Source organism: Ammospiza caudacuta, chromosome 6, assembly GCF_027887145.1.
Source record: "Ammospiza caudacuta isolate bAmmCau1 chromosome 6, bAmmCau1.pri, whole genome shotgun sequence".
NCBI lineage: Eukaryota > Metazoa > Chordata > Aves > Passeriformes > Passerellidae > Ammospiza > Ammospiza caudacuta.
The window spans coordinates 26,757,193-26,880,045 of NC_080598.1; the positions used below are offsets into that span (position 1 = coordinate 26,757,193).

Below are 122,853 nucleotides of genomic sequence, written 5' to 3' on the forward strand. Positions count from 1 at the left end.
GGACCATGGCTTCTTTTTTTCACCACTATCAAAAGTGTTCTTTCGGGTATCTTTCACTTCTGTCTGCTGGTTGTTTTGTACTGCACCTTTCATGAAAATAATGTAGTTGTTATCCACTAGATTTCAGTATTTCACATGTCAAAGTAAAACTGTTTTCCTTCAAACATCACTTAAAATTCAGGCTTTCACTGAACCCATGCATATTCTCTGCTATTTTTGTCCCAAACTATGCAGTTCAAAAGATATTCCAATGTAGGCATGCAATCCACAAATTTTTTAGATTCTGTTGGAAAGGGAATATTCACGTTTGCTTTTTCCAAAGCAGAGGAGTTTGTAATTCAAATCAAGCACTTAGCAGACAATGTCCAAGTCTACATACAAAAACGGTAGCATCTTTCTTAATATATGTGGGGATTTGCAAGATGGACACCAGGCATCTTATTATCTCTGCAAAATCTTACAAGATAGAATTTTGATAAATGTTTCTTCAGAAGGTAATGAAATATTGACCTTTCAGGAAGAGAGAATGTATTTTGAACATCACATCTAGCTTTTGCATTTTGTGTAGGCACAATACACTGTAAAAGTAATTCTCTAATTTATGGGTTTGTATTCCAAAGCAGAGCACCATCTGAAAACATTTTTTGCCTAGTTACCTGTATTACCTTATTTGTCTTCAAAAATTTTCTGTCCTCCATTTAAAATTCTGAATTAAAAAATACTTGGATGACAGTATGATGAGTCATTAGTGATGAGTTGTATTTCTTTTTGGGTTTTTGTTGGTTGTTTTTTCTTGCATGTGATTGTTCGATGAATGTGGAGAACAATTGAGGACACGTTGAAACAGTAAAAATTACTTGCACAGTCCTAAGTGACATTAGAAGTGATACCCTTAAAAATATCAAAATCTTTTTGGGGAAGAAAAAGGATTATATATTTACTTCTCTAAAGCAGTTTTGATTGCTCGAAATCCATGATTATATGCATTGGAGACTTAGGAGAAGTTAAGTGAGTATTTTGTGATACTTATGGACTAAAGCCACCATGTTACACTCTGGATTGTGCATTCAGTGCCAGAATTTGATCACTATCAGAGACTGGCTGTAGGTGGTACTGTCTATATTTCACAGTGTGGAAGCTGCTATGACACTAATTGTCTGATGCAGAATTTGCTTTGTAATTCCTTTGGATTTAAAATTATTTTGTCATTTAATTCAAGACTAAGTTTAACAGGTATTTCTTGGGGAGCAAGACTAGGACACATAGTCTTGATCCCTATCTGTAAGGAAAATTATTTAGGCTGTGCCTAGGTGTAGAGCTAATTCTGCATATTCTGTTATCTTCCTGAATTTTCAGGGAGCCTAAACCATTATCTCAGTAATGAGAAATTTGAAAAAAAATCAGGATTGTTGGTTTTAATGCCAGCACTTTTGTGTCTACTAGCACGTGACATTAACAAAACTCCCTGACTAGTGTGCTTCTCTGAGTTCTGAATTGGCTGCTGCATTCCTGATATAGCTGGAAGTTGCAGCTTCCACTTACTTGTATGACAGAACTTTTCTGGTAGCTCCTCTAAGGTAGTTTGGTATCACCACATAAGTGTGGAATACAACAAGGAGAAGCAATAGGCAGCAGCATGTGGTAATAAATTGCTTATGAATAATGATGCTTTTTTATATAAATGAGGCTGGTTTTGAATAAATGAAACTATCTTACTTGTGCAGTAAAATAAAAATAGACTGTGCTACTTGTGTAGTTTTCATAGTTTTTTTTCTGTGAAGACCTGTGGATTTGAGTCTTCAATTACACTTACTCTGCTCTTTCTGTGCCAGAATGTGAAAGGGGTGGGGTGGGTGGAGAAAGAAAAGGATGCTGCACAGAAGTGCATTTCTTCTGTTTTTAAGAAGAATGCATAGGAAAAGTTTTAGTTAGTGTTTAAACACTGGCAAAAAGGACTACAGGGATAGCAGACAAGATGTGGCAGGTCACCATAGTATTTAGTATCAACCAATGAGAAAGGTCATGCTTCCTGGTTTAGGACAATACTTGAAAAAGGAGAAGGGTTTAAAAAGATTTCTGTAATTCAATTTGGGCTGGAGGGGGGAGAAGGTCAAACCGAGAACTTAATATGTGGTTGTGTGTGTCCAAAAGCAACAAGGAAGGCTTCACTAGTTCAATAGTTACTGAAATGCTGGTGGGTGTGGGGATTCCCTGGGAGGAAGATTTTTGTATTTTTCTGAGTTGCTGCCTAGATTTTGTTGGTGAATATTGTAAGATATTTGTGCATTATTAAGGTGGGCGCAAGAAAAGTGGAGTTGGAACTCATTTCAAAACAGGAACTCTCAGGTTCGTATGCTTTAATTATTTTCTCTGCTTGCACTGTGTGACAGGGAGTGAGGGTGTGTGTGTGTAAAGGAACTTGTCTTAGCAATAGTCTCTTTCAGAGACCATGTATGGCTAAAGCAGTTCGGCTGGTTCAGCTCCTGCTCCTCCCTCTCGGGGAGCTGAGCAGAATCTCTTCTGCTGAAAGGCTTGTTCCACTTTCTGCTTTCTATATTTGTCCAGCAGAGCACACTGGCTCACCAGGCAGTGGCTGGCCTGGTGGGCATTTGCTGAGCAGAATTGAGAGCCAGGGCTTACAGTCTCTGTTATGTCCATCTGTCTGTCTGTCTCTGCGTCTCTGGGATGGCTAGTGTTCCAAGTGAAAGGCGATCTGTTTGTGGTTGTTATCTTTTTTATAAACTGCAGTTTATATATTCCCAATTTGGGAATCTAGGGACTGGAAATGGAGGAGCTGTCTTGCAGGGGCAATTTGTAGTGGGTGCCAGTGGCATCAGAAAGACCCAGACTTAACCTCCAAAAGAGCTGCTGTCTTCTGGGATGAGGATTTTAATCTCCCTTCCTGCTTTGGGGAGTGATTAGCCAAGGCCTGTATCCTTCCATAAAAGGTCTGTTGTCACTGTCTGCCTTGAAGATTAATGAAAGCTAGATCCTGTCCTGGAAGATCTGAGTGCTGTGTTTGCTAGTTATGGACAATGGGGATTAATGAGGAGCTAGACCCTGGCCTGCCTAGTTTGGAATCAGGAGTTGGTGTTCCAGGATGGGGCTTGTAGGAAATACCTTGTTAGGATGGGCTGGAAACTTGCAGCTAAGACTTCCCTGACTGTGTGCTTGCATAAACTTTGTATTAAGGCACTGCACACATTGGGATTACTATTCACAATTGCTTTTTTAAATAGTAAATCAGGTGAACAAATAGTGCAGAATGTCTGTTAGCTGCTACACTGTAGTAAACTGTTGATACAATCTTCCAGTAGCAGAAAGGTGCTCAAAATAGTGGCAGCAATTGAGTACACCATTAACTGTGGCAATGATTTTTTGAGAGGGAGAAAGAGGGCAATTGTTTATGGGACACTTTTTCTAAATTTTAAGAAATACTGTCCCCTTAAAAATTATGGTCTTTTGAATATCTTTGCAAATAGGCATCAGTCTTTTGTTTCTTGAATTTGAGAGAGAAAAACATTGTTTCAGTTGTGAAATTGATTTTAGCAAGAGTCTGCCTTTTTTGTTGAGGGCCATGTTCCATAAACTCGGTTTGAATTGTCTTTCTTGCTACTGCAGTGTCTTCAGTGTATTTCCTCCTGAGAGAGCTGTGTGTCTCTTGGATTTGGAAGAAGGACGTTTTGGAGGCAAATTGGTGGATCTCAGCTGCCTGGCAGTGTCAGGATTGTACTGATGTCTGCAGGCAGGGACTGCCATTGATGTGTGACAGAGGGTCATCTTCTTGAACTGATTAAACTCAAGCAACTGTGTTGTGTGGCTATTTTCTGATCATTCTTTGTTTAATGGAGACACACTGCAGTAGTTTTTTCCCTCTTCATGTGGAAATCCTGCAGAATTTGTTGTAAATATGCAGCCTGTGGGATGTTAAGCTTGTGACCTGAAGTATCTTGGTATTTTGCCTAATTCTGGCATCCTCTGCTAGAGTTAGGTCCTCTGCCCACCTGTCTTCTCACTTTGCTGCTTGCTGTCTCCCTAGCTGACAACCTTTCATTTACATGAGTTACCAGTTAAAAGAAATTCTTGGTACTGTTAGAGGTCAGTGACTGGAGTTTTATGATTCCTCAGCTTTCAAGTGTTTTCTTATAGCATGCTCACCATTTCCTCCAAGTAGTCTTGGAGCAGGAATATAATGGGGCAGTTTTAAAGGCCTCTTGCATGTTTAAAACTACTGTGTGTCTGTTCTGTGAAAGATGCCATGATAAATGGATAGAACTCTGAATAAATAATAAATATATGTGCACCAAAGGCATTTGAGTAGTATAATGGCATTGGGGAATTTCAATCATGCCATTTTGTTGTAATCTTCCTAAAGGCAATATGTGAGAAAGTGGCATTGTTCAGAGCTAAGCCAAGCTGTCAAGACAGGAAATCTTGTGTGCTGTATATACTTTTGTTTTTAAGGGAGAATACCCAATAATCTGTTGTATCTTGACTGTTACCCTGTCTGCAGAAAAGGTTTAATCAGGGTATGAGACAAATGAAAAATTAACTTTTGTCTGATGTCCTTTGAAGATACTGAAATTCCACCGGAAAGCATAATTTTTTATTTTCTTCTTGCCCTACTGCCTGCGTTTTCGGGTTTTTTTACTAAAATAAGCCCTTTTAAAAAAATACTATAATTATGCAGTTGAGTAATAAAGTTTGGTTAAGGGTGGATATATGGAAAGATTACAGGAATTGTAAATTAAGCCCAGTGTGCATTTCAGATTGATGAAACTTAAAACTGCTATTGTGAAGTATTTACAACTCCAGGAAGAGTGAATGAAAGTTGGAAAACATTTACTCATGATTTCAAGAAGTTAAATCATATTGTTTAACCAAGAATTTGAAGTGACATGTCTGTAATATCTGAGGCAGTCCACTGACAAAGAATTGGAACAGTGAAGATGATTATATGGAAGGACATGTGTGTAGTTCTTACAAACAGTGTTTTCTTAACAGAAGCAGTGGAAGCCTTGTTTATCACTTGAGGCCTTTAGAAAGGATCAATCAATAGTGATTTAATTGTGTGAAATTCAGTACCTAAATCTGATGATCTAGTTCCATGAGTAATTTAAAGGAGCATCTGCCAGTATTGCTCTGAAAGAGGCTTGTGCCATTTTTCATGTGTTTTTCCCTTCCTTTGTGCTACCAAGAACATCTGTGTGGTTGTGAGGTGAATTGAATCTAAGAGCACATCTGGGTTAAAACTATTATTTTCCTGTTACTGGTAGTGGACAAGATCACACCCTGACCATTTCCTCTCTCAGGCTTCTTACACAGAGGTAGGCATGGACAGCTGGTGAGGAAAGAGTTGTGCACTATTCTTTTGGCAATAGCACCAGCTTAAACTGGATCTATAGCAGGAGTATCTCAACCTATTCCTTTGTATTTCTTCCCCATTTATGTTGAATGTTAATGGAGAGCTCTTATCTAGTTTTCTCAATTGTACAACCTGAAAATATTAAGTGAGAATTGTTTGCCTGTGTTGCCTGCTGGGGTACATCTAATTTGGTTCTAAACAGGGAAGTCCTGAATGTTATCTTAACATACTTCTTAATGAATGCCATATTTGGTACACACTGATGCTGCTCTACAGAAAGCCTGCTATTCATTTGGGTAAAAATTGGTGAGCTTTTCTTATGTGACGACAGAGAGAAAATTATGTGCCAGGTATACTTCCAAAACCTTACATGTGACAGTCTAAGATGCCTCCCAAATCTAGGGACAAGGTATAGAGAATTCAGAAAGATATTTATTTTATGTCCATTCTGCATGCTTATGCAGCCAAAGCTGTATTATAGCACTTGTTTTTGCCATAAAGTTTATGGAGTCTCTTCCTGCTAGCACTGGAAATAAAGTTTATGGAGTCTCTTCCTGCTAGCACTGGAAAACTGCTAGCAGGTGTCATACTGTGCCTTTCAGTAAAAGTGATGGAAATGAATTGATGGATGAGTAAGTGAAGAACATCTGAAAATACATGAATAAGACTTCAAGCAAGGACTAAACCTCTAGCTCTTGGCAAAGTACATTGACACTCTTGATCCTTCTCCACCCATCCAACTAAAATCTAAGATCAGGTTATGGATCCGGCCTTGTACAGCAAGGAGGGTTTCTGAGGCCTTGGGAAGAGAGAGGAGCAAGCAGAGTTTGCTGTGCTGATGCAAGAATCAGTGAGCATCTACCACCAGAGGTGAGCAGTCTGGAGAGGGTGTGTCAGGGTCCCAAGTGGACCAGGAAGGGAGTTTGTGGAGTAAAAAGCTGCTGATACCAGCAGGAAAGGCATTCTATTAGTTGTATTCACATGTTTGTAACAAGGAATGAAAACTTCTTCAAACAGAGGAAAGTTCATGTGAGGTGTGGCATTACATTTGTGATTGGTAGACACACAAAAATGGTGCTTCATGGCATGTGTTCATGTATTCATGTGTGTTCAGCAGATTGTAAATGAATGCACTTTTTTTTTAACAAGTTTTTCTGTATTATTTACAGTTGTATGTTTCAGATACTATATAAAGATATTGAAGAGAGGAGTAAATGTTGCAAAAAAGAAATCAAAGTATATACAAATGATGTTACAAATGATGACAAATGAGAAGCATTCAGAGATCTGGACTAGAAGCTTAGTAAGAACTGCTTTGCAGTGAAATGGTTACATTTTATTAAATTTGTGTTTTGGAGCAAAATTGGAACATTCCTAAGTTGATGTTCCCACAGCAGTGCCAGCATTTGCCTCTGATGGAGAAAAAGAAGTAGTATGAAATATTTTTTAAAGCTTCAGCTCTATACACCCAATATTAAATCTCTTCAAGTGTTAACAAAAATTATTTGCTGTTAAAAGTGATTTGAATCAGTATTCATTGGTTATAATAGAGCAGTAACTCCAATTCTTTGCAGATGTAAATGAGTGTAATTTGTATCCATTTACTTCTGCAAAGGATTTACCATGTGCCTGTTACAAAATAAAGATAAAAATAATTGAGCATATTTTTACTCTTTGGTTTGCAGGCGTGGCAATGGCAGATTCTGCACGGTAGAGTTCATGACAAGTATTTGTCTAATATAAGCCAAGCAAGAATCATACAAGCTTCAGGTAAATCAGTCTTTCTTAGTTGTGCTTCTTTGAAATAAGATATAAATGTTTATTCTTCAACATTTTTCAAATACAGAATTTCAGACCTACTCAGAATTTTGTATACAGTTCAATTCCGATCTTTCAAAATTGAGACACCTCAAAATTATTTTCTCCTAAAGCAAGCAGTAGGTGCTGGAAACAGCCATGTACATTGCGTCCTCCTTTGGCATTGTAGGTGTGGCACTACAGAATAGTGATTGCATTTGGGGATCTTTGTGGGAAACCTGTAATACATCTTTAATATCTGTTTGCTTTTGAATCTATTCTCTTTTATACAATCAGAAAAAAAGGTGTGTTAATATCTTAAATTTTTAACACAGAGCTATGCTAGCTGTGTCTGTGTAAGCATTGAGCAGGGGTGCTTTCCCCATTGAGATTTTTTTATCTTGCCTTTAAAGATAGGTAAGTTGAAAGTGTTAGTGTTTGAATCTTGTGGCTGAGATGGATGAGGTTGTTAAAGTTCAGCTAAAGTTCAGTTGCTTCTAGGAGTAGGCTTAGTGGTTAAGCTGAGAATATTGTTTGTGCTCGCTAAAACTCAATCTTATACCCAAAAGAAGGCCAAACTCTGCTGTATGTGTTAGGTCTTCCTGTGGCATGTAGAGTCTCCATAAAGCAAAACATGAATGTGTGCTTTCTGACCTTCATTCAAATAGTAAATGAAATGTTGCTTTAGTTTGTACCTTCTCTGTTTGCAACTCCTAGTATATTTTGAGAGTCCCTTAATACCATAATCTGGAGAGAAATAGTAAACTAAAGTCTTTTGTTGGTGAGATTGTTTTGGATTTTATTAACAGACAGATTTTTTTGGAAATTTTTTTTTGTGAAGTTGTTTATGAGGTTTTTAGCTGAGATGCAACTGTAACAATGTGATGATACCCCTGACTCTGATTAAATACATTCTGTCACTAGTTTTCAAAATTCCTTTTCACAAAGAAATAAGATTACTATTTCTTTGTACATATTTGTCCATATTGGACAAATAGACCAAAAAGTTGCTATTCAGCCACATAGTTAATAATAAAAGTTTTGTCTTCTAAGCCCCAGTCCCACGTTTTCAGCAGTAGATCGTGGGATAGCTTTGTATTGTTAAAGAGTGTCTTTGAGGCTTTCATTGTGGATTGTAAGACTTAATGATCAATCTTAGACTGTAATTGCTGACTAGACGTGGAACAGACGTTGCAGATATGATCAACATCACAAATCTTAAGACATCTTATGATGTCCTGGTTAGAGTAACTTGAAGCATAACATTTTAAATGTTTTCCTGTCCTTTCATCTTTATCTGCAGTGGTCCCAAAATGTGCACCTCTTCTATTCTAAATTCTGTTCTTTGAGTTACATCTGAAGTTGAAAAAACTTACATTTTTATAGTAGAACATACTATCATGAGTAATTCAACTTGCTAACTGTATAGTTTGTCTGCCACTCTCTATACCCCTTAGTATTTGTGCTGGCAGTGCTGAGAAAAACAGTATTTGACAGCTCTGTCTGCCAAAATAAATTGAGCAGTCACAGTGACTGAGCTGTGGCCTCACATTGAACAAGTAGCTTGTGGTGCTGAGAGGTTTGGGTGGTGTAAAGATTGCAGTAGAAGGGCACTTGTCAGATTAAAAGGTTCCTTCGCTGGTAGGGTTTTTATAGGGTAGGAGTTTCCCCTTGCTGTCTCTGTTGTGTGTGGCCTCATTAGTAAGGGTTGCTACAAAGTGACATTTCTGTGGGTTGTGGCCTGGGCTGTGCCGTGATTGAAACTTCCTCTGGTTTCTGTAGGACTCTCGGTTCCTAATCCGTGTAGTGCGCTTGCTCCGTCGCTCTTTGATGCATCCTTATCTCCCTCCTGTACTTCTTCCAAAGAAATAGTTCTTTCTGTATTTTCAAATTTTCATTATTGGTCACATGGATTCCTAAAAGTATGTAAATCTGCAGTGAGTCCAGACTGAGCCCTGATTTATGTGAGAGACTGTTGACGCCAGGCTGTATCTGAGGCTGACCTATGTGGTCTGTTTGATCTGTTGGCCTCTTTAATTGCCAATGGTAACCTTGACAATCCCATAAACATTAGTTCCTGGAAAGCATAATGAGAAATCAGAACTAGCTGGTCTAGACAAAGTGCTGACTATGACAGTAATTTCATTGATCACAATCCATTAAATGATCTGGTATTCTCTTAGATGGGTCCCGGGTGCTGGTGAGACAGAGGTTCTTCCACTTAGTAGAAAAGCAGTATTACTGGATTTATTGGGCTCATAGCCATTGTCTAGTACTTAGTGGATAGAGCCACTTGTTTTCATTACCAGCTGTAGTTCTGTTTCTATTATATTGCATATCAAAAGTTGCAACTGTTCATCAACAAGAGTATATTTTGTCACCTTTAGATCTGGCAGGGCCATTAAAGTTAAGCGTTAAATCTTTGTTTTTCTACATGGAATACTCAGGTAGTTCCTCCCAGCTTTGTGCAGTAGTTGAAATTGACAGCTGTACTCAGCTGCAGCACCTTAGTCAGGGAACAACTTCAGGAAAATTTTTATAAAAGCTGTGGTGAGAGATCTGAATTTACCGCACTAATTGTTTTGCTGACTTCACTAAGCACACTCATGCTATGAAAACACCTGGCTATCAGCATCAAATGCTGGCTGGGGAGAACCTACTTTGCACAAGAGCTTGCTGACCCATCAGTTAATTACAGAAGTGACCGTGCTGCACACATGGCTAGCAGCACCCAGCTGTGTGTATGTATATACCTTAGTCTGAGGGATCCAAGACCCAGCTTTTCCTGAGAGCAAACGCAGTTGTCAGATTCTGTGGCCTTTGGGCCAGGTTTGTCTGATGTATAAACTTGGATAAATTATTCAGTGTATTTGTGTTCTGCATGCAATTAAATAAACCATACTAAAACAATTTGTGATTTACTAGCACTCTCCCAGGCTTTCTACAGGTGGTTACAGATTTGCTGCTTGGTTTTTGAAGTTTTTATTGTCTTGGATTTTGCCTTTGATTCAGTGAAGTGTATTTTTTCCCAAAGGTATCCAAGTGTTATGGGTTCCTCTGGGTATGTTAGTTAGCTGCACTTTTGGTTTCTTTGAAGTTTTTAAATTAATTCACTAGAGTGTTACAGTTACATGTGCAAAGTGAAGGTCTTTTTAACATCAAAAAGTTGCTTATATAGATATTCTTAAGCATTCAAAAGATCAAGTAACTGTAGGTTTCATTTTATCTGAAAGATGATTATCTAAGGAATATAACTTAGCATATAAGCAAAAAATTTATGGTACATGTTGTTTTGAAGACATTAGAAGTTAGGCATGAAGAAAGTCTGTTAGCAGGAATCTAAGACCCTTTTTTTGGCCATAAACAGATATTTTGTAATTAACTTTCGAAAAGCAGAGGAATCTGGCTCCGGTGGAAGAACCGTCTTAAGGTAACGTTGGCCTCAGTCATGAATTAGAGCTTTGTAATCCAGAATGTTGTTGTGAAACAGAACAAAAATAAGTATGCAAAGTGTTCTCTGAACAATAGTCAGTTTTGAGTAATATTTTAGGAAAGAAAAATTCATAGTTTTGAAAATACGCATTTCAGATAACTGCATTATGTTTGTCAGGATTCATAGTTTGGGTTTTGTTTTCAACAAATATCATAAGGAAATTAATTTTGTTCTTGTATTTAGGATCCTTTATTCCTTTAGATGCTTCAGTACTTTATTAAGTAAATTGAACAAATAGGAAAAATTTAGAAGAATTGAAATTTCTCAAGAGATCTCCCTTTGAAAAAGAGGGCATGAGTAGATGTGATATACAACCAAGTATATTACATGGCAAGTTAGAAGAGGATGTGGCTCGCTTATTCTTGCTTACTAAAAAAAATGTAGAACAAAGGTTAAGTAGGGGCCTGAAAGCAGTCAAAATGTGGGAGCTCAGATAGCCTTGTATAATTCTGCTTGCTGGTGGATGCAGTTTTTAGTTTGGTAACTATAGATAAATAAATAGATTTGGATTTTCTGTAAAATACTGCTAGACTGACATGAGTGTAGTTCTGCAAAATAACCCAGGAGGAGGCAGAGAAGAAATTATTTGAGGGGGGAAAAAAGTCAAGAAACCTCACAAATGAAGAACCCCAAGTTTGTTTTTAAATACAGACTGGCTTGTGTTGAGCATCTGTTACTGAGTTTGCAAAAAAAGAACTTTGAATCATGAAGTAGCATCCCCTAGATATGAGGTGCTAGTACAGAAAATCCGTATGGTTCCTGGCTGGTGATTTGCTTAAGATGTAGAAATAACATTTTTCCTTGTGTTGTTCAATTCTGTGTTCCCTAATTCAGTACTTTTTGAGACATCTCCATTTATGCAGTCATACATTAGAGTTCCCCTCTGCAGGTCCATGGTCATCTGTTAGTGCTGCAGCTGTCAAAATAACATCATATAGGAGTTTAGGATTGTGGCTACTGTTGTGGTAGCTGCTGCTGTTGTGACAGTCAAAAGGCCAGAGAGGTGTCATAAGTCCACTGAACATTGCTAGGAAGCTCTGAGCCTTGTGTTTTCAGCCAGGTTGTGTTTGCAGTCCATTTTTGTGCACCCTTTCATTTACCCTGTATATTTGAAATATGTAGCTTCAATTTTGATGCTATTGAGGGTTGTTACCACCTCATGATGACTTCTGTTATTAGAAATATGCTTACTTTCCCAGTCCTCAGTGCTTTACCAGGTAGAGTTCACATAATGCTTGTTATTGTCTGATGTTAACTCTGGAGTCTTCAATGTGTGTTTTTCCTTATCTTTTAGAGTGAAGACTGGAACAGCTGGACGGAGGTGCGTAGCTGCAGGTATGAACCAGCTACAGTTTGTATGCCTCAGTTGCATAGTAGAGCTTCCTTATAAAGGTTTAGAGAGATGTTTTTACATTCAGTGATGAAAGCAGTCATTTTCCACTGCAGTGAGCAGTGCTCCCTGAACCTTAAACTCTGCAGTTTCCTGCCTTTGTACTGCCAAAGGGGGTTGGGAGTGTTGACAGTTCAGGGCTGTGAGTACTGAGCCAATAGGCATCTTTAACTCCATCTGTAATTTAATAATTTTAGAAACATAACTGCAAAGTAGAAATGCATGTCTTCATAGTAATTTCTTGACCAGAACAAATCTGCAGTATTCTGTAGTACATGAAACCCTGAAGGTGAGTATTAATGGAACAACTCCTGGACTGAGACAAATTTGATTATGTGCAGTAGAACGGGAACGTAGTCCAGTATGAAAATGCATGGAGTCAAATGTGAGGATCTTTTGGTGCAATTTTCTTCGTGCTAGAAGTCCAGTAAGGGTGTAGTTTCATGTGTCAGCTGAGACAATTGCCCCTTCTCAGTTCCCAGCTGAGAGTTTAGTACTGTCTCCTTTGGTTATGTTTGGTTCTCATGGTAGCTTGCGTTATAGACAGAGTCAGCTTGACAACCCAGTAAAAAGCTCTTCTGTGATCTAGTTGTTTCTCTGGTTTAGAAAGTTGGAATAATTTACTGTGTGGTCAGAGGAGTACAAAAGAACGTATCAGACTGTACTGTGCACCTCAAGAGTTTCAGTTCACTTCTGAGACAATTGACCTGTAACTGCTGTGTTAAGTAACACTATCAGTATCACCACAACTGAAATTTGGTGATGTTTCTTCCCATGAATTACCTCTGCTATGGCAGAAATATTTAAGGTGTGTTTTGGTCTGTAGACAACCAGAGAGAATTAGGTTTTTATATTGTCTTGAGGAAAGAGTTGTTTTCTGCTATGGACAGACATTTGCTACTGTTTGCATAAATATATTGGGAAGGATTTGGTTATGTCTATATCAGAAAGAAAAACAAATTGTCTTTAAAGTGCAGGATATCCTGTCTCTCCATATGTTACTCATCAGGGTAGAAAGATCCAAAGTTGGTTTAAGAAATCCAGGATCACCTTCATTTTCAAGTGATTTTTTAGAGAATTGGTGACTGACCTCTGTGTTTGGAAGTACCACTTTGAGGACATTTGCCTCCAGGCATTGTGTGCATTGCAAAACACTCAAATTCTATTCTAATATCTGATGCTCTGTACTTTGTGCTTCCTGCTCCTTTGCTGTCCATTAGGACCATACAGAAGACTGGCAAGAGAGAATACTTATCATTATGTTTGTGTCTTTGTGTCTTTTTTCTGAAGAATTTGCATCTTTTGAGACAGACTAAACTGATTTGGCCTAGTTTTTCAAACTCATGGGATTTTCCACCCACATCCAGAATCAATATATTTGGATTACTTAAATAACAAAACAATCAGATATTTCAATAGCAAGATAATCACCACGTTTGTGGTTGATGAAAATAAGTCACTTTGATTTGGTGCAAGATCCGTGGTTTCTCATCTTAAGAGCAAAGTTGAATTCATCTGCCTAAATGTGAATAAGAAAGGTGACCAAATGGAAGAGGATGAAGTCTTTTTTTGAACATCTAATAAAGGTATATAAAATTCTTTGTATATGTTCCAGTATGAAACGTCTCATCTTGGTTAACACTACAGAGATATATATCAGAATATACAGAGATATACATCAGAATAAAACTGATGGCGTTCTGCTTCTGGTCTGGTACAGAGAATAAAAATAAGGAGGACTCAGCTTTGCTTTAAGACAAGGAGTCAGTTCTACCTCTGTATTGACTCTTGTCATATACACATTTACCATGCTGAAACATGTCTGTGTTCAAGTAAAATTTCTGCATATGAGATATGAGCCCCTTCCAAATGGAAATCTTTGGCATGGAGATAAAAATGGGCATTAAAAGATTGTAGATTGTCATCTTAAGAGTCTTCTCCAACCTTAATGATTCCACGGCTAGAGTTTAGACAGAGACTAGACTCTTGACATGATGCCATGACAGAGTTCAACCATTAACCTAACACTGCCAAGTCTGTCACTAAACCTATCCCTAACCCCCACATCTACACTTTTTTCAAGTACCTCCAGGGATGGAGATTGTAACACTTCTCTGGGCAGCCTGTTCCAATACTTGACAACACTTTCCGTGAAGAAATTGTTCCTAATATCCAGTCTAAACTTCTTCTGGTGTGACTTGAGGCCTTTTTGTGTGGTTTTGTTACTTGGGAGGAAAGACTGACCCCCACCTCAGTACAACGTCCGTCCTTTTAGGTAGTTGTAAAGAGAAGTCTCCCTTCATCCTCCTCTTCTTCAGGCTGAACAACCCCAGCTCATTCATGTTCCCCCTGTAAGACTTGTGCTCCAGACCTTTCATTAGCTCCGTTGCCCTTCTCTGGATGTGCTCCAGCCTCTTGGTGTCCTTGTAGTGAGGGGCCTAAAACTGGGCACGGCTCTTGAGGTGTGGCCTCACCAGAGCCAGGTACAGGGAGACAATCGCTGCCCTGGTCCTGCTGGCCACACTGTTGCTGATCCAGGCCAGGATGCCATTGGCCTTCCTGGGCACTGCTGGCTCACGTTCAGCTGCTCTCAGCCAACCTTCCTAGGCCCTGCTCTGCTGGGCAGCCTTCCAGCCCCACTTCCCCCAGCCTGTAGCGCTGCTTGGGGTTGTTGTGACCCAAGGGCAGGACCTGACACTGGGCCTTGTTGAGCTGCACACACTTGGCCTCAGTCTGTGGATCCAGCCTACCCCGATCTCTCTGCAGAGCTTTCCTCTCCTCTGGCAGATCAACACTCCCACACAGCTTGGTGTTGGCTGCACACTTGCTGAGGATGCACTTGATCCCTTCACTCAGATCATTGATAAAGAGATTAAACAGGACTGGCCCCAATGCTGAGCCCTGGGGATCACCCCTGGTGGCCACCCATCAGCTGGATGTAACTGCAATCACCACCACTCTCTGGGCCTAGCACTCCAGTCAGCTTTTACCCAGCAAAGAGTACACCCATTCACATCATGGAAAGTCACCCTGTCCAGGAGAATGCTGTGCGAAACAGAGTCAAAGGCTTTACTGAAGTTCAGGTAGACAACATCACAAGCCTTTCCCTCATCCACTCAGCAGCTCACCTTGACATAGGAGATCAGGTTGGTCAAGCAGGACCTGCCTTTCAGAAACCCCTGCTGGCTGGGCCTGATCCCCTGCTTGTTCTGTGCATGTTGTGTAATGGCACTCAGGATGATCAGCTCCATGACCTTCCCCATCCCAGAGGTCAGAATCACAGGCCTGTGGTTCTCCAGATCCTCCTTTTAACCCTTCATGTAAATGGAGTGTAACATTTGCTAACTTCCAGTCAACTGAGACCCCCTGTCTAGGCTACATTTCAACTTTCTTTGTGTAACGCACAACAAAAAGCTTTCCTTTGAATAAAATGAAATGAGAGAGATAGTACTACAAAAGTGACTTTGGCCAGTTCTTACTTTAAGGTTGTAGTTTACATATGCACAAAATGTGCTGCTTGCCATAAACTTAAAAGTGTTTTTTGATTCAGAGGTTCTCCTCCTGCAGGTTAATATAAATAATATAAAAATATAACGATCTTTGTACATGGTATTGTCTTGGAATTTTACAGCTGGTTCTGTTGCTCCCCCTGGGCTCAATATGCAACCACACAGCCTTCTCTGTGTAAATGTAGTTGCCTTGCCTGCTGTAATGCTTTATGGCATGTTTGGCTTGAAGACAAGCAGACTATTGAGAGCTTTCCAAGAATGACTGGATTTCCAGCTCCTTACTAGAGGAATAACTTCTGGCTCTGTTTCAGTGTCAGAAGACTGCCCTAAAATGTGTAGATTTAAGAGTCCTTAAAAATCTGGTGAATACTATAGAGATTGCAAAACGTTTTTTTCCAGTATCTTTTTGACTAAGTACAGAGCTTCAGATTCATGTCATACAGGAGAGGACAGGAAAATGCAGGAGTATCTGAAACCAGATTTGTAGGTACTGTGTTTGTATTGACAAGGTAAAAAAAGTTGAAACAAAGTTTTCTGTTCCATAGAATTGCTTGCAGGATTGTTTCTTGCACTAAAAGATGGCCAGGAGTTTACCTTCGGCTATATCCATCTTCAAAAGGAAAAAAGTAAAATCAAACCAAACTCAGAGGCAACATTTAGGAGAGAGAAAGAGAGCAAGGACACTCCTAAATGGAATCTGTACCTTGCCTTCAGCACAAGATTGCTTCCAAGCATTATTCTCTTGCAGTAGAGATTTGAGCATTGAAGTGCAAGTGTGATATGCCTTCTGTATTTCTGTCTTAGGGTCTGAATTCAGTCAATAAGCAAAAACAAAGGGTGCGAGGGGAAACCTCAAACCTTGCCGCTGCCTAAATTGTTTCATCCTGTCCCCTGTCCTTCCACAGGGTAGAAATGTGTATCCTCTCCTCTTATACTCATTTCCTGCTTTGTCTCCTGTGTCATACAGCTACCTTCATTTCCTCTTACTATTGTTATGACCAAGCCACTTTTCCTACTTTCTCAAGAAGTTTTTTCTGTCTGCAATGCCAAAGTGTCTATAGGTCTTTCCGATCTCTCTTAGATATTTAAGGTTTCCATAGTTTTTTCTCTTGCAAAGTGTAAGAATTTTTATGTTCTAGCAATATGATTAGAAAAATTAAAAATGCTGCTCAAAATCAAACTACTGGAATGTTTGGGTATCTTAAAAAAATACAAATTTAAAGTGATATTTTCTTTACATACCTTACTGTAGGGCTTAAGCAGTACCTGAAATAGACATTTCACATATACTTATTAAAAAAAAAAAAACAAAAAAACAAAACAAACCAGAATCTAAAGGTAAGGATAAAGAGCTTTAATGTCTTTAGTATACTAGAACATATACTAGAACTAGTACACCAGAATGAGGGGAAGAAACCTGTACATGTCTGCTTTGAAAGCAATTGCCCTGGGATACATCAATGCTTTTTCCTAATATCAATTATTAATTGTAAAATGTCTTGCAAAGAGGGTTAAGTATGTGATGTTTTCCCCTTGCCTGTGATTTGACAAAATTAATTTTTCTAAGGAACTTGCATTAAGGCTTGTTGTTGCCTCTTCTACAGGTATTGGTTCTTTAAGGGGTTTTCCTGCATTAATTGCTTCAGATTTATTATTTGGTCTTTTAGCAGTTTGTTTTCTTATATGCTTTGTGTCTGGTACCTTTAATACAGTGTCTTCTCAGCCAGGCTTTTATTGTCTTTTTTGCATCACAGTAAGTTTTCCTGTGTCCTGTGCCTTAGTTTTAAATTCACAACTACAATTTGCATTCAAAACTCTCTCTGCATTCCCTTAGTCTGAAAAAGACACAGAAATATGCAAAATAAACAAAATGTATCAGGGAAAGACAGAAATGTAACATAAATTTCCGATCACTGTTCTGAAGGTAACAATTGAGAACTTTAATTACAAAATGTAAGCTAGCAAAAGAAAATATATTACAATATAAGGTAAAGAAAACAATCCAGGTACCTCTTCTTGTATTTCTATGAAGATGAATGTACGTATGTAATTGTTGGGGAACGGGTATATGGAGATAGTTCCCTAGAAACTTCATATTCTCTTTGGTGTTTAATTGTCTTAATTTGAAGATTTTACTTACATATAGGCATATTTTTCCTTATTTCACTGAGCTAATGTGTTAGTCTACTATTCTTGTGCTGCACAATAATGTCCTTGAAAGCAGGGTGAGTGCATACTGTATGCCTTTGGAAAAATCCACATATACTAACTAAAGTTTTTTATCACTCTGTACATTGCACTATAGCAGACTGAGGTATTTGAAATTCTTTGGACTTTTTTTTATGTAAAAAAAAAAATAGGTACACGTTCTGGAAGGAATAGTTGGATATACCTCAAGGTAATGCTGTGAAGGCTGTCAGCTTTCATACTCCATATTGACAATAGGGTAATGAGAAATTTTATGGTCAGAGATGGATGTTTTAGGTCCCTGTCAGGAGGCAGTCTCATGGCCAGGCTAATTCCATTTTTCTCTCTTTGGTAATGCCTGTGCAAGCCTTCGTAGCATCATCACTGAAGCAGCAGACACAGCTGCAGCAGATCAAGCACTGGGTTAGCAACCTCATCCAGCTGTGTTAGCTCTCAGCTGTGCTCTAAGAAAGTAAAGCTCAGGGTAGCGTCATGCAGCTGTTCTATCCTAGAGAAGCAGATCATTGTCTGCAGAGCTGTGGCCTGCTCACATTGCAGAATTCCAATAGCCACAGCCCCATCAGGATATTCACAGGACAATCCTGCATCCCCTTACAGGCAAGCAGGTGAAGAGGCAGTGTATCAGAAGATGAGAGGAAAAGTTTGTAGGCCACTGCCTTAAACTTTGTGGACTTCATACATGTGTTATAAGAGGGTCCTAAGACTGGTAATTCAGCTTCTTGCAAGTTCTCATTAGACACATTTAAAATTGCTGTCAGTACCAGCCACTGGCAGAGCAGGACTCATTTGCAGTTTGGAGTGGGGTTTTTTTTTGGTTTCTCAGATTTGGACAGATTTGTAACCTGTTTCCTGGTTGATAAGCTCTCATATTGCAGAGCTGCTGTCTGCCATTTGATGTAAGTTGTCCTCGGGAGTGAGCCAGATATCGAGTATATCACAGATTGAATTTGTTCATCAGGTGTGTGGTGGCATTGTGAAAGCAATTGCAAGGCATTATAAAAAGAAAGGAAAGTGTATATACTGGTTGCTGTCACATTTCCTCAAGTCCAGAGGTGTGGGGTTTGGGTTTTTTGGTTGTGTAGTTTGTGGCGTTGGAGGACCTCTTGGGGAGGATTTAGTGTTACTTACTAAAGCAATTGAATATAGTGCAGATATTTTAATGAGCATTTACATCAAGTTCCGTTCTTGAGTAGCTTTTAACAGGACAACTCTTCCTTTTTTTTTTTTTTTTTCTTTAACATAGTTTGGTTTGTTTTGTCCTAACACAAATGCATAGGCAAATTCCCACTCTTTGGTATGATCTAGGCCTATCATTGCCATTCACAGAGATTCTGTGTGAAGTGTATGTTGTATAGCAGGAAGAACAGATAATCATATGTATTTGAGGAGGCCCATAAACAATTTGAGACAAAAATGTACCTGTATGTGTTTCTTGTCTGTCTTTTTATAAGCTTCACTGTTTAGAATTAATTAGAATAACAAATTTCCTCACTTTACTGCAAAGTTTCGTCTCCTTTTTCAAGAAAAAAAATCCCTAACTTTTCAAAATAAATTTTATATCATTTACTGCTACAATTTTTCTTTACTATCAAAAAAGGTATAGCTTAGCTGCTGTTTCATTTTTCTCTTTCTAAGAGTACTTAGGCAGAGAAAGCCTCATTCTGCAAGCCAGAAGACTGGGTCACTTGCTGTTTCATCTGCTGGCAGAGAGCTGGGAGTCCTGGGGATTCTTCAGTCAGACGAAAGTTCATAATTCATTCCTTTTGAGCTTTCACAGAGTTAATTGAAGTAGAAGCTACAGGACTTCATTCACAAGCCAGAGAAGTAGGTCAGGAATGTATTGATGTACCTCAAATACTTTTCCCCAGAAATATTTTGAGGAAGGCAAGGGGGGAAAAAGCTTATAGTAGGATCTATTTTTAGAATTAAATTTATTTACCTGATTTGTAAAAATTCATCTGCATCTACATCTCATTTATCTGCTCTCAGATAAATGCATAAGAGGGAGCACCACAAAACTTTGGTATTTCCAAGGTAAAGGCAGTTGTCTTCCCCTCCTATCCTTTTTCTCCATGTTCTGGGAACTTCTACCAAAGTTCACATCAATAAAATGTTTTTCAGTTAATTTAATCAGAATTGTAGGCAGCCCAAAAACTTCATGTATTTTGATGGTAAATTCAGTATTCGCAATGTGTCAGATTTGTGTACCCACAGTGCATAACAGTCAAAGAGATTGGCAGAGGAAGAAATTGCAGTTTTGGCAACTAGGTAAGGGGCTTTTTGTACCCAGTGAGGCATGGGGAGACAGTTTGGATTTCAACACAAGCAGAAAACATTCTGACCACATGCTTACACGATCAACAATGAAACAAAATATTGACAAGCAACTGCTGTATTTTGATGCATGTAACCTAGAGGCTATCAGTGTAAAAACAAAACTGCAATTCAGCAGCACTGTAAGAATCTAGATATGCACAGATAATACAAGGGGAAGTTTATTCTAGGACCTGTCTCCTTCAGAGCTTCACAGTGTCTGATTTCCCCATAGCCTGTATCCTTTCCCATAGATTGCTCTCACCATGCCAGTAGTCCCTCAGCTTCAGATTTGTGTATGCTGTCTGAGTACAGAATGTATAAAATAAAAGGTGGTATTATCTTCAGCTTTCAGAGTTAATTACTCATTAAAACTAGGCTGTCTTAGGAAAGAAAATATGATAATAGATTTTCGATTTTGTAGTGAATTTTCACGATTTTTTTGCCCTGGGATGTGATGTAAATTTAAAAAGCAAAAAACTTTCAACGTTTATACTCTGCAGTCTCTGAGGAGCACATAAGGACACATTCTGCAGCATCATCTAGGGCTTCAGAAGTGTAAAAATTGAGATCTAATGTGTAGTGCATAGAAGTTTTTTAATGTTCATATTGTCAGATGAGCACAGCATTTAAATGTGTAGCTACAGTCCACGGAGCTTGGAATTTCAGACATTGTTTCTGTTATCCTTTGAATAGAAACAGTCAAAGAATGGATCTGGAAGCCAGCAGGAATTTGACATCTGAGCAAAAAACAAGTGTGTTTAGCTCCCTTATTTTTCTTTCTTTGTGAGAAATGGTTAGGATAACTTTTGGGTTTTTCTAATTTCAAAGAAACACTTTTTCCTCATTTAATTCTTATTTCTGTGCAGTAGTGAAATACCATGTTTTTCCACTCCTTTTGATATTTTCACAAGTGAAGTCTGTAAGTCTTTTAACTTCACTAGCTTGAAGCCTTCAGCTAAATAACAGTAAACCAAACCCGCTTGTACACTGTTTTGTCACTGAAGTTGCCATCATTGCTTCAGAAGTATGGCACCCAGAGGCACTGAGTCTTGGCTAACATATCTTCAGGTATTTATTCACCATTCTAGTATTAATGCTTCCTTTCCAACAAATTGTGCCTATAGCATTGCAGTTTTGTCTTAATGGAACAAGAAGACAGGACCTTGATTTTGAGGAGCAGAGGGATGTGGGAAAGGGTGGGCATAGGATCAAATTGTAATGGTGTAGTGATTTTCTTCAGCAAATCAATCTCAGTCACATTTCTAATCAATCTCAGTAACATTTTTAAAACCCATCTTCTAGACAATGTGTTGCCAGCATTGTCTTTCATGGAACCTACAGTGAGCATAGCAGCTGGGACATTTTACTGGCTGATGTAAAAAGCTAAAGATGAGTGAAAGACCAGAAGGAATGAGTTCTGGTCTTCCTGGATAGGGCCAGAATTTGCAGTGTTGGTCTATAGATTCATCTCATATAGGAATCACACCCTGTAATCTGTTGTTCTAATCACATAAACCTGAAAAGTTTTTCTCTGCAGTCTCATTTTAGACAAATGCGTGAAATGGGCTCTAGGATCATTTTAACATTTGAATATTATTGATATGATGGACTTTACTCAACATGGCATTTTTCAAGTGGGAAGCCTGTAATATGTGTCTAAAGGTAGACAGAGCAATTTCATTTATTGAAAGCTGAAAAATTGACCTGTGCTCCCTAATGCCTATTTGCATGTTCTTAACAATGGTGCTTAGCAGATAGCTTACACCTTTTTCTTTAAAGAGAATGCTTTCTTGCATTTATCACATAGTAAGAGCATGCATGAAGTAGTTACTGTTGAATATCTGATGTGTGAGAAATGTATGTCCTCTCTTATTTTGCAGTGTATGCATATCTCTTTGTATTACAAGGCCTAGCTCCTTTAAATTAACCTCACTGCTGGCAAAAGATAAGAAAAGTTCTCTTTTAAAAATTTTTTTCAGGGGTTGGAAACATTACTTATGAAAAAAACCAATTGACATACTGTAACTGTGCAAGCTTAAATAAACCTATGTATACTGGCCAGTCAGAATAACTGCAAGTACCCATTGCAACCATTGACAGAGGAGAAAGATGTAATCACAGCTGCTCCAGCATGCAGTCCTTGATGCTCTGAGAGGTTATTTTGTGGTTATAACAACCATATATAAGGGTTGCTGGTCTCATGTTAGACTCCAATTAACCATTCCTCCTGGAGTGCTCCAACACACTCAGGTGCCTCTGCACTGAGGCACTCACTCCACTCAGTCAAATATTCCTGCATTTCACAGTGTATCCAGTTTTATCCATATTATCTCCCCATTAGTTTGGGTGTTGGAGATTTAACAAGAAACCTGCATTGCATATATAGATGCATCTCACAGTTCCTTGATCAACATGCTATATCTGTTTTAATGATGAAGCAGCTGAGGTGTTCTGATCAGTGTTCTCAAAGACTATAAAATGGTTTTCAGTAAATCACTGAGTTTTTTCCCTTTCTTGGTCATTTATAGACTCTGTATATCTGGATTTTTAGACAAAGTATTGTTTTCAGAACAATGTATGTTTTACTTCTATAAAAGGATTCGGTTTTGATGTTCTGTGGTTGTTAAGGAATTTTTGAATAATCTGACCTTTTTTCTGGCAGATTTGGAGAAAAATTGTAATTGGCATTTTGTGCCATAGAAGTTGAGAGTGTCAATAGTAAAGCACAAGGGGAAGAGAGTGAAATCACCTATTAAAAATGTTTATGGTGAAGAAACCTCTTGACTTCACACCTTAGTATTGCTGATTTGGAAAGTGCTTGTCTGAACTTCAAGGCCTTGGTCTGCCATTTTGGGAGACAAGGAGTTAGGTGGGGGTGGAAAGACTGGAGTTTGTATTCTTTTTGCTCTGTTACCCATTGCTATCTTCATGGATCTGACACTCTGTTTATCTGACAGTGCACTCAGTACTGCTTCGCCAGGGAAAATTGCACAAAACAAGCCTAGTGCATCAGCATTTTCATTGTGTACTAAGCTGAGCCTCCCTTCACATGGTCACATCCCCTTTTTAATCTGGGATTCCATGTCCCTTTCCCAGTCCAGCCTGTTTCTGTGGTGTCTATTGCTGGTCTCCCTGAGCTTCTGTTTCTGTGGTTTGAGTGTTTTTTGTGTGGCTGAGTGTTAAGACCTGCAGGACTTTTGGAAGTGGTGTTGTTGGGGGGTTAGGCAGTACATTGATTTAGTGTTAGGAGTTTGTCAGAGACTGAGGTGATGGCCGCGTTCAAGTTGGATTTCCTCCCAGAGATGATGGTGGACCATTGCTCCTTGAATGCAAGCCCTGTGTAAGTATTTTCTCTTCATGTCTAAGTTCTAACTAAAATGATAGCTGGAATTGCTGTCTCAAGGCCCTGCTGTCTGTTGGGACAGAGGGGGACAGGAAGGAGAGATAGGACAGCCTGCAGTTTGTTTTCTTGAAGAAATCCTAGTGGTCATGGAAGATTGATGTTGGTTTGAAGATGGGGGGAAAATGGTCTGATAATTGTGGTGATAAGGACTAAGAAGGAATAAAGCTGTTTGATGACACTGCTTATTGTATGCTACAGGTACTGATATTATAACATGGATTGTTGAAATCATTTGTGGGAAGAACTGTTTCTGTTCTTCCCTATTAATGACTCCAGACTAAACCTTTTAATTAGGAGTAAAATATTCCTTGAATACTGTTGAGGTCATATTAAGAGTTGCCCAGTTAAAAGGAGCCATCTTGTGCTCTTGAAGCTACCCATGGAAGGCAGGGCTGAAAATTATTATTGGATAGGGTAAACAATTTCCAATTGTTCTTAACTGAAATGAAAAGAGGCAGTTTACATGTTTGTAAAGGGTGTTGTTTCCCTTGGCTGTTTGGAGAGGTGCTGACCCTTTCTAAATGGAAAGGTGAAGAGGAGTGAAAGCATTTATGATTATTCTCTTCCCTTCTAGTAAGAAGCTTTGTTGCTTTTGAAGTCTGTTCATACAGCTATAAAATTATGAGCTTTCCCTAACATCATTTTTTTCCTTAGGTTCTCTTAGGTTCTGAATAGCAGTTTATTGATGGGGAAAAATACTAAACAGTACTGGGCTTGGATTTTTTTAAAATTCTTTTCAGGGAGAAATGCAATTTCAGATGGACAGTGAGGAATACTGTTTACTATCGTGCAGTTAAAAAGCCATTCAAACTGTCTTCAAAGGAGCAAAGCAGAGATGAAGAAAACTGACTGCTCTGGAAGAAGACCACCTTCAGCAAAGAGTTTGGGGCGGGGGGGAATCATTGTATAGTTGCTGTTCCACTCCCCATGTCCTTTCTAGATTATGAAGGGATTGGTCAGCAGTTTTAACCAACTAGTCACTATAGCTACAACAGGGTGTTGTTACAGTCAGACTTCTGCAGGGAGGGGTGCTCTGGTGTACCACGCTGGGGGTACTGATAACAGACATCACACTGCACCTAACAAATAATGAGGTGTCAATACAGGGAGCAGTGAAGGACTTGTCAGCTGGCTGGGTGGAGCATAACACAGCTTTTATTAATAGGGTGTAAATGCTCATATGGCTAGACAGAATGCCTTGGAACCTATTGAGGATTCCAATACTCAAAACTTCCATGTTGTTGTAGTCTAAGAAGTTACTTTTTTTTTTTCCTCTGTTAGAACCCTGACATTATTGAACCTGATTCAGTCTGTGACTAACTGGATTGTCCAATCCCAGCCTTTTCATGTACAATTTAAGCCTCATTTTTTGCCAATTATTGTTGAAAGCTCCCTAGTTTCACAAAGAAGTACTTCCTTGTAAACCTTTAAAGAAACTTACCATTGGATCAGTTTTTTCTGTTTCTGTGTTTTAAGATGGAACTTCACCTTGGGAAACAGTTACAATTAGTCTCATGTAAAAATGTAGTAATAACATTCTCTCATTTTCGGTGGTTACTGATAACTTTGGTAGATTGTAGGTAGACTGAGCTTAGGTTCCTTCAAGTTCTGGTTTCTTTTTACATGGCTGAGCTAGTGTTAGTTTTCAGTTATCTCAGCAGATTTATATCCTGAATCCCAGATGTTGACTGCATTATGGGAACAGAGTTTTAAACAGCTGTGTAGAGTGTGTTTCATTTCAAAGTACATAGCTTGCCCGTAAATGTGAGTGTACTCTGGTATGCATACTGGGAATGTGCAAGAGTTCCTTTTTATATGTATATTTTCATCATACACATTTATATATGTGTAGAAAATTATTTTTTCTTTAATTTTGCCATAGGCATGCTTTTGTTTAGAATTTGTAGGAAGATATAAACCAGAATTTTTTGGTTTTGTTTTTCTTAGTGCAAAGAAAATGAATGGCACACTGGATCACCCAGACCAACCTGATCTAGATGCTATCAAAATGTTTGTGGGTCAAGTCCCACGGAGCTGGTGTGAAAAGGATCTCAGAGAACTTTTTGAACAGTATGGTGCTGTCTATGAAATCAATGTCTTGCGGGACAGGAGCCAAAACCCTCCTCAAAGCAAAGGTGAGAACTTCTGTACTTCTCTTGTGAGACTTGGGATTTCAGCCACTTTCACATAATTGCAGTCTTAGTTGTATGCTTATTCAAACAGCCCTGTAGAGCTCTGTGTGACCAGATATGCATGCAAGCCCAGACTTTATAAAACCTTTGTGTTTATCTAATTATACTTGAACTGTGATCCAGTCATTAGCTGAGCTCAGAAAAATCATAATTTTTTTTAGAACTCAGCAGTGATGGAGATGCTTGAGGAGTATGAATTATAATTGCAAAGCAGAACATCCAGTAATACTGTGTTGCTCCAGAGCATCACTGTGATGATGTCATATGATCAAAATAAGGCTGAATGGGACTCAATTTCAGATAAATATGAAATTGGGGTTTTAGTCATTTGTGTTAATCAAATACTTGTAAACATTACTAATTTTAGTGCCTGCATTTGCAGTTTGGTTATATGCAATATTTCCTATGAAGGTAGGTAGGGTTTTGGTACAAGGAAATAATTGAGTTTGAAAATGAAGTAGCCAACAGATGTATCTGCTTGTTTTAATGGGATGTTGGGTTAGTTCTGAACATATTCTATTTTATTACACTTGAAAATCTTTCTTAAACTTTCGCAAACAGTAGCACCTACCTGTTCCAGCACCTAACCTGTTCTTATCATACATTTTCCATTGGAAGTATGAAGTTGGGCTTGCAATTTCTGTACAGCGCTCCAAGATTGGGTGTTCATTCCTCGTTAACATTTTGTTTCAATTGCAGGGTGCTGTTTTGTTACATTTTATACCCGTAAAGCTGCACTAGAAGCACAGAATGCTCTTCACAACATGAAGATCCTCCCAGGGGTAAGAGCACAGCCCTGCTTTCTTCACAACTGTGTCTTGTTTCTCTGAGCTCCAGCACCACTGAAGCACAAACACATTATGTTGCCCTGAAATAATGTTGTAAAAAACCTATTCAAAAGATCAGTGTTATGAGGTCTATATAATAGCAGAACTTACGGGAATTTTGGAGTATTTAAAATAATGATATGGCAGTGAAGTGGGTGGAAATGGCTTTTATAATACTCTGAGGAGGAATGATGGCATATAATTAGGAAAGCCTTTTCTTGCAATTTTGTAGTATTATATATGCACCTCTCTTGAGGCAATTTAAGCTATAATTTCTTTCTTTCACAATTGTTATGGGACGTATTCCATATAGTATGAAGTGGATGTAATCTGAGATTAAATAATCTTTTTACATTTCAGATGCACCATCCTATCCAGATGAAACCAGCTGACAGCGAAAAGAGTAATGGTAAGCTTTACTAAAGTCCCAGTTTGGTGTCATCATTTGGGCTAGTCCGGAAACTTGAGGATTTCCCTTTTGCTTAACAGCTTTTGATGAAGTCTTGAATTGGAGGCCTGGTTTTTTAAAAGAAAAAAAGTGAAATCAGAAAGGTGTGTTTTTAAATAATAGGTAGCGTGAGTGGTGTCTCTCAAATTCCATGACTCAGAGTATCTCTCTTGCTGCTGCTTGTGGTAGAACCATGTTGTCAGTTAGGGAAACATCCAGTGAGTTCTTCTTTGTACTAAGGTGGTTTAAATCTTTTTTGGGGACATGGGCAGTGAGATTGAGTGCATCCTCAGCAAGCTTATCGGTGATGTCAAGCTGAGTGCTGTGGTTATACCCTAGAGGGAAAGGAAGCAGTCCAGAGGAGCCTTGACTGACTGGAGAGGTGGGCCTGTGTTGACCTCATGAAGTTCAGCAAGGCCAAGGTGCTGCAAACATGGATACAGGCTGAGTGATGAGTCAATTGAGAGCAGCCCTGAGAAGGACTTGGTGGCTAAAAAATGGATATAAACATGCAGTGTACACTTGCAGCACAGAAAACCAGTCATATCCTGGGCTGTAGCTAAAGGAGGCATAACAGGTTGAGGGGTGATTCTCCTTCTGCTGTTGTAAGACCCCATCTATTTGCACTGCATCCAGCTCCGAGGCCCCCAGCATAAGACATGGACCTGGGAAGCATGTTCAGGGAAGGGCCATCAAGATATCCTAGGGACGGACACCTCCCCTGTGAGGACAGGCTGAGAGAGTTGGGGTTGTTCCACCTGGAGAAGAGAAGGCTCCAGGGAGCCTTCTAGCAGCCTGCCAGTACCTGAAGGGAGCCTACAAGGAGGATGTGGAGGGATTGTTTATCTAGGAGTATAGAGATAGCACAAGGGATCACAGTATTAAACTGAAAGAGATTTAGATTAGATTTTATGAAGAAATTCTATACCATGAGGATGGTGAAACATGGGAACACGTTACCCAGAGGAACTGTGGATGCCCCATCCTTGGAGGTGTTCAAGACTTGTCTGGATGGGGCTTTAAGCAGCCTGGTCTAGTCAGAGGAACTAGGTGATTTTTAAGGTCCTTTCTACACCAATCTATTCTATGATTTTATGAAATCTAGAAATGCTTTTTCATGTGTTTGTCCAATGTGAAGCAAAGTCCATTGCAGCTGGGGTGGGAATCAAAAATACTTCTTGTAGCATACAAGAGAGGTTGAGAATTAACAGCAGTTCAGTAGAGAAGAAAAACTGAATATTTCTGCACATTGGCCATTTCAGATGGATTAAGAATTTCTTCAGATGTATTAAGAGTTTCTCATCTACCACGGGGTAAATGATCATTTATCTATGCATTTCCTTGTGAGAAATGCCTTTCCTTTATGTACCTACATACATGGATGTTCAAATGTGTGTGTATCTGTATTGCTGCAACCTAAGCAAAGAAAGCATTTAGTATCCTATAGTTTCAGCCTTTCTAGGCTCAACCAAATTTTATTTTCTTCATTTGCAGTGGTTTGTGTTGCATCATGGAGAAGATAGTCCTGGTTTGAGAACGTTTACCCCTTATTAACATAATAGAAAAATAAAAGATGGAATGTATGGGTGACATATAGTAGGAGTAATTCCATCTGCAGATTTCTCCATGGGTATACAGGACACGTTCCTGTGTAAATATATCTAGAAAGGAGTCTTTTGAAGTATTCTTTTGAAGTATTTTTGGGAGGAGAACAGAATAGGTTCTCTAAACTTAAAATGACTTCACGTTACATAGAAACACACATACAAATATCCTGGGAAAATAATGGAAAGTTTAAAAAAGTATTCAGTGGAATTTTAGGATGTTATTTCTGAGGCTATTATTTAACTCTTGAGTGTTAATAAAAAATGAAGGTGACAACAATAAATAAGAAAGCATTAGTTAGGAGAGTATTTGAACTTGCCACCAAGACAAGGGATTCTGGATCTCTTGGAACTAAAATGGTCTGCTAAAAGGATTTGAAAGCAGCTTTCTGCTCTAAGACCAGAAAATTAATTGGGTGCAACATTAAGATTTAAAGGCCAATTATAGTCATGTCTGCTGGAATAGTTTGGTGTCTTCCTTTCCAGCATCATAGAAGACTCAACAAGTAAGTTGGTTTCCCTTCACTATAGCATTGAATAGGAGAATGTTGTATTCTCATTGTATTCATATTTTTCAAGTCCCATACTGCGCCAAGCTGTTCTTCTCTGCAGCACAGTCCTTCATGCATCTTCTCAGGGGCTCCTCCTGGGCTCTTGACCCACCCCTATTTATTCCAGTTACCTTCACAAGCTACAGCTGCTGCCCAACTAAGGGCTTGGCAGCTGTAGCTCGTTTGGAGTAACTAGGACCCACATACATAGATCTTAACAGGGACTCTCTCCATAACAATACATATATTCAGGCCCCCACATTTCCCCCCTTTTCTTTTAACAATTATACAATTACAATACACATACAGTCCCAGCTCTCAAGCTGCCACAGCTCTCAGCTGTCTTAGATACATACAAACCCCTAGATGTTCCAAGGCTCTTTTCCTTAAAGGCCATATTCTTACAGCTTTCTGCTGTTACAGCTCCTTAATTCAAAGGCCATATGATATGCTAAAGTCCCAGCTCTCAGCTGGCCTTTCTTCCATAATATCGGAGGGTCCCATACCTTCTCTCAATGTTTGGCTGCGTGTTCTTCATCACATCGGGGTCACCAGTTGTTGTATTCATATTTCTCAAGTCCAATACTGCACCAAGCTGTTCTTCTCTGCAGCACAGTCCTTCGTGTGTCTTCTCAGGGGCTCCTCCTGGGCTCTTGACCCACCCCTATTTATTCCAGTTACCTTCACAAGCTACAGCTGCTGCCCAACTAAGGGCTTGGCAGCTGTAGCTCATTTGGAGTAACTAGGACCCACACAGATCTTACAGGGACTCTCTCCATAACAATACATATATTCAGGCCCCCACAGGAGAAGACTTTTTTGAAGCTTCAAAATGTGCTAGAGTGTTCATCATTTTATATCGTGATGAATGTTGTTTTATATTTTCAAGTGATATTATGAATAATTCACTTCATCCTTTAAAAGGAGGTATTTCAGAGGTGATCAGCATCCTTAAATAAGTAAATCAAAAGTATAAAAATCTGCTCTGAATTTAGATTTACCCCCCTCACTCAAGTGACCTTTAGCTGACATTAGTAACAACTAACTGAAAAATGAAGGGAAATGCCTTTCTGAACCAGTTATTTTAAATGGTCTGCCCACTGAAAGGTATTCTTCAGCTCTAATATATCTAATAGCATCAGTATTTAGAGCCAAAAAACAGTACCATGCAGTCCGTGGTTTGATTTGAGGTGTTATTTTTGTGCTTTTGATGCAGATCAGAATGGGCCTATCACTAACAGAAGTAAAAGTGTTCAGTTTTAGCAACTGCTGTTGCTTCCACTGTTGAGAGAGGAGCATGAGGAAATTGGCATATCTAAATTTAGGTGATTGGCATGAGGCTAAAAAGAAGCTTTCTAGAGTTCACTTGCTTGTTTATGTACAGTTAGGTATATGTTGGTAGTCTAAAGATAGAATAAGCAGAGGAAAGACAATGAAAGTAGTACAATAAACCACATTCAAGCCTTGCCTCACCTAGAACTGAAGAGATACAGGGAAGTGCTGAATCTGACATACTTTTTTTCTTCCTTTTTTAACATGTCTGTTGTTCACAGACTTAGCAGGCTAAAAATAATCAGCAAATCATAAACATAAAATCATAAAACATCTGTCAGGTTCATTGAAGTACCTCATATGCATCCTGTTGAACTGAAGACATGGTCCGTTACCAGGAATCTGGTTTGATAAGCACATATCCTAAATACAAGGGAAATAACTGCTGTTAACAGAGAAGTCCTAAGATCTAGTAAGCACATATATGCTGGTAATACTCTTTATCTTTTGCTTCCTTAGCAGTAGAAGATAGGAAGTTGTTTATCGGAATGATATCCAAGAAGTGCAATGAAAATGACATTCGAGTGATGTTCTCCCCCTTTGGGCAGATTGAAGAATGCAGGATATTACGGGGCCCCGATGGCCTGAGCCGAGGTAAGCAAAGCAAGAAGCTTTTTTGGCAGTTTGAGGATGCTGGATGCTGCCTTTTGCATCTCAGCCTGGCATTTGAGCTTTTTCTGTGATTCCCACCTACACCTCCTCCCTACTCAGTAAGCATTTTCATTCCTGTATTCATCTCAATAATTGTGGAGGTAGTGAACAACTTGATTCCTTTTTGTTCTTTCCCCAGGTTGTGCATTTGTGACTTTTACAACAAGAGCCATGGCACAAACAGCAATCAAAGCAATGCACCAAGCACAAACCATGGAGGTAAAACAAGTTAGTGGGTGTCAGGAGCAGGTGTAATTGTCAGGCAGTCACTATGGAGTTTCAGGGACTAGAGAGCAGAGAGAAGGACAAGTGCAGTTCTGTGTTTCTTCATAAAAACTGCTCCTGGACCCCTTGTGTTTGTTTTGCTCTATTTTTAGAGTCGGAGATAGAAACTTCATCTGCAAAGAAAATACTAAAATACAAAACAGAATTAAAAGCAAACAAGATTTTAAACCTTTGATGAAATGTTCTGTTTGAATATATATATAATATAAATGTCTGTATCTATGCATAGAGGAGGAGGGGAATGATTCCAATGACTGGGTCTTAATTCAGTATTTTTGTGACTGCTGGGGATAGCAAGTATGTAATTGTTTGAATTGCTATTTGCAGGGTTGCTCTTCTCCCATTGTTGTAAAATTTGCAGACACGCAGAAGGACAAAGAGCAGAAACGAATTGCTCAGCAACTTCAGCAACAAATGCAACAGATCAGTGCTGCCTCAATATGGGGGAACCTGGCTGGTCTGAACACACTTGGACCCCAGTACTTAGCAGTGAGTTTCTGATTTGGGTTCTTTTCATCTCTTCAGGAATTGGAGTGTTTGACTGTCTTACAGTGTTTAATATATTCATTTTTAGAAGGCTCCTGGAAGATAGGAGCTGGGTTCTTAATCCCCATTTTGTGGATCAGAAGGCTGAAATCGTGTTATGTGCTCTCATCTAGTTGGGATACTTTTATAGGACGATTTCAGCCCCAGTCAGAGTAGCCCTAGTTACTGAAACTTTGGGTTTTTCTCCTGCATTCTGTAGAATGCGCTTTTTCTGTATATAGTATTGACTAAATGTTTACCATATAAATGCCCTTTTCAAGTCTCTCTGATGACATAGTTATTGTATTCCTTTATAATTTTCCTTTATTTCTGTTGTCCTCTTCCAGTGAAACCTGGAACAGTACTTGGTACTGTCCAGATAGAGAGGATGATCAGATTTGAAGCAGAGTAAACCCAAACAACAACCAACCAAATAAAAGCAAACCCTACAGAAAATAGAGAGGAGCTATTCTGTTCAGCAAAAATGATGTAACAGAGGGTAGACTACAGTTTCATTTCAGTTGATTTTGCTGGGTTCCTGAAGGATGAACTTTTCAAAAACTGATATGCTTTTGTTCAAGAGAGTTGCCAGAGTAGGTCTGACAACTGTATTCATGTAATATTAAGTCTGAGGAACAGAAAAGGAAAATTTCATTTCATTCTTGGTATGGTGTATAGTTGAAATGGGACAATTCTCTTACTACTTTTTTAGTTTTGGTAGATTGGAATTCTTTTAATAACAGCTAGTTAATAGAAAAAGGATTTGGAGATCTCTAAAAATCTTCTGAGCTAAAGCTTGAAATGTCTTTTATGTCTGCTGTGCATAAGGAGAGTAGAGGGGGTTCCCTCTCCTGGTGGCTCTTTCATTTTGGTTTGGCATTGCCATTTGGCCCATGCTGGCAGTGTCAGCTGTACAGTCTGTTTTGAGGTAGCATATCCTTAGGGTTGGTAATCCTGCCTTAGGTGCTTTGAATAAGAATTCTCTCACTACTGATTCTGCTGGTTTTGTCTTTGTGTGTTGGCTATAATTTTCCCTCAGCACTGCTCATGTTGAGTGAGGAAAGCATTGTGCTGTTGCTTTGGCTGCAAAGTGCTGCATGGGCTACGTGGAGCTTCCCTGTGGTGGTGCTCTGGCTGTGTTGTTCAGGGAATTCTCTTTATGCTTTGCTGTGATGTGGTGCATGGGCTGCAGGAATTCATTTGTGACGGCGCTCTGGCTGTGGTGTGATGCATTTTCTCCCAGAAGCAGAGCCAGCCCTCACTCTCACTCTTGTTTTGTTTTTTGGTGTAATGTCTAGCTTTATTTGCAGCTCCTTCAGCAGACAGCAGCTGCTTCATCTGGGAACCTGAACACACTGAGCAGCCTCCACCCAATGGGAGGTGAGTTTTCTTCAAGCAGAAGACAAATTAAGTGCCAAACAAAAGAGAACAAGGGTAGACAAAGTAGCCAAAAGGCTGTAGGCATTTTAATCTCATTTAAATAAGTAGTCCTGTGTTTGCCTACTCCTTTGAAATGACAGGAATTCTCTGCTACAAGTGTGGCTGTTCCTTCTTAATCTTACTTAACTATTGTCCCCAAGGTAAGTGGTGGTATCTCCCCAACCTCTGGCATTTAAAATTGTCTTCCCTTATGGGTAGCAAAAAGAATGCTCTCTGTATTTGTTTTCATCCAAACAGGTGCATATGTGAAGAGCTGTTTTTTTGAAATAGGCACTCACTAATGCACATGTTTTCAATGGTTCTGGATTCTTAGTTTTCCCATTTTCAATACCCAAGAACAAAGCATTTACATTGGAAATACATTGTTGTTAGGAATGTGAGCTAGTGCTTCATTCAGATTCTTTTATTCATTCATTTGAATTACAGTTCATTATGCCATTACTTTTAGGGAAAATCAGCTTCATAGATAAGAGCCAAATTCCTTGCTATGGACTACTAGTCAGAATATTCACTGAGTATAGCAGTCCTGGAGCTGTAAATTGGTTGTCCCTTTTGTCTTCACGCAGTTGGGAATAATAAAACACATGTTAGCAACTCCTTTCACCACATTCTCTAAATTCTCCTGCTGGCAGAGAAATCTATAGTTTTGATTTTAATACTGAAGACTTTCAACTTTTCAAATTGCCTCCTGGAGTTTAATGGTAGTTGCCAGTATCACGTGCCCTTTCTGTGCAGAAGTTCATCCAAAAGTGTCTTTGTAGATCTGACTTGCATTGGCTGGTGCACCCATCAGTAACAATTACAGGTGTTTGCAAAGTGTTACATTTTCATTTGTAAGAATTTTGATTTATACTGGAAGTTGATTCTGAATTCAGCTTGCTACATTGACTTCTTTCATGTTAGACCTCTTCAGAGCTTTTAGATCCAAGACCTGTGCAAAAAGCAACTTGTTAAAAAACCATTTCACTGATATGCTGTGTGGGGATGATCTATAAATTATTTTGTTGGGCACATGATCCTGCCTTTCCCGCCTCTTGTGTCTGCTATAAAACAGGATGTAATAAAGAAGAAATTACAGCAGTAAGCACTGGGGCAGAGGGAAGGCCATAACTATCTGAGACTGAGAAGTTTACAGGGTAATTCTTTCTTCACTATTAAAGAACAAAACAAAACAACCCCCTCAAAAAAAACAACAACAACAACAGCAAAAACCACCACACCTTCAAACCTGAAATCCAGACATATAAATAGTGTGTTACATGGTTATTCCAAATCTGATTCCTTACCAAAAAAGTTGTAGTTTTAAGGTCTTGATGATATCTCAGCTGATCTCCTTTCTTGAAATTCATAGAAAGAGAAATTAACTAGGTTATTAGATCCCACACTTACCAGACTTTGCAGACAAAATTTAATCTCAACGCTGTTTGAAAGCAGATGGGAAAACAGTGTGATGACAAGAGGACAGGTGCAGCGTGCACATGACAAACTGCTTCAGTAAGGAACAAGCTGCTCTGTTCTTCATTAGCTCCAACACTTGCACTTTTAACCCTCTGTAGCACAATAAAAGCAAAATAGAAAACTTCTTTAGCTTTATGCTTTTATGTTACAATTGAATCTTTAGAATCTAAATAAAGGCAGAATCCATTTGTTTTGGATACTAAATTTGCCAAAGGAAACAGATCCTGCCACAAACACGTAACAATTGAAAAAGAGTTTAAAAAACCAAACAAACTATACTGAAGGTATTAGAAGTACTTTAGAAAGTAATTTGTCTATCATGCATTGTCACATTCTTATGTTGTCAATTTAATGTTTAAATTACAAAACTGAGGTTTTAATTATTTGAGATGTGTGCTTTGCTCCCAAGGTCTTACTGACTATCCAAAAGATGAGATACTACGTCTGCTTAGGATGTTCTGATGTTTTTAAATGAAGGGTGATTAATTTAGTTTTGTTTCTAATTATGTTGGGAATAAGTATTAGGGATTGTCTGAAGTCAGATGAAGAGAGAAGGAATTGTTTAAATAATCAAAGGTAGAGACAAGAAATGGAAAATAAGGGAAAAGTGAAGGGAGGCAGAATTGGAAGAATAGAGCTAGTCTACCAAAGGATGGTTAAAATTCAGGAGGATATCCATTCTAATGGATCCTCTGGCAGAAAAAGAGCAAAATACAGTCAGTACTGACCAAATGGTTTCATTCAGAAGCAGTGGCTCAAAGTGAAGGTGAATCAGATTAATAAATTGACCAGTAAAATTCATAAACACAGGGGTCCCTTGCTTCCCACACACAGCATGCCTGAGGTTTTGTTTTACTTTCCGGTGGGTTTGACCAGCCTGCGCATACGTTGGTTGATCCTGTGGTCATGAGTTGCCACTTAACAATTGTCTCACAATTGACTGTTACTTCTTGGCTGCCAGGGGGACCAAACAAAACATGCTGATGCTCAGCTGATGGTGGGTTGAAGCCATGCCTTTGTGGCCTCTGTAGTGTGAGGCCTTCATGAAGGAATTTTGCAGTTAGTGCTGTCCACATACAAAGAGTGTGGAGGACGTGAGGGCGGGAGAAGTTGTTGGCCTGGTGTCTAGGCAACTTCTGTAGCTTGCACATAAGCTCTCAGACCCTGGCTTAACTCCTATGTTTTGTTGACTGGAGAGAACACTGCTTGAAAATGTCTGTCCTTTGGAGTCTCCATCTGGCGTAATGACTACCTGGCCTTTTCCAGAATCACATCTGTCTGGGGAAAGAGAAAGATGTTCAGTCATAGCAAGGAGCTGCAATGTAGGAAGGATTGGTAACTAGTGTTAAGGCTGTTGCTTTTAAGCTCGCTGCCGTTGGTCCCTGTGATGAGCTTGCTGTGTGTGCCACACGTGGGTGCCGTGGCAGTGCCAGCAGACCCTCGCATTGCTGCCTGTGTTGCAGGACTGAACGCCATGCAGTTACAGAACCTGGCTGCCCTGGCAGCCGCGGCCAGCGCGGCTCAGAACACACCGAGTGGCACCGCCGCGCTCACCTCCTCCAGCAGCCCCCTGAGCGTGCTCACCAGCTCAGGTAAGAGACTGCCCCTGCTCTAGCCTGACCTGCACTGCCCTGGAAGTCCTGTCACCTGTTTGTCTAGCCCTTTTTGTCACTTTCATGTTGATCTTTAGTAGAGAAGCAGTTTACTAGTAGATTCACTGGCCTCTGTTTAGGATAGATATCTTTGCCACTAGCAAAAGCTTTTTTGCCTGCTGTGTCTCTTTCTCCAAATGGTCGGATTAATTTAGAGTAAAAAGAATTTTTGAGGTCATCATGAAGCAGAAAGGTAGGTGACCTTCTTCCAGTCATATTATTACAATCTCATCACATACTTGGTTTATCTGTGATTTTAAGCAGGCACAGGTAAATACACCCTGTTCCTCTCAATATGGAAAGAGAAAATGCCTTTAGCATGAGATAAAGCATTCTGTGTGCTAGAACAGTACAGTTTATATTCCATTAATGAAGATAAGGATATTATAACTTCCTCATAAAAGTAGAATAAACAGACACCTAGCACTTCTACTGGAAAGTGGTTGTATAGAGTGTAGTTAATGAGTTGCACATAAAAATCAGTATCTTCCTTTTGCCTGCCTTTTTTGTGTTTTGTTTGTTTTGAGTTGTTTTTTTAAACTTCAGGTTATGTACATTAACCAGAGATACTAGAATGTCCAAGTAGTGTTCTTTAGCTGCCTTATTGTTAAATGTGATCATTAAATGCAAAAAGCAAAAAACTAAAAATAAATTCAGTTGTGTTTATGGCAGACATACTAAGTTTTTATCACAAATGAGGATCAGTATTCTGCTCAGTTATTTCTATCCTATTTTGAGTTATTACTAAATCCTGGCATGAGAAGGGAGACCCTGTATTTTCAGGGTGTCAGTTTTCCAGCATCTCTGGCTTCTGTCCTACAGAGTTGACATCCTCACCTGTGATTGTGAGAGACCAAAGAGGGTTGGAGGAGGGGGTTTTACATTTCCACAGGTAGATTTTGAGTTGCGTAGGAGGACCAAGGAGCCAGGCTAAGAGATTATAAAGAGATTACAAGGAAAAGCTGTTTAGAAAACCTTCTGTCACATGATTGGAAGTTAAACCATGGGTGCTTTGCGCAGTTTTCTACCTAAAGAAATCCCAAAGAAAGAATTAGTCCAAAGAGTGTTCTGTTGCAGGACATTTTTTTACATAGAAACTTCGTGGTCTGCAATTGTTAAAAGATTGAAATTGTTGAACTTATCTTGACTCACAGCTGTGTATCCTATTCTATAATTTAAAAACAAAAGAGAACAAACAAAAAACTATGAAGAGTTCAGACTACAGAAGCACTGCATTCATAACCCACTAATGCTTCTTCATCATAAAGGAAGCATGAAGGTTAATGTATCTGACAGTTTCTCCTATATTTCCTCATGCTTTGTCAGGTTACAATTTGTTGAGATTGGCACTTAGAACTAAGATTTCCCTATTGGTTGTCTCATCTAATGACTGCAGCAAGTTTGTTCTCTGTTTGTTGAGGTGGAGAAGGGCTGGCAGGTTGTGAAGTTCAAATGTCAGATGTGCTAGAAAAAGCAGGGACAGCCTCTTCTCAGAAGTGTGCAGTGAAAGGACAAGGGCAATGGACACAAGCTGCAGCCAAGAAAATTCTGATTAGATAGAAAAATAAAATTATTGGCAAGAGTGATCAAGCTCAGGAACAAGGTGCCAGAGGGGCTGTGAAGTCTCCATCATTTCAGAGACTGAGAATTCAATTGGAAAGGACATTTTCAAATTCAGAGGTTAGATGAGCTCTGAGCAGACTGTTAGACAGGAAAATCTACAGAGCTCACTTTCAAATTAAGTTATGCTACTATTCAGTGATTTTTTGGAATTGGCTTTCCCTCTCTGAATTTTGGCTGTTCCACAGAACTATGCAGGTTCCTTTTTCCTTGATGAGAGACATACTTCAGGACTCTTCCATTTTTTATCATTCTCATGAAGGGGCTCAGGGATGGGGAGCAGCCCATTTTCTAGTACTTTCTGTGCTGAATTCAAATACCCTTCTGATTATCAGTAATATCACTAAATGGTTTTGTGTCAACAATTCAGTTATCATGGTGGATCGTTTGTATTAATATCCTATACAGTTTATCAATTAACTCTTCACAGACCTGTAACATGAAGCAAGCCCTATTGGCTTCCTCTCTAAACCTAATTTCAAATATAATTTTAAAGAGTAAAAATTAGCTTTGTTCAAAATAAATAAAAAGTTTGAGAGCATGTTGTCTGTAAGTACTCACTGACATCAAATTCTGAAACAGTTCTAATGCCTTTTGTTAGAGGTATAAATATGCTTCACCTTTTAGGACTACACTCAGACTGGGATGAGAGGAAGCCTTAATGTGTACAGACACATTCAATCCCATGATACTTCCTGTAATTGTACAGCTTTTTGACTCTCTAGTCTTCAAGGAAACTTGAGATTCTATTTTGGTTAATATTCATATTGCATTCACTCTGTATATGTTCACATAGAAGGCTGTTGGGCTCCACACAGAAAACATCTGTCCCTCCTGAACCACACCCACACCCTGAAGAAATTCAGTATATAGCAGTTCAATACCATGTGTTAGTAAGTGCCTGCCTTGTCTGAGGGACATATGGCAACATCTACTGTGATAACCTCTTAAACCTAACTGCAGATGAGATGACTAACTCCTTGACTTCTCTCCATCTGTCATCCAAATGTTCACCTGATGCTTACTTGGACATCTCTGCTCAAATTGCATAATTGGTGAAAAAATCCAGACAGTCCTCCTGCATAGTTGCTTTCTTGACTTTCTTTCATCTGCACTGATACCATTTGTATCTGGGGAGCTTGGAAGTCTACACACATGGACTTATGGATGAGTTACCTGTTGGAATGGTGGAACTCAGGGGAGTTATGTATTGTTGTTGTGCTGCCTTCCTACTCATTTCAGACAATTTTTTTTAGATCGTTCCAAGCACTATCCAAGTTGTGTATTTTGATGTAGGATGAGGTGAAGTAAAACCTTCAGCTTGCTGAAGATCAGCTTGTGGAACTGAACAGTCTGCTGCTGTTATGTAGTTGTTGTTGCAGAGACCATGGCTGTAGATAAATTCAAACTGCTTGTGAAAGGAACATCCAAGGAAGTACTATAGAAATATCTCAGGTTAGGAGTGTCTTGTCTGCCATCTTTTTGACTTAAGCACCAATAAGAGTTATCTGCTTCAGAGGAAAATGAAATGGTTGCAAACACTGAGGTATGTTTCTATTTGTCTTCCTTCTTAAGGCAACCTCTAAGCTTAGGTGATTTTCCTGGACTTGATGTGTCTCTGGCAAAATTCTTTTCAGAGATAACAGAGTATTTCTGGTTTTAATGAAACTAATTCAGGTACAGTTCAGTCACATTCATCACCTGAATTTAACTTTTCTTCAGGTCATTGATTGGATGCTACGTGGCTGAATTAGGACAGACTTAGTGTTCTCTCAGTTTACCTACCTCCACAAGTTGTTACTTGATGTCCTTGTCTGAGTTTCATTTTCTTTCTAATAATATGTCTTTCAGTATCTTTCTACTGTCCTTTATTACATATTCAAATTTTCTTTAAACCTTCTTAAGCATTTTCAGCTACTTCTGTTAGAGTTCACCTTTTTGACTAAATATAACTCAGTATATGGATTTAAGAAAACATAACCTTAGCAGCAAGAAAAAACCCAACAACCCATCAAAAAACTGCACAGAAACAACATTAAGAATTAGGGATAGAGTAAAGAACATGTATAAAACAATATTGATTTCCCATCCCCATTACTTTGTTCTCTTTTCTGATCTAAAATATAACACAAGAAAAACAGAACAGAAATGTTGACTAGAACAGTAGAACTCCTTTACTATTAGGACTAGTCTGAAAAATAGACTACAAATACATTAGTGTTGTGATGAATAGGAAAGAACAGACATTAGATATTTCAAGAACAGAATTGCCGGATATCAGGTCAAGTTGTCACCTGATCATTTAAAAATATAAAACAGCTTTTTCTTAGCATAGTGTGTGATTAAATTGCAGAAGTTGTGCCTTAGAACATAGTGGAGTCCAACAATTTGGTTTTCACATTGTGCTGAAATTAATGAATGAAAATTGTAACTTTATTACAAAGACATTGCCTTTGGCTGAAAAAATCCTAGATTCACAGATGGCTCTGGTGGTATATAGGCTATATGCAGGAAGCATTCCTTTGTAATTGCCCTGTATTTCTGCTCTACTGTTATTTATCTGCCTTTTGTCATCATCAGAAATGCGATGCTATCTTCAATTCCTATGTACACAGGATAAAGAAAATACAGAGAAGTCTTTTGTTTTCTCAGCATTTTCAGTACTAAAGCATTTCTTGTTTTGCCTGAAGAAGTTTCTGATAAAGGCAGCTAAACTAAAATAACCGTGTGATCAGCTTTTTATAGTGGTTTAACTTAATTTATTTAAAATCACAACCTTTTAAAGTAGGGAAGGTATCCATTTTCCCTCTCACTTTGTTCTCTAGCCGGTGTTTACCTTAGCTACTGCTATTTTATTTGGGATAGATTTGGAAGGGATTTTTAAAATTGTGTTCTCATCTGTCAAATATAGTGTCTTTTTGAATTATAAAGATCAACAATGAAATGTTAGAGAAACAAGTGCTATTCTAAAATCAAGGTAACTGTATGATTTCTGAACTCTGGCATTGATTCAGTCAGCTGTGCTAATTTTTCTACCAGCTTGACGGTTATACTGTAACTTTTTCCCTGTGTTTTCCCAACATTTAATATGCTATTGATAGTAAGGCAGGAAGTGTGTCCTTTCATCAGAGTAAGCATCTTAAAATAGTTTGGGACATTATCTCTCAATTTTTGATTTAATAGGACAGTTTGTCTTAAGTACTAGAGGAGGTTTGTCATTCCATCTGTTATTACAAAAAGTGGTATGAAGTGCAGCCCTCTGGTTCTCATGCAGCTTTGGTTAGGTACAACTACTTTAGTTAGAGGGTTTTACATAGTCTTTACATAGTTCCAATATCCCACCCCAGCAGAGACTTTGTGCCATAAACATGAAATGGTAAATATGTAGTGTGGGTGAAACTGCTTGAAAGATGCTAACAATTCTTTGAAAAGTTTTAATTGAGCCTAATTGAGAATCACAAAAACATGAAGAAAATTGAAAATGCCTCAAATTCAGTTCTTCTCTTACGTCCTTGGCCAATCTGATAAATTCCTCCTGCAAACAGATTACAAGATACCTCTACAGCATCAGTCTTCAGTATCTTTTAATTTTTAGCAGTCATAAATATTTTCTAGTGCATCTTGTGCAGGAAATATAAACATCTTGGTTAATAGCAATACACATAGCTTTTCTTCTGCAGTAGTGTACAAACCTGTTAGAAAAACCACTGCTATATAATCATAAAAATACTATGCATTTCTTATTTTATCATGTCCATAAATCTTTGTAGCTGATCTCAGTGTGAACTTCTTTTTCTTTTGACATACCAGCTTTTTTTCTCATTATTTTGCTATTGATTTCTGTAGAACTAACTGTACCTGGTGTAGAATTTGGAGAGCCATGTAAGCTGTTACAGTCCTAGGTACTATATTGGTAGACTTCTTTAACTGAATCAATGTAGTTGAAGATGTTGCTGCAATAGAGGACAGACTATTTATTTTTGGATGTACATTTCAAGACTTCTCTCAGTCCTAGCCGCAGCTGTGGCAGCAGGATTTTTAATAGAAAATTATTTAATGTGTCAGAATAATCTGGGCATGTGGTGTTCCTGTTCTGGCAGAAAACCGTATGTTCAGCTTTTTGTAATGTCCCTAGTACCTATGTTTGCAGGTCTTTTTCACCTTGAGTGATGTTTCAAGGATATGTGTTAATACATAGCAAGTGACTCTTACTTTAGGCAGCAGGAAACAGGGCATCACTGCTGATTACTTATGTTGAGATACAGAGTTTAGCCAACATTTATATAATGTCTCAATCTTACATGTCTTACACTTACTGACATTATTATTGCTACAAAGAGTAGATGTTATGATGAAGTAGAAATTTTTAAACATGTAGGAAGGGCTTAGAACATAACATATATGTTCTTATATTAGAACATGTAACAGTATGATCAATCAAGTTGTGTGGGTTTGGGGTTTTTTTTTTTCTTTACATAAAGTATTCTGTGTTGCCTGGATCTGTTCCTTATTAGTTTTTTTTCTACTGGAATAACTTAATGAAGAAGTTGAATTATCAGAACTAAAAATATGAGTTGAAGCTTAATTGTTTTATTTTAATAGCAGGTTCCTCACCTAGTTCCAGTAGCAGCTCTTCTGTTAATCCAATGGCTTCTCTTGGAGCTTTGCAGACACTGGCAGGTGCTACAGCAGGCCTCAACGTTAGCTCTTTAGCAGGTAAGTTATGTCTAGTGCTGATTCTCATTCCTCAGCCTGTGCTAGGTCTCTGGGGTGATTTTTTTGCTCCCTGCTTTCTGTAATTGTGCAGAGCATTTGAAAGGTTGTTGATCTGGCTCAGTGGAAGCACTCAGTCATCTTTTATTTCCTCTTTCTTATACAGGAATGGCAGCCTTAAATGGAGGACTTGGCAGTGGTGGTCTCTCAAATGGGACAGGTAGTACAATGGAAGCCCTCACACAGGCTTATTCTGGAATCCAGCAATATGCTGCTGCTGCACTGCCCACACTCTATAACCAGAGTCTCTTAACACAGCAGAGTATTGGTGCAGCAGGAAGTCAAAAAGAAGGTAGGCAAAAAGTTGTAGAAACTACTTAAGATGGGTTTTCAAAGGGGCAGGCTTAGCCCTTGCACTTACTTTACCTGCAGATTTTTTTATTTGGTGTCATATTTTAGAATCCAGGAGTTACTGAAGACAAAAAAGGTCTGTGGGATCTTTCTACTAAGGGCTGCCCAAAGTAGTTTTTATACAGAATGTTTCTCATGGAGTTGTTCTAGTCTTAAGTGTTTCCTTAATTGTACTCCTGTATGTTCTCAGAGGGAAGGAGAATATGAGTGTACAGCCTGACAGATCCCACTGTCAGAGAATCAGATGTGGTTTTGTTAATGCTGTTTTCTGGGTCCTTCACCTCTTCCAACACCCAGCTACTTATGCCAGTCTTTTCACTCTAGATTCAGGTTAAATTTAATATGTAATGTAAAGTAATATAGAATGTAGGAGTAAGTTTCCAGCAAAATGTTTATAAGAGAATCTGTCAGATTACAAACAATGTGATTATTTGTATTTTGTTTGGAAATTTACTTAGTTGCTTTGGGACCACAATTTTTACATAGCCGTTTTTTGTTCAGTCACCGTCTAGCATTCAAACTTACTGTTCAGTTGTCATTACAGCAAGTATCTGTGAACCAGTTTTGGCACAATGTGTAAAGTACAAACAAAAGTGGTCAGAAAGAGCTAGAATTATTTGAGTGATCAATCCCAGCAAAGGGCCATGCTCATTTATTCTGGAACTAAGTGCTCTGCAGTACTGTAAACAGCAGTTTCATTGTTTTATCTAGAAAATCTGTCTTGACTGGCTCATCCACCGTTTTTTGTGCAGTGGGTATGTGGTATCCATGCTCTTTCTGAATTTATTTTCCTACTTGTTTGAAGGTCCAGAGGGAGCCAATCTGTTTATCTACCATCTTCCCCAGGAGTTTGGGGATCAGGATCTGCTGCAGATGTTCATGCCATTTGGAAATGTCGTCTCTGCCAAGGTTTTCATTGACAAGCAGACCAATCTAAGCAAGTGTTTTGGTATGTTTAATCTACAGCTTCCTTCAAGGGGAAGCAATGGGGCAGACATTGATCTCTTCTCTCTGATGACCAGTGACAGGACCCGAGATAAAGGCCTGAAGCTGAGTCAGGAGAGGTTTAGGCTGGATATTAGAAAAAGGTTTTACACCCAGAGGGTGCATGGGCATTGGAAGAGGCTCCCAGGGAAGTGGTCACAGCACAAGCCTGACCGAGTTCAAGAAGCGTTTGGAAAGTGCTCTCAGATGGACAGTGTGATTCTCAGGGTGTCCTGTACAGGGACTTCAGTGATCTTTCTAGATCCATTCCAAATCAGGATATTTTGTCATTCTAATAAATCATTATCTGTAAAAAGCTGGCTTTTATAGTAATCTCTTTTTCAATATATTTCCTAGTCTAACTGTTAAGTAAGTTGGGAATCTCTATATATTCCTAATAAATAAACCAAATGCTACTTCCAATAATAAACTGTATTTTCCTGATTTTCAGTGTGACTTTTTGCTTTTCACAATTTCTTTCTATTGTGCCCTATTATAGTTTTCTGGGCCTAGATATTTCTCACTGAGGTTAGCTCCATTGGTTAGAGTACTGTGCTAATAATGCCAAGGTTGTGGATTCAATCACCTTTTGAGCCATTCACTTAGGAGTTGGATTCCTTGATCCTTTTGGATCCCTCCTAATTCAGAATATGTGATTATTATTTGTGTTTGCAGACTGTAATCCTGAGATAGTTCTTCCTCTTGCCTCTTCCTATCTTTTCAATAATTTCAATAATAATTTGTATATATTACTCAGTACGTTTTTGTTATTAATTATTTATATTAATATCTTTATAAATAACTATTGTGGGTACCATATTGCTTTTTTGTAGTGCTGTAACCTCTCATGACTGTTTTGATAGATGGAGATTTCTTGTGATTGAATAGGAGATGTATGCCTTTCTCTATAGTTTTGATAGCTTTGTGTCTACATAAAATCATTAATTTTTTCCTATTTGAGCCAAAAGATGTGGACAATCTGATGATTTGTGAGAGCACAGAAATATGCTCATCATTCAGCTATAACACCTGTATATGGACACATAGCCATTGACTGGAGTGGGAGCTATTCTCACTTCAGACATTGAATGGAGTTATTTAAAATAGGCTCCTTCAAAACACTGGAGAAGTTTATTTTCAGGATAATTTTTTCCAGGAATGATATGCAACCTCCCATCTGAGAGCAACCTAAACACAATAGTGGTACCAGTGCTACCCTTCCTTGGCAACTATTTCATTCCAAACAAATCTTCTCCCATAATGTCATGAGGGTGATTTCCATCTTGTATCTTAAATGAGCTTTTGCATCTGGATGAACATTTTCCAGGTTTGGTATTCTCCCAGGTATGAGTTCTCATAAACAGCAGTACTCATTTTGTTGATTGACTAAAAGTTGTTAATTTCCTAAGCTGTGTATATCTTCTGGCCAAAATTCCATATGTCAGAAAGCAATGCTTTTTTTGAGAGCCTTTAGAAGCTGTTATATGGAGTCTGAAACAGTTGTGAGCTTCTGAAAGTGATACTTCATGCAAGCCTCTCTGACCTTGTGAGAGCCTGCATTTCCAGTTGTGAATAGCTGTTACAGGCAGCTCTGGCATGGAGTAATTGTGTGTTTTCCTCTCCTCAGGTTTTGTAAGTTACGACAATCCTGTCTCTGCGCAGGCTGCCATTCAGTCAATGAACGGCTTCCAGATCGGCATGAAGCGGCTGAAAGTCCAGCTCAAGCGCTCCAAGAACGACAGCAAGCCATACTGAGCACCCCTCCCCTCCGGGACTGGAGTGAGAAGGATCTTCTGGTAAGTTGGAGAGGAGCGCACTTAGTGATTCGAAGCCCTAAGGCTGTGTTTTTACAGTCCTGGAAGCTGATCCATGCCTTCTATCTGGCACATCTTCCCTTGAAGACTCTGCTGCAGCCTCTGCTGAGAATCCTGCTTCGGATGGAGGACAAGTTTGTGCTTTTGTTTCCAGTGTTTTACTTTGGAGTTTAGGTGCCATATCGCTGAGGTTTTTTTGTTTAGTTTTGTTTTTTTGGGTTTTTTTCCTCCCTTATTTGAAGTTTGCCGTGTTTGTAACCAGTGTGTGTTGAGAAGGACCAATGCCAGCTCCTTGGGGGTGGGGAGAGAAGGTTAAAGGGAGCAGCAGAAACTGACACCACACTGCCTTGGGGTAGAGAGAAGGGAAAGCAGAAATAACACAGAACAGCTGATGAAAACAAAGATGGGCAAGGAGAACAGAGTCCTGGGTGAGAAAAAATTGACTCCATGTAGCCTTTGTCATGCCCCATCTGCTCTTTGAAATTTCCCTCACTGTATGCCACGGTGGGGATTTACTAAATCATCTCTAAAGCAAGAGACGGGCTAAAAGGGTGAACACATTAATAAGCCAAAGGAAAACTGCAGTGATTTTTTTTTTCTTTGCTGTATATAAAATGGGGTTTATATAGCAGTGTGAATGTACACAGCACTTTATAAAACTATTAGACAATGTCTCTGCCCAGAAAATTTCACTCTCTGTCTACAGTGGAATATTAATGAGATGCAGTGAATTTCTCCATGTATAAGAAAACTTAACCTATGCACTTCATCTAGGTTTTGTGGAAAGGTAGAGGCAGCTTAGTCTGGATGAATACATCTGGGTCTGAAAACAATAAACTTTAGATCCCTGGTAACCTGCAGAAATTTTTGATGATTTTTCTTCTTAACAGTTGCTCACATTACCCATTTCTGTGGAATAATGTCCTTTTTTTGCAGAGATTGCTATGAATTCCTTTTCATAAGCATAATGTAAGTGCTGATTGTTTATTGAAATGATAACTTCCTGTTTTGTTGGGTTTTTTTGTTGGTTTTTTTAATGAACAAAATTCATGCAGTGACTTGTTCTAGTAATCTCTCTGCTGCAGTTTTCCTTTAAGGTGGTGTGTACCAGTGCTAAACAGGCTAAACCAGGAGCTGTGGAACCAGAGTATTGAGCCATTCAGTCTTTTTCTGCCCTTTGGTACAAGCTGTTATCTTTTATATTGAAGGAAAATGGAATGCACCCCTTAACTGAAGACACACGTCTGCACACCAGTGAAATTGCTAGTGCATTGCTAAGGGCCTTTGATATTCACTGGGTTTAGGGGGCTCAAAGGACTTTTGACACTCTGGCCTGAGCTGTTTCAAGAAATCTGTGTAGAGTTCCATTTTATAACCACCAAAATTCACCTCTGTCACAAGAGGAAGTTTACAATTTCTGTGTCTTTACAGAAGTTCAATTTACCTCATAATATCTCTTTTTCCTTGTTTTCTTTGTATTCCTGAGTTGTAAAGCTGTTTCCCAGGGCTCCAGCTAACACTGCAGTCTGGGAGCCAGCTGCTAAATTATGTGTGTGGGTCAGACGTGGGGTCAGGGCTTTGTGTTCTGCTCCAGCAGGAGGAGCACTAAACCCATCAAACCTGAGATCTCGGTCCGAATCCCCACTTGTGTACTGTGATCTGCTGGGAATCTTGGGCATTTCCAGGGACTGGGGCCCCCGGGACCTCAAACCTCAGAATTACAAGGCCTGATATGTAACATCTGAGGGGAGCCCTTTCCAGTTCTTAAATTGAAAATCAAACTGTTAATGTCAGTCTGTCCATATTGATGGCAGACAAATAAATCTGTCAGTATTATTTAAATAATTTTGTGGTGGCAAAGTTTCAAAGGCCAGATTGCCAAATTTCCCAGTTATGCTGGCATGTGGTACCCTTCTATGTTAATTATTTGAATCTCTCTAGAAACGTAAGCATACACTGAAGTGAACCATGTACACTTGAATTCTGCACCATAGGAAAGATGTGTCCTGGTTTTCTGAGAAAAGAGTGTTGGAGTGTGAAGGCCTCCAGGGTGATAATGGGATTTTTTTATATATATATATATAAATTATATACTTTTCAAAAAAAAGGAAAAAAAAACCATAAAAAACATAGTTGGGAGCAACTGCTCCAAGTGCAACCTGCTGTAACCAAGAATGTTGTTTCTATTTTTATAGAAGTTTTATACCGCTCCGGGGTGGAGAATATTTATTACCTAAATTATTTCACTGGAAAAAAAGGCCAGGGTTTTGTAGAATCCTGAATGTGATTGTTTTACACACATAATGATGTGCATGATTGAAACTACTGATTTTCAGTGGCCTGTTTGCAGCCCAACAACTGCTAAACGAGGAAGATGAATGCTGTGAACCAGTGGAGGAGAGCACTGTGCTCTGGGGTCTCTACAGTCACTCTTACCTTCTTTGCATCCTACCCCACTGTAATATCCAAGACCTTTGTCCTGTTTTTCTTTTAACCTGATGCTCTGGCCTCTTTACTAGTCATTTCAGTTGCCCAAAATTAGATATTTTAGCTTCTTCATCCCATACTGTGTCCTTAATACTGTAACTTACAGATCAAGCTTGGCATTGTTGCAAATAGGTGCAACTCCTATTAATTTTAGGAGATGCACCAGTTTACTCTGTGGCTTAGTTTGATCAGTGGCTCCTCCCAGACATAATCACCTTAAGACACCTAACTTGGGCTAGCTCTTGTGCCTTACTGGCATAACTATAAGTATTGCCAAAAAGAAAAAGAAAATAAATCTATGCAGGTTAAATTTTAAAAGATGTGATCCTCAGATGGTTTGAATCAATGCAGTTCAGCTCTCTGAACGCAGTAGAGCTGCATGAGTTTTCACCAGCTGAAGATGTTGCCCTTTTTGTGTATTTGTTTCACATTTCCCTTTCTTGGTGTATCAATGTGTATGTTGCCAAAGTTAATAAATGTATCAAGTTTATGACTTGGGCAGATTTTTTTTTATGATAACAAAACTGATCAGATAAAGTCAACATTTCTGTGTCTGTTTGGTGGCTGCTGCTGATTGTGGGGATTTAGGCTGCTCTTGCCTTTCAGTCTTAAGCCAGTTTTCTTCCTCACTTATTAGCAGGAAAGTCTGGGATTCTGGGGACTTGGGGCTTTTAAATTTTTAGTTCGCATCATGTTCTCATTCAAGTAATGAAGTCAGTGTCAAATGCTCCATTTCCTGGGTAGTAAGATGGGAGTTGGGGGAGTTCAAATAAACTGCAGAAGGTTGGCTGAAGCAGCCACATGGACAAAGTATGCTATATGCTTAAAACCAAAGAACCTGATTTTCTACAAGAAAAGCTAAAAGAACTTCAGATAAAATAGAATTGTTTATTATATGTGCCACCAGGAAATACCTAAAATATTTTTAGTTTACAAGGTGGACATGGTCTTCTTCATAGATTTATTCTTTTTCTCAGGAGATATTTGATTTTACTGCTGTAACAAGGTGAAAGAATTATGGACTTAGTGTCAGGACATTGTCAGTACTATAGTAAATGAAATCAACATTTCTTCAGTCCCCTAAATAATCAACAGTCCAAAATAGGATATAGCTCTTTGTAGTTTAGCTTTTTATAGTACAAAGCTGGCATTATTAAAAAATACCAGCTCAGAAGACTCTCACTGGCAAATGCGTCTCTCAGGAAAAAGCTTTTCACCTGAATACTGAAAGTCACATATTATGATAACTCTATCATGCAAGCTGAATCTAACTGAACTGGTAATGGCTGTGGATTAGGGAAGAACAACAAAGCAGATTGAATTTGTTCCTATTTTATTTGGAAATACCTAAAACCAACTTGGATAAAGGAAATTGCAAATGAAGGATGCAACTATGAACAGGTAAAATGCTTTGAAAGCTTCTTTTGCAGACATTTAAACATAAAGGTGATTGATATCCCTAGCAGACCTGTCACAAAATATAAAACACAGAAGGCAGAATTATCATTATTGTGAGAATAAAACAAGAACAAACTGGAATAACTTTCTTCAAGTCTTTAAGACCTTGTCCAGCATCTCATGGTTCTGTTTTTATAGGCCAGTCTTTCCATAGGGCTTTGATAAAACTCAGTCTTTGCCCTCAACATAGCTGAGAGAAATATTTGAAAAATCCATATCAAGAAAATCCCCAGACAAATCACACAGAGGGTATTGGTGGTGCATGCTAAGATGTCACTTGATTTCATGCTTCTTGTTGTTTCTCATGCCTCAGTTCATGATGAATTTGCTTTTCTGGTTTAAGAGTGAAATCTTGCACCTATCTGCAAATTATCTAGAGTATTTCTTGAAATACAGAAACAAGTGCAAGAGTTGCATTGTACTCTGTTTGCTGGAGTTGGTTTAAACTCTGGACTAAAGTCCTTTCCCTTTATTGGAAAGCGTGAAAAGCAAATTAATCTCAGCAGTTCTACTAAGAGGAGTGTTGCTGATTTAGTAGACAATGTGTTTCTTGTTGCTTTGGAATGAGAATCAACACTTGCTATTCTCAAATTATGTTAGATAATATGCAAATCTCACCTTGTTCTAGTCTGTAACCAGAAGCTTTGAGATGTGAAAAAGATTAAGGCCACTAACAGGAGCTAAAAGGGAGTTGGGGTTGTGGGGAGGCAGAATAAAAAAACAAACCATATCCTCTCTCTTCTGCCTCCCACTCTCATCCCAAAATGTTCCTTGTCTCTTGCAGCTCATAAGCTGAGGGGAGGGAACAGAGATATTTATGTCACTTAATGTAAGAATTATTTTTTTATAAACTCTTCAAGAAAATTTCAGGAAACACATTTTTTCTGCTCATCAAACTGGCAACAGTGACTGTAGAGCTTCTCAGAGCCCAAAATCTCCTCCTCATGAAACCAGGGAGCTGAGGGCTGTTACATAAAAGGTTGGGAATGGAAAATCCCTGTGCAGGTCTAATGGTATGACAAGTGCTCAGCTAGGACAAGTCTTAACTTGCAGTCAAGTCTTAAGGAATTCTTCTCTGATGTGTGGGCTTTTTGTCTTGTATAATCTTTTTTTTTTCCCTTTTCCAAATCACCCACCCCCAGTTACATGGGCTCCTAGGGAATGAGAAGAAACTGTAGCTAAAGGAAAGAACGTGGATTTGCTGGGCTACTACTGCCTAAGAACTTCCCATGTTAGAGTGCAAGAAAAGTCTCAAATGTCAAACCACCTGTGAATCCCTTGTGTCCTCTGTCTTGTCTCTCATGGTCTCGGTATCTGTGGGCAAGTATTTGCCCTGCAGTCATATTATTGGAATCGGTCTCCTGGGGAGGGAGTTTACTCTGTTCTAAACAGAGGTAGTAGACACACTGGGCATGGGGCAAGGTGACTGCATTCTAACCAGTGTGTCACTAGGCTGTGGAACACTCCACAGACTGGGTGCTGAGAGGGAAATCCAGGCCTCTGCTTCCATTTGGTTTCTGGCAGTTTGATGTTTACTTGGTGTCCTTCATGTACTTTGACTTTTACTTGTCCATCGTTGGCATGTGCTGCCCTTCCCTGTCAACTCCCTTCCCCAGGAGATCTCATTGTAAGTGCCCATTCTTGTTCTCTCTCTCCGTGTTTGGATGTACTGCTCTGTGTAACTCAGTGGGTCTCCCTCTTTCTGGTTTGTTTTTTTTTCTAGATTCCTGCCGTTTGTTCATCGTTGTGCCTAAAGCATGTCGATGTGGCGTTCAAGTACATCGTCCAAATCCTTGTCTCTTCAGCTTCTCTGATGCTTGAACTCTCACCTTTGACCTTGTGTTGACCTTTGATGCTGATGTGTATTTTTATTATGTTTGTTTCTTTTCTTTTTTTTTTCTTTTTTTTTTTTTTTTTTTTTTTGTGCTGCCAAATTGGTTTTGCTAGAAAGACTGCTGAAGGGGAATATTTAAACTTGCATTTGAATATAAAAGAATTTCTATTTTTCTAGACCTTCGTAAGATAACCACTTGATTTTGTGAATCTGATTCTTTGTAATTTGTCTTCAGAGCAGCCTTGCTAGCATACCTTGTGGATTATTTGTATTTCTGTGAACATACAGCCAATCACTTTCTAGGCTTAGTTTTTTTCTGTGTGCTTAGTTTTAAAAAGACAGTTCGAAGAAAAAGTCAATTATATGGTGTGACTCAATCTTTCAGGAGACTTCCTAGTCACATTTTGCTGATCTGGTTTCTGTGCTTGAGGAGACAGCATGTGTTTTTATGAGTTCAAACTTGTGACTTGAAGTGGCATCAGCAGAAAACACTTGAACTACGTTTTCCTCTGATTGTAGCTACATTTTTGCCCTGACATTTACTGATTTTTTTTTAATTATTATTTTTACTTTTTCCCTGCTTCCCTGTGTGATTATCAGTCTGCAGTGAAAATTTGATCAAAATTGGTGTTGTATTTTGTTAAGCTCTGGCATGCTTGGTTTTTTTTGTAACTACAATCTCCTCAGCAAAATGTGATGGTTTTTTTTTAATCTTTCAGACTAAGATAGTGCCCAGAAATGTTGTGCATGTTTCCTGCTGTTTTCTTCACACCCTCGTATATATCACCTTCACCTCTCTGTTTTCTATAGTTTGTGCAAAAACTGAGCAATTTAATGGGTTTCAAAGGTATCCTTTAAATTGGTGGTTTTGGTGTGACAAATATCTGATCGGAAGCCACCTGAGGGCATCTACCTGTGCACTTAGACTGTCTGCCTGACAGAGCACCTAGACCTTGCTCCATCTCCAGTGCTGTCAGAAGCTCTGAGGGTGCTTGGTTACGCTGTTCCCCTGGTGGAAGTTTTGGTGGAAGGGGATAGCTGGGAGCAGGAAGTGGGGGAACTCACAATATTTCTGTTTCCAAAGCTGTCAAAGCTAGGGCTCATTTCAAACACTGAGCATTTTGCACAACTCAGGGCACATTTCTGTGAAGTCCAGCCCTAATCTAATACCATCAGTCAGAGTTTGGTGGCAGGATTCTGGAAGGATCTAGGTTAGCTCATGAAATTAAGTGTTTTAAATTTCCCAGAGAAAGCATTTGTAACACTGGTCCTACAACTGCTGGCTCTTTTCCCAAACGACAAGCACAATACAACAGCCTCTGAAGCTGTTACCTGAACAGGGTACCATCCCCAGCTCTCTTTTCAAGGGCCTTAGCTGGGGAATCTCTGCGGAGATTTTTTTAGTTTTTGTTTAGTTTTTAATTGGGTAATGAGCTGAGCAGTTCTGATGGCTTGCAGGACGAACTAGAACAGGTTACTGCTCTCTGGGTAGCAGGCTTCCCCTGCCCTACGTACCATCTGCACAGGTAGAAACTGGGAAGTAGCTTCTAGATGAAGGCACCTGAAGAGTGTGTGCTGAGATGAAGTTTCAGTCAGAAGCAGCAGCAAGCTAGTGTAGGTATCTTAACAGTTGAAATAATGTGAAATGGAATTCCAGGAGAAGGGGTTTTGCTGAGAAAACAAGAGTTTGATTGGATAGAAATCTTCATTTTGTCCAGTGTTTGGGATAATGTAAAGATGCAAAGATTGTTTTCTATCCTACTTCTGAGTTGGTTGAGGATACTGTATTCTCACGAGGTGTTGACCAGAGTTGTGTAGACAACTTAATCTGCTTACAAAAGAGAACAGTTTGAATATGGTACATGTACCTGGGAGTGAATCGTGAGGCTGAATGCAAAAAGGTAGAAACTGGTTTAATTGGGAAGTAGGGTTGGGGGCTGGCTGCTGTTAGTCCCACAGTCTGAATGCACAGGGCTGTGTGCCAGGGGGCACTGATACCCTGCAGTGTGTGGAGGAGCTGCCAGTACGTTTCTGTACGTGTGCGTTTGGTTCTGTAAGGAACCTTGGGGAAGCCTGTGGAAAAATATCTGAAGAAAACCAAAATGCCAAATGTTGGGTGTTTCTTTCCTTTCTTCTTTCCTTTTCTTCCTTTGGTTGTTTTAATTGTTCTGTGGTGGTTTTAACGAATTTGAGACAGTGGAGCAGCAGCTGCCTTTCTGATTTTTGGCTGCTTTTTGTGAATAATTTAAAAAGAAAATTTACATTTTGGAGACAAACCTGTGGGCTTTTTTATTGGTACAAACATTGTATTTAACACTAGGGGTTTTGTACAGTTTTTTGCCTTTTCTACTAGAAAACAATGTAAAGTGATTCACAATGTGATGAGAAAACAAATTGCCACTATGACCAAATGTAGAGTCTGTTCTGCAGTTAACGGGATTTAATCAACTCGAAGTCGTGGTTCAGTCGTAGAAATGCTTTTCTTTACCTTGTTTGAGCTGTTCCTTTTTTTTCTTGTTTTGATTTGCAAAACAAAATGTCTTTTTGTGTGAAATTGTGTTGTACTCTGTAGAGAATTACAGATTTTACTTTAATGGTTTAAAAAGCAGAGGAGCGCGTGTTGCTTTTCTGATCTGATCACAGTTTGTGTAGTGGATTTAAAAATGAAAAGATTTGTTACAAGTTTGGAACAAGCGAGTATGTGTTAAAGGAATTTTCTTCCTTTTGTGTGTGTGTTTTTTTTTCTTTTTGTCCCAAAGGGCAACTTAAAGCTGTTTTAATTGCACAGACACACCGACAACAAGTCATTTTGTATATGCCAAGTGTGGTACCTTCCTTTGTTTATTTGCTATTAAACTGTTTGAGAAGAGTCCTTGTGTGTTGTATTTGTGTCTTAAGCTTGAGGTTCTTTTTGGGGTTCAAGTGTGAGAAGATGAAGAGAAAGATGAGAGACCTATTTTACAGTTTCCTAGTTGTGAGACACAAAAATATTCATGGCCCAGTACCACTTGTTCTGGATGTACAATATCACACTGGACTTTTGTTTCTGTGTAAATGAGCTACTTTGAGTGGAAATGGAAAACGTTTTCTGGTTTATATATGTCCATTTTGGATCATTTGAGAGTCAAGTCCTCCTTAGATATGTAAAAGCTGAGGATCTTGGATTATGCAGATATGTTCAACACTTAGGAGCGAGGAGTGGGCATATCCAGACTCACAGAACTGGTGCCAAGCAGTCATGTGCCTGTCCATGCACTTGTGCTTCAGGGTGTTTCAGGGGCTCAATACTTTGGGCAGAGCAGCAGCTCTCAGCTCTGCAGGAGCAGCACCAGTGCGTGGGGCTGTGTGGGGTTAGAGAGGCACCAGTTTATGCCACTCTAACAAGCTGCTCACTTGCCACTGCATCCTTCCCCTTCTAGGAGCACAGCCAAGCTGGCTGAATCTGTCCTGGTACTGCAGCATCAGGTACCTGGAGCCTTCAGCGCTTCTCATCCTGGAAACACTACACAGGGAAACTGCAACTGGATTTGGATTACTTACTAGTGATAAGCAAAGGCTCCCTGCTTTGCTCTTAGAACTAAGATATATTTTATGATCTTTCATTTCAAATTAATAAAAAGTATTTGGCATAGCAAAAGCATTTAGAAACCTGCCACAATTTTGACACAATTATTGCCTCTCTCAGAAGGAAAGTACCGCAATGGCCATGATTTTGCTGGCCATTTCTGAAAGCTCCTAAAATTCCCTGATGTTATTCCTTCCTTCTGCTGTCTTGCATCTTGGAGACTTGCAAGCGTTTTTAGGACAGCTGTGTTTCTCCTCTGTGTCCTTTTCCTGTGTTATCTGGGATACTCTGTTTCACCCCATCACTTCCTACATGATTGTAAATCTGAGAACACTTGCAAAGCATCAGGATTCAGTGCTGCATTCCTTGCCCTGAGCGCACCAATTGGGGCACGAGGCACAGAGCCACCTGTTACAGACTGCCCTGGCATCCCTGCAGTTAATTTGCAGCTGTTGAGGAGAGAGGCTGCAGGGGTTTCAGTCTAGATACAACTTGAGGCCAAGGTTGGAGAGAAACAATTGAATCAGAAAAAAAGGGTTTGTTTAGGCTGAATGGAAGATTCCAGCTTGTGCAGAAAGTTCAATCACCTTGTCTTATACAATCAAAGCTTTGCCAGTTATATCTTACAGAACTGACACCAGATCTCTCTTGGGTCAGAGGGTTTTTTTTTTATTTTTTTAAGGCTTTTTATTCAATTTAAAAGGCCACCACCAATCTGTACACAATCAAACTGCACCTAAGAGCCAGTATAATAATCTCTGAAAATAATCAGCATTTTCACATGGGTTGTTACATTTATCAGCATTTGTAGGAAATACATAAAGTTGTAGATGAAATCCTGATGCTGAATGTTCTAGGAGAAATGTATTTCCTCTCACATCCACCTCCACCTTTCACTATTTGTTTTGACTCCACTCTTCCTGATTTTACCTGCCACATTCTGCTCTCTTCATGCGGCCAGGAGTCACTGAGGGCCTTATGGAGAGCAGGGAGAGGAGGAGAAGCAGGTCAGTGTGGTCACTGAAGAAGTGAGTGCATGAGCCACTGCGTGTATGACAGGTAAGATTCCCTAATTTGATGTTGCCAAGCACCATTCAGGCTCATTTATTTGCACTTCCTAAGGAGAAACTGTGCATCATTGATGGTAGAAGCTGTACCTGCATCTTCAATGAATTACAGCTACCTTGAGTCACAGACAGATGCCATTGCTGTTTTTGAAGTAGCACAGGCAGGCAATGTTGATCTTTTATCCCTCCTTATTTAGGCAGCTGCAGCTGGGCTCAGAGTGGTATGTTCCATATCAGAGCATGTTCCTGGATTCTTGAAAATGACCCGTTTGAACTTCCTGTCTTTAGCCCTTACTTTACTAGGGTGTTTTTATCTCAATAGGCGAGTTGCAAATTGATTCCTAAGAAACTAAGCACTGTTTCATAGTGCTCAAAAGCAAGGAGCTAAAGTGAGGTTAACAAAATGCAGGGCAGATCATCTCCTGTTAGATGGGTTTTGTCAGGCTGCAAGGCACCCTCTTCATTTTGGCTATGCTGCGTGGGGAAGGGAACAGTGCTTTGCTGACCTGGTCCAAAAGAATCTCAGGATGAGTTTGTGTTACAGGCAGCTCACCTGTGGAAGGTTAATTTTGCAAAGTAGTCTGATCTACCAAGAATGATAAAATTTTTGTTTTCCCCATTCCTGAGTCCTGGCTTGATTCTGTTACATGGCAGGCTCCAGTGGCTGCTTCTCCAAGTCTAGAAATCTGAATGGCCTCACCATTGTCATTTTCTTCCATGGGGACTGATCTGCATCTTGTTTCCATCCCACCACCTACATCTAGAGAGACACAGAAGAATTACTGCAAGGAGGAGAGATTTTTTAATATTGTGAATCAGACTTTTATGCAAATCCTAAAATCTATAAAGTACCTAGCTAATAATTTCAACAGTGATGCTGAAGTGATTTTTGCACATTAACCAGCAGTGCGTCACCATTAGTTTTCTTCAGGTTCAGTAGATTTTTCCCATAATTTCGACTTCCAGAGTTTGAGACTACGTATAATCTATGCTGAAATATCATCTAGCACATTATATCTCTGAAAAACAAAGCTAAGTTAAATAATGCAAATATCATACTGTTTACAAGCTCCCAAAAGAGAATCAGTCTTATTGTAGCAAAATTCTTCTACAATTTAAAACATTTTTCTTTTTGAAATATTTTTTGAGGGAATTTTGGATAAAGGACAGATGTAACCCCTTAAAATCATGAGTGCTATGATGTAAAGACTCTGGGTAGACTATCGTTCTTTATTTTGTGTCCTGCTTTCTTTAAGGATATTACCTCAGGAAGGCTCCCTTGGGTTTTTGTTGACAGGCCAGGATAGTCTGATTGGTACCCTTTGAGGTGATTCTGTGGGTATTTACCTTTGCTTGAGGAAGAATTGCAACCAAATTCACCAAGAATCAGGGAAGCAGCTGGAGACATAACTGGTTTTGCAGGCAGGTCTGTTGAAACTTCAAATTGCTTCTCTTTGCCCAGTAAAAGAATCACAAATTGGTTCCTGGAACTTCTGCATCTGAAAACCATTCAATATCCCTGTAGCATTCTCCACCTGCCCCCCTCCTCCCAGGTTTGGTGTATGTTCTTAAGAAGGACTGAATAAATCTCTGAACCACCAAGGCTGCAGCACGTTGGTGAGAGTATTAAATGTGACTCTTAGAGGAACCAGTCTGATTTTTTCAACAGAGTGTGGGAGACATAAAGCTATCTTTTAATGGGGCTAACACCTCTCCTGCAACCAAAAAGTGCAGATACCTATTGTTCTGTGTCTTTATTGTTATTCATCATTAAAGATCATCAAGTTCTGGATGCAGAACTTAAGCAGTGCCATTGACAACTTCTGTTGGAAACTTTTGGAGGACTGCCACACTCATCTGATGACAGGGAGCAACATTCAGTCAAGAACACAGGTTTTCACCATGGTTAGCTCCTTGTCCTAAAATTAGGAAGTCAGAGGTGTATTTGCAGCAAATCTGTGACAGAGCCAACCTATGTCCATAAAAACAGTCCATGATGCCAATGGGGTCCTCAGAAGGGAGACTGATTTCATACCTAGCAAAGTATCAAGTACATTGTTGCAAGTGTAACACTGCAACAATGTAATACATAAATACATATAAGATATATTTACGTGTGTACACACTGAAGTTTCCTTGTTCACACCTGACTTTTAAGACATATATTTTTCCTACGCTATTATTCTACCTGAGTCTGCTTCCTCCCAAACTAGCCCACCACCAGCAGTGCTTGTCTAAGGAGATGGCCAGAGAGGAAAGAGACAGCCAAGGCATCCCGAGGCTGTGACTGCAGTCAATTGTCTCTCCCTGGGGTATTTATAAGCTGCATACCGGCGGGCAGGGGTGGGCAGTTGGCACCGTGACCTTGGGAGCTGGGGAGCCTGACTAGAATTCCTGGGAGCCACGTGAGCTGGACTGGCAGGAGCAGCTGCAGCCAATGGGGAGGAGACCAGCACTGGCTGTTCAGATTGAGTTTCACTCCTGTGGCTTGAGATTTTTCTCTTTCTCTCCCTGTCGTGCTTTTGCTCTTTGTTTATGGGATTGGGCAGACGAATGCACTGATGGAGCCCTAGCAAGAAAGATGTTTGCCTAGTGGATTTGGGATTCTGCCTTCGTGCTGAGCAACCACTTCTTGCCATTGCCTACCACAGCTCCAGCCCCCTGACATGGCTGGGCTCTCATGGCTCTGGGCCCTCTGAGCACACAACCCGCCCTCTTCTAGTGGGGCATTTTATGTTGTGCTCTCTTGTAAGCACATCCTTTTTGCTGTCCTTAGAGGTTAGTGTATGAGGCTTTTTAATCCATGGGAGATGGGTCAGGACCAGACAAAGCAACAGATAGAGAAAGGACTCCATCTTTACCAGTCTAATCAGACCGAAAAGGCCCTGCGAGTCTGGATGAGGGTTTTGGAGAAGTCTGCGGATCCTGCTGGCAGGTTTCGGGTTTTGGGTTGCCTCATCACTGCTCATGCAGAGATGGGCAGATACAAAGACATGCTGAAGGTAAGGTGAACTGGAGATGAATGCATGCCATTGTGTCGCAGCCGCGATGGAAACGTGGCTGGAGAGCAGAACCTGAAGCGGGGGGTGCTGTGTGTGTAACAGAAAATACCAGCTGTTGTGTGCATGTTCTGGGCTGCTGTGATCACTGTGCTCACCAAGAGCTCCAGCCCACAAGATACACAGAATATGATTTTTCACTGGGTCTGGCTCATCAGGATTCCTGGGTTATTTAAGTTCTCTAGTTTTTCATGGGAAGCTGTCTTGATTATTTCTCACATACAGGCACACCATGTTATCAGGCTACAGGAGCAGGTATGAGAACAGAGCCTTTGTCCACTACAAGCTGTTTACATTCTGTATGTCAGCACAAAAGGAGAACTCAAAGTGGATTCTGTAGAATAAGTATCGTTCTTGTGGAGACATTGTCTGTTATCTTGTTCAGCTTCTGGCTGATATCTAAAATAGATCTTATACTGGGGTTTTCTAATTGCAATTATTTGTTTGCCAGGGGGCTGAACAAGAGGGAAAAGAAGATGCTGTTTTGGTGAAGTAATTGAGACATCCCAGATGTCTCACAATTGAGGTCAGAGAGCAGCTTCCAGTTGCCAGGACAGTATAGAAGAAAGGAGGAAGGATGTAGGGCTTGATGGAAGAGCGGTAAAAAGCAGCTGAAGTTACGTTTCAAGCACATGAGCATAAACAGTTTAATTAAATGAACAAAAAGAAGCTGGTATGTGGATCTGAGAAGTAAGAGGATGTGTACAGAGAGCAGCAGGCAGCATTTGGGAGGGAAGCTCAAGAATCTGTAAGACAAGGCAAGAGAGTGTTGTAATAGTCTTAAGAAGCTATCCCAGCCTGAAATAGGGTCTTACTGAAGGGCTTTGATATCCTTGTCCTGATGTTTTGGGTTGCCTCTTACTAGACTGGCCATCATTCAGCATTTAGAACAAAATGTGAAAGGGATGTCTACATCTCATTGAAAAGATTTTGGTAGCTCTGTTTGGAATTGGAGCGAGGAGAGGGGAACACCTCACTGATAAAGCCATGCACATGTCAAAGCCCTATATTGAAACCAAATACTTAAGATGAAGAAGAAAGGAGAGATATTAATACACCTGGAAAACATTTGAAGACAAAGAATTTTGTTAAGTGGTATGAAATTAGGTGCTGGCAAAAACAACAGATAGACTGGGGAAGAAAGAAGAGAAAAAGGGTAAGATGTAGCTACCTGAAGGAAATACTGAAGACTTCATGGGGAAAAAATAAAAGGCAAAGGAGTGAGCTTAGTATACCCAAACATAATTCTTTACCTGAGAAGAGAACAGAAAGTGGGATCAGAGAAGGTGAACTTTAGTTCTTTGCAGCATTAGGAAGGAAAAATGGCTTCAGTCAAACTGAAGATTTTACAGAGCAACTGGTCAAAGGATAGAGAAAGGAGAACTTTAGCAATAAGCCACTGAGAGAGGAAATATCAGGAGAAAATGAGTCAAAATTAAAGGCATGAAATATAAAGTAATTTAAGAAGGCCTGTGATGCTTAACCTCTTCTGGAGAGGAAAAATTACTACACACCAAGAGAAGAGGCTATGGCAACTAGGAAATACTGAAGAACTTGTGCAAAATTAAGGGAATGTGGAGAAGCATGAGCTAGCATGCACCACTGAGTCCACATAGGAGCTTTCCTAAACTGTAATGGGAACTGAGAAGATGATTACAAACCCAACATACACAGTTTATGGTTGGTGATGTTTGGGGGGTTTGTTTGGGGTTTTTTGTGGTTTTGTTTTGTTGTTTTTGGGGTGGGGGGGTTTGTGTGTGGTTCTTTGTTGTTGTTGTTGGGGTTTTTTTGGTTTGGTTTGGGGTTTTTTGTTGATGTTCTAGTAGCCTAAATTATTATGTGTAGCCACAATATAAAAGGAAGTAATTGATTCCTTTGGAATTTGCCATCCATAATCCTGATAATGTCTAATGAAAATTGCCACCTTTGCTACTGATACTAATTCAAGCCAGCTTGAATGCTTGTGCTTGCTTCATCACAGAACATAAAGAGTTACTGCTTAGAAGAGTTTGCAGCTGGAAAGAGACTTCATTGAAGAGAAAAGTATGCAACAAATCCTGGAGGTTATAGAACCAAGACTGTCAAGATCAAGACTGCAATTTATTAGCAGAAAATTCCTTAAAGAAGTAGCTTGCTTTTTTCTATTAATAGAAAAATGTATATTTTATATATACTAATAGATATTAATATATATACTAATAGATTAGATATATAGTAGATATATAATGGATATTATTATATATACTATTAATATACTATAGTATATTAATAGAAAAAAGAATATTTTAATAGCTTAGGAATTCCAGAGAAAGTGGGATACATTACAATGAGTGGAAGAAAACAGAACTGCATTGTGTCAGATGTTTCCTGCTTCACCAGCCTCCCTTTAGGGCCATTTAACAGCTGTTTTCCCCTTACAGCCAGCCTAGTTCATCTTCCCTGCCCTGAGACTGTGTGAAGAGAGGGAGAGGTTTCTTCTGAGACTTCATAGGCCTTTTAAACCTCCAGATAACTGCTCAGTGCATACAATGCTTCTCCATGTGCTGATGGCCTTGTCTGCCCTGCTCAGAGATGAGACTCTTTCTCCAGCACAGGGTGCTACTCTGTGGGAGCTTGAGCTGTATTTAAATAAACTACACACACTATCTTCTCTACTTAAAGTTTGCAGTGGTCCAGATTGACACAGCACGGGAGCTGGAAGACCCAGATTTCCTTACAGAGAGCTACCTAAACCTGGCTCGCAGCAATGAGAAACTCTGTGAATTCCAGAAAACAATCTCATACTGTAAGACGTGCCTCAACATGCAGGGTACCACTGTGAGCATGCAGCTGAATGGCCAGGTGAGCCTCAGCATGGGCAATGCCTTCTTGGGCCTCAGCATTTTCCAGAAGGCTTTGGAGTGCTTTGAGAAAGCTTTACGCTACGCACACAACAACGATGACAAGATGCTGGAGTGTCGAGTCTGCTGCAGCCTCGGGAACTTCTACACCCAAATAAAGGTACAGTCACCTAAGGGACAGGAGGGTGGCTGCCCCACAGATTCAGGGAAGCACTGGAAATCACGTGAATTTCAGCCTTTGTCTTTCCTATAGGAAGTGCTGAGAGAGCACTGTAAGCTAAAACCCCTCTGCAAAATCCAAATGGAGTACTCTCCTCCACAGTAAGGATGGGAGGATTAGTGTCATGTTTACACAGCACAGCAGAAGCAGCTGTGAATATGTGTGTTGAAAAGATCAAACTTAGCTTCAAAGAAGATCACATCAGAGACACAGGGCTGGCAGGCAAAACTCATGGACTCTCTGTTTCTACCACTATTGTAGGCAAATAGCTGCCAGCCAGCTGTAGGTAAAACCAGGCAGGGACTGAGCACAGGGGTGATTTGCCAGTTATAACTTCTAGTACAAACAGCAAAAAATAGGTTTTTCTCACAAAGTCCTGATTTCTTCACTCATAGAAGATCATCACATGAAGTGTGGTGACCAAAAATAAAGAAAATAACATTGTGCTGAGCACTTTTCAGATGTGAAATAAGAAGGGAGAAAGAAAATTTGAGAATCTGTGGTTTTCTTTCTGCATTGTGGAGAATAAAAAAAATATGAAGATTTTTTCACTTCTGCGCTCTTATATAACTTACTTGAAAATGGTTTTAGATATTAAGATAAGTTTTACATAATTATTGTAAAATAAGATTTTTTTCTAACATGCTTTTAATGCAAAAAAAGGATGTTTAAAATGTATTATTACTTTTTGTGAATTTGATGAGGCCAGGAGTTTTAGTTCCTCTTTCCTGCAATGATGGATAATGAGATCCAAACTCACTGTTTAGAGAAAATGAAGGCTACATGTAGATGTTACAAATAAAGATGATGTAAGAGCAGAGAAAGTTTTCAGCCTTTGCTTAGAGAGGAGGGTAAATGGTTCCTGCAGAATAAAGTTATGGCATACTACATAAAATTCATTTCCTGGGTCATTGCCCCAGTGTCTAGAACGCAGAGAATAATAAGGATTCAGTATGTGGCAATTCCATCTTTCACAATTTGAAATCCACCAAAATACTGCACACACAGAAGAGGAGCAGCATGAGTTTAAACATGTGCAGAAATCTGGTAACTGTTGCAGTGTTAGTAAATGAAAAATAGCTGGCCTTTTTCCTTCTCCTTTTTGCTTTATGTTTGCTGTGACTGCTGTCTGTGTGCTTGTTGCCTTACAGGACTATGAGAAAGCCCTGTTTTTCCCCTGTAAAGCTGCTGAGCTGGTGAATGACTACGGCAAGGGCTGGAGCCTGAAGTACCGTGCCATGAGCCAGTACCACATGGCCGTGGCCTATCGGAAGCTGGGGCGCCTGGCGGACGCCATGGATTGCTGCGAGGTACGGGGCAGGGGCACAGCTGGGGCTCTGCCAGGGCATCCTGCCATGCCCCGCTGCAAGAGAGAGACCCTGCCATTCACACGTGACTGCACATCTTCCTGCTGCCTTCCAGTCTTAGAGCTGTAGTTTCTGTAGCCAGAGGGCTTCAAAATTTGGCTCTATGAATGGTCCTTGGTTAGGAACATGTGAAAAATATTTTCCTTGCCTTAAAAGATGGTGCCATTTCTTTGGAGCTGAGCTTTTAGTGGCTAGAGTCCAAAGTCCCAGCCTTGCTGTTTTGAACAGGAACAGGCTGTTCTACTGACCAGAGGCAATTTCTTGCAGGAGTCCATGAAGATTGCCCTGCAGCACGGTGACCGGCCGCTGCAAGCACTGTGTCTGCTCTGCTTTGCAGATATCCATCGCAGTCGCAGGGACGTGCAGGTACAGCTCCTTCCTGCCAGGAAGGATGGGAGGAGTAGCAAGAGGGCATGAAAAGAGTTCATAGCAAAACATTTGCTTTCCTCCCTGTGTCTGCAGACAGCCTTTCCTCGGTATGACTCTTCCATGAGCATCATGACAGAGATTGGGAACCGCCTGGGCCTGGTGCAGGTGCTGCTAGGAGTGACTAAGTGCTGGATGATCCAAAAGGAGCTGGACAAGGTCAGTTACAAACTTGGTTCTACACAGGTTTGTAGGACAAGACTAGAGCGCAGTCTCGTACTGCACAGTTCAGAAGAGGGTACAGTTCAGAAGAGACCTGTACCCCCTTGGTTCTACCAACAGGGTCTGTTGCTGGTAGAGTTATATTTCTCTGAATGGTCTCTCTCAGCCAGGGATTTGTTACTAATGGTAGGAACATGCATTCTGAGTCAGACTGCTAAATTACAGAATTGCCTCATTAGTCAATCCTGATGACTTTTAAGCTCTATGCTGAGAAACCAGCACTGGAGGAAGGAAGCCTTATGCTCTGAAATAGATTCCCCTGCCTACTTTTTAGTTCTATGACTAAGCTCATTGATGTGCTAATGATGTTTAGGCAGCTCTACAGCTCCACCATGTGCTTTGCAGGCAAATGTGGCATAAAATTCTTTGAGAAACTTGACGGTCTGTAAACTCTGATGTGAAACAGAGGAATGAGAGCAGGAATTTATTTGGGGATAGATAACCAGTCAAGATAGAACAAGGGGGTGAAGTTACTTATACTAAAAAGGCGTAGACAGTGTGTATGTGTGTTAAAATCCAGACTGCACTAGATGCAGCACATTGCATAGCAGGAACATTATTCAGCCACAGAATTAAATGCTCAAAGGTTAGCCCTGAACTAGCTCTGAACAACTGTACACAGTGCTACATCAAGACGCTGGTTGGGTCTAAATATGGTGAAATTTTGCTCTTATCACTCATATTGAGACACCAAGAATTTTAGCTCAAATGAAGCAACCCAGACATCAGTATGTCCAGCTAGACAGGTTCAGGGTGCTGTCAGCATCAGAGTGCCTCCATCAGTGAATCAGTTGGGTGAGACACCCTGTGCAATCTCAGGAAGTAACCACCGTGTTTGTTAGCAATGGGAAGAGAAACCGTGGACTTGAAAAGCTAGCTCAGTATCAAAAGAACAGGACAGGACACAGCAGGTAGGCCTCTGCAGAAGACAATATTCAGAGCACTCATCAAACTCTTCCATTCACTGATTCTGTCTCAAGCCACTGTCTGATATCAAGCAGCTCTCACTTGTGAGAACATGATGCAGGCTTTGCACAGAATTCTAATCTCACCAAATCCCACAGAAGAAGAAAGTGAAGGAATCTTGTATTCTGTTCCAGGCAATAGAGGGAAGTCTGCCCTTCTGGGTCAGGGACCTTATGTCTGCTGACCAAATGTGACTTCCTTAGGTGTCACATCCCTGAATATTCACCCAAGCCTGTTCTTCAACTTGGCAGGCCCAGTTTCCATTTCTCATGCTACTCATCCCTGTATCAGTTACTTAATAAAGCAATTTGCTAACTTTCCACTTGCAGATTCCCTGGTTTTGCTCAAGCTTCTTCCATCTTCCCAGTCGCTTTCACCAGTTAGTCCATTTCATTTGCATGTAATATAATCAATGCTATTCCAGATCCTCCCAAGCTGCTCACAGCTTGCTTGCCCTCATTCTTGTGCAGTCCAAGACAAACTGTCCCCTAGACTTTTCAATATCCTTTCCCTTACTCCACACATTTCGCTTTGATTCTTGTTCACAATCATTAATTTCAGGAATTTTCAGTACACAGTCTTCCTAAGCACAGTTCTCAGTTATGTTCTCCCTGCTGGCCTTCAGTTCCTGCTTCCCTCTCTTACATTTCCTTATCCTAGGCTGTTGCTGCCACCACAAGTCTAATGCCATCTCCTCTGCATTCACAGCACATTTTTGCATCTCATCTGGTCCTCTCCTCCTACAACAGCAGTAATGCCAAATTATAGGGTAGAAATTTTATAATGTTCCTCCTGAAAACTACTGCATCACAAGGGAGACCTCTTCTTCCCCTTGGACAAAAAGGAAGCAGATCTCAATAGCTCTGGAAAAGAGAGACTAATTATCAGAACAGCAAGGAACACTGTGACATCTAGGTGAAAGTAGGGAGTCATTTGGTATGACAGCTGCTATGCTAAATATTTCCTTCAGATTTTAAAAATGGATAGCAGAACACTCCTACATCACACCATGTGTAAGTAAGGCAAGGTGGATATATGAACAGCAAGGAAAAAATGGATAAGTGTGGTGCATTGGTGCTGGTGATCCCTTTCCTCACCTCTGGTACAAGTGAAATTGAAGTTGCCCAACAATTATTGAGCCTGCAAGGTAGGATGGGGACAAGGCTTGCTTTGCCATCCCAGCCCCAAAATGAGCATGTGGGACTGAGTTTAAATAAGTCTGTATTCTCTCTGCTTGGGGACCAGCCTCTGCCAACACTGACACTGAGTGTCTGTGACAGAAATGCAGCTCTTGCATTACTTGCGGTCCTTCAGAAACCAGCTTTTTCTTACAGATTAACTTTTGGTAGGGGAGGGAAATCTACCCTCCCAAAAAAAGCTTTTTTGATTCTCCAGTGTTACAGGGATACTTGTTAATCCAAATTTTACTCTGTACTTATTTACCTCTTTTTTTAAATCATTCTAATAGGACATTCTTAAAAGCCTGGTTTTCATATATTTGGCTGAGAACTAACAACCAGTGCTCTCAATTCACAGGCCCTGGAAAGCATTGAAAAGGCACAGGAGCTGGCAGAGGGACTAGGGAACAAGGTAGGATCCTTTTCAGCATTCTTCATAGTCTTGTGTCAGGCAATATAAGATGTCAAACATTGAAGGCTTGTCGTTGCTCATTAGCATTCCTATTAACCAGTGAGTGTTTGAGATTTGCTTTGTCACTAAGTGTTTGGTTGTGGGCAGTTGCACAGATAATCATCAGTATGCAAGTCTGAAAAATGAGTGAGGAGTCACAATGGATTGGCAAAGGAGAATGAGAAGCAGTGGAAATGGGGTGTGAAACAGACAGAGAGCTAGAGGATTAGAAGTCTCTTCTTGAAAAACAGTTTTGCCCTGAGCAGCTGCTGAACTGTGCGCTGGCTGGAGGCAAAGGAAAGTGATGTATGTCAGGGGTAGCTCAGGGAAACCAGGACTGGAAGAGCTGCTGAGTGTCTCAAACCTCGTGTTACCTTTTGTGACACAAAGAAGAAGGGTTAATGACAAGAATTGCTGAGGCCTGCTGATGTTTCTGCAGCTGGCTGATGGGGCTGTGGTGTTCCCACTCCTGTTTCTGGTCTGTGTTCACCCTGTTGCTCACTTGTCTTATGTTTCTGTCCTTCACCTGCAGCTCGGCCTGCTGAAGCTTCACTGCCTGTGTGAAAGGATCTATCGCACGAAGGAGCAGCAGCAAGAATTGCGTGACCACGTAGTGAAGTTCCATGAATGTGTGGAGGAGATGGAGCTGTACTGCGGCATGTGTGGAGAGTCCATTGGGGAGAAAAACAACCAGCTCCAGGCACTACCTTGCTCCCATTTCTTCCATTTGAAGTAATTAGCTGGAAGCACTAAAATTATTATCATTACATTGGTCATAGAAAAGAGCTGCTTAAACCCACAGCAGTCCTATGCACACTGTTCCCCAGGTCTTTGTCTGCCTTGCAGGATCCCCTTGCAGTGCTAAGTCTCTCAGCCTTGGAGGGTGAGATTTAGCCATCATATCCATCACACTCCCATTTGTCCTCTAAATAATTATTTACTGATGTCCTCACTTTGTAGGTGGCCAGCTCAATTCACAAATTCTTATTTGACTCCTCCTGGGGAATCAGTTCTTCATTCCCAGGGGCAGTTTGTCTTTTTCCCACGTCCCCTCACTTTCTCCCTTGGCTAGTGGCAGACAGAGGTGGAGAACTTGCTCAGACTGTTATCATGCTACTGCCATGAAAGAAATTAGCTGCACCACCATTTTACTGTAGAAAAAAACACGAGTGTTACAAAACACTCTGAAAACTAATCAGGAGACTAAGAATAACAAAGTTTCACACTGACACCAGAATTAGCATCAAACTACTGGGCAGTGAGAGATGTCCGATGAGCTCTGGGGACTTGTCTCCAGCCGTACAGAACAGACTTTTCTACAGGAATTTGCCCAAGTGCCTCCCTGGAAGGGACGGGGGGGGGGGGGGAGATGCGGTCCCTGCCGGTGGCGGGAGGGCCACGGGGAACAGCTCTGAGGTGTACGAGAGCCGAGGAGCCGCCCCTGACCCGACCTCCTTCCGTTGCAGGTGCCTGCAGACCAACGGGACCCGCGGCTGCCCCAACTGCCGCCGCTTGTCGGTGAAGCCCGGCTACGTCTGACCGCCCGGGCCCGGCGGGGACTGACGGAGCCGCTCCCGGGCCCCCTCGGGCTGTGCCTGGCGGGGCCCTCCTCGCCTCCCCTGCGCGGGACCGCCTCACAGCTCGGCCCCACTCCCCCTCCCTTCCCCTCGCTGCCGTGTACGGGCACTGGCTGTAATAAAAGCTTTCTCCGGCACACCGCCCCGCCTGCCTCCAGCGCCGGGCCAGGCCCCGCCCCGCCCCGCGATGGCGCCGCCGCCATCACTCAGCACGTTTGGGGGCGGCACGTGACCCGCCGGCCGCTCCCCGCCCCGCCGGCAGATTCGGCACGGCCGCGGGCGGCGGGGGCCGCGATCGGGGAGGCGGCGGCAGCGCCGGGGCAGGGGAGGGTGCGCGGAACCCCCGGGCCGCACTTCCCGCCCGTGGCGCTGCCCCCGCCCCGCGCCGCCGGGAACCGCAGTGCGGAATCTGCCGCGCCGAACCCGCCGCGCCAAGCGCGCTCCCGCGGGCCGGCGGAAAGATGGCGTCGGTGTGGGATGAGTCGGAGGTGAGGGGCCGGGGCCCGGGCCGGGCCGGGGGCGGCGGGGCCGGGGCGAGCCGCGGGCCGGGCTGACGGTAATGCTGCCGTTGTGCCCCGCAGGACGGTGTCGGCGAGGAGGTGCTGAAGATGTCCACGGAGGAGATCGTGCAGCGCACCCGCCTCCTCGACAGCGAGATCAAGGTAGCGGCGGGGGCCGCGCCGGGCCGGGGAGCGGAGCCGGGCCGGGCCGCCCTCCCGGGAGCTCTGTGCTGCTTTTGTTCGGGGCGGGCGGGTTAGCATGCGGAATACTGAACCGCGAAGGTAGGGAAGAATCACTGGAAGAGCATCGACCCGAGGAAGCTGAGGGGGCGGCTGTTCGACGCAGCCATGGGTGCTTTAGCTAAAGTTACACAGGCAGAGGGGAGGGGGAAGTCTGTTCTGTGGCCTGAGTCGGGTAGGATCTTTGGGTAATTTAGGTTGGAAGGGACTTGAGCAGACCTCCAGGCCAAACACCTTCTCAAAGCGGGATCAGCCATAACTCAGGCTACTCAGAGTTATCCGGTTGGATCTTGAAAGCCTTTAAAGACACATAGTGCACCGCTTTGCAGGGTGTTCAGTGCTGCTGCTTGACAGACCTCGTGAGGATAAAGATTTGCTTTGCTACAGTCTGAGCCGCATCTGTTTCAGTCTTTGTTATTTCATCTGCCCATTGTGTATTCCTGTGAAGTGTCTGGTTCAGTCTCTGATGCCTCCTTCCCCAGCTGTTCTGTTCTCCAGCTGAACAAACCCACCTCCCTCAGAGGGGCCCATGCTCCAGCCCCCAGCCATCTTAGTGGCCCTATGCTGAACTCAGTCCAGTTTATCAATGTCTTTGCTCTGTGGGGGGGACACCAAAACTGGACTGAGTGCTCTAGGTAGGATCTAAAAGTACTGAATAGAGAGGACTCAACGCTTCTCTCCATCTACTGCCTGTAGTCCTGATAGTACAGCCCAGGATGCCGTTTGCCACCCTTGCTGTCAGGGCACATTGCTGGCTCCTGTTCAGTTTATTATCTTATGGAGACCCCCAGGTCCATTCCTCAGCCAGACAGTGACCAGCATGTGTCACTGCAATGGGCACTTCCCTCCCTGCTGCGGGGCTTTACATGTGTCCTCGTTTTTTGCAAGGTTTCTGTGTGGCAGCTCTGCCTTTGAACACCGAGCCTATGCCCCCAGTTTGGTGTCATCTGCAAACAGGAGGGGAAAACATTCCATCCTCTTGCTTCATTCATGGAGATGTTAAGCATATAGACCTGTCTTGTGATAGACATGTTTTGCATAAAAGAGCACTTACAAATTTAGAATGTTTGCTGCCCAGTGTTAGCATTATTGACATAAAATATTTCATAAATTGTATAGGGTAACTTCATCCTATACTGCTTCAGGCTCCACAAGTAATTCTGACTTACTAATGTACTTTATTATTCTTTAAAGACAGTAAAGGGAAATCTGTGTCTTATTTTTATACTGCAGAATACAGTAAGGAGTAAAAGTAGCCTTCTTCATTTCATAGTAAGAGCATTATAATTGCAAAATATTTGTAAGAACCCTTCCTTCAGGCAGTTTTCCTTTAATATATTCTAGGCTGTTTTATTAAATCAAATTTATTAATTTTTTTTGCATTTTTACTTCACAGATTCTGTATTGGCTCCTGTTACAGTTCTGTCCTGTGAATGTGTTACAGCACAGTATTATGCTTAGACATAAAGACTTTTTAAAAGATGGTTTCTTAGTGCAGAGTGGATTTCCCCACTGAACAGACTCACACACACCAGTTCAGGTGTGAGCAGGTCTCCTGAGATCTCTTGGTGCCCCAGTCACTTCAGTGGGGATCACAAAGTGTGTGTTGGCACACTGTGTGACTCACCAGGAAAGGGAGGACAAGGCCTGCCAGTGTCAGCCAGACAGCACTGCAGACATCTGTTGGGTGTGAATGTACTCACTGTTGGATGGGGCGTACAGAACTTTTTTTGCTAGAGGTTTTTTCTTACAGTTAGTACAATCATAGCATAGTTTGTGTTGGAAGGGACTTTTAAAGGCCAACTCCTGCTGTGAGCAGGGACATCTTTAACTAGACCAGGTTACTCAGAGCCCTGTCCAACCTGGTCTTGAATGTTTCCAGCGATGGGCCAACCACCATATTTCTGGGCACCCTGTTGCAGTGTTTTACTATCCTTACTATTAAGAAATCTTATATCTAGTGTAAATTTACCTTCTTGTCCTGTTGTAACAGGTCTTACTAAAATGTCTGTGCCCATCTTTCTTACAAGACAGCTTTAAATGCAGAAAGGCCACCATGAGGTCTTCCTGGAGCCCTCTCTTCTCCAGGCTGAATCATAGAATGCTTTGTGTTGCAAAGGACCTTAAAGATCACCTAGTTCCAACCACCTTGCAAAACATAACTGAAATAGGTGTGTGTATGTAGTTACTTTTGTATCTGTATTTATTAAAAGATCACATCCAAACCAAACCATATCTGGGCTGTATTGATTAGGCTGAGGCTACCAGGTGACACTGGGAAGAAATTATTTGGGGTTATTGATTAGTTAGAGACCAGAATGGACTGTATAGCCTTGATTCCTAGCAAATTTTGGCTAATTTGCTGGCTTTGCTTTTTTTTTATATATTACATTTCCCTTTATTCTTCAAACTTAGATTTCTGTAAGGGTTTGCTTTTGGAACAACCTATTAATTTTATCTTGCCTCAGTTTTCTGACACTATTCCTTTTTCTTTCTTCTGTGTACCAATTGCAGATCATGAAGAGTGAGGTACTGAGAGTGACCCACGAGCTCCAGGCCATGAAAGACAAGATCAAAGAAAACAGTGAAAAGATCAAAGTGAACAAAACCCTGCCATACCTTGTCTCCAATGTCATTGAGGTGAGGGTGGTGGGCTTTTACGTAGTGATATGAGAAGTGTGTGCAATTTATAGTGGCAGGGAGAAAGGCAGGGAGCTCATCAGGGATTCAAGACCTGGAGTATTCTCAGACTACCAATGCTGCCAGAGCCAGGACTTTCAGGATTTTTTGTTGGTTTTATTTGTGAACTGGAAGTGCACGTTTCTTGCCCACTTGTTCTCTGGGTCATTCTTTAGGCTCTGGGTACTGTTCATCTGTACTTAACAACCATCAGAGGGTGGCACAGCTCTTCTGAGTGTAAATTTGAGCATCTGAAATTGGACACATGCTCTCTGTAACTTGTGAAACAGCAAATGAAATGCCATGGCTCCGTTACTTTATCACATTCCTTTTGTAGTTCAGTAATTCTGATAATAGGAAAAAGAATGCTCATAGTTTGCTATTAAAAATGGGGTTGCTTTGTACTACTGTTTAAAAACTTAATGAGCTAAGCCTTAATGTGAGCTGCTGTATGGGAGAAGGAATCAGTGCCATTAGCTACTACTTTGTTCTGAATTTTGTAACATCTTTCTATGCACTATTGCATGCTGCTTCATAAGGAAAGGAAGAAATCAATTTTTACAGGAGGGCTTTAATGCTTTCAGGATTTTACTCCTGATGGATGATGAAAAGTTTCATTTCTTCTACTGCATGTATGTTAGAAGCATTAATCCTGGGATCATCCTGCTAGCCTGGTTACATTGTTTTGAACTCTTTCACCCTGGTTTTCAGCTGCTGGATGTTGACCCAAATGACCAGGAGGAGGATGGAGCAAACATTGACCTGGATTCCCAGAGAAAGGGCAAGTGTGCTGTCATCAAGACCTCTACACGTCAGGTAAGAGCCATGTGCCCAACCCGATGTGAGGAGTGATGCAGAGGATCTTCTCCCAGTACATCTGGTTTTGCTCACTTTGATTTCTTTTTTACAGACATATTTCCTGCCTGTTATTGGGTTGGTTGATGCTGAGAAGTTGAAGCCTGGAGATCTGGTGGTGAGTGATTCTATTGTGATAGTTGGATATGATGGTGGCCAGAAAATTGCGTATGTCTTACCTTTAAGAAAGAAGACAAATCTGTCCAGATTTCCCCAAGATCATTCTCTACTAAAATTTTCATAGATAGGTATTATGGGCTCAGTTACTACTGTTTGTAGTAAAGAAAAGCAGTTTGGGGTGTGTGTCTTTTATACATACAATTAGGTGCTGAAAGCTTAGAGACTACTTAGTAAGTTTTTTAAACCCTGTCTTTTTATTGTAAATAAACCGGACCACTTGTTTAAAATGTGACTGTGGCATTGTCCACTCTGCCAAGCTGGGGTGATTTGATGAATGCCTGTGTCAAAGCTGGTTATTCCTGCATCCTTGAGGTTTAGTTAATCAGCTTTGATTGCATGTTTATTAAGTGCTATCTGAGGGAACCTGTTAAAAGCGAAGGACTTGTGTTTACAGGGGGTGAACAAAGACTCTTACTTGATCCTGGAGACTCTGCCTACTGAGTACGATTCACGAGTGAAGGCCATGGAGGTGGATGAGAGGCCCACCGAGCAGTACAGTGACATCGGGGGGCTGGATAAACAAATCCAAGAGGTGATACTTTATGTATAGTTTCTGCTGTGACTGTGGACAGCCTCTTTTAACTTCGAACTCAAAAGCAGGCAGCCTGGATCTGTGGAGAAGAATGGGTATTAATATTTTTCTCTTGTTGTAGCTCGTGGAGGCCATTGTCCTGCCGATGAATCATAAGGAGAAATTTGAAAATTTGGGTATACAGCCACCCAAAGGAGTCCTTATGTATGGGCCTCCAGGAACAGGGAAGACACTTCTAGCTCGAGCATGTGCTGCCCAGACCAAGGTAAAAGGAACCTGTGAAATAGTACCTGACAAAGAGAATAGTAGAATAGTACCTGACAAAGAGTAAGAACACCTCCGGGGGAAGAGGGTTATACACACAAATTGGTATTACAAAGGCTGGGATTTTCCTGTCTATTTGCTTCCTTGCTTGTTTTTATTAACGGCTTCTTATAGTACTCAGAAGTGGCCCTATTGTGAAATGAGGCCTAGGATTGATTCTCTTTCACCTCCCAGGCCACGTTCCTGAAGCTGGCAGGTCCACAGCTTGTGCAGATGTTCATTGGCGATGGAGCGAAGCTGGTACGCGACGCTTTTGCTCTCGCGAAGGAAAAAGCTCCTTCCATCATCTTTATTGATGAACTGGATGCAATTGGCACTAAAAGGTGAGCTGTAGTCCATGTTATAGAGTTCTTGGGAGCTGCCTAGCAGCCTCCTTTGCCTGTGTGTGTAAGCAGAGCCTTTTAAAGCATGACTTACTCAGAAAGAGAGTGTGAACAAAGTCACAGATGGATAGCAGTTGCCACAATCCTTGGGCTCAGGAGCAAAGTTTGTTAGACTTGGGATCTGTCTGATAGCCTCCTGCTGTATAAAACTATTTTCTGATCACTGCAGCAGGTACCTGGAGATGTTCTCCCTCATTACTGCGTAGGCTTGGACAGCATAAGCCCTATTCAGCTGTAAGGACTAAATAAGTCTTAGGTGCTGCAGACAGTTATTCTAGTTGCAGTCCTCATCATGGTAGAACTGTAGTTTCAAGGAAAAATTTGGAACACCTCAGCCAAGGAGCGTGAACTACAGTAATTCTGTGTTTTGATGTGATTAAAAACATAGGGACAGGGTGGTCAGGTTCATACTGATGGTTTTACTCTTGTTTCCCCTCAGGTTTGATAGTGAGAAGGCCGGTGACCGGGAGGTGCAGAGGACCATGCTGGAGCTGCTTAATCAACTCGATGGTTTCCAGCCCAACACACAAGTCAAGGTTGGGAGCTAGCAGGGAGTGCTGCTGAGGTCCAGGGCATTCTATCAGGGCAAACAATGTCCAGGGAAGAAGCTTGGTGAATCTTTGGGGAGAAGAGGCCTGTCTTCCAGGTGCTCCCACTGATGATCCTACTTCTACTTAGGTGATCGCTGCAACCAACCGGGTTGATATCTTGGACCCAGCTTTGCTCCGCTCTGGACGATTAGATCGGAAGATTGAGTTCCCAATGCCTAATGAAGAGGCCAGAGCCAGAATTATGCAGATTCATTCACGCAAAATGAATGTCAGGTATGGCCTTCTGGGGCTCTTTTTGTCACTTATGATGGTACCTCAGGGCTGAGAAGTGGTTGGCAGTCACTTGTTGGGAGCTCACTGTGGGGCTGAGGAAACTCCCTACGTTGCTTTTTCTATTTGGTACGTGTTCTCAGACTTTTTTACCATTTGCTCATATTAGCCCTGACGTGAACTATGAGGAACTGGCTCGCTGCACAGATGATTTCAATGGAGCCCAGTGCAAGGCTGTGTGTGTCGAAGCGGTAAGTATTCCTCCATAGGAATAGCACTGATGGGAGGGAATGTGAAAGCTAGAATGGAGCAGCTATTTGGAACTGGTGTGGTGCACGCATTCCCTCTCTAAATACTGTCTCGTTGGGCAGGGGATGATTGCCCTCCGCCGTGGAGCTACAGAGCTCACCCACGAGGACTACATGGAAGGAATCCTGGAGGTTCAAGCAAAGAAAAAAGCCAATCTGCAGTACTATGCCTGATCCCTGCCCAGTCAAGGTTGTTGCCTTGGCAGAGGACATGAATAGACTGGACTGTAACACTTTCTGTCTGGAAAAAATAAAACATTTTTTCCCTTTAAAAACAAATCCCTGATGTGTTGGGGCTGTCGCCCTTGCTTGGTGGTTCTACATCTGTGTAAAGGCAGGCTAAAAGCCTCCTGTGCACTGTGCCCACCATGCTGCCTTTGGACCCTCCTCCAATTAGCACTGGATTAAACCCTGCTCTGATACTTCCTCATGAGGACCAGGAGACTATAGTGCAGTAAGTGTACTGTGACACTGATGACCTGCACCTCAGACAGCATCCCTGGCTCTTGCCTGCACAGCCAGTGAACAGCCTGCAGCATGGTTAGAGTTGGAAACTTTTGAACACTCACTTTGCAAGGGTGAACATAATTGACACATGAATGATGTTTGAACTTTGTCATGTGAACTTAACTCCTGAAGCTTTAACACTGTTGCTGGTATGTGTATGTGAGCTCTCTGGGGAATCAGTCAGGTCATTAGTCATAAAGAATTTGAGGTTTCATCCACCGAGCAAGTCTTTCAGTACTTTTAATGCCAGTTGAGAATTACAACTTCCATTTAAAAATTACACTTTTCATAAATACACTGACTTTAGCATTAAGTATCTTACATGCCACTGTATTGTATTTTAAATACAATGTAAACATCTCCAAATGCTGGCCATCTCATCTTTACCTGTGCAGTTTTTGGACACTTGGGAGAGGGGTGGGGATGTAAGAAGGAAAAAAGGAATAGATGGATGAAAGAAAAATGCACTCCAAAGTACTTTGGCTGATGTTCCTGAGTTAGCCCTAGTACTTGTGCTGGTACCAAGTCCTTAGTGCTCATTTTGGAGAGGGATCTTGTTCCAGCAGAACACGCGTGTTCTTGACACACTGCGCTCAGGGCATTTGACAGTGGAAGGGGCAGAAGCCACGTGTTCCTGAGGAAAATACACTGTGGTTCCTTTGGACACTAATGTTAGATGGGGCTGTACATCTGCTATTTTAGCAGTACTGTTATTTGAGCCCAGGGAGAATTACTCATCTCCTTTCACAGAGCAGGAGTTGCACCCAGAAGTTAGTTCAGAAGTGAAAGTTGATCCTGGCAGCTCAAACTATGACACATTTTGAAAAACGTACGTCTGGTGGAATAGTTAAAAGCTGCATGTTGCGTACATCTCCCCGTTAAAACAAGGGTATGTTAGCCAGATGAATAACCTTCACTGTGTAAGAAGCTGAGAAAAACTTTCCTCTGCTTTCCCAGAATCTGTAAGAGTTTTCTTGGAGTCTTGCTGCTCAGTTACAGCTAGCTCCTTTTGGAAACAGTTTGAGTAGTGAGTAAATGGCTGAATCCACAGCATGGAATAGCACAGGTTTCTGATTTAAATAAATTAATACTAAGAATGGGCTAATTCTTTGGCCTAAACCTCAGCTTAGATCAAGGTTCTTTTGGGAAAGGATGGCCTGAGCCAACACAAGACATGCCTGTTGCAAAAGTGTTCAAGCCAACTTCACTTAGCTCCTTGCCCTAAATTGGGTCTGAATTACACAGACCTGCAGCAATAGAGTTGGTGCGTAAACATCCCTTACAACTGGACAATAACAGGACCATGGAGGTACAGTTCAAAAAACAGCACAAAAAAAGACACAATCTTGGACTTAATCCCTTGTAAACAGAAGAAAAACAAATTGAAAGAACTGTCCCCCTTAAACCATCAATGATCAAGTTGCCAATAATTCAGACCTGGAGTTACTTGCAATGTCCGTGTCTGCGACTGGAGGCTGTAGCAGCGTCCCATGGGCTGGCATTCCGACAGCTCTGGCACTGCTCCCCAAACGCTGACATGCCACCTCTTCCTGGTGTTAACCCACAGCTCTGCCCAGGCTGCGCTTTCCAGAGTCTCTCCTCACTCTCTGGGGTCACACGGCCCCATTTTCTTGTCTGGGTTTTTGTACAGATGCCCGGGAGGTGTTGAGTGACGGGGCCAAAGTGCAGAGGAACCCAGCCAGCAGGGTGAGGCCCAGGCCCCCCCAGGCACAGAACATGGACCAGCCATAGCCATGACTGATGTCCTCTGGCAGCCCATAGACGTAGCGAGGATAGCGGGATAGCTCAAAATTGATCCCAGCTACGCATGTGCAGAGTGAGATGATACAGCAAGTACCTGCAGGACAAAAGCAAGAGGGTTCTACACTGCCCTCAGACAGGTTAATTATGCTCTGGTTTTTCCCTCAGTATTTTCAAAGTCATGCATTTTCAAAATCAAGAATTACCCTTGGGTTTTTTTCTGCAGTCATACTGGCCACTCTCCTTATAAGGCAGAGAAAAACAAAACAAAACAAAACAAAACAAAACAAAAACAAAAACAAAACAAAAAAAAAAAAAAAAAAAAAAAAAAACAAAAAAAAAAAGAAGGGAAAACATGTAGGACTACAGGATACCTTGCTTTACAAATAACCAGTACTACCTTAGCACCTTTCATTGCAATTTTGAGCTCAGTCATAGGTCATCATGCTTTGATTATCCTGAGACTATTTCCAGTGTCTAATGTCATCAGGTTCCAGACAGTACTTGGCCAGTTTCTCTTATGAAAGGTAATTAGCTCACTGAATCCCAGGGCTGCAAAGTGCAGCACTTTTTGGTTTCCACTAGGAGCACCTACATTTCTGCCAGCTGTACCCTAGGCCCACAAAGCTTGCCCAGATTTTTGTCATCTGCTACACATTCACTGAACACCTGTATAGAGGAGAAAAAGCCTAAGAAGACACAAGGCACTCCAGTATGTTTAATATACAGTACTACACTAGACTCCAGGTCTATACTGCCCATTTTCAAGCTGAAAAACCAAAGTTCAGAAAAAACTTTGGTCATACAGAAAGGCTGCTCCCACCCAGGACAAACAGATGCAAGCACTGAGCTCACATCCTTATCACTGGGCCAATGTCCTCCCAGGCTTGGCTGGTTTGGACTTCATCATTACATGAAGATCTAAGCATCTTTGAGTACCAGAAAGGTGCTCCACATTAACTTATGTTTGTTTGTTATGATTCCTAGGGAAAACTGGGCTGAGCTGACAGGAGCCACAGGCTGCACACTTGGAGCAAGCCAGAGGACTGTACTATTGTGCACATGGCCCCCGTGCTACACACCAGCCCTCTAGAGCAGAAGGCTCATACACACACATTAGGGTCTACTAAGAAACATGCAGCACCCACACAAGCACAGGTCCTGCCCAGTGCTGGAAGTAGTAACTGCACTGAGCTGACATTTTGCTGCACTAAGAAACTGCTTCATGTAGTTGTGGTGGGCTGACGTTACTTTTATTTTTACAAGGCAGCAATACTGAATGTGGTGACTTGAGGAGCAGAAGCAAAAGGCTCTCACCTCCCATTAGGAAGAGCAGCCCAGCCACGTACTGCATGAGCTCCTGCTGTTTGCAGCAGCCCAGCACACCAATGATCCACCCAAACAGGATGATGGAGACGGCCATGCCAATGAAGCCAGCTGTCATCCTCCGCAGATCTGAAGGAAAAGGAAGACAAAAGACATGAAGATGGCAGTACCTAGAGAAAACAGCCAGTGCAGAGGCCAGATGTGGATTTACTGGTTCTAAAGTTTATATTTCAACCATGGACTTCTCCCGTAGCTTCTTTGAGGTAGTTTGCCCATTACACTGAAACTAAGGGAATGCATCTAAAATGGCTCCATTTTGCTGCACACTGTATAACTGGAGAGCATTTCTATCCAAAGTATCAGCCAAATACTCCCCAGCATGGGACAGAAGGGGTACATCACAAACTCATGTCAAACTCATGTTAGTACTGCAAGGGCTTTTCTTTTTTTTTTTTTTTTCTTCTTTTCTTTTCTTTTTTTTTTTTTTTTTTTTTTGCTGTGACATCTTTCTTTGGGACAGTTTGTTGGGGGGGAAAATTTTCTGCTGAAAATAGAAGAAGCAAGAGGGGACACTGGAGAGGACTAAAGGATTAGTGCATGGGAGGCACACAGTGTGAACTGAAAAGAGGAATAGTGGGAGGACAGAAGCAGACAGCAGATCAATACAGTATTATGGGAACAACTCCAGTAACAAGCTCTAAAAAAAAGCTTGGGTACCAGTGTCATGAACAGCACTTTGCTTTCCATAGTAAAATTGCCGTTCTTGTCTCCTCCTAGTTCAGTCTCCAGCTGAACTAGGATTTCCTTGGCACTGACTCTCACATGACAGGGGCTACGTTGAATTATGTAAGCAATAGAATAAAAAAAACAGAGAGAAGTGGGAGCAAAAAAAACCTGATTAGATCATTCTCAGTCACAGGCTACAGGTCAGTTATCCGTGTGGGAAGGACTTGGGCGTAAGGCAGCTTGTGGGCCGAGTGCTGGTGCAAAGACAAACTGAGATGTTCCCTAAAAAAACTGGTCACCAGGGGGTTGAATCAGGTCACTGGTGTGCACACAGAAAATTGCAACAGGATCTATACAGTGATGCAGCACCTTTGCTGTAAGCCAGCTAGGAACTGTCTGTGCTCAGATCCAGAATACGATGACACCTTGCAAATACATCTGTATTCCTGAATTCCCAGCTTTAAGCCCCTCCAAATCCTATGTCCCCTTCCAATCATACAGTTGGCTGCTTGCACTTCCTCACTAATCAATCTGTCTCTATGCTTAGAGCCCAGTGCCATGCTTAGATGAGGTGATCCCAGCCCTCAGCTGGCACTGCATTAGGGCATTCTGTGATGCAAACATTCCTGAGCCTGCTCAGGGCCACTTACGGAGCGCGTGCCACTCATCCTGCCGGATGGTGTTGGTGATGTTGATGGGCAAGTTGCGAGGCAGAGAGCTGGAGGTGTAGTGGTACTTCACAGCAGTGCAGCGCTGAATGACTCCTGTGAAGAGACATCGGTGTGAAACAGCAGGAAAGCCCTCTGGCCTCGCACGCGCTGCTGGGCTGGCTAGCCCAGCAGAGCTCGCACAGGGGAAGCCTTCGTTCAGTAACAGGGCAAACGTAGCCAAAAAAGAGCTGTTTACTTCAAAGGCTTTGGGATTAGGAGGGGAAAGAACCTACAAAGAAACACTGGCAAAGCAGGAGCCAGGTGTCTCTCCAAGAAGCAACAGCTGAAGTTAAACAGTAATGAGAGTCAGGAAAAACATGTCTAAAAGCTTTCTAGAGGAACTGCTGTGATCTTTTTTGGGATGTCTAAGCAGACAAGAATGTGGCCAAGCACCAACAGGACCGCTTCATCTCTAAGAAGACAGAATTGTAACACTTTGAAAATTTTGAATGAATGCTGGAAAGCGAACTGCATAGGAGAATCTTTTGAATTCTCTCCAATAGTCATTGGCTCTTTGCTTAATTTCAGGGAACAGTAGTATCCAGGTAGAATACTATGTTTCCATAATAGCTAAAAGAAAAGTGTACCCCAAATGTAAATGTGAACTTACAAGCGTGCTCTTCTTGAAAGGGATTCTTAATTTAGAAATTGGGGGAGAATAAACATGGATGGTGGAGTAGAAGAGAGCAACCAGAAAGATAAAAGAGCTAAATAGTAGAAACAGTTTCTCTTAAACAGTGGCTACAGGGCCATTACCACTATTAGAATGTTAGAGCAGAAGAACCATTCAAAAACAATCAACTGGCCAGTGAGCAATTAAGCTGGTGAACAATCACTACCAGAGAGCTGCAGATTCAGTGATCAGCTTTGCAAAAGACACTAGAAAACCCAGAAGAACTGATCTCTCTGTGGCTCCCACAGCAATGAGAAGCTTGATTTTGTTCTCTAACCATATTCACTGGGACTGTACTGACCTGGTTTCGGCAAGGATCTGCAAAGAGGAAGCCCCCATTTCACAAGATCAGAAGCTGCATATGAGAGGCCCAGGCAATTCCAGCCAACAGGCCAGGGAGGGAAAGGTGATCTGCATTTCCTCCCATTTCAAGTGGGCTCCAATTCTCAGCTGTGCTTCCCACCACCCCTTCCCTTGCTGTGGCTCCCTGCTGCTTCCCCAGCAGCACAGAGCACTTGCAGCTGCACACAGTGCACAGAGGTGCTGCCCTTCACCTGCAGCCAGGGGCCCTCTCCTGCTGAGCAGGGCTCCCTCCTCTCCCTCCTTGCACCTGCCTCAAGACAGGGCTCTGGAGCCGCCTGAGCAATGATCAGCAACACAACGATTTGCATGGACTGTTGAGAAATATGTAAATAGAACTAATGACATCAGATTTCAGATTATAATACACTGCATTCATTAAAAGTATTATTTATGCACTTACATTTCCTGATCATAAAAGTAGTACATATGAAGCAGCACTTTAAATAAGAGCAAGGATTACTATTTTTATAGCTCATTAAAGAAAAAGCAAAGACTAGAGACATACATCCCTTATGATCAAAGCTATGGACTTCTCAGCTAAGACATCACTAAGAAAAATATTGGCTCTTTATTATTCCAGGAGTTTAACATGTAAATTAAAACTAAAACCTCTCCACCTTCCCATACAAAACTGGTTATTTAAAAATTTTTGGATATCAATTCATTCTGCCTCTGGTTTAAAAACTGTACTCCTAATCCTTTCTTCCCCAGAACTCAAAGTGCTGATTTTATATAGTTAGCACATAACAATTATATTAAAACAGCAAAATTGCAAAAAAAAAAAAAAAAAAAAAAAGCTCAGGAGTGCACAGATTTCAGGGCTTTAGCTCAGTGCTGACCTCTAATCCATAGGCTTGGTAACAGCCTTTGATCACACCAGCACAAGCTCTTTTTCCAACAAGATTCCATTTTCCTGAGAGCACAGGCTGGACCCACTCTAATGTGAGCCACCATAGGCAAAACAAGGGAGGCCTCTCTCTGCAGATCTTCTAGAAAAGTTGAAATAGGCAGGCAAGAGAGTCAGAGACTTGGAGAAGTAGTGAGTGTGATCTCAGCTGGATACCTAAGCCATTTTCTCCCAGGAAATTTTAACATGCACCCAGGCACCCTTCAGAACCTCAATTTTGCATTTACCATCACTAGTCTGTGTTGACCATTTTCTGAGTGAATCTCTAAGTCTCACTTGAAGAGATGGCATGCACTCAAATATGACCAGGTACTCTGCAGGACTGCATTTAAAGCCATATAACACCTTGTTCTCTAAGTACTCAAGAAAAAAAGTAAAAATCAAAATCAGGATTGCAGTCTAAAGTTATTGTTAAGCAAAAGGTGTTTCAAAGGTTCTCCAGTATGTCCTTGGATCTGAGCCTTACATACCTGAAATTGCAGCCTATAAAATAGGGACAGCATCCTGCCCTCCATTTCAGAAACCTGCTAGCAAAGTGATTTCCTTTTTTTTACAACACACACTCAGACAAGTACCATAAGAAAGCCTGCCAAAATGAAAACTTTTGCCTTCAGGCAAGGGCTTGAATAGAACAGTCACATGGTGAACAACAAGTGTGTGTTGTCTGTTTTGGCACACAAGTACATTGGGAATGCAGGACAGAAGGAGGCAGGTGCTTCCTTCTCCTCCAGGTCATTAGTTAACCATAAAGCACACATCCAAGAAAAAGGTTAGATGGACAGCCTGATGCCAGCATTTCTAAGGGCTTTAACAGAACACTGTGAAAGTCACACTGCATGTACAATTTTCTTGATTAAAAAATAAACATGAACGGCATCCAGCAGTGTCACACTGACACTTTCATGGCCCAGCTACATTCCTGTGCCTTCTCACAGCCAACATTGTTTCTAACACCTCATCCTCAACATGTTTTTTTTTTACCCCTCAGGATTGCAACTGCAGACAGGTTCCCCTTGGAAGAGTATACATGAGTGTCTCCGGATGAGTCCTTTCTCCTGACTGAAGACGAAGGATGGGAAAGGTCAGAGTTTGCTTGCTAGACTAGCCAGATACCCAGGCAGAGCACAGGCCCCTTATTCCTAAACTGCCAGAAACAAGGAAACACCAACCCTGCTGTGATACATTCAGTCTGTAATCCCGGGCTTAGCACACCCTGATTTTCAGTTTAGTTTTTGTCTCCAGCTTTGAGACATGCAGGTTTTCTTTACACAATGTGCCAGAGGTTTATGAAGAAATGGAGGGGGTCATTTCCAATTCTGCTACATGGCCCAGTATCAGAGCAGTTCAACTCTCACACAGCTGGGAGAGACTCCCTCCTACTCATGAGCAGCCACAGCCAGCTAGCATCTAAATACCATGTGAGGCCTGGCCCTCCCCTCCTTCATGCCCCAGGACCAATTGGCCATTGAAGCTTCCAGGCCTTTTCCGACCATTTCTGCCCAGGATTGTAAGGAGCACCACGGCCACGCATTCACTGTGTCCACATTGTCACCCAAGGGCCACCAGATCAAATGAATCAACCTTTCTTTAAAATACCCCAAGAACTCTGACAGATCCCACTGACAGAACATACTTACCAAGGACCATGACCAAACAGATCAAGTTTGTTAAACATGTCACTATAATAGATCTTCTACAGACCTCACAGGCAATCCTGTAACTCTTCCCACTTCTCATCAGTGAGAAAGAATGGGAAGTACAGATACCAGGACTGAGCAGTTTTCTCTCAAGGGCCTCACTATGGCCCCAAACTGGTGTGTTCCTCTGCTTTAGGATCCAGTGGCTCTCCTCACTTTCTCAGCTACATCGTGGTACCAAGTCTTCTCAGTATATATGAGATGTACCAGTCCCACTCCAGAGACTTTTCAGAGCAAGCCTGAAAAGCAATAAAATGCCTGGTTTATCAACAGCGATGAACCTTTTATTTTTTAATCCTTCAGTTTTGGGATTTTAAAGCACATGTTCAATGAGCCCACCAAGTCATCCAAAGCATCCTGCTAGAATGGATCTTTCCCAATTCATCATCTTCTACTGTCACCATTTTGTAAGCAACACTTTTTTACTCTACCAATAGGTAGAGAAGACCCCTAAACAATATATAATGAACCCTTGCAGTACCTCACTGCTTAAGAACAGCCCATGCAGATGGTTTTTGTAGCATCAGTTATTGAATGTGGAATCCACATAGCACAGGCTCTACAAGATGACGTGTAGTGCTCCTGTTCTTACACTCAGAGAACCTCCCATATGTGCACAGAGATCCTCTGTTTCCCCACCAAATGGTTCAGTTCTTCACCTTCTATCTCTTACTTCTTGCTAATCTCCATTTCCCCCATGTGGTTTTTACATCATTCCTTCTTTTTCCTTTTAATTGTATTTTTAAAATGAAACTGTATTTTTTCACAGTTCCAAAATAGTCATTTTGCATTATAAGAAAAATCTCACATATCATTCCCATCTTACATTTAAACATTTCCCACCTCTCAGTTTTGCACTACATTTTCTGACTAGTTTTTTCCTTTTAAATTTATGAAGTGAATATATTTTGCTTTTTTAAATATCCCAGATATATAAATGGATGCTAGTATATGTATCATTATCTACAATGCTCAAGTATGCAAGTTTCCATGAAACTGCTTTGTATTAATAGCAGTAGATTAGATGGACTACAAATCTATGGAATTATCTATGAGTATGTGTATTTATGGACTTAAGTAATTTATTCAGAATTCAGGAGAGATGCAGAAAGGAAAGAAATCTTATTCCAGAGAGACTAGAAAAAAATGGAGACTATAAACCCAAACCAAAATTACCACAGAACTGTTGGAAAAAATTTACTCCTCTTTCACTAGATTAAGGAATACTAGGAATAAAGAAAGGCATCACACATCACCAAAGAGCTAGCTGAAAACTTAATGCAAATTGAGGAGGAATAGGACTTCCAGCAGTGCACAGGAGCAATCTTCAGGTCACACCAGAGGAAAAAATACCAGCTTTTCCTTTTCAGAAGCACCAGATCTGGTATCATGCTACAGAGAACAGCTCAGATGCAGCCACACCTGACCATCAGTTGGAAAAGGCTGCTTAATCACAGTTGTCAGAGAAAAGACAGACACAGTGGGAACGAGGAAAGGCTGCTAGTAAAGCAGGTCAGGAGAAGGGATAAGAGAGTCATATCTATTTAAAGATCTGATTCTACAAGAACTATTATTAATAATTTCCCTCTGTAAGATGACACATAAATCTTTACAGTAGCAACTGCAGACCTAATAGGCAAAGAATATAAGGGGGGCAATGCTTTTTGTAGGGAAAGGCAAGGTCTCAAGGTCTTTTATTAGAACAGCTGGGGGAAAAAGGAAATAGAGTAGACAGAAAACATTTTGGATTTAGAGTCCTTTCAATTTTACCCATCAAACACTGAGGAAGACCATTCACCACCCTGTAATGGCCTGCATATAGAATGCCGACTCTAGCCTCCCTATGTGACTTGTTGTGGTGTTGGGAAAATACCTTAGAAAGAGAAGTACTGAGACCAAACTAGTATCCTTCCCACCTGTTCCCCCATCTTAGCTAATCTCAGTGGGAGCTGAAAGCATTTTACTTGATGTGAAGCAGAAAAATAGATAAATATTTTACATGACAGCCACAATTAATAGAAAGAAATTAATGAGTCCCCTTTTAGTGAAAGGAGTTCAGCATGGAAATAAAAATGAAATGACATAAAATGGATCCTAGGAGAATAAATTGAGAAAGAAGCCAGCACTAGAGTTTCGAGAAGTAAGAGTCACTGCTGTGCATTGGAAAGAAGGGACAAAGACGAGCTGAGATTCACAGTGCCAGTCTATCCAGCCTCTGCTGTGCAGGACTGGCGTCACAGTTGGAAGCCAAGCTGAAGAACTGCTCTCGCTTTCTTAAGATAGCATTTCCATTTTGTGCCTCAATGGAAGCACTTTTCCCAACTCCTACTCTCTCTGTGCTAATATGTACCTGCTGGAACACTAAGTCTGTTATTTATTATTAACCATACATAACCGATTGACTTCATGGGTCAGCCCACTACGTTATTTGTACCATCAAATGCAGGACTTTTATTTATACTTCATGGCCTGCTTGGCTTTGTACCATGTGCCACAACAGTAGAAGATCCATAGCTTTCTCCCCTTTCACCCCGGGGGCCCTGAGTGACATCTGCCACCATGAAAGCCTGGCAATCTACTGCAGCAATGAGAACTCCCTCATGCTAGAATGGGAACAACAGGTCCCTTTCACCTTGCTGCAAAAATCACAGTGCTATCAACAACACTGCATGTTTCTCGGCACTCAATTAGAAGGAAGCGTCAGGGTTAGGAGGACGCCCACCGAGTCAGGCCCAGCACTGGGCCACCGAAGGGGCTCTCTGAGGACGCGGTCCCACCCAGCACTGCAGCATTTCCAGCAGAGAGGGAGGCGTACAGGACCCGGGATGGGGTCAGGGCCGCGCTCGCCGCTCTCCGCACGCCAGGGAGCCACGGCTCCGCCGGGCTCCATCCGCGCCCGCCCGCCGGCCCGCTCTCGCCCCGGCAGCGGCAGCCGCCGCCCCGCCCGCAGCCCCGGCGGCACCGCGCTCAGCACCACGGACAGCGGCGGGGCCGCCGCCGCCCCCCGCCCCCGCACCTTTCCGGATGAGCTCCTCGCTGTCCGGCTCGTAACCCGCGCGGTGGCAGCGCCTCCAGAGCCCCGACACGGTGGAGTTGAAGCGGCGGCCGCAGTGCGAGTCCAGCGCGGCGGAAGCGGCGGCGGCCGGGGCGGGGGCCGGGGGGCGCCCGGGCAGGAGCGCCCGCGGGGGTCGGGCGCGGAGCGGCAGGTGCGAGCTGGGCGCCGACATGGAGCCGGGCGGGTCGCTGCGCTTGTGGCCGAAGCCGCGGCAGCGCTCGCGGTGCCGCCGCGCGTCTGTCTCGTACCAGGAGTCGGTGCCGATGGCCACGGCCAGGAGGGCGAGGGCGGCGGCGGCCAGGAGCAGCCCGGTGCCGCTCAGCGCCTGAGCCGCGGCCGCCATCTTACCACGCCGGGGGCGGCAGGGGCGGGCGCTTCCCTGCAGCCCGGCTGGGGCCGCCGCCCGCGGCACCGCCCCCGGAAGGGACGGGCCCGCGCCCCCCGCGCCGCGCCGGGCTCGGTCCCGCACCGCGGCATCCCCCGGCGCGGCCTCACGGGGGTCCCGGAACCGCCCCCGCCGCGCCCGGCTCCTGCTCCGCGGACCGAGGGCCCCTCCCTCGGCGGAGCCCGTGTCCAGGGCGGTGCGGGGGTGGCCGCGGGCAGCTGCCGGGGATGGATGACCGGAGGAAGGGGTGAACCTACCCTCCGAGCCTTTCCGCGGCCTCCTCTGGCCTGGCAGACGCCCGTCCCGCTGGCTTGCCCGGGGCAGAAGGGCAGAGACCAGCCCAGCTCAGGCCGCGGAAGCCAGCAGGTTTTCAAATCTACACGAAATGCAAACACCACCCGCAACATCATTTGTTGGCTTTTGGATTATGACTTCTCCTCCACCCTTCATTATCAGTTAATGGAAAATAAGGCCAGAAAAATGTCCATCTATTTTATGCAGTGAGAAGCAGATTAAATCCGAGCCATTAGTTAAATGCAGCATTTTTAGGGGCACAAAATCCCTTCTGATCCCGTTTGTTGTATAGGGCTTGTTCCTCCAGCTGCAGCACTACCAGTCAGTCCCCAAAGCCAGTTGTTAGGGCATTGTCTCATCAATTGTGGCCTCCAGATAAAATGATCTAGTAATATACTATGCCTAAACTACTAATTTAAAATCCAATTTTGAAATCCTCAGCTTCGGGTGTTTTTTGTTAGAATTAGTTTTAATTGGATCCCAGGAGCAAATGCTCAGCTGTAGGAGATTCTGATCCTTTCTCCCTGCCACCACCTTCCCCTTGACACTTGGTCTCTCGGCCACACTGAGCACAACCTAAACACCCTCCCCAGTCCTTTTCCCAGCAGCACTGCCCAGCACAGGGTACTGCTGATCTCCCCTGAGCACTCTGCCTGGTGGAAACATGCAGCAGCCACAGCTAAAGCTTGTTCTAATCACATTTCTGCATGATCCTCTTCTGCAGTTTGCACTGGACAGATGGGATTACCATCCATGCAGCTGCACACTGGTGCCTTCAAGGCAGAAAAATTGAAAGGGCTGCTGTCAAAAGAATTTTCTTACACATACCAGCTAAATTAAGTTTTCCATAGCAAGAATGAAAAATAATTTTCAAATACAATCACTGCTCTAGCTAACATGGAAAAATCCTTCAATTGTAATAGCTCTTTCCTGGAAAGATCCAAATAGTCACATTTCCTAAGTCTGCAATCCTATTATGTCACCTTACTCTCCATGTGCACTGCTCTGGATACAGTTTCAAAAGACAGGGGCTTCAGCAACACCATCATCTTAGAAGGTTCCCATGAATTAAATAAACTCTAATTGTTTCTCCTTTCTGTGCTACTGCAATTGTGTCAGAGCCATCATTCCCAGAGCCTGTGAAACAGATAGCTGATTAATTCATGATAATTTTGATTACTTTTGAGAAGGAAAAAGGGATGAGGGAGAAAGGCTCATAGCACAGTCCTAAGGGCAGGAATTCCAGCACAGCCCAAGAGCAGTGTAGTAAATCCAGGGACAGAGATTCCAAAATATAGATCACTGGCAAAATCCACAGACTGTGACATTATGCCCTTGATCACCTACCTACTTTCATCTTCTTCCAGCTCTTGGGTTGTGGTTTTCCTTCCTTTTAAAGAAGACTTTGGGTAAGAAGAGATATAAATGCACCATTTATAGCTGAAAATCTTCCAAATGAAGGGTGGGATAAGACATTTTCTGAACCCATGTTTTTGAAGGGTACAGAATTTCCTCTTAGTCCTTTCAGGGCAATTGGAACACAAAACCTTTCATGATGGCAACTGACATAGCCACAAAACCTTTCATGATACCTGACATGGCAGGTATCCAGCTTATTGTTAACTGAAACCAGACAGGCCTTGAGGTTCTTTGATTTTCAAAAATAACTGATTACAGTCAAGTATGATTACAAAACTCTCTGAACAGTAAAGTTACCATGCAAGCTTTCCCTGAAAATATTTGATTATGCTTTTCAGGGAACTCAGAGCAGCACTCAAGAATTATGATTCTACCACACTGCTCCTGGACAACAGTTCCATGGCAGCAGAGAGAAGAAACTGGAATAGAACTTTTTCTTTCAGCTGTGTAAGTCTGGGGAAAGTCTGACATTAACCCAGAGTCCAAACTGCTCTAGACTAACCCAGAGATATGTCTGTGTAATTCAAATGAAATTTAAATTGAATTTTTAAATCAAAGGAAAGTAGGAACTTAAAAAAAAAAAAAAAAACACAAAAAACTAAACCAACAAAACAAAATAAATCCAACAACACAAACCAACATGGAAAACCATTTATTTCATCTCTATTGTCTCCAAGCAGAGCAGACCAATACAGATGAAGGGAGAAAATGCATAAGAGCAGCTGAAAAAATAGAGCTAGAAAATACAATTCTCTCTGCATTTCCAAAAGTGACAAATGTGGTGGAGTGATGCTCCATTTCCTCCCAAGGCTCTCAATCCTCAGCCCCAGGGCTGATGCAGTAGAAATCTACTGAACCCCTCCCTCCCTCCCACAACCCCATGCTACCTCCTACCAGGGTATCTTCCCAAGAACCACAGACTATCCATGCCTGTGATAGCAGCCAAGAAAAACAGCTCAGAAATTCTTTGTTCAGTGTCATCCACTTCACATTCCTGAACGCTGAGTATAAAATCCTGACTGTGGTTTTCAGTCTTGGCAAGGCTCAGTGCTGATGCAATAACGCCAACTCATGGGCACTCACCTGGCAATGCCTCAACTTAAATGCCAGCCTTATTTTGGGAAAGGCATCTTGAGGAACAGCAGGCATAACTTTCTGTGCAAGCCTGCTTCCTCCAGAGCCCTGTTACAGGGTCTGCTTAGCTGCAGTCCCTGGGCAGAAGGAACCCCTAAAAGTAGAACCAGAGGGTTAGAAGACTCCTCCAGTCCCTGCAGGATAACTGGATTAATCATCCTTCCAGGAAAGCAGGAAATGGATGCTACCTTCAGACCTCATGACAATTGAATGATGGAGTAGCTGGCACAGGAAGGCAACTTTGTAAAGAGGAATAAACAATTGCACTAAGCCTCCCTCCTTGCTGCAGTGAAACTGGTTACTAATGTAAGTTCAGGGAAAGGAAAGCTGAAAAAATTTCAGACAGCAGTTCCTGGGCAGACAGAACTGCAAGCATGAGCTCTCCAGCACTCACTGAAAAGTAGGACAGGAGCTGTCATAAAAAAGAACTGTGTCAACAGTTCAGGAATCTCTTAGGAAGTGGTGCCTCTGCTGTGGGCAGCATACCTGCCTTGCTGCTCTGACCTTAACTGCCCTCTCAAGGCACGAGTTCTCTTGGTAAGGCCCTGGGCAGACTGGAGAGCTGTACTGCTTCACAAAAGCTGTTATAAGACTGAGCCAAGTTCGTGTAAATCACACTGTGGCACCTGTTTTGTGTTCAGTAACTCTTTTAGTTCAATTAGACCTGTTTTAAAACAAATTTAAGCAAAGCTGAGTTCTACACAAGATCTAGTAATTGGGCACATCTCTGTGGCATTAAAACATCCCTGTGGAATTATGGCCTGGTCAGCCCTATGAGCTGGGATGGAGGAAAGTACTAGAAATTTTATTAATTTTTATGGGTCTCAAATTGCCAAAGATTTTATCCCAGGCATCACATAACAGAAAACTCCTCTTAAAGCATACTTATTGTCACCCTTTCAAATCCCTTTCTCACCTTACTTAAAAATATTTTCACCAGCAGTTTCAACCTTCCCATCTAAAAGCTGTCAGTATTATTTCTTATTCATTCGTCCTCAACAGATGAACTCCACTGTGAGGTAAAAACCCCAGAAATAGGCTGCCATCTACAGCATGCTCCCAAATAGTCTACACTGAACAGAGGAAAAGCTAACCAGGAGTTATCAGCTGCTGACCAGGCTGTAGTGTTCAAGCACCTCTGCCATGACAGTCTAGGGGGACTGCAGCCTGCTGGGCAGGTCTAACATGCTACACCTCAAGAAAGCTCTGAAAGACGGTGTGGGGCAGATGGTGCATGAATCAGGTCTCATGAGCAGGCTCAGAAGCATGTTCAGCTAATGGTTATGAGGAGAGGGAGCTCAGTCACAGCAGCTACATGGCTTTCCCTTCAGACATGAGCGAGCTGGTAGCTGGCAATTGAAGAAACATTTACTGATCATTTATCTGATAAACAGTTGGGCTGTGCTGGCTTCTGGAGTGGTTAGGGCTGAGGCAAGTAATCTCCAAACTGAGTCATTTAATTGTAGTGACCTACCCTAAAGTGCCTCAAGCTTTTGGCTCAATTTCAATGTAAACAAAATAGACCAAAAGAGCTGGACTGCTGAGGCCAATACTACCTTTAGGAACAAGTGGTGTCAATGAACAGCTGGAGATCAAGTTGGAAAGGGTCTCTTCCCCTCTATCTCATAGCACCATCAGCTTCTCATGGGTAGGGAGTTCCGGCTATAGCTTTGTCATGCCTGTTCTGCCTCCAGCCCTTAAAGTGGTAAGAAAAATCCTTTATCTTCATTAGCTACAGGAATCACCTCTGCTGTTTTCACGCAAGAGCTTGGGAGGTGCAGTTCCATCAGAATGGACCAAATGAAACATCATTCACTCATAGTGGAGCAGTCATTCAGTTAGTTTCTGCCCAGTGTATCTTTTGCTCCATAAAAACCAACCAAACAAAAAAAAGAACAGAAGCCCTCATGTGTGGATTTTAGCAGAACAGGGATAGGAGAGCCAGGGAATGAAGTCTTGCACAGCCAGACCTCTCTGTCACCCGCTTCTCATACTAGCAGCCAGATCTGCGCGCACACACGTGGGAAGTAATATTAGTGTTCCTTATTGCTTTGTAAAGCTCAGAGTCACTGTGGTGGCTCTGGGAGGCATCATGAGGTCTGCGCAGAGGTCACTCGGTTGTGAGCGCGAGTAGCACCATGACTGTAATGCCCGTACACAGGAGCAGAATTTGTTGCAGGGAATTCCTGGGAAAGAAACAGCAAAATTAGAAGGAGCCATAAACCAATCCCCATAGGCAGCTGCACAAAGCTCTCCAATGATTTGTTGTTTGCCTTTTCCAATTTACCACGTGGAGAACACAGCAGCTGTATGAAGTCACTAACACAGATGAGAAGACCTTCCCAGTACCCCCAGCAAAGGAGTTGTCTATAAACTGGCATGGACTTGCTCCACTCAGCTGCAAGGCCCAACTTCAGGCTTCCAAATCAATTCAAGCTGATTCAGTCATGCAGCCATTCAGATTCATGGCCTTTCACTCACGAGGAAACCAGCACTTATACAGCATGTGCACAGACACTTTAGGGACCTCATCCAGCTAACAACTACAGTTACAGAAATAAAAAAAAAGCCAACAAATTTGGCCATTCTTTTAGCACTGTCTTGGGTTTATGTTGGATTGAAGTGACTGTGTACCTCCCACTTATGCATATTCTGCCAACAACCTCTGCCAACACAAGAGGTTACCAACCCAAATTAACATTTCTCCACCAAGTTCCTACCGCCTCAGAGAGAACTGTGGAGCTGGTTTTTTGAGCACTGTTTCAGTCATAACTAACTAGGTGAACCAAGGCATCTTATTTAAACTACTAAAGTTACTTGTCTAATTACAATTAAAATAGGAGGGAACATTCAGGAGCAGATCTGGCAGCAGATCTGAGAGGGCCTTTACTGTGGAACAGCTGGATTGGACCTGCTACAGCCTTAATTAGACTGCAAGAAACTAAAATAATACACGAGGAATACCCAAACACATTGGAATATAGAGACCAGTGCAGAAGAGAGATGTCTGAGGTGGAATACAATGACAGACTATGAAATGCTGAGTGATAAAGAGAAGCAAACTATTATTTTTCTACTCACACAGCAACACATTGAAACCAAATAAAATAATCAATACACAAGAGTGTAAAAACCAAATAATAAGAAGCATCACTTAACAGTAGAGTCAAACTCTGCAAACTGCTGCCAAAAGGAGGTTGCAGAGGTGTGAATTAATGGATAGGGTCAGACAGAGAAGCATGGAAGGATAGATTCACATGTGGTTATCAGACATATACGCCTCTGTGGGGCCCTGGTTCAGACAGTCCCTACACCAGTATGTACTGGAATCTGAAAACAGACTGGGCAGTGGTGTCCATAGTGGACATGTTTCCCAGGAATTTGCTCTAGCTGGCCCTGCTGCACGCTGTGCCGGCACAATCTCTGGGACTCACCCAGGTGAAAGCTCTCTTTTACAGAGGGTCTTTTTAGTGCCACAAATGCAATAGATAGCAAGCAGTCTATTTTGATTACAGCCTTGTCCATAGGATTTGGGAGGCTGGCATTCACACACTTCCAGAAGAGGCACAGGGAAGGGTTATATCCCTGCCCCCTGGCAGCATGAATTGCTGCAGAAGAACAGGAGGGAGCACTTACCAAGGATTCTTTTCCTCCAGGAGATCAGGCACAACATTTACCAAGGCAATGTACAGAAATCCTCCAGAAGTGAAAGGGAGGATCCAGGCTACTGTTTCTCCTGCACAAATACAGAAAGCTTCAGTTATTACTGAGACAGAGCCATGGGACACAACACAGAAGGGAAAGAAGATACAGAAGGATGAAAAGCACTGCCTCCTCTCCCATTTCTACAGAGGTCCCAGGGAACCTTACCTGCTCCTTTTGGTGACTGAGCACATATTGCAAAGCAGGCTCCTAGAATTCCCCCCAGAGCTGTAGAAAGCTGCATCTTGGCTGCACTCCAGCGGTCAAAGCCAGCCCGAAGTAGGATTGCGAAGTCTCCAACCTAAGAAAACCAAGAGCTGACAGTTAATGAACTTGAATACCAAATTCCCAGTTACAAAGGTCATTCACAACAAGGCCAGTGCTTTAAGACTGTTCCTGGTTTTCAATGTTGTCAGTCTCCCAAGAGGGAGCAGCCTTCAAGAAGACAAGATGTTAACCAGACCCAGAGCTCCTCTTAGTAGATGAAGCACAATGTAATCCCCCTCACATGGCAGGATACAAAGCCCTCTCACCTCGTGTGGGATTTCATGCAGGAGAATGGCCATTGTGGTTAGGAACCCAACCTGCAGCAGAGAGAAATAGATTAGGAAACAATTCCAGTATTCTTGGATGAATCTCATCAGGTCCCATACACTTAGAGCTGGAGCAGCAGATACCCCATCAGTGCAGGGCTGACTGAGAGTTTATCATTCTCACAGTCATGGTGGTCCAGCTCAGGGAAATGGACCACCATAGTCCATCAGTATTGAAGACAAAAGCAAAAATGCAATACACATCTCTGCCTTGTCTATGTCCCAGTTTCTGAGGTGACCATCCTCATCATGTTATTTCTGGACTGTCTTTTGAGTCGATGAGGGTACATGAGCTAATCCACCCCCTAATGCCAGTACAAATGATTAATGTGTCCCCAGTTCAAAGAAGCTCTGCATCACAGGATCAGGACAGGGTTGGGCTTTACTGTAGCCTGCTTCTTCTCAGAAAATTCTAGCAAATAGGAAGGAACTCCTTGCATTTTTGGCTGTTTTGCGTGTTGTATCATACTTGAGACAAGACCTCTCCATTTCAATATACAGCTGGGCACAGAAACCTTACCTTTCTGCTAACCAGGAAGCTGGCTGCTACTGCCAGGCCATGTGTGAAGTTATCAATGGTGTTGGCCAGCAGATTGAGGTATCCACTAATCTGCAAAGAGAAGGAAGAGCCCTTGATAAAGGGAGAGATGTAAGAAGCCAAAACACCAGCTTAGACATGGGTGATGCAGTCACAATCAGATGGGAAGGACAGAGCACAATGCTTCTGCTGAAAATCTTGAACTATGTCAGTGATTCAGTAAAAACTAAATGTAATTTTTGGTTTTAGAGTAAAATAACTTTTAGGGCAGGCAAGTAGTGTCTGAGATTAGAATAATTACTGTAAGCAAATGATGAAGAGCTCTACAAACAGAAAAAGAAAGGAAAAAGAAGAAAGCCAAAATACAAGAATATATTTAATTCTAAGTTGAACCAATTTTAGGTAACACTGACTAATTTACACAGGTGACTGGCTTCAAATATGACTTGATCTTGTTTTCAAGTCATGTACTTTAATATCCAACTGTTAAATATCTCCTCTTCAAAAGCTGGCAAGAACAATGCAACAGAACAAATGCTGCTGGAATTGCTTTCTATAACTAAATAAATCTTCCAACATTGTACCAAAAAAGTTCGTGCTTGTGGGTTTGCTTTCCCTTAACAAAGAATCAAAAGAGAAGATAGTGATGACAGTCACCAAAAAACCACCTACGAGAAGCCTGGATAGCATGTATCAGCATTTACATATAAACACATTTCTTAAAATTATAAGCATAAAGCAGCTGTCATCCTCACAAGTCCATCTCCAAGTTAAAATTCCCTATCATTCTAACTAGGGTCATCTCCTGACAAAATCTGAGTATTTGACCTAAAGTAATTTACAAGGGTACCGCCCCAGCTCTTTAGTTCACAGGTTTTTGGGGTTTTTTCCATCATATTTAACAAAACCTACTGCATGTTGGTCCTGAGATACTGCACTTCACTATATGGGACTTCAGTTTAAATTATTATCAAACCAGGAGTTAGCCCATGTATCAGGCCATCTCTGGACTGCAAGAACTCCAGACACAGGGCAGTATCCAGTGAGTGGAGACACTGTCTGGAAACTGTGGAACTCTTACTTCACCACAGCATCAGATGCCAAAGTTCAGCCAGACAACCACAAGTGCTGATGGACTTCATTAGCTCCTTTTGGTCTTGTGCTCTTCCCTGTTTCTACCAGCTCTGCTTGGGGCATCTTGCTGTCATTTGTATGCCACAACTCAGGAGCCTTCTGTCAAATCTCTCTCTCCAAAGCACCACCTCTCTACAGGGCATTTTTACTGCACCATCTTGGGGCACCGTTGTAGCCTCTAAATTTTTTTAAGTGCACTCATGATTAAGTGCAAAAAATAAGAATTAAGCAAATCCTACCCCACTTTTAAGTAATAAGCTAAGTAACATCTCCACAATGAATGCAAAAAAGATCCCTGCATGCTTTTATAAGAAAGGAAACCCAAACAAATGCATGCAGGCAGACACAAAAATGGAACAGTTTTACTTCTCATTCTTCATGCTCTCATTCCTAGACAGCCAAATTTGACTAAAATTCTCCTTTTCATGTTTTTTTACATGATGGTATTTTCCCCACAGGATAATAATAATTATTCACAGAAGTTTTACACAAAAATGCTTTCCCATATCACTGTATAGAGGAAAAAATAGGCTTCATGATTAAAGCATTACGACTTTTTGTTGTCAGTGGCTTGGGCAAAAGCTGTCACTGAAAGAAGCAAAGCTTTGGAGTGCTCAGAAATAAATTGGGTTGATTTGACAGTTATGAGCCTCTGACATTTGCATTCTGTGAATCCCTAATAGGATGTTCTCGTTGCTCATAAAGAGCACAGCCAGATGAAGTGTTTATATTCATGCTTCAGAATTAATGTCACTGTGTAATAAAACATACTTTCACAAATCAACGAGGACCCCATGTATCACAGGGAGAAAGAAAGAATAAGCAAGGCAAAAGTAGTGTACACAATGTTTTTACCTGTTGAGGGAATAAGGCTGCAATGAGGGACAGAACTGATCTATGTCTGCATGCAAAGGAAACCTCCCATCTGCCATTTTCAAGCTAGGACAAATTCTAGCAGCAGCTAAAAAGCAGAAGTTCTAATATATATATGTGGACAATAGTCAACTCACTACAACTTACTAATAATCAAGTCCTGAAGGGTGACTTTGTTCATTTCAATAGTATCTTTCCCTTTTTGTTTGCTGAAGAAACAGGGGTTTCTGAGTGAACGGAAGAATCGAAATTTTGTCATGCTATGAATTTCACTCCTTCTTTCAGAGTAGCTGCTCTGCTCACTCTCAGCACCACCACTTCCCTGCAGGTACCCTGCCCAGCACACATGGTGTGGCACCCCTGTCCCCAGCTGCAGCTTTCAACAGGGCATCCCCTTGCCTTCCCCCTCTACTGTCACTGATTTTTATGGAACTTGCAGAAATCTGATCACCCTCAAGATTCCGACCTCTCCTGAACACAAGGAGAATTAATTATAGGTTCAAAAGTTATTGAAAATGAAGGGCAGAACAGATGGACAGACAGATGGAATGACTGCTTATGTTGTTGCCTAAGGAAACAGGCTAACAACGCAGGAGTATCTTGGTAGGTTTGATAATTTCCACCCTACCAGGAAGACTATTAAAATATTCAGATTAAAAGATCAGAAGGTAAAAAGTTAAAACTACACCCATTAAGTCTTAAGTTTCTAACTCATGCATATCAACAACCATCTGCAAAATTGAACAGATGTGTCAGGATTTTAAAGCTAGAAGGTTGCCTAAACCTTCCATATAACACAACTGAAAGAACCTAATTTGTGCACAAAATTGTTTGTTAACCTATCATGTACTCTGTAGAGAGTAGCTTAAACCACAGCTTGCAGCTCACAAGTCACAAAAAAATCTGCTGTCTCTAAGGCAAGTTGGGCCACTGGCAAGCTACCCTCAGTTAGAGAGTTGTCTCTAAGTTCTAGACTACTACTGATTGCTACAGCTGTAACTATTCAAATTTAGTCATTCCTCTCTGGGTATTTGTATACTCTAAGCCACCCTTGATCTGCCATGACTACAGAGCTAAACTAAAGAAAGCCACTTATCATGTATTGCAAACTTAAAATATTATTTCATCTCTTTCTGGGCTCCTTTACAAACTATTAGTAGTATTTTGCATACTTGGAACAGCACTACTGGAAAAAGCCAGATAGCTGTTTCACTACTGATATACAGAAAGAGGAACTCTCACCTCTCCTCTTACATACTATTTCCTACTCACCCATCCTTCTGGCTGTAGCACCATGAGGGAAGAATGTGTTCAGAAAATTTCCTACTGTAATCCTCATGTGTTTTTCCAATGCATTGACTAACTAGAAACGATCTCTATCTTGTAAATAGGATCTGAGGTCTCCTTCTTAATCTATTCCTTATAATTGCATGTATCAAAACCTGTTAAAAATTCAGCACTTTTTTCTGATGAAGTTACTCAGTTTAGCTGCTATCACTGACTTCATGCAGTCACAATGTGCCATTTATGTAACACAGTACCTGCAAATGTGAAGATATACTATTTTTATAAATAATAACTTGGAAACATAATAACCCAAACAGATTTGAGGGGGGCTGCATTAAACCAGCTCCTTTTGATAACATCGAATAACAGATTTTTAATACAGCTAGTATTAGCAAAGTTGATTAGAATGGGGGAGAAAGTTGTGTTTTATATACATTTGTCATGACCTTTATTAAACAACTTTATGCCTGAATAAGAGGCAGGAAAAATGTCTGGTTGATAAGAATGCATTTATCTTACATAGATCATATCAATTAGCATTAATTACATTATTATTTTTTATATTAGGACCATGTGCCCTGAGCAATTGTATCATCTATCTGTGTTTCATTTCTACTTGAAATCAGTAGTCTATAGTTCCTTATATAAACCCTTCCAAAATTAGGGCACAATGTTTCATAACCCAGTAATACTGGTGTCTTCACTACTACCACTCTAGAAACAACCACGTGGCACCTTACAGTGTTATGTACAAATTACATGAATGTGACAGATGTCAAAAATACTCAGTGACCTCAGCATAACTTTCATGTTCTGTAGGAAGAGCTATAAAGTTATAGCAAAACAAATTTAAAATAGAAAGACTGAAGAGCCTCTGCCTGACCACATATCCAGCTTTGAACTAGTTCATGAAGCACACTTTCTGTCCATAGTTACTCTCATACAATCTTGCACATTTTTTATGAGCTTTCAAACTCAAATTGCAGGTCCTCCTTCACCAAAGTGGTTGTTTACTCTCTCTCTTGTAATGCTCACCCAAAAAAGGGTTTTCCACAGTACAAAGATAGTAACATGGAACAGGAAGCAAAGCCAATGTAGAGGTTATCCACTTCCCCGTGGTGCAGGACTCTTCCTCCACCTCCAGTGCTATGAGCCTGCTGATCTCCCTTATCCCAGCACTACAGGCTGCCTGTCTGCATGCCAAGCTGATTCAAGAAGTTAAGTTAGGAGAGAAATAGACCAGGGGGTGGGAGGTGGGTGTGTGGGTGTAGACAAGCAAATTCTTTGCCTGTTTAGCTCCTTGAATAGGCTCACTGTGAGGTCAGATGAGATCCAGTGCAAAGGAAGCAATGGGAAATACAGGTTTGGAGACAGAAGTGGACAAGAAGTCCTTTTTGAAGCAGGTAAACTGATAATCTGAGAAATGGAACTTTTAAATTCTACACTGGTTAGCTTCAAGACACTTCCTAAAGGTGTCAAAACACTTCCAAAAGGTGCCTTAAAAGGAAGAGTGCAACTCAGAATCGGTACAATCCAGGCAGTGGAGAACAGAGAAATCATGGTGCAAAAAATTAAGCAAATAAAGACATATTAACTGTAAAATATAGAGTAATAAAACATGAAATTCTGTATTTTGGTAACAGAATTCAGCCCAAATGCACATCATCATACTTGTGCCTTTATAATATTGATTTTTCCTCTTCCACATAAGCTGCAGTGCAGATTTTCTCCAAGTCTGCTATTTCTTCCCTGCTGTGACCAGGACACACCTTGACAGAGTAAAATTAAGCACAACTCAAATGCCGAGTTCCCCACTCAAGCACAGTCTTTCCACAGACAATTCCTGACTAAGAAGTGAAGGTGAGTTTGTGTGCCTCTTACCTTGATTCTGTTGTTTTTTGGACCAGACTGGAGAGAAGAGCCATTACACTGAGCTCGTGCTCTTTGGGACTGACAGGACCCCTTGGGCAGGGGGCAGCCACTTCCATTGGGAATCTTTCCAGATGGTGCTTTGGAATCACAGTCCTAAATTAGGGGAAACAAACTTGTCACTGATTTTTTTTTCAGTGATAAATGAGCATGAATCAGGATCAGAAAACCAGCCTTCACCCTTAATCCTTTTGTCCTTACAATGTGACTCAGCAGGTTTGACACCCCAGTTTAATAACAACTGCCAGAACTGAGACAGATTCAGAGACCATTGTGACATCTGCCCTGAAAGATAACAAGAGCTAACACCTCTCAATCCTCAAGAGAAATAGAAAGGGGAGGAATTGGAGTCACAGTCCCTTGGCATGAGCCAAGTTCCACTAGAAAGATAAGGGACTGAGCCTGTGCCTCCTGATAGTAGCTGCTGCCCAGAGAAATACAACTCCACCTGGGCAGGAGATGGGGAAAAGAGTCTTGCTCTCCCCAGTGCATCAGAACAACTAAGCCTACAGAATTATTCTATAGCTGGGATCATCACCTTCCAAACAACAAAATATTTATCTAGGATTTCAGCCTCTCTCTAAATGAGAAGATGAAGTTCCTTTCAGGCATTGAAGTCTCACATTGAGTCAAAGTTTACACCTAATTGCTCTTATGTAGTGCCTGACCTACAGGTTCACCTCTCAAAAGTCATGGCACAGCAAGGACTGAACAGTCTAAAGGAGCTGCAACTAGGAGTTGTGCAGATCTCTGAAGACTAGGTATTCTCCTCTGTCCTGGAATTATCCTCTGCTACCTCATCTACATCTCCCCTTTGCAGCTGGGTGACTCCTTTGAACTTAGGATTACCTGGCCAGTCACAAATTCCTTCTACCACAAAAAGTCACCCAAACACCTGGTCCAGGACATAACCAAGAAGAAACATCTTCAAGAAGGCTGGCCTTTGTCCTGACTGAGGATCCAGAAAGAGAATGAGTCACGATGGGTCCATGGAACATGTATCAGCAAACTGTCACCCCTCAAAGCTTACTTGAGCAAAAGTCTGGTTTGCAGAGTGCTACAGCTCCCAGCCCCCACAGAACAGGAGCTCTCTTTTACACTTACCACATAAAGAACAAAACCAAACCAGAAGTGAGAAATCTCAGTTAAAACCACAAAACAAAAGCCTGAAGATGAAATCTACTCCTACGGACCAGTGGCAAAGAAGTGGCAAAAATCTCCCAAAGGGCAATGACAAGGTACTCACAGCTACAGGATAATTCCTGACACTGCCAGATAGGGCAGATGAGGTATTTAGTACAGAGCTTCAAATATAAGAGTACTCCCCTGCCTTAGGCTGCTAACTTACCACACCAGGATACTCCTCCTCTTTCTCTAGGAAGATCTTCTCTAGCACCAGGAAGGTCAGGAAACCAATGATCACCCAGAGACCCAGAAGCTTCTGCTGCTGAAAGCTCTGCCCTTCTCCTGCAGGACAAAAGAGAAATCTTCATGTCTCTATTAAATACATAGCTTTTCACACATTTCCAAGGAAAAAAAAAAAAAAAGACAGTGGAAAAACTCCCTGTGAGGTAGGAGGAGTAAACACATCTCAAAACAGATTAGTTTAACTTGCCCATTCTTGATCTAACAGATCTCATCATCTCAAGACCCTCAGAGTGAGAGCTACCATCCCTTTTTCCACATCAGCTCAACCCAGAATATTTCCTGACAACACTGGAATTTCCCTGAGCTCCAGAGGCAAGTGAATATTACATCAACAAAAATCCAGCAGCTGTACCTACTGAGAAGCAAGCCCTGACATGAATTCTGCCATTAGTGGAGTTAGAAACTCACCTTCCCCTTTCTGCCACACCTCAGCAAGTTATTAAGCCCAAAGCTACAAACTTTCTTTTCAATTACAGCCAAGCTTGTGAGATAACAATTCATTCAGTCTCACTGCCAGAATTGGAAACTGCATTGCAATGGAAGAACAGAACGACTCTGTACCAGGACTTGCATGGGTCAAGGAAACCTTTACACTTCAGGACAGTCTGGCAGAAGCAAACAAGCTTGAGCAGGAGGACAGAGTAATTTGGGAACTACTGTAGAAAGGGTGAAAAAAAGTACGGGAGGTTTTGCTACTGCTGTGATGAAGAAGAGCACTAAAGACCTGGCAGATTTGAAACCCCAGGACATAGGTGCAAGAAAGTCTGGGAAACCCAGGGCATCATCTTCCCTCTCTCACATTTTCAGCAGGAAAATGACTTCTTGGTTTCTCAACAGGTGGGATGCAGCAGCACTTGCCTTCTATGATATCAATTTGCTGAAGCAGACAGCAAACACTATAGGTTTCAGCATACAAACATTATAGGTTTCAGCAACCCTGGCTATTTGAGGGATGAGGGAGCTACACTGATCCCAAAAGTTCTATACCAACTCAGTGTTTAGTTTGCTGGCAAACACAACTTTCTGAGACCTCCATTTACTTCTTCCTCCCCTGCCTCATCCTCCAATCTTAATGGTGGCACTGTAGACAATGTTCCATGATTTGTCATGGAGCAAAGACTGCAACATATAAGCTCCCATAAATCAAAGCATCCAATAGAGGGACGGGCCCCAGTTAGTGCCAAGAAAGAGGTTCTAGGAGTAACACTGTCATAGGGACAGATTTGTAAAAAAGGTGCACCCAATCCCCAACTAAGATGGTGAACATGTTCATGTACCACACCACATACACAACCATAACCTCCCATCAGCTTAAAGAAGCATTCTCTTTCCTTACAGAAGGAACAAAGGAAAATCAACAGAGATTTACAGGAGTCCAAGACATGATAGGAAAACTCAATAAACAAGAAAACCATTCTAAGGTACTAAACATAAAGAAACCATGGCAAACTGAGGAAGCCTCTAATTTCAAAGTCTTTGGAGGATTGCTGAATACAAAAATGAAGTATTACACGTGTGGGTTTTTATTCTCATATCATTCCTTAGGCATTTGCTTTTATATATTACTTGAAAAAGGATACCAGCCTAGACCAGTTTTTGGGCTGACCCAGACTGGCTGGTCTTGGGCTTTCAAGGCAGAACAGACTCAAAATAGGCACAGCACAAGCTGCTTCCAGGTACATAAGGCTCTCATACCTGTTGTTGCACTGCATGTGTAGGCCCAGGCTTCAGGAAGCAGGTGGAGAAACACATTTCCCAGCAGTCCACCAATTGCAAAACTCAACAACTGCTTCAAACGCTGTGACCCAGCTAAAAAAAGAAACAAGAAGAAAAAACCTGATCACTACTCAGCTAGGAACCAAGACATCTCCAGCTGAGATTTTGCATGAAGAAACCCAAACTGGAAGCATCTGCAAAGCAAGCTTTAGAAAGAGAGAGCACAAACCAAATGGAGTGCAAGAAAAAGCCCTGGCAGCACTTGGTTGGGACAGTAGTGTGTGGGTCCTGAATCAAGCAGGGTGGAAAACAGTACTCTTTGTACAAGCTCAATCCAGGGCTTACATTTGTCAAAGGACTCCCTTTCAAATTCACAGGTTCATTAAATTCATTAAAGCACCAAACCCAGTCTTTTTATTTTAGAGAACAACATTTCTGTGACAAGGTCCTGTTCACCACTGTGCTGCTGTCACATCCCAGGACATTTGGCTTCAGAAAGGCCAACGCAGCTGGCAGATTCACCTTCGGAGCGTAGCGCAGCTCCCGTCTCAAGGGGGATCACCAGCAAGGGGAAGACCCCACTCAGCCCCACCATGAAGGAACCGATGAGGGAACAGATCCAAGCATCCAGCCGCTCGCTGCTCAACAGGTGTCCCCAAGAGTCTGTCTCCTTGTCACACACAGAACCAGAACTGGCAGCAACATGACTCCTCGGGAGCTGCTGAGCTTCACAGGCCGCGATCAGCAACAAGGAGAGCGTCCCATCAAACAGGAGTTTTTGTTTTGTCATTGCTGAGTGGTCTCAGCCGGGCTGGCCAATCTCTGAAAAGATAAGGGGAAAGAAGATGTGAAAACATGTTCAACCCTCTGTTCCACCATCCCAGACGAAAAGCCTTGGCCACACCACACCCTCCCTTCAGTGTCTTAGCACAGATATGAATACCCATAAGGAACACCTGAAACTCTTCTTGATTTCAACACAGCACTAAAGGGCAGAAAGGCTGTTTGACAATGGGGCATGAAACTGAGACATCTGGGGAAAGCATCAGGCTTTCACTATTTCCCTTCAGATGGGCTGGACAAGGACTCCAGGTACCCTTGTTCCTGCCCTTCAGTATCCCAAGGCTTCAGCAAAAGGTATTGACCAGAGGCACTACCAGGTAAGTCTTCTCTTTGGCATGGAACAGCACCCCTGTAACAAATTAGGATGCAAGACAGGCAACATAACAGAGGTCTGTAAACTCATGAGTGGTGAAAAGATGGGGAAGAGGATAGATTATTCACCATCTCATCAGACACAAGTGCATCCATCCATATTGAGCCAGTGAGGGTCAGCTTCAAAATAAACAAATATGACCCTTCACCAGTAGGTAAGTTGTGAGATAGTGCTTCTCCAAAAATGATGAAAAATTTTACATGCACTCATCTAAAGACAGAACAAGTACTAGAAAGACAAATCTATTTATGGTTAAGGGTTAAACAGATCACATTAGACTCAGAAATTCCCTGATATGACAGGAGTGGGAGAATGGAAGTGTTCTTGAAAAATACCATATCTACTTGTCCTGATTTTATCCTTTTGTAGAAGAATACTGGATTAGATGGTCTCTTAGTCAAAATCAGCACAGCTGTTAGTAAGACCTCTGCAGTCAAACGAAAACTGGAGAAGAGGGCATGTTAGAAGAGAAAAATAAAGATAATTACAGTCATTGACAAAGAGGGAAAGAAAGCAAATGATGTAAACGCGGAAGTACAAATGTTCCTTCAATCTCCAGAAGAAAAAGTGAAACATGACAAGCAAAAATAATTTGGAAATGGGAGGAAAGGGTGGGTTAGAAAAAGACAGACCTAACTAATGTTCCCAAAACAGCTCGAGAGGTAAAAACAGCATTCACCCAAAAGCATGTAAGAAACCAGTCTAATCTCTGAAGCATCAGTGACCATCTTTGAAAATTTACAGGAGTATGGGAAGGCCACAAGAAGGCTGGAGAAGCATCATGCCTCACCTACCTTTACAAAAGCAAAAAAAAAGGTGGGAGAAGTTACACACCAGTAACTTCAATCCTCTGAAGGACTCTTGATCAAATTAAATGATCAGTTGGTAGTTACCTATAAGATAAGAAATTGATCAAGATATCAGAGCATTAAGTAACAGCCAGATAGAAAGGAACCTGAAACTCTCAAGATGAAATTCAGGATGCTGGAGCCAATCTAAGGCCGTGGATGAAAAGGGCAGTGTTGCCCCTTGTCCCCCCCTCCTTCCTGAAGCATCACCTCTCCATGCTTACACCAGACTCCACCAGTGAGCGGCATCAGAACAAATTGAGCAGGAAAAACTGCTTTTTTAAACTCATGGCCCATTGCCACTTTCAGTCCCTGAATAAAAACACTGCAGGAGGAAGGCCAAGCTGCAATCAAAAAGAAATTAAGGGACAGGGTCCCATGGCTTCTCTGAAGGAGCACACCAATCTCCAAGCACAGTGACCATCAGGAGCAGGGATGCAAGGAGGAGTCAGTGAAGACACAGACTTGGCTAGGTGAACAAGGACCACTAAAGCTATCACTTTTCTCTTACAACAAAAAAAACTAAAATCCCTCAACACAGCAAGTTCAAACCAGCTCAGGATTTTAGGGCATCTTATTGCAGTGTTTTGATCTGGCTGCAGGAACCCCACACTTACCTACAACCTACTATCAAATTTCAGCAAGGATCAGTAAAAAACAGTACACTAAGGGCTGGGGAGGCAGGTGTGAAATCGAATGCAAATGACAGAACAGTAACTGCAACATGCCATAAAGAAAAAGCACACACTGATTGAGAAATTAATTCCAAGCCAGCAGGCTTATGTTGCTACAAAAAGGGTAAAAGTTATCCTGGGACATAGTAGGAGTCACACTGTAGGTGTCACATAGGTGAGTGAGTCTTTAGCCAACAGACCACATCCAGCCCCACATATTCTTCCTCATAAAACACATGCAAAAATCTGAGACACTGCAGTGGAAAGTAACAAAAACTAGAGTGGAGAGAGCATGACCTGGAAAAACAACCAAAGGACCTGGGTGTGTTTAGTCTTAAAAAGATAACACCAAAGGAACAGAACAGCCTGCATACATTAAGAGTCACAAGAAAGGGGGAAAGTACTCAACTATTCGTCCACATCAGTTCAAATGGTAAACAAGATATGCCTGAAGATGTAGAAACAAACATATATAGTTCCAAACTGGGGATATACTGAAACTGATTATCTAGGATGCAGAATTTCCACTATTATCTGCACTATTTTCTGTTTGGGGTTTGTTTTGGTTTTGTTTGTTTGTTTTTGTTTGGCTTTTTAATTTTGATTTTGAGAAAAAGAAACAGTTGATGCAGATACCATTTCATTGCAAAGATTAGATCCCTTCTTTGAAGTCCTTCAGGCCTCCACCCCTTCCAACCCTGCAGTGGGCCTGATGGATGTCCTCATCTTTTATGATTGGATTAGACCTATAAAATGACTGAGAACTTTGTGAGGAATACACCAAAAATAAATCAGAATAAATACAACTGTACATGCCTATGAAGAAGCAACACACACACAGAGCTCAGCAGTGATGGGAAGCAGCACAAATCTCTTCTGTAACATTTCACAGCTTTTGAGAATCAATCTGGAAAAGTAAACACTGCAACTGATTCAACAGGTCGATTTCTTGCATTTCATTCTCCACACTCACAACCCACAAAAGCCTCAAGGGACACCTGAAAGGGTCTCAGAGACTGAGATGCAGTAGCACACAGGACAAAGGTTATGTCCAGGACTCTGAAAAAGGTTTGCATACTTGGCTTCATGTTGTTCTTCCAGCCTCAGAAGGGATCAGGTTCCACAAAAAGGGGATGGTGGTGGAAAACAAATGGGTATAAAGTGCAGAAAACTGATTCCCCTAACTCACATTACAGTGTTGGTTCAACTTCTGTGGTCCACAGGTCTTTATTCTGCTGTTACTCACGTGAGGAAAAAGCAGCACATTTCTTTATTCCTGTGCAGCCAGACCATCACTACATCATGCCTCAGGAACAACCCCATATCTCATGCAATAAATTCCTTATGTTTATAAAACATCTATGAGAAACTTAAGCGTATTGTTCAGGACACACCTGAACTGCTCTTTGCGTCCAACTAACTGTTTAGAGCATATTCCCAGCATTTCCTTATTCCTAACACATCATAACCACTTGCTTAAAAAAAATAAAAAAAAAAGCAGCACTTTTTATCTCTACAAGCTTCTTGCTTCTTCATCTCATTAGAACATTAGCAAAGTCTCTAAATTCAAACATTCAAACTGGTTACCCCTATTTAAGAGGAAGAAAATAAGCAGTGAAGATGTAGTCATAGGAAAAAAACCTGCTCTAGAGGAAAATAATACCCTGTCAAAACAGTTGCAAAGGGTGGAAGAAGTCTATATCTACCCTTAATTTTAGACAACAACATCTGTTTCAGGAACGCAGTCAGAGAATGTCTTGAGAAATTTCTAGAGAAAGCAGGCTCTCAGAGACATCCATGGTCACAAGGCAGAGACACAAACAGGTTTAGAGATGTGTTTTCTCAAGTAGGGTTTATCACGTACTTAAGAGCATGCAACTCTGGGAGAAAAATAGCCAGCAGGTCATTTATGTATCAGGTTTGACAATTCTCTGTCTGGGATCACAGCTCCCAGCTGTGCCTGATTCACAGCCTGGTGACCATGACCGCGGGCAGCACCCTCCAGAGCACCACGTGTCTGAGCATTCAGGTCTGCTCAGCTCATCCTGCAACAGCCTCAGGACTGGAATAACCATTAGGTTTTTCCCAGCCCAGAAAGAACAAGTGAATGAGAATTTGCCATTTACATGCTCCTGAGCAGGGGCAGAGGAAGCTCCACACCAAGCCCGGAGATCCATGAGGCTCCCAGGGCCTCCCTACCTCCCAGTGCTCACTGAACTTCTCTGAAGCAGGCAGTGACTGAGAAAACATGGACAAAATTAAAATGCCAAGGCAAAAACCTACTGGAAAAGAGAAAATGAAACACTGACATGATGACCATGCTTCTATCTATTACTCTCTTCCTCAACATTCTCCTTTCTCAGACCACACAATTTCTTCTCTCAGCGCAGTTGCTCACTGCCACATAATAACACTACAGATGTTGTTGAAAGGAAAAAAATTAAAAGAAAATGCTTTTCTTACCAGTGTTTTCCCTGGAAGCCAGTTGCCTGGTATTACAGTTGCAAAAGAGCATGGAATGGAAAAAAGTTTTTTTTCCAGGGAGGAAGCATAATTTTCAGCCAAAAAAACTCTGCATGAGCCACCTCCCTCCATTAGCCCCGTGGAGAGTTTTGAATTCCTCCTGGAAACCCTGACCTCGGCAGAAGCACAAAAGGTCTCCAGTACTCCCTGAGCACTCCCTTCTCTCTGAATCACTGCCCATCTCTAAGGAATGCACTGCTCTGGTGGGACCCTTCCCTTTTGCCCCATCCCTCTCATAAAAAACCACTCTGCACAGACTAGACTCACATTTCTGCAAATGACAGCGTGCGCAGCTAAAAGTTGGGGATGCACAGGATTACAAACAATGGGTCGCAGATCAGAAGAGATTACAGACCCGGGGCAAACCTCCGAGCTGCCAAGGAAGGCATTTAAAACCGACTGAACACTAACGGAGTTCGGGAGACTGCGACTCCTTCCCCATTCTGCATCCTTTCATCCCTAGGATGAGAGGGAAGTTTGAGGACCAGGCAATGGCCTTCATTCCCTCTGGGCTAGCTGGGACGTGTCTCCTCCCAGCCCGCTCTCCGTGCAGCCCGAAGCACAGGCCGGGCAGACCGGCCCGCTCCCGCTGCCCTCGCCCGGGCCGGGCTCCGGCCCCGCTCTCACCGCAGGGATTGACGCGGCGGGCCCGCTCGTGTCACCGTCTGTCTGTCACATCGCGGCGGACGGGACACACAGCGCGGGTTTTCCATTAGAGGAACGCTGAGCGATGCAAACCGAGACGTGCTTGCCGCGGGCCGAATTAGTAATGAGCGCTGCTCCCGCACCTTTCTGGAGCGGCACACCGGCTGCGGCCCGGGGTCCCTGTGCCAGACCCGGCCCTCCCGCTCCGCGGTCCCGCGGGGCAGCCCCCGCGCCGAGACCTTCCCGCGGCATCGGCTGCCAGAGGAGGGACTTCCAAAACTTTCTCGGCTGCGTCCCGCGGGGACGGCGCTCGCAGCCCCGGGCACGTCCGCAGCGGCAGCCGCCCGGCGCCGCTCCCCCGGCGAGCTGCGGCAAAGGCGGGTGCGAGGCGGGACGCGGCCCCGGGAGCCCGGGGCAGCCGCGGGCCCGGAGCGGGCGGCGCGCAGCCCACGGTCCCGCCGGGCCGGGGCACCTCTGCCGGCAGCAGCGGCCCCGCCAGGCGCTCCCCGCCACGTCTTTCCCAAAGTTGTCCCTCGCTCGGCCGGGCCGGACCCCTCCAGAGCCGGGCTCGGCTGCGCTGCGTGTGGCGCTGCCCGTCCCCGCTCACCCCGTCCCGCCGGCCGAGGCTGAGCCGCGCTGCCGCACCCGGCCCCGCCGTCCCCCCTCGCACCGCAGCTGCGGCCGGCCTGGCCCGGCCACCCCCGCCCCCGGCTGCGCCCCCGGGCCGCCCGCCGCAGTTACCGTGCGCCACCGCCGCCGTGCCCCGGGCCGCCGCTGCCATCCAGCCGCGGCTCGGCGCGGGCCTGCCCCGCCCGGCGGCCCCTCGGCTCCGCCTCCGCCGGCCGGCCACGTCGGTCCCGGCCTCCTCGGCTCCAGCGCCGCCGCCCCGCCGGGCACCCGCCGCCGCTGCCGCCGTGCTGCGCTTCCGGGCGCGCCGCTGTGTCCGGCCGGGCCGGCGGGGCGGGAGCGGGAGCGGGGCTGCCCACGGGCACGGCCGAACAAAGCGCTGGGAACGGCTCCTCGCGGCGCGCTATTTGTGCACATCGCCGGCGCGGGCTGCGGGGACACGCGTGCTGTGCGAGACCCCGACTTCTGGAACGTGCTTGCTGAGATTTATTTTTTCTTTATTTTTTAATCTCCCTAAATGGATTATAAATTCTTTGGGCTGCAGATGTCTAGAGACAAGCACAGTGTGAAACCGGGGTTTGAGCAGAACTTCTGGAAGCTGTTAAAGCAGAAGAAGATGTGGCTGAGGACTGAGCCTCGAAATGCTTTTGAAAGATACAATGACTTTTAAACAAATTTGCTTCCTCCTCACAGGTTCACTGCAACCTTCACGATAAATTGTGACCCACCAGAGCTCCTTAAGCACTGTTAGTGGTGAAGGTTACCCACTGTTCTTGCAGAGATTTGCAGAAACTGCGTGTGCTTAGGAAACTAGGTCAGAAGAGAATAAAGATTTACCTTTATACAAGCCAAGCTAGGTTGGACCTGTGTTGTTTCCAATGCAGACACTTTCCAGAATGTACTGATGTGCTTTTAAGTTCCATCTCCTACCATTTTTCCTGAGACACAGAACTTATTCTCGTTCCAGACTTCAGAATGAATCCTATTTCCCAAGAAGGCAGTGCTGATGTTGGTGCTTCTCGCTACGGTTTCACCCGATCTCATTACATCACACCAATGTCATGCCCTGGAGCAGGAGTTAGGAATTAAGTCAGCCGCAGTCGCCTGCAATGGTTTAGCGGCTCTTCCTACATTCGTGTAAGAGCAGCACAGTCCCACAGGCTGCTGAGCTGCAAATGCAGTTAGAGATAAGTTGTATCGTTCCTACTTACAAGCAGAACGTTGATATAGGAAGCCGAATTCTGAAAGCAAACTTTTAAGATAAAGATAAACTTTTGCTCTCAAATTGTACAATTTATAGGTTTGGAGTTTCACAGCTGCCTTCCTACTGCTATCCTCAGCCTTCCTGAGCCTTGCTCCAGTGACACAGTTCTCTGTGCTGATGGATCATAGCTGTTATTATCACAGTTACAACAGGCACCCCCTCAGATAAACCAAACCACACAGGGAATTTCAACCGTTGCAAGCAGTAGGGGTACCATGGTCTCAGTGAAATGAGTGGGAGTTTGCTTTTGACTCCAGTGATGCAGGAATTCACTCCAAGGCTCTCCGTTTTTATGACATCCTGCTGTAAGTCAGCACAGGAAGTATTCTGGATTAAATGTTCGCTCTGTACCTCATGTCATCAGGTGTCAGCTGCTGTGCATCAAATGGAGCTGTTACACTGTTGGTGGCTGTGCAGTGAAATTTTCAGTGACAGTCTAGAGATCCATATGAAAATATTTGGGATCTGGGACCTTCTCCTGACTCCCCCAAGCCGCAGAATCACTTCAATATAATTTATCTGAAAATTACTTTTAAGATTCTGTATTCTCTACTGAATTATTTCCCCAGCTGAGGGTAAAAAATCCCAACAGATCACTTTTAAAGGTAGACTAGCAAAACAGTCACTATATATTCAGTTCTCTTTGACTTGTAACTGATGCTCTTGCCTCCCTAATGTCCTTACCAGAGTGTCTCCAATGCTTACCCTTATTTACAACCTCTGTAGTCTTCTTGTATTGTTCTTGCAGGAGTGGGACAATGATGGAACTGAGGGAGCTTTCCAGAAGAGAGTTAAAAACAAAAAAAGTAAACCCATTACAGTTCAGTGGTACCATGAAGGCAGAGACATGGGATACACCTCATGCACAGCCCCAAAAGGCTGCTATGCTGTGCATCCACAAAAGGCAAGAGATAGCAGTGGAGCACGGCACGTACATTGGTTACTGAAAAATTAAGTCACTCAAAAGTATTAGTCATTAATGACAAGTGCTACATACGCATTTATTATTATTATTATTATTATTATTATTATTATTATTATTATTATTATTATTATTATCTTTTAAAGTTCTACATTAATTGATAAAGGAGTATATTATTAGCTGCGTCACCCATATGAAAAATCCGTTTACAGTATTTCGGCTGAAAAAAACCCAAAAAGGTTAATAGCTATAAAAGGAAGGGCGGAGAATCAGTTTTTCCCGCTGTCCCGGCCGGTTCCCGGGAGTGCTGCCCGCAGCCCGGGAGCGCACCGAGCCCCGCGGCTGCAGTGGCGCGGGGGCCCCGCGCGGCGGCGCTGCCCGCCCGCCCAACGGCACCGCCGGGAGGCGCGGGCCGGGCCCGGAGCGGCCTCGGAGGGAGCGGGGAAACCCGCCCACAGGGAAGCGGGTGTGGCCCGGTGGGTGGGAGCCCGTCTGTGGGACACGAGCAGCTGCAGCTGTGTGAGGCACCTGAACGCCGCGCGGAGCTCAGGGCACCTGCCCGGCGCCGCGGTTGGCCCTGGGCGCGGCACCGGCCCCGGCAGTGTCCGGCGGGCGCGGGGCGGCAGCGCCGGTGGCCTGTACCCGCGAACGCGCCGCGTTGTGCTGGCAGGACACGAACAGCCCGAGCTCAGGGATGGTGTCACCTTCCCCCGGTCACTCCGGCGCCATGGGAGGCTTTCCTTTAGCCAGGCACAGCCTCGAGTGTCTCAGAAAGCGTGGCAGGCTTCTGCTCTGGCTGAGGGACGGGGCCCTGCAGAGGAGGCTGGCTCCCTGGCCACTGGAGGGGAGTCTGCGCCTTCCCCAGAAAGACATTTTGACAGCTAAATTTCCACCACAAAACTTGCTAATAAAGGGGTCAGAGTGGCTTAGTAAATTCATGCTTCCTCACACCTAATAGTACTCTCTATACTCGGTCCTCAGGACCTTCTAAAACATACTTTTTCTTGTGGTACAGTAAGAAGCTCACTTTTGTAAAAGGGTGGGGCCTGAGCACTGCCCTGAAACTGCACTTGCTACAGAGAAAATGTACCAGAGTCCCAGCAAAATCTCTGGAGAGACCACATCAAAACATCTCTGGAAGGCCTGCATGTGGAGGACTCGATATGAACCTAATGTTTTCTATGATCCTCTGATTCAGAAAACAAACAGTATCGAGGGTTAAGTGAATCAGAGGGAGCCCTCAAAGTACGTGAAAGGAGCTGTGAGGCCCCAGCAGAGGCATTTTTGCCCACTGTTTGGTGGGGCCAAAGGCAGTAACACTGTTGCCTGGAAGTCCTGCTCTGACTCATCCCAGGAGACATTTCTGCAAGGCACGGCAGAAAAGGAGAAGTGACTGCTGAGCCCTGAAGGGGGGTGGGGAGGGGAGCTGGCCCCATGGAAGCTCAGAACAGGGAATTTTAGCCTTACTCATCATATTATTTTTGTATTTGGGTTTTCAGATGTAAAGCTCAGTATTTCTGTCAGCATATTAACTCTGTGTGCGCCTCAAGTTTGTCCACTCGCTTCAGTGACTCCTTTTATGCCTGATTCCATGCACAGACACACAACTTCCAGCTGGGAGCTCAGTCTGACTACCCTTTACTGGTGTTTGTAAGGACTAATTGAGCTGCCTGGTCAGTGCTGTTTAATCTGGGCAGAACTCAGTGCCATTCTGGAGGAAGAAGAAAAAAGATGGGCTTGGTCTGGGAAAGAGAAAGCCAGAAAGCAGGTTAGGGCAGATGAGTGAAATTTGGCCGATGAGAAAGATGTGGCAGATGAGAAAATATGAACAATAGACAATTTTCAAAAGTTAGAATGGAGATTCATGCCGATTTACCTGATCTTGACAAGTGTAAGCAAGAAATATAAGGGAAATCATGGAAAACAAGCAGTGCTGGAAGGTCTAGCAGAATCTTAACCTCTAGCAGAAGACTAGCATGTGTTTGTTCCTCACTAGAGTTTCAGAGTTAAATAGCGAGGTCACAATACTATCCCACCAAACTGGGTATGTGTTTTGTGTTTGATACAGAGTCATCTTTGTCTTAGCTCTAAATGTAGTTAATGCTGGGTTCTGACCATGAAAGAAGGTTTCCTTATGTTTTTCAGTGCTCAGTAATGAAAAACCTGATTTCTATGACCTAGCACAGCTTCATGTCTCCAGGGTAGAGAGCCAGCTCTGGTTCCTGCCCTTCAGCTGGCAGAGGACAGGCTGCAGTTGCATATGCACGTTTCAGTATCAGTGCTGCAGGCACACACATACTTCATAAGCAACATTCACACTTCCAGGCTCTGCACAGCATGTGATCTACATCCCTCCCTAGGGAGGGCCGTGTTCTGCACGCTGGTGCCAAGATTCACACTCTCAGCTACTGCGAGTAGTGAGGCCTGTGCTGACACTCAGAGCTCCTGACTGTAAGTGGAGGAGCCATCACTTGGCAGAGCTTTAAGAGCAGTGGTTGTAAGGCTTGGTGTGAAGAGAAGGTTTAAGTATCAGGCCTCTGTAATGAAGGGGTTGGTTGTAATGAAGGATCTCCAAAGCTACTACTATGGTTCAGAACAATGCCTACCTCAAGCTAGCAGAGACAGAATAACATTTCCCAGCTTCTTAAATTCAAGAGGATCCATTATTAGCACTGACCACTCAAAATTTAAGTGCAGTTATTGCAGCCTAGACCAATTTTCTTCTACTGAGGAAGTCACAACAGTGTAGAGGTCAGGGGTTTACAGTGTCCTTCCAGACTCTTGATGAATCTATGCTGTCTCCATTTGGGTAAAACACAGAACTACTCAGGTTTGCAGACTGGTATGAGTAGCTCTGTAAGAAGACCAAGGAGAACATCTCCTGCTGTGTTTCAGTCTGACATCCTGCATTATGAAATTAAGTTCTCAAAGACAGAAGAAAACTGTGAGATCAGGGTTTTTCCATTTCTGTTTGTCTAAGGTGACAGAAGTTGTATAAAGCTGGCACTAAAAAAAGTGCAATTGATAGCTAAGTTCATCCGAGGCACTCAAAGTAGGTGGGGGAAGCCCTTTTTTTTTTTTCTTTTCTGGTTGACAAAGAAGCCCAGACTGAAGTAATAGTGGGAGTGTCACAGGCAAGACTGAAACTTAGTGGCAGACATTATGGAGCAGGATTCAGAAGAATAATAGCAAAGGGAATTGTCACTGAATCACAACTAACATCTGTAAGAACATGTTACCCAGTAATCTGAAGAAATTTGATGTTTTGGTTAAACAGAACAATCCACATGCAACATCAAGATGAGAAATCCAGTACACAGCAATGTTTTCCTGGTGCTAGGATCAATGATAGAAATGTCTAAGCATGAGTCAATTTAGCAAGGAATCAACAGGTCTGATAGAAGAAGGAAACAAGCACCTTGGGGCAAGAAAGATTGTGAGAGTCCAACACAAAGTAAACCTTAGGAGGAGAAAATTGGCATGAAGGCATAGCATCTCAAAAATAAGGTCTGTAAAACAGGTCTTAGTTGGATAGAGGTGATATCAGGTACAATAGTGATAAAGATAGCTGAGGAGAGTTATGAGACACAATACTGCTAAATCCCTTTTCAACCCACAACTTCATACTAGGTGTTTTGTTTTTCATCTTTGTTTTGTGTTCTCAGAAGCCAAATCTCTTGGCATAGCAAGAGGTCCCATGGAATCTCAGTCTCTCTTTGTTTCAGAAGTTTTAATTAGGCAGCTTGAAAAATTTTGAAACATGAAACTGACAAAATTTAAAAAAAAAGAATGCAAAATTAAGAACCCGAAATTAATATTTCAAGTATCTAAAAGTGTTTTAACTGGCCATGACATTTTTAGGCTCATCCCATGTTTCTGAGCATCACCAATTTTGCACTATCAGAAATGGGCTATGCTCTGAACACTGTGGTTTTTTCCCAGGTCAGGCATTTATTTACACCATGGAAATACATCTGCTGGTCGGCAGAGCCAATGGCCCCACAAAGATCACAGATCCTGAGTTTGAAAGTTTATCTACCACCCTCATTTCTTGCTAATACCACAGGCCTCTTCTCAGCAGTCTGGGGCTTTGCTCCCCTAATGCTGGGCTTGTCCTACACAGCTGCCCACCCCTGATAACACAGCTGAGGAGCCCAGAGGAAGTTGTACAAGATGCTTTTGTCAACACCCCTTCCCGCATAGACCATCTCCCGTCTCCTTTGTTACTGTAAATTGACATCAGAGCTGCTGAATCATGATAGGGGAGTCACAAAAATGTTATTTATGTTGTGGAAACAAGGCCCCCTCCCTCTCATTGTTTCCTGCCTGTGTCAAAATGGAGTCACTGATTTTTGTCCTAGCTCCTCCTGCACTGGCACTTGAGATGAAGCACTCTGAGTTCTCCTCCTTTGGGTGGGATAAAATCCATGTACAGACACAACCAAGATTGGATTCTAGCCTGTGAAAAGATAGCCTTGCTGAGCAGACACTGTCTGTACAGCTCACCATGAAAAGCCATTTGGTACCAGTTTCTAAGAGATTTGCTTACAAGGTCAGAGCCCCAAGGGAGTTTCTCAAATGAACCACTGTGCGTTTGAAAAGCTGACCTCCCACACAGAGGGCTTAGTTGGACTACAAAAATATTTTGTTAGGGTACTTAGTTGCAACAAGATTTATTTACAAGCCTGTAGATGGAGCTGAACTATGGTTTGCCTTTTTAGCATTGTAACAGAGTTCCCAAGAACATGGTGTGGAGGAGACAAACGATGCCGTGTCTGGAAAGAGGTGCATGGAACAGGATGTATTGGTAGCTTTAGACACTGATGACCAAAGACAAGAAGTTACCAAAACATTAAAAATAGCCAGGGAACAAGAGTAAGTTATGTCAAAGGGGAAGCCTGAGAGGCCTGGCAAAACATAAGAAAAGGAAGAGATCATTAGTAAACTGTCCAAAAATTTCATGATGATCAAAATTTTCTGTGTATTAAGTCATAAGCATTTAAAAGTTTTATGTGCAGATAAATACTTTTCAAAGACATATTTTCATAGCCCAGTAAGATTTAACTTTTCTACTTTAAAGTAATACACAGGACCCGCACAGTTTTGTCAAAGTATTTAAGGGAAACTTTCAAACTTTTACTATACAAAAAATGTACCAGGATGAAATACCTATTGATGTCTTGCAGAAATTCAATTTAAAACTACAACATCAGTTAGAAAAATCTAGGAAAATTCACAAATTAATGAATTTAATTCACAAATGAAAAGAAAGTTGTAATTTCTTTCATCAGAATCCTATTACTCTGCTGTTGTCTTCCAAATTCTTATTTTCCAACCAACTAACAAACAGACAAAGATGTACTCTAAAAGAAAATATGGAAAAGCAATAGAAATTTCAGTTCTTCATTTGCTGAGTCTTCCCCATTAACTATGACTCACCCTAAGATTATTAAAATGCATAATGAATTCAAAATAACAAACTAGCCTGGAATTATGACATTATGTAGCTAACACAAATCACTGACTTTTAAGGCATTACAAAATTGTTATTGTTCCTATTATTGTAGAAGTAGGTGAGAACAGTATCTGGCTGAAATTATACCTGTGCAAGAAAAATTATTGTAACTTAGTTGGAAATCAAATGCAAAATGTGAATTGCAGAACCTATAAAAGAAATTACTGGAGAGAAAAGAAGATAAATCAAAAAATATGCTACTGAATTACATTAACTGTGTGACTTAGGTCATGTGAAAAAAATTTTTTTTCGACAGCAAATGAAATCATCTTTCTTGCTCAATTCAGCTGCCATTGTTTGGCTTATAACCCACTAAAACAGGACAAAATTAAAAATACTTGCATAGTCATTACTAAGTGTCTAGTTAAAAACAGACCATAAAACTCTGCATAAACTTCCCTATCATGTGTTTCATAGTTTCAAACATATCCATCCCAATTCTATTGAGAAAACATCCTGTTGTACCACTGTTATACAAATGTTTATAGAACTGTGCTGAAATATCACTGGCTGTTGAGCTGCAATCCCTTTGCAATCATTAGCTAGGTGAAGTTTACACCACTTTTGCCACTGCATTTCTATTAAATGTCAGGCAGATTCAAGACCAAATGGGTGATTTATACTCCATACCTGAGAAAGGGTAAATGGCAGCAAGGAGAGAGGGATGAAGTCTTCCACTGGACTTTTTGTTTCCTGGACTTCCATGGATTTTAAGGTCTGTAGCACAGTTTCAGCTGACTTTTCATTTTGGTAAGACCATTTAGTGCTGGTAGTGCTGCTTTTTTTATTTTTAATTGACAGACCTCAAAACACTTACTTTTTAGACACGGTGTTTTACTTCAAATAAGGCACTAAACATGTGCCTGGGTTGACCAAGAGGGAAAATAAAGGCATAGACCGTGCAAGTGGTCAGATAATGAGTCAAGGAGTCAGAAAATTAACTCGATATCCTATATTACAAACCAGACCCTAAACAGTGGAGCATGTTGTCCTGTGTCAGCATTTGCTATTTCATTTTCTTTCATGAAATCTGCCTTTTCAGGAATGTAATTCAGAGGTTACTGTTAGCTAAAGTGACATTTCTGCAAGTATTTGAAGACTGAAAAAGAGCACCAAAGTAGTAGCAGAGGTGGTCAGGGAAAGAGCACAGTGATGGCCACATCATCTGGCTTTAATACAAAGATGGGTAAAGACGAAGCAGCAGATTAATTGTCTTTCATTTTGGGGAGGAGTTATTTATAGCTCTTTGTTTTCCACATGGTTTGCTGTGAGACTTTGACAGAAAACACATGGTTTCTATGTCTAACAATATGGAGAAGACAACAGACTGGGCTTAAGAGCCACTCAAGTCCTCAGACCTCTGATTTTGCCAGTGCATTTAGTTGTTTTCCAGCTGCAGCTCTTCACAAAACATCCCCTGTGTATCTTTGGTGGTTTATAATAGCGTAAAATAAAAGGCTTAAAATTTGGATTGAATATTTTTCCCCTCTGAGTTGCCATGTAATTTATCCAGTTACACGTGCAATATTTACTTTGGATTTTTCTCTCAAAATTAATTTGCAATCAATCATATTATGAGCAGGAAATCAGGATGGCCCAAGTACAGACTTGTCAAAAAGTCTCTGAAATTTGAGCTCGTGTTTATCAACTGTTTAATACTCTCCATTCCTAAGGGACTGAGAGAATAAGCAGATGGTCTACAAAGCAAAACTGTAGCATTTGAGGCTTGATGCGAGATGTGCATTTTGGCCAAGAGACATGTACATGCTATTAATTTCCTCTAACAATTAAGACACACATCCATCCCTCAATGAAAGGGCTGCAAACCAGCTATTCCTAGACATCATATGCCTAACCTAGGATGGGTTTTGTCATGCAATTGAAACTGCTGTAGAACAACATAGGAACAGTCATTACCTGGATAACACTGAGCAAAATGGAAGCTTGACAGGTCATTCAAATACAAAGGATAGGCCTGTTTCTGTTGCAGGATGGAGGCAAGTTCAAATTAGAAAAGGTGAGGCAGAGGCTGATATCTGTAAAGGCCTTTTGCCTGAGAGTCTATTTAGGAAGAACAAAATCTTGAAGCCACTCACATGTGTCATGGAGGAGCTGCCTTTTCAAAGTCTGCTAAAAGGGGCTGGCCCTGCTAACAGACAAGGAGATGGTCTCAATGCACTAATGGTTCTTTCCATCCAAATTTCCTGTGTGTGTCACAGCTGCTGATCTGTGCAGCTGTCTCTGGTGGTTTAGGGTTTTTTTTGCCTACCCCATCTCATCTTTATAGACAGTTTATCATTTTATGCTGTATATCAGGGAAGTGAAGAGTAAAAAATACTATTCTGATTCTTGCAACATATTGATCATGAAAACCTCAATGACCAACTATCTGTCCTGTTTGTTGGTGATTAATAGTAAATACCAGCACACTCTTACTCAGACGAAACTTTACCCATGGGCTTTAGATTTTCCTTTGTTTTCTCTTTGTTCTCCAGGCTTATGAAGTCAGGGATTTATCCCTTGCCAAAGGCTTTAGAAGGTCCCACTCTGCTGAACTCCAATATGCACCTCTCTCCCCCCTATAGAGATGAGTTACAGAGAATGCATAAAAGGGTGAAATAGTTTCCCTAGTTATTTGTGGGGTTCAACAAATTTCAATTCATACGTGGGGTGATGTGACTGTGTAGTAATGGAACTTTAGAGGGGCTGCTGCCAGCAACACATATATATCTGCGTGCAATAGAGATTGTCCCCTGGGACTGGGGGGACCCTGGTTTTAGTCATGGGTGCCTTCCGGCAGACTGGAGCAGGTGCTATCACCCTCTGATTCCTTCAGCTTTCTCTCACCTCATTCAGTAGTTGTTAGTCAAATTCACTTCTCATCACCCAGAGGTAAAGACAACACCTTGGGACCAAACAAAAAACTACTGATGAAAAGCCCCTCTTGAGCTCTCCAAAGCTCACATACTGTGGCAGGGAGTAGATTGGCACTGGTTTGTGAGAGTATTGCTCCATGATAATCCTTGCGCTGCCCACCCATCTTATGTTTTGTCATCCTCCTTTTCCTGTTCCATTCTTTGGGCACATAGACCCCAGTTGCTGAGTGTTGCCTCAGTGTAAAATAACACGTGGTGCTTGTGGTGTGGGAAGGAAGCTGGCTGTGAGAGATAAAGGTCTGAGGTTTAGAGTAGACCGGCTGTTATGCTCCTGGGGCTTTGCTGCTCTTTGTATAACCTTAGTGTGGCTGAGTGATACAAATCAGCACTACCTTTTTTGATAAAATCCATCTACCAGAGGCAAGCAGCAGCCATACCTCCACATCTTTTTGTAGTTTATTGCAGTCCTGGTGTTCCAAAGGGTCTGGATGGGTCAAAGGTTAGTTTTCCACTATATTACTGGAAGGCAGCGACCAAGTTTGGTTGGGGCTCAGAGACTTAGGAAATAAACTGAAGGAAAAAAATGTATCAGGGAACTTGCAAGCAACAAAAGCCTTCAGGGAAATTCCAAGATTGCCAAAGTAAAGAATAGTCGCTGAGAATGTTTGTGCAAAACCACCATTTTCGTTCTTCCCACAAGGATTAGTACAACTCACTTTGAAACAGAAAGAAAGAATCAAGAAAGCAAGAAACATTTCACCCAGCTGTCCCTCTCTGCAAAGCCCCACTGCTCTACTTCACCCAAAGCAGCAAGCAGAAATGCAAAATCATGCCATTTGTGATCTACAGAAACAAAGCTCAGTGTTTGCATGGGTGGGGGAGAGAGACAGTCAGGCTTATCACCAACTAGAAAAAATGCCAAATAAAAATGTTTTGGTTGCTCTTTAAAACCTTTTTCTTCTTAATTATTTGTTTTCTTTGTGCAAAGTTTAATTATTTTTGTTCACAGGAAATACAAATCCTAAATGAAGCTTCATTGCACATAACAATAGAGATTGAGCCATAGTTTTAAAGGCTAGAGAACAAAAGTAATGGTTCTGGAAGGGGATGAACCAAAATCCATCTTTAACTCTTCAGTGGAAAATAATAATTAAAATTAAGCAGGGAAGCATGGAAAAAACCATAGAATATCTGATTTGATCTCCTCCAAATGTTTCTTAGCCTATCTTAAGAAAAATCATCTACCTGATTTTCTGAAGTTCTATGCAGTAAAGTAAAATCTTACAGTCCTGAGTGCTACAGAATAAGCAAGGATGGGTTTACCAGGCATGTCTATGGCAGCTGTGGTCTCTTCTTTTGCAATGTCCAGAGCAGAACAGACTTTGTTCTCAGACAACCTTGTCCAACCATTTTGTCATCTGATTCAGACTCAAGCTGTCTGCTCAAAGGGAAAAAGTAATGTGGGCATCTGCATAACTGAAACCTGAGGCAAGCAGAATGTTAAATACGTCTAGAACTGCTAGAAATTTTCACAAAGAAAGGAAACAAAAATATTCTTTTTCACTGAGGTCAGCTCTGTCCTGTACATCACTCTTGCTGTGTCACATAATCCTGACATAAGGAAGTTACTCCAGCTAAGAAAATTTGGTGGACCCAGCATGGAATTGGCATGTAGAAACCCTGTAATTGAAAACATAGAGTTTGAATATTTTGGATACTGATTTTGTTAAAGCTAATAAAGCACACATGATACTACAAAATTCTTTGTGGATCATATTCAGCTCTGAAGATTATATTATTTATTGGTAAAATGTCGAGTAGTCTAAATGTTCCAACAAGCACAGGTGAAATCAATAGAGCTCAAGAACTGTGAAAATCAAGTCTGAAGTGTGTAAGAGAAGAACAAACTGTCTGCCTTTCACACAGTAGAAACTGTAAGTAGTGAAATTCAACAAAATTATGCTTCAACTGATGTGATAAAAATATGCTTTGATTTAAGGTTGAATTGATAAATTGATGGACTAAAATATATGTTATGCTGAAAGTGATGAAATTGTGT

At 42.1% G+C, this 122,853-nt stretch overlaps 5 protein-coding genes across 16 annotated transcripts in view; 3 read left to right on the forward strand and 2 right to left on the reverse strand.

Annotated features, from left to right (window-relative positions):
* Positions 1 to 51,796, forward strand: part of CELF1 (CUGBP Elav-like family member 1) — a 56,371-nt gene extending 4,575 nt beyond the window's left edge. Inside the window, exons 2-15 of one of the 9 annotated variants that reach the window (XM_058807295.1) lie at positions 11,950 to 11,990; positions 25,429 to 25,616; positions 26,373 to 26,455; positions 26,861 to 26,909; positions 30,895 to 31,029; positions 31,226 to 31,305; positions 31,699 to 31,860; positions 33,195 to 33,276; positions 36,258 to 36,386; positions 42,669 to 42,782; positions 42,946 to 43,131; positions 43,996 to 44,139; positions 45,802 to 45,970; positions 51,657 to 51,796. In XM_058807295.1, coding sequence (XP_058663278.1) covers positions 25,439 to 25,616; positions 26,373 to 26,455; positions 26,861 to 26,909; positions 30,895 to 31,029; positions 31,226 to 31,305; positions 31,699 to 31,860; positions 33,195 to 33,276; positions 36,258 to 36,386; positions 42,669 to 42,782; positions 42,946 to 43,131; positions 43,996 to 44,139; positions 45,802 to 45,929 — 1,470 coding nt within the window. In that variant the 5' untranslated portion in view covers positions 11,950 to 11,990; positions 25,429 to 25,438 and the 3' untranslated portion in view covers positions 45,930 to 45,970; positions 51,657 to 51,796. Of the gene's footprint in view, positions 1 to 11,949; positions 11,991 to 25,428; positions 25,617 to 26,372; positions 26,456 to 26,860; positions 26,910 to 30,894; positions 31,030 to 31,225; positions 31,306 to 31,698; positions 31,861 to 33,194; positions 33,277 to 36,257; positions 36,387 to 42,668; positions 42,783 to 42,945; positions 43,132 to 43,995; positions 44,140 to 45,801; positions 50,177 to 51,656 lie in introns of those variants that run through there. The other 8 variants (XM_058807294.1, XM_058807296.1, XM_058807300.1 and 5 more) reach the window with 8 other exon arrangements.
* Positions 51,797 to 59,182: 7,386 nt separating this feature from the next.
* Positions 59,183 to 68,787, forward strand: RAPSN (receptor associated protein of the synapse). Its single transcript, XM_058807615.1, has 8 exons — positions 59,183 to 59,401; positions 62,120 to 62,458; positions 63,670 to 63,828; positions 64,153 to 64,251; positions 64,348 to 64,470; positions 67,036 to 67,089; positions 67,661 to 67,860; positions 68,595 to 68,787. Exons 1-8 carry the CDS (start codon positions 59,186 to 59,188, stop codon positions 68,665 to 68,667), a joined length of 1,263 nt encoding a protein of 420 aa, XP_058663598.1. The 5' UTR covers positions 59,183 to 59,185; the 3' UTR covers positions 68,668 to 68,787.
* Positions 68,788 to 68,953: 166 nt separating this feature from the next.
* Positions 68,954 to 75,806, forward strand: PSMC3 (proteasome 26S subunit, ATPase 3). Its single transcript, XM_058806235.1, has 12 exons — positions 68,954 to 69,193; positions 69,287 to 69,367; positions 71,960 to 72,085; positions 72,836 to 72,940; positions 73,035 to 73,097; positions 73,554 to 73,691; positions 73,813 to 73,956; positions 74,190 to 74,338; positions 74,838 to 74,934; positions 75,077 to 75,222; positions 75,389 to 75,470; positions 75,591 to 75,806. Exons 1-12 carry the CDS (start codon positions 69,167 to 69,169, stop codon positions 75,699 to 75,701), a joined length of 1,269 nt encoding a protein of 422 aa, XP_058662218.1. The 5' UTR covers positions 68,954 to 69,166; the 3' UTR covers positions 75,702 to 75,806.
* A 450-nt stretch (positions 75,807 to 76,256) lies between these two features.
* On the reverse strand, positions 76,257 to 87,595 carry LOC131558476 (transmembrane protein 178B-like). Its single transcript, XM_058806236.1, has 4 exons — positions 87,214 to 87,595; positions 80,498 to 80,611; positions 79,113 to 79,250; positions 76,257 to 77,892 (listed from the first exon to the last, which is right to left on the reverse strand). The coding sequence occupies exons 1-4, from the start codon at positions 87,593 to 87,595 to the stop codon at positions 77,648 to 77,650; spliced, it is 879 nt and encodes a 292-aa protein (XP_058662219.1). The 3' UTR covers positions 76,257 to 77,647.
* Positions 87,596 to 90,204: 2,609 nt separating this feature from the next.
* Positions 90,205 to 111,155, reverse strand: SLC39A13 (solute carrier family 39 member 13). Of its 4 annotated transcripts, none has more exons than XM_058806743.1 (11): positions 110,332 to 110,395; positions 105,695 to 105,793; positions 104,207 to 104,506; positions 103,664 to 103,777; positions 101,889 to 102,007; positions 100,493 to 100,636; positions 95,300 to 95,389; positions 94,720 to 94,770; positions 94,355 to 94,487; positions 94,121 to 94,220; positions 90,205 to 92,670 (listed from the first exon to the last, which is right to left on the reverse strand). In XM_058806743.1, the coding sequence occupies exons 3-11, from the start codon at positions 104,472 to 104,474 to the stop codon at positions 92,595 to 92,597; spliced, it is 1,095 nt and encodes a 364-aa protein (XP_058662726.1). In that variant the 5' UTR covers positions 104,475 to 104,506; positions 105,695 to 105,793; positions 110,332 to 110,395; the 3' UTR covers positions 90,205 to 92,594. The 4 variants fall into 4 exon arrangements, with proteins under 4 accessions (XP_058662726.1, XP_058662727.1, XP_058662729.1 ...); XM_058806744.1 differs by lacking the exon at positions 110,332 to 110,395 and adding an exon at positions 107,059 to 107,201; XM_058806746.1 differs by lacking the exons at positions 105,695 to 105,793; positions 110,332 to 110,395 and adding an exon at positions 111,055 to 111,155.
* Between the last annotated feature and the right edge of the window lie 11,698 nt (positions 111,156 to 122,853).

Bases quoted from the DNA above. Each gene is read 5' to 3' on its own strand.
- RAPSN (XM_058807615.1), top strand. From the start codon at position 59,186: ATGAGGCTTTTTAATCCATGGGAGATGGGTCAGGACCAGACAAAGCAA. The intron at 59,402-62,119 runs GTAAGGTGAACT...CTCTACTTAAAG, and splicing joins GATACAAAGACATGCTGAAG to TTTGCAGTGGTCCAGATTGA. The intron at 63,829-64,152 runs GTACGGGGCAGG...AATTTCTTGCAG, and splicing joins ACGCCATGGATTGCTGCGAG to GAGTCCATGAAGATTGCCCT.
- PSMC3 (XM_058806235.1), top strand. From the start codon at position 69,167: ATGGCGTCGGTGTGGGATGAGTCGGAG. The intron at 72,086-72,835 runs GTGAGGGTGGTG...CCTGGTTTTCAG, and splicing joins TTGTCTCCAATGTCATTGAG to CTGCTGGATGTTGACCCAAA. The intron at 74,339-74,837 runs GTGAGCTGTAGT...GTTTCCCCTCAG, and splicing joins GATGCAATTGGCACTAAAAG to GTTTGATAGTGAGAAGGCCG.
- LOC131558476 (XM_058806236.1), bottom strand. From the start codon at position 87,595: ATGGCGGCCGCGGCTCAGGCGCTGAGCGGCACCGGGCTGCTCCTGGCC. The intron at 80,612-87,213 runs GTGCGGGGGCGG...GTCTCTTCACAG, and splicing joins CGAGGAGCTCATCCGGAAAG to GAGTCATTCAGCGCTGCACT. The intron at 77,893-79,112 runs GTGAGAGCCTTT...TTTGTCCTGCAG, and splicing joins GCTGCTCTTCCTAATGGGAG to GTACTTGCTGTATCATCTCA.
- SLC39A13 (XM_058806746.1), bottom strand. From the start codon at position 104,474: ATGACAAAACAAAAACTCCTGTTTGATGGGACGCTCTCCTTGTTGCTG. The intron at 103,778-104,206 runs GTGAATCTGCCA...TTCTTTTTTTAG, and splicing joins AGCTGCGCTACGCTCCGAAG to CTGGGTCACAGCGTTTGAAG. The intron at 94,221-94,354 runs GTAAGGTTCCCT...GTATTTGTGCAG, and splicing joins TCAGTCACCAAAAGGAGCAG to GAGAAACAGTAGCCTGGATC.